Source organism: Neolamprologus brichardi, chromosome 19 (genome assembly GCF_056152115.1).
Source record: "Neolamprologus brichardi isolate AB-2024 chromosome 19, ASM5615211v1, whole genome shotgun sequence".
Lineage (NCBI taxonomy): Eukaryota > Metazoa > Chordata > Actinopteri > Cichliformes > Cichlidae > Neolamprologus > Neolamprologus brichardi.
The window spans coordinates 5317806-5439701 of NC_142122.1; the positions used below are offsets into that span (position 1 = coordinate 5317806).

General features: G+C 41.1%; 13 protein-coding genes across 13 annotated transcripts; 4 read left to right on the forward strand and 9 right to left on the reverse strand.

Annotated features, from left to right (window-relative positions):
- Positions 1-20361: 20361 nt before the first annotated feature.
- On the forward strand, positions 20362-35065 carry fbxo33 (F-box protein 33). Its single transcript, XM_087832793.1, has 6 exons — positions 20362-20950; positions 23576-23686; positions 25479-25639; positions 25725-25933; positions 26038-26335; positions 26815-35065. The coding sequence occupies exons 1-6, from the start codon at positions 20517-20519 to the stop codon at positions 27078-27080; spliced, it is 1479 nt and encodes a 492-aa protein (XP_087688919.1). The 5' UTR covers positions 20362-20516; the 3' UTR covers positions 27081-35065.
- Positions 35066-38395: 3330 nt separating this feature from the next.
- On the forward strand, positions 38396-42984 carry pnn (pinin, desmosome associated protein). Its single transcript, XM_087832994.1, has 9 exons — positions 38396-38544; positions 38958-39038; positions 39681-39752; positions 40023-40098; positions 40208-40302; positions 40452-40527; positions 40664-40819; positions 41052-41190; positions 41300-42984. Exons 1-9 carry the CDS (start codon positions 38432-38434, stop codon positions 42490-42492), a joined length of 2001 nt encoding a protein of 666 aa, XP_087689120.1. The 5' UTR covers positions 38396-38431; the 3' UTR covers positions 42493-42984.
- A 1439-nt stretch (positions 42985-44423) lies between these two features.
- On the reverse strand, positions 44424-50667 carry LOC148097132 (gem-associated protein 2-like). The gene is made up of 10 exons (XM_087833272.1): positions 50627-50667; positions 49828-49867; positions 49097-49186; positions 48880-48939; positions 48615-48731; positions 48149-48193; positions 47986-48054; positions 45161-45271; positions 44940-44998; positions 44424-44750 (listed from the first exon to the last, which is right to left on the reverse strand). Exons 1-10 carry the CDS (start codon positions 50665-50667, stop codon positions 44711-44713), a joined length of 672 nt encoding a protein of 223 aa, XP_087689398.1. The 3' UTR covers positions 44424-44710.
- A 965-nt stretch (positions 50668-51632) lies between these two features.
- Positions 51633-54331, forward strand: LOC148097133 (uncharacterized). Its single transcript, XM_087833053.1, has 5 exons — positions 51633-51675; positions 51823-51898; positions 52036-52191; positions 52429-52567; positions 52676-54331. The coding sequence occupies exons 1-5, from the start codon at positions 51653-51655 to the stop codon at positions 53866-53868; spliced, it is 1587 nt and encodes a 528-aa protein (XP_087689179.1). The 5' UTR covers positions 51633-51652; the 3' UTR covers positions 53869-54331.
- A 1467-nt stretch (positions 54332-55798) lies between these two features.
- Positions 55799-59567, reverse strand: LOC148097134 (gem-associated protein 2-like). Its single transcript, XM_087833273.1, has 10 exons — positions 59527-59567; positions 58730-58769; positions 57998-58087; positions 57781-57840; positions 57516-57632; positions 57049-57093; positions 56886-56954; positions 56536-56646; positions 56315-56373; positions 55799-56125 (listed from the first exon to the last, which is right to left on the reverse strand). Exons 1-10 carry the CDS (start codon positions 59565-59567, stop codon positions 56086-56088), a joined length of 672 nt encoding a protein of 223 aa, XP_087689399.1. The 3' UTR covers positions 55799-56085.
- A 4884-nt stretch (positions 59568-64451) lies between these two features.
- On the reverse strand, positions 64452-68032 carry LOC148097135 (gem-associated protein 2-like). Its single transcript, XM_087833274.1, has 10 exons — positions 67992-68032; positions 67195-67234; positions 66463-66552; positions 66246-66305; positions 65981-66097; positions 65515-65559; positions 65352-65420; positions 65002-65112; positions 64781-64839; positions 64452-64591 (listed from the first exon to the last, which is right to left on the reverse strand). The coding sequence occupies exons 1-10, from the start codon at positions 68030-68032 to the stop codon at positions 64552-64554; spliced, it is 672 nt and encodes a 223-aa protein (XP_087689400.1). The 3' UTR covers positions 64452-64551.
- Positions 68033-72861: 4829 nt separating this feature from the next.
- LOC148097136 (gem-associated protein 2-like) lies at positions 72862-76449 on the reverse strand. Its single transcript, XM_087833275.1, has 10 exons — positions 76409-76449; positions 75603-75642; positions 74872-74961; positions 74655-74714; positions 74390-74506; positions 73925-73969; positions 73762-73830; positions 73412-73522; positions 73191-73249; positions 72862-73001 (listed from the first exon to the last, which is right to left on the reverse strand). The coding sequence occupies exons 1-10, from the start codon at positions 76447-76449 to the stop codon at positions 72962-72964; spliced, it is 672 nt and encodes a 223-aa protein (XP_087689401.1). The 3' UTR covers positions 72862-72961.
- Positions 76450-81123: 4674 nt separating this feature from the next.
- Positions 81124-84892, reverse strand: LOC148097137 (gem-associated protein 2-like). The gene is made up of 10 exons (XM_087833276.1): positions 84852-84892; positions 84055-84094; positions 83323-83412; positions 83106-83165; positions 82841-82957; positions 82374-82418; positions 82211-82279; positions 81861-81971; positions 81640-81698; positions 81124-81450 (listed from the first exon to the last, which is right to left on the reverse strand). Exons 1-10 carry the CDS (start codon positions 84890-84892, stop codon positions 81411-81413), a joined length of 672 nt encoding a protein of 223 aa, XP_087689402.1. The 3' UTR covers positions 81124-81410.
- A 4650-nt stretch (positions 84893-89542) lies between these two features.
- Positions 89543-91778, reverse strand: LOC148097138 (gem-associated protein 2-like). The gene is made up of 8 exons (XM_087833277.1): positions 91749-91778; positions 91527-91586; positions 91262-91378; positions 90795-90839; positions 90632-90700; positions 90282-90392; positions 90061-90119; positions 89543-89871 (listed from the first exon to the last, which is right to left on the reverse strand). Exons 1-8 carry the CDS (start codon positions 91776-91778, stop codon positions 89832-89834), a joined length of 531 nt encoding a protein of 176 aa, XP_087689403.1. The 3' UTR covers positions 89543-89831.
- Positions 91779-94822: 3044 nt separating this feature from the next.
- On the reverse strand, positions 94823-98405 carry LOC148097139 (gem-associated protein 2-like). Its single transcript, XM_087833278.1, has 10 exons — positions 98365-98405; positions 97568-97607; positions 96836-96925; positions 96619-96678; positions 96354-96470; positions 95886-95930; positions 95723-95791; positions 95373-95483; positions 95152-95210; positions 94823-94962 (listed from the first exon to the last, which is right to left on the reverse strand). The coding sequence occupies exons 1-10, from the start codon at positions 98403-98405 to the stop codon at positions 94923-94925; spliced, it is 672 nt and encodes a 223-aa protein (XP_087689404.1). The 3' UTR covers positions 94823-94922.
- Positions 98406-98513: 108 nt separating this feature from the next.
- Positions 98514-110054, forward strand: LOC148097140 (uncharacterized). The gene is made up of 13 exons (XM_087833279.1): positions 98514-98563; positions 98646-98717; positions 99130-99205; positions 99315-99409; positions 99557-99632; positions 100342-100436; positions 100586-100661; positions 100782-100891; positions 101048-101288; positions 107788-107882; positions 108030-108105; positions 108383-108505; positions 109340-110054. The coding sequence occupies exons 1-13, from the start codon at positions 98514-98516 to the stop codon at positions 109868-109870; spliced, it is 1716 nt and encodes a 571-aa protein (XP_087689405.1). The 3' UTR covers positions 109871-110054.
- A 2084-nt stretch (positions 110055-112138) lies between these two features.
- Positions 112139-115280, reverse strand: LOC148097141 (gem-associated protein 2-like). Its single transcript, XM_087833280.1, has 8 exons — positions 115240-115280; positions 114443-114482; positions 113712-113801; positions 113495-113554; positions 113230-113346; positions 112763-112807; positions 112600-112668; positions 112139-112360 (listed from the first exon to the last, which is right to left on the reverse strand). The coding sequence occupies exons 1-8, from the start codon at positions 115278-115280 to the stop codon at positions 112139-112141; spliced, it is 684 nt and encodes a 227-aa protein (XP_087689406.1).
- Positions 115281-120116: 4836 nt separating this feature from the next.
- LOC148097142 (gem-associated protein 2-like) lies at positions 120117-121696 on the reverse strand. Its single transcript, XM_087833154.1, has 5 exons — positions 121647-121696; positions 121017-121224; positions 120667-120777; positions 120446-120504; positions 120117-120256 (listed from the first exon to the last, which is right to left on the reverse strand). The coding sequence occupies exons 2-5, from the start codon at positions 121071-121073 to the stop codon at positions 120217-120219; spliced, it is 267 nt and encodes an 88-aa protein (XP_087689280.1). The 5' UTR covers positions 121074-121224; positions 121647-121696; the 3' UTR covers positions 120117-120216.
- Positions 121697-121896: the final 200 nt, after the last annotated feature.

The window sequence follows — 121896 nt, forward strand, 5'->3', positions numbered from 1 at the left end:
CTGAATCAGACGAGAATAGTTTAACACAGACATTCCCAAAGTGTGGGGCCCGCCCCCTAGGGGGGGCGCAAAGCCATTGCAAGGGGGGCGCGGTGTGAAAAGGGGGGAAAAAAACAAAACGCTTGGACACTGCTAGCATGGGGCGCCTACAGAAACGCAAAGCAGGAGATAAAGCATAGCTGAATATGTTTCCAAACCAACTTCATTCTAAGCCTAAGACTAGAAAATATGGTGAAGCATATCTTCCCCTTGGCTTCGCCTGCACAAGTGCAAAGGTAGGTCTCCCTGCAGAATTGGTTTTCCCTGTGTCGGGAGCTGCGCTGGGGTGTTCAAATCACGGACAAACAGTATCCCACAGTTGTTTATGTTTTTAAACCCATTTTGCACAGAGAGGCATTTTTTGAAAAATGTATTGATAGCAATGTTGAATATTATAGCACATGAAAAAAACAACTACACATAAAATAATTACACCATGAAGCCTCTGCCTTTCTAAATGGAGGGACTGTAACTGCGTGTGTATTTAAGTGTGTAAAACGCTTACATACAGATTAACAGTAACAGTATTTTGTCTCTATGTGCCAATCTGCAATTCATCTCATGTAAACAACAACGTGGTGCACAGCGTGATGTGAAAAAAGGCACATACCTTTGATGTTGTGTGACCAACTCTGTATTCCTAAGTTTTAAAAAAATCTCAGTTTTCTGTGTTTCGAAACACCGTTTATGTGTGGACGAAACAGCTGCGTTTTCAAAAATACCCCTGTAGTTGTGGACACAGCGTAAAATAGTTAGTAGTTTATTTTATTGCAGATTACTTGTATTTGCTTAATTGTCAACTAAATGTTTGAGGTGTGAAATAAACCGCAATGGAGCAAAATATGGGTGTGTGTGGTTGGAGGATGTGTTTGTGCGTGTTTGTGCGTGTGTGTGCGCGCGTGCACGCGCGAGAAGGGGGCGGGGCACGAACATTTTTCTTGTAAAATAAAGGGGGGCCTAGCAAAAAAAGTTTGGGAGCCACCGGTTTAACAGATCAGTGTAGATTGGAAAATGAATTATGTTTTGCATTCTGAGCATTATGAGTGTATCACAGTGTGCCTATTGCGCAGGCCTGCCAGTAACAGCACATTTACAACTACTGCTGTGTGATGAGATGCTGAAATCAATCATGTCACATCCACACGAAACATGAATCCTCCAACCACACAAACTCACTCCCCTGTTTATTGACCTGGTAAATTTAAGACCCCTATAAACTACCAGTGTGTGCTTAATAGCCTCTATATTTGATAATAACAGGGTACTAAGCACGCATGTCACATAAATGTGGTGTTTTATGTATGTGGGTTCACATTCCACTTTTCATATCCTTCGTATGTCCTCTTGTCTTATATTCTTTGGCTCCCTTCCTTCGCTTTTCCCCCATCAATTAGATTACTTATCCACCACAGGGAGAAAATGCTGTGATATTGCTTTACATTGCTCATAAATAATCACACTCATGCTATCATCTCTCTGTCTTCCTTCGTATAACAGAGACAATCTAAGTACTCATTAAAGGGCCTCACCTCCTAGACATTACCAGAACAAGAGTAGAGCAAGACTACACCCTTTACCCAGGTCTTTAAAAAGCAAGTTAACTTGGACACCCAGAGCTTTGCACCTAGTGAAAAAAATATCTTTTAAATCTTTCCCGGTTTTCGGCTCGGTGAGGTGAGACGAAGTTGTCCCCGACTTGCAGAAGCAGCATGTGGATTGCATTCTGGTGCTTTCATAATATCTTACTGTTACTCTCTTTATATCTTCTTCCCGCTGTTTTGTGGATCCGCAGCTCCCTTGTCATTTGTTTCAGGGTGCCTTTTTGAAAGAAGTAATTGTGTGTTTGCACTGTGTCACTGTCTAACCCGCCCAGCCCAACTTTGCACTCAGTCATTCTTTATATAAGCTGTTTGCTCAGGCATCTCTTTAGGGTGGAAGCTGAGCTTCTAGTCAGAGCTGTCACCAGCTGCTTGTGGATTCATGTTTTCTTAGCTGGCTTTCTGCTCTGCTGCTGTGCTTGTTGGCATGAGCTTGAGACATTCTGATTCAATTTAGGTATTAAAGCCTTTTTTAATACAGCCAGAAAGTTTTAGTCTGAATTGGGTAGCAATAAAATGCCTACTGGATCCAACTGACACTTAAATATATAAAGCAAAAATAAATCCTTGAAGTGTAGTATTGTGAGCACACACACACACACACACACTCCACAATCATGTCAGAGAGTGAAACGTGATTTATACCATACCATTACAAATACGATATGTGGGCTGTACATAACAGATAGTTCACCTTTGCTCTTTAATTATACAGCACAGCAAGAAATAGGCTGCTGAACCTGTTTAGGTACCTGAGGAGTATTTTTTTAGTGTTTCATTGGTACAGTATATTTACACTATAAGCTCCAAGCTGTATTGCAATGTATTGCTGCTTTTTCTTTCACGTATGCTTGTGGAGGATATAGATGTAGATTCTCATATTTTGAGCATAATTTGCCATGCAAATAACAACAACTTACTATTCATACCCAATTGAATGACAACCCAAAAGATTAACAGATTTGTAATATTAGTTATTTTTATATGCTTAATGGTTAATCACAAGTTCTAATCAAAGAGTCACAGCAATCAGCCAATAATGATCATTTAGGGTGTTTTGTTTGTTTGGTTTCCTTTCACACAGAAAGCTCCAAACAAACCAAAAGATCTTTCACTCAAACTTGCAATGAGCTAGTCTGCTGCTTGTTTTATTTGTTTTTTAAACAGGCTTGACTACTTACCCGGGATTACCTTACTTTGATTATTGAGCATGCATCAGTAGATTAAGAGTCTTAAAGATAATCATCAGTGTGAAAATAGTGGCAAACATGGGCTTAAATCTAAAAAACTGCAGTTCGTCTAATGGTCACTTGCTGCTGGCTCTGAAAGTGAAGTAATCGACAATCCAGTCCACCATGTCCATTTCATGTTTTGCCTTTCCAAAGCATGAAATGGACAAGTAGGCATGCAGAAGTTGCAGTAAGCTGCAGTACCAACAGAGGGAGAATTCAATTTCAAGTCAACGTGAAAATAATGATGAGAAAACCAGACATTACTAACACACCTACATGTAAAACCAACTAAGCTTAATAATTTCTACCATAGAAGGACCCTGAAGGGTACTTCATACCTTCCTTGGTCACTAGCAACTGGCGTGTCTATTACACACTTGTGCTGTGATATCCAGTTGGATTGTTTCACAGCTTTGATGGAATTGCTCCAAATGTTTCCATCTTTCACAAAGCCTCATTTTCTCCCTCAGAATAATTAACGGACTCTGATTACAACCCAAAGGATGACAACAATCTGGTAAAGAGTGGAGAATTCAGCTTTATTCCACAACGGCAATGAGTTAATGGCAGACAGGTGTGCTGGTTGGCTCAGCCTTGGGGTGCCTTGCCTCACCCAAGGGTGGAGCATGGCACAAAGGCCTGCCCAACTCCCTGAGAATAAATAGAAATGGAGAAAGAGGAAGAGGAGGATAGAGGAAGCAAACGTTAAGCAGCTTGCCAGAATTGTGAAATATGAGGAGTGGTTTTACTTTACACTTTTAAAGGTTAAGATTTTAGGTGTGCGAGACACGTGAAGATCGATGTCTGCTCCCTCACCTTCACCAATTAGCTTTAATGGACTGGCCTGGTTATTATCTGAGTAATGAGAAGTTAGTGCTTTAGTTTTTGGGCTGAATATTTTGTCTTATTTCTTGTCTGTTATTTTTCACTGATTAAAGGGTAGCTGTGTCTGTTCGCCATACATATACAGTTCAAACTTGCTGACTTTAACCAGTAATTTGCTTCCTCTCCATTGATGATATTCACTTCTGCCTCCAAAAAACAGCATTGCAGTGGCCAACAGGCTAATACCAATGCTTCAAAGCCACACTACCATCAGCAGCATACTTATCTTTTATACAGTATGTGTGAATGTAATGCATTTTGCAGTGCAGACCAATTGCTATTACATATTTTGCTGTGATACTGAGTGACACTACGGTTGTTAGAGATGGAGTGCATTCAGTAATTTTGTTTCATGCTTGTTTGATGTGTGAGCCTTTTAACCATCCTGACCACATTAACACCAACCCAGTGAACGCATGTTAACTGAAGGCTCTGCAGTATAGAAAAACATGTCTACAAGCTTTTACACTGTGTGTAACAAAAACAGCAAACACTTTATACACTTTGGGGAAAAAGATAAAGAAACCTGTAAATGACAGACTTCACACGATGACAACAGCCATTCTGTATTTGACTTGAATGTTGTTTCTTTCAGAATTTTCAAATCCTTCAGATTGATAATTCACACTCGCTTCTAAAGAACAGCTAACAGCTTCCCTGAAGGCTGAAAAAGCTGAAAAGAGGCAAAGCTTTTGCCGAAGCTCTTTTTTTTTTCTGTTGCTTTGTTGACAGCGAGCAGAGCAACTGTATGTTCCAATGAAATAAATAAAGTTTGAGTTTTTAAATCTGAGACAGCCTACACGTCCGTCTGTCATCGCCACATACAAAGCATCCCTCCTGCCACAGCTGAAGTTAAACCAAAAACTTTTTTTTCTTTCAGATTCACTAATACTGAGCAGTTTCTTTTCTTTTGTGTCTGGTGTTTTCACATCGCTGATTATACCCGCAATACCAAAGACCTCGCAGCTGATACTGACTACTGACTACATCTCCTAAGAAATAAATATTTGCTCTGTGCCTGTTTCTGCAAATGTTTAAATATAGATCATTATGCGATCCTGCTAACAGCAAGAAGGAAGCAAAAAATGCACCTTAAATAAATATATTGCAACAAGTTGCTATAAAAAGGTTAAAATAACTTCTGCCTCATTAAACATACACGTTTGTAACAAGATCCTTTACAAGCATCCATAACTGATGACCAGAGATGGGCAGTAACGCGTTACTTGTAACGCGTTACTTGTAACGCGTTACTGTAATCCGATTACTTTTTTCAAGTAACGAGTAAAGTAAGGGATTACTATTGCAAAAATGGTAATTAGATTACCGTTACTTTCCCGTAGGAACGCTGCGTTACTGCGTTACTAAAACCGTGATTTTCTTGCGACATGACAGTGACGTAAGCGAGTGCGACGTTTGTGACAACAGCTGTGTGCAGATCAACAATGGATCATATATCGAGTGCGGGAGAGAGTATGAGCGTGCAGCGTTTAAAGCGTGGAAGTACTGACCTTACTTTGAGTTTGATTCCGTAAAAAGTGACAAAAACATTAGTGTCCCTTGTGCGTGGGAAGAAAACTTCTTTTTACAGCGAAAAAAACCCCCTAAACTTCCAAGCAAGCACCGAGTGCGCTACGACGTAATGGGAAACTCACAGAGAAACTGCCGTATCCTTCCACTGACCGCTGCGGCACACCTGCACCAGGATAAACCTCCGCCTACCCTACTCCTGCTTTACAGGTGAAAATAGAGCAAAAGGACCGCTAGTCTTTGACTTTATTTATTTTCTGCTGTGTTTTACTTGCATCTGAAAGAGTGAGTGTAAACACACAAAAAAAAAAAAAAAAAAAAAAAATATATATATATATATATATATATATATATATATATGTGTGTGTGTGTGTGTGTGTGTGTGCTGGAATGTGCAGAAAATAGGTTTAAATGTTAAACTAATTTCTTCCAGTCAGAGAATGGTGCATATAATTAAAATTTTGCTTCATGCATAAAGTTAAAAGATTAAAACTAACAAAACAAGTTTTAAAAAGAGACTTTTCCATTTGATTACATTTTGTATGATGGATTATGTAGAAAAAGTAGAATTGGGCTGAAAGATCTATCGCTTTATTGCCTATTCAGGCTGTAAATCATGTTTTTAAAAAGTAACTAAGTAACTAAGTAACTAAGTAATTAATTACTTTTGAAAATAAGTAATCAGTAAAGTAATGGGATTACTTTTTTGGGGAAGTAATCAGTAATTAATTACTGATTACTTTTTTCAAGTAACTTGACCAACACTGCTGATGACTTACTACTCATGCATCACTTTTAAAATGCCTGTGGCAGTGGCAATTTGACATGATGAATAATAATAGGAAGGGAAACTTTGCATGCAATGAGTCCTTAAAAGTTTTGAGTAAATTGGAAACTGGACTAGCAGTCCACAGTGAAGAAAATATATCTACAGCAGATGAACCGTATCTGAAAGTCATGTCCTCAAAGAACAGGAAAAAAATTGACAAAGGACCTGAGAGATTCATCCGGCCCTTCAGTTGATCCATCTACTGCTCACTGCCACATCACAAATAGTCTCTGTGAAAAGGTGGCTGTTAATAATACATTCTTAAGGAAGGGAAACAGGAGAAGAGGCTGATGAATGCCGAATTAAACAAGAACTGGACTGAAAATCAGTGACCACAGGTCTGACAGTGTGATGAATCCAAATTTGAAAATTCCGGTTCAAATTGTTATCAATATATACACAGGAGGTCAGAAGAGCGGCACAACAGTGAGTGTCTACAGCCATCTGTAAAACACAGTGCCAGCCAGTGGTATCTGACTGGCAGCATTACAATAATCCCAAACACATTACCAATGCTGTAAAAGCATACCTGGACAGAAAAGCACACAATGGGACCCTATCAGTCATGGTTTGTCCTCCTCAGAGCCCGAACGGCAACATTATTGAAGCAGAGTGGGAATATCTTGACAGAGAAAGGGAAAAAGGCAGACAACATCCAAAGAAGATCTTTGAATGTCCTTCAAGAAGCCTGAAGAACTATTCCCGAGGACTACTCAAAGAAATTACACTGCCTCCGAGAGTTCAGGTTGTGTTGAAGAATAAAAGTGGTCTTACCAAATATTGGTTTTCAACCTAGTTAGAATTGTACAGACTTTGTTTTACATGCATATTTGCAGGCATTTCAATAAACCACTGCACCTATTTCCCATTTTCCTAGCAAAAAGAGAAGAAATGAGGCGTGGTTGTCTTTTACACAGTATTCTGGGGTTGTTGTTTAAGTGCAGGTGTTCTGCAGGGAATTTTACCAGTAAGAAGAGGTTTTTGATTTTCGTAAAGAATCCCTACTTCAGTTTTTCTTACTTGGACAGTTCACTTCCTAAGCGCAGTATCTCAGTAACAAGATCTCACTATGCCACCCACCACGGACACACACGCCCGGTTAACACATTGCTCTGCTGCTGGGAAGCAAATCCCCACATGGACTGCAAATCAGATTACTACAGCAACACTATGCCGCATTGACTGATTAAAGCAGTTTTGCAAATCACTCCTCTCTGGTGATAATCTGAACACAGATGGACTCGGTTTACCCTCACAGCATTTGTCACTTTAGGGCTATTTTAAAGGACGCTGTACTGCAAAGTCTTCATTTGAAGCCACTTCTCCACTCAAGGAGAACAAAATCACTCGGGCTGCAGATAATGATTATCTTCACTATCCATTAATCTGTGGATTATTTTTGTGATTCATCAGGTAGGGCCACCGTCACAACGGAGAATAATAAAAAAGGATTACTTTCCAAAGGCTGATGTAAGGCCATCAAATAGATGAACACATCCAAAACACATTCCTTATAAGACAAGCTGCGAATCACGAATGGCTCAAAGTGTTCGATGTTTGTCATTTTTCTTTAAAAATGAAGGAATGATTAAGCTTCTTTGAAGCACCAGAACTGTCCTGTGGCAACTTTTGACTTCATAAGAGAGCTTACTGTGCTCTTTTTTGCATATCAAAAAGAATGTGTAAGTTGTATGAAGTCCAAAGTCTTATATGCAACTCTTCAAAGGGAGGCTTTTTTATTGAAAACATACAGATGGAATAGCCCCACTGACAGACTAATTTATCTTTTATGTATTGGTGATTGTTTTAATTTATTTTTCAAATTAAAAGAATCTCATTTTAACTACTTTGGATTTGTTCTTTTGTGTTTTAACTCTTCCAAGAGTTACTTGTCGCATGGTTCAAATTGCAGTTTGCCTTTTATTCGGGGGGAAAAAGAGCTTGAATCCTTTTTACAGAACGTCTTTTAAATAATACCACTGCTGAACCCCGAAACACATGACAGATTATCTGCAGACTCAAATACAAGCACCAGTCTTAAAGTGAATCCCAGGTGGGGTGGCAGATTGTAGCTTAAAAGGCATTAAAATCAGCAGACGGGAAGGATGTTGTGCTTTTGAGTATCTACACAATAAAGCGGGACGCTCTGCTTGTTTAGTCTCCCACATATACACGTCTCATATATGTAAGGATTAGCCTCCGCTATTTATTTCGATCATGACTGAAGCCTTTTTTTAATCCTAAACAGAAATCCAGTGATATATGACGTTATTATATGATGCTGTTTGTGTTCTGTTTTGTTTTTTCTAGGTCTGCATGTTATTGACTTAAGCAGTGATTCAAAGATCAGTCAGTCAGTGATGTATATGTAAACCTTACATGCACACTGCTGTCTCTGCAGTTCACTTTGATAGAATTTCCTTCAAGTGTGTCATAAGTGACTGGCTTTCATGCTTACTTTGGCTTTCTACTCTGTGTTGATGCACTAACCCCAAATCTGTTTCCTTAGATATGTCCAGTAAAAAACGATGTTCTAGCTATCAGTGTCTCGCACTTTAGATCTTTTCCTCACTTTCGGCAGCAGAAGAGCTTCAACGTGGCTTTCGGCTTGATGGTCAGCTGCCTGTCAGGCCTCTCCACCCAGCCCTCCTGTTTTCAGCTCTTCACTCCCAGCCCAGTGAAAGAGATCCTAGTTTATCAGTGTCTTCTTGAAAACGACCATCTCCTTCTCTACACCTTTCACTGCCTCTATCAGGCACTCCCTGATGCCCTTCAAGCTCTTATCTCTCATCCCTCCAGCCCCCTCTCTGCACTTTCTGCACCTCTTCACTATCTTTCATACTTCAGATTATTTTTTATTTATTTAAAATGTTGAGCCTTTTGTTGGTCAAGTAAACTTACTGTTAAAGCGGCACTGTCACTTTAAACTCTTCCTTCTTTTCTCCCTGTTGTGCAAGGTTCACATTAAATGGTCTGCACTAGCAGTATGTAGTGCTTTTCAATCTTAGCAGTTCTAAAGAGTACTTTAAAATCTGTTGCCCACTCACCAGTAAGAAACACTTGCTGACTTGCCATCAAGATAAGCCTTCAGTTTCTATTCCAAGGACACTTTAGGTTGTAGATAGGAACCACTGGCCCTGCTAAGTGGAAATCTGCATTATTCCACAGCAGTTTTATGATGCACACTCTGAAAGAAGCACAGTTTTCAGGTGCCACTTCTTCTTTTCAGTAGTTTTCCTTGTCCAGAATCCTACTGTGGATCCTTGTGTATCGTTTAAATAGGTCAGCACATACAACATATTCCTTTATTTCAGTGTTGGGAAAAAGTATTTGCCCCCTTCCTGATTAACTAGATTTTGCATGTTTGGATCAATAAAATTTTTCAGATTATCAAAAAAATAAATTTAGTATCAGAAAAAGGAATAGACAAAATGCAGACAAGGAAACTGTAGAAAAGATTATATCAATGGGCAGTTCCAAGGAGAAAAGCGCTGAACTCAAAGGCTCGTTTCACATTTTCCAAAAAACATCTTGAAAATCTGCAAGATTTTTGGCCCAATGCATCTGACATAAAATTAACAAATAGCTTAAAAATAAAATCATAACAACAGTCAATGACTGTGACACTCAGTCATATAAACATTTAGGCTCGATAGCTGTGTGTTTACATGCCAGTGAAGCCTCTTTAGTGCAACACAACTTGTATATACCAGGGAAAGAATATCAAAAGGCACTATAAGAAATTATAATTGATACTGATTGATATTGATATTGATATTATTTTATTATTTAATGTTTCTTAGTTATATTGATCTCCCCCTGTCTGATTTTTCTATTATTTTGCTATTGTGCAGAGATGTGGAGCTCTACCACCACCCAGTGCTTCGTACTGGACCTGCAGGGTGCTGAAACGGCAGATGAATCAGCAACAAAGGGATCTGTTTACCTGCAGGGCTGAGATTCATAGTTTTTTGTATTTTTTTTTTAAACAAAAAACTTCATGTCCACTGAGACTGAGAGCTGACTGAATGCATTTACCACACAATAGCTCACTGAGCTTTCTTTAGTTTCCATTTAAAAATTGTTGAGGGTGAACATTGCCTCCACATAAATACAGGGTTCTTTTTAATCAGTGACATCAATCAAGTTGCCCTTGTTCCTTTTTGCTTTAATTTTCTTTTTTGCTGGCAGGTTGTCAGCTTGGTGGCATAAAAATAGTCCCAGTGGTCATCGAGACAGGCTGTTGTCTGCGTAGTGAAATCTCACAACCTGATGAGTATTCAGAGAAAGACACCGTCACATCTGCAAGCAATCAAAGCACCGACATAGAGTTTGTAAGGATGTCATTGATTAGCAGACTGCAACAAGGGAGCCAGACTCGTGTTAATGCCCACACAGGCAAACACAACAAATAGTTTTCTTATTGTTTACTCTGCAGTCATTCGATTTGCACCACTTACAAGTGGCTGCAATCAACATTGCTCTGGGTTTTTCCTGGTTTTTGTTGTTGCTTTTGCAGAAACATATTCATCACCGGGGAAAGCACTTTACTTTACTACAGACTAACACCTGAAGCGTCATTATAGTATCAGCATGAGAGCCATAATAACTTCCACCAGACTCTGCAGGTGTAAATAAAACAGATTATCTCACAAATGCAAATTCAGAGTTTAGGCACGTCCCTCCCGCACATTGGTATTCAACCACATTAAGCCTCATTTGATGTGATGTACTTTAATTTATGAAGGATCAAAGTATGTTTTGCCCTCTGGTTGGGGTGAAAAAAAATCAGGCAGCATGTGGGATTAAGTGTCTTGCTCAAGGACACTTCTGTAAAAAAGCCAGGCCGCCTGCTAAAAAGCTGATCTCGCAAGCCACGAGGAAATGCTTCGGCTTGGTTAGCTCGTGGATGGAACAACTAATATCCATGTGGCAATTTTCACTCATTACAGGCAATTGATTTGTAGTGGACTGTTGAAAATATTCCCATAGAAAATGCGCACAATTAATTCTGTGGATTATCTCTTCAGTTCCATTGTACTAGGCACAAATTCTGAAAAGAGATTATTAATTTGGAACGCTCTGAGTGGCACAAATTCCATTCAGCTCATCTAAAAACCTAAAAAAAAGTTAAAAATTAAAAACACTCAAAACTACCTACATGAAAAGCTATCACTAGAGGTCACTTTGATAACTGCCAGCTCAAATAACCAGGCGGGAGGGAGGCATGTAATTGATCTGTGGGATTTCTGTGATTTTAGTCCCAAAAAGTCCCAAAAAATGTTTTTCATGGTTTTTGTTTTTTTCACACTTTAACTTTTATTCATTTCTTTCTATTTTTGAAAACTTTGGTTTTTCTGGTGTTTGCCTTACCTAATATATGTGAAGTTGTAGAGCCACATTGAAACCACAAGCCAGTGTACTCCAAATGCTAATCCCAAACCCAGATAAATGGGAAAGGTTGCATCAGCAAGTTTTAAAATCTTTGCCAAATCAAATATGCAGATCATCACAAATGAGACTTCCATGCTGGGCACAGATTAACAACATCCACCACTGGAGCTCTTAATTAGCAGTGTGCCAGAAGAAATTATGCTAAGGAAGATGCATGGTGGTGACCCCCTGAAGGAAGCAACAAGGAGCAGAAGGAGAGGAGGACAAAGACGCTTTGATCTGGATGTCTGTATCTGAGGGTGGTCTGCATCCACAGGTCACGCAGTGTGTTTGCTTTGTTTACTTATCTCCATCATTTGAATAAAAGCAGTTTCAAGTTAATATAACTGTTACAGGTGAAATCTGTCATTTACAAAAGCACTAAGATTATTTCGGTGCTGTAGCACCCGAAAAATTGGGGTCAGATGTCTCCTGCCTGCATTGCCATGTGTCTAAACCTTGATTGGATTCCAACCGTGGTAAACTGGATTAATTGGACATAGTTTAGAAAGACACCAAGCAGTGTGTGTGTGTGTGTGTGTGTGTGTGTGTGTGTGTGTGTGTGTGTGTGTGTGTGTGTGTGTGTGTGTGTGTGTGTGTGTGTGTGTGCAACCACACACACAGTCACTCTAACAAAGCTTAGCTTTTGCACAGAGGCCTTAATGGTAAAGCAGCTCTGAGTAATAGGTGTGATTGCCCACCAAACAGCATTTGAGAGCACTAGAATAAGAGACTGTCTGGTGTAATAAGACATAAATTAAGACCTTTGGTGAGAACTCCAAGCAACTCGTTTGACAAACTGCAGGTACAGCTCCTTACCTGACAGTACTGTCCCTGAAAAAAGCGTACTAGAGCAGTATGACATAATGTAGGTGCTTCCAGTGTTGGGAAGGTTACTTTTAAAATGTATTCCATTACAGAATACAGAATACATGCCCCAAAATGTATTCTGTAACGTATTCCGTTACGTTACTCAATAAGAGTAACATATTCTGAATACTTTGGATTACTTAATATATTATCATGCTGTTTACAACTACATGAATGTACTATTGCTGAATACGGCGGGTTCTGTGTCGGGCTCGTAGCCGAAAACTAGCTTTACTTTGTTGTCTGGGTCAACTTTGCTAGCAGAGACAGAGAGAGGCGTTGAAAGGCTGCTCCAACGGAACTTATTGTTTTTGGAGGAAAACACGAACACGGTGTACAGTCGAGTCTTAATAGCTTACTTACAACTGGGCTCGTCAGGCTCTCTTCTTGGCTGCAGTGGTTATTATTATATTTACATGCTTCCAGCTCCCGTTTTTGCTCGATGACAGCTCGTAGGGACAGGGAAGTAACAATATGAAACAGGGAAGTACCGCCGTGTAATCCATTTATTTCAACAAAGTAACTGTATTCTAAATACCACCTTTTTAAACGGTAACTGTAACGGAATACAGTTACTCATATTTTGTATTTTAAATACGTAACGGCGGTACATGTATTCCGTTACTCCCCAACACCGGGTGCTTCTAAGCAAAGACCTCAAAGGGAGGATTATTACAACATGTTACAGAGAAGAAAATCTGGTCCAGAGTGCACCAACATGAGACTGAAGTGAAGGTCTCCAATGATCTGAAGCATACAGCTAAGACTGTACTGGAAAGGAAGGCAGAAGGCTCTCGCTAATCAGGCAGAAAGGGATAAACTGCCCAATCCAAAGACAGCTTAACATTGTAATCACTGTCAAATGGGCTTCTAGAAAGAACAAAATATGGGCTCTGAATCTAAAAATTAACAACTCAAATCTTCAACAGAAATGTCTAGAAATGTACTTTTACATTGTCATCATTGGTTGTTAAGTGTAGAATTATAGGGCAAAACGGCAGTTTTCTACTTTTAAAAGTTGTGTAGTGTTACTTTAATAATTAGGGGGTCAATAAAGCACCTTATGTGTCACTCACACGATTACTTTAATGTTTTTTTCTCCTTATTTCTTCTTTCACTGCAGAAAATAACTGCTGTTGTTAAAAAATGAACGTGTCATTTTCTGAACAACATATACTTTACATTGTAAATGTGTGCCGTTACTAAATCTAATGTGTGTTTTTCCTTTCCACTTATGCTTGAATAATCATATTAAGACAATGTGTAATTACCCAGAAGATGTCCAAACACTAAACTGAGCGTGAGCTGTGGAGACTAAAACATAAGCGCTTCATCTTGTTGACAAGTCACCATCAAAGCTTTTATTCCTCTCATGAGGGGAACATTTTAAGGTAGTTTCAGCTTTCATCATTAAAGCTGTGATACAGGGTTTTGCCTTCTCATTATAATACTAAGAAAAAGATGGACTTCAAAGTAAAATAACATAATTAAAATGTCTTATTATTTTATTATAATACATCTTAACATGTAAAATAAAGTCACCTTTTCTCAGTTTCTCCACTCTGGTCAGTCTTCCCATTATTGAAATGTTAGGTTAAAAAAAATCTTAAGACATGAAAATTTCTTTAAATCTGAAACCGGCAAAATGGACAGTATGATAGATGAAATTTGCCCATTTTAACATTAAACAAAATAAACTCTGTGAAAGTGTTTTTTAAATTAATAGTCAAATGTAACTGAACATAAAAAGTCCCTAAAGCTCCTTTTCATACTCACTTCTGTCTCAGCCTCCTTCAAACAGACTTTTGGATGCCTGGATGTGGAACTCCTGCCACCTATAGAAGCAGCTTCCTTTTTTTCTTACCCCCCCCCCCCCCCCCCCCCCCCCCCCCCCCCCTTAGTTTCCTGCCTGACAGCTCCTATGGAGAAATGCGCTGAGTGTCCATGGTCAGGTCAAATTGCTCTCCCTCCTCCAGCAGCGGGTAGGAGCCTGCAGAGGATTGGAAAGATGTGTTTCTTCCAAGATTTTTTATTGAAGTTTGCACATAAGCTGTAGGCTGCTGTGCAGATCCTGCAGGTTTCACTGCAGGAGATCCTGCTAGGGCAAAGGTTTCACTTCTGGCTGCAGACGGCATACAGACCAAGAGGAGTTCATGAATGGACTGAGGACAGCATGGAGTCCCTGAGCAAAGTGTCTTTGGGCTGGTCTTCAATGTGTGTTTATTTCTGAGTCAGTGAACTTTCTAGACAGTACTACAACTCTCCACTGTGTGGAGCCAGTGCCACTGGATCAGTACTGTCTCAATTTCATGGTAAATTATAGGACATTTAAATGAAGATTTGTGACACATATTGGAGGATTTCTTCACAGTTTTAATTCAAATCACTCATGGATGGAAACTACTGAAAACATTAGAAAAAAAAATTTTTTAAACACCTCTGAAGAGACCTAACTAAATGGTGCAGAACACCAACCTGCCCACTGCTCTCACTCAATGAGCCTTTTGCTCTGTGATCTTCCTCAAGCATTCCACTTTTTTTTTGCTACGATTCTCAGTTTTCCACTGAATCACATGACACATCCATCATCTGGGCTGGTCATTTGGATGGAGCGTTGAATGCACGGGAGAGGCCCTCTGTCTCAACATCCACCCATGCTCAGTTCATACTTTTTTCCTGAGTCAGCAGCAGCTCCAGGAACAGCCCCAGATCTCAGAGAAACTTTCAGTCATGGAAACAAACGTGCGCAGGTTACTTTAACGTGACCAACCAGAGGTCAGTCTGACAGCGACCTCTGGTTTGTCCTCACCTCCTGCTTGGCGTTGTTCTTCTCCATCAGCATCCTGATGTTCTGCTGCAGCTCGGCGACCTGCGTGGCCTTCTCAGCCAGACTCTTCCTCACCGCCTCCACCTCCACCACCCCACAGGTCGGCCACCTGTCGCTCGCGGTGTCGCAGCAGCTCCAGACGTTCCTCCTCTGACAAAAACTCGGCGCAGACTCACTTCTCTAGCTAAGCCGCCTCCAGCGCTTTGTGGAGGATCCACATTAAAACACAATAAAGTTTTATGTGTTTGTGACTATTTTCCATGGCATCAGGGATCAATAAAGTTTTATGATTACCGAACGACTGATCACCTTCTTAGCTTTGACCTCCTCCATCAGCATCTCTTTTTCCTGCTGCAGGTGGTCTATCCTATCCGGTCTGAGGACTGAGACGCCATGTCTCTATGGTGGACGCGCTGCGAGCCTTCACCCTCCAGCTGCAACTCTCAAACAGTGACGGTGACTCCCTGCCATCTGCGGGGAGTACCTGATCAGCTGCATTGAGCAATGGGAGGGGAGCGGAAGGGCTCAGAGGCCCAGAGGGAGTGCTGAGGGTGGGAGGAGCTGAGAAGTGAGAGAGAAGGATTAAAAGAAGTCACACGCCTGGATGTTGAAGCGCGTAAAGAAACTGATGGTGGTCATTTACAGGACAAACACAGACCAACAAGCTCTAAATAAAAACCCGATGACTGAAGAGGACCACGGCCCAAATCAGGTACCAAATATTCAGTAGAGGTGAGTCACAGTTCAGGCTGATGTTTATGTCTCAAGTCTGAAGTCAAAATGAAGAAGAACCAGTCCCAGTTCAAGTCCAACTTGAAGTCACAGGTAACTATAGATGCATCTTTCTCCTTCCACACCTAATAGGCACCGCAGGCCTCAACTTTATTTCATCTATCTAAACATCTAAACGTTGCCTTATTATCTCAAAGTAAAGGCCTTACAGTATTAGAGAGACCTCAGTGATTGCATGAGCCCCCATGTGGAACACTTTATGACAGAAGGAAGATGCATCAAACAGAAGCAGGATAAGAGTAGGGCAGCAATCTGTCTCAACCAAATGTGGATGGAAACATTCATAACATGGTTTGGTTCACTGTCACCTGACACCTACACAACACCAACTACAAGCTTTATTAAAAACAGAAGTCTAAATAGTAAAAGCAGAGATAGTGTTCCTAAATCCAAACTGGGAGCTCGTCTGTTATATTCTGCAAAATCTGGATCAGCTAAAGGCTTTTCAATCGGCTTTAAGAACACCTGACAATAATGAATTCCAACAGTCTATCCTGGAAGTAGAAAATGCGTGAACCAATATTTCAGTTTCCACTTTGAGAAGATGTTCTTAATTTTGGTGATATTGCATATATGAAAGAAAGAAGTCCTACATATTTGTCTAATGTGAGCACTAAAGGACAAATCCTGGTTATAAATGACTCCAAGACTCCTCACAGGACTGCTGGAGGCCGTCCTGTGAGGACACCATTTAGAGTAAGGATCTGTTTGGACGCCATCTTTCTGAGGTTGAGTACAATTTTTTTTTTAAAAAACTGTTGAAGGCATTTTTCACACTCAAAATGTGGTTTTTGTGTGAGGGTTACATTTGAGTTATGGTTAGGTGTAGGGTCAGTGTTAGTCATTCGTTTTTGATGGTGGGAAAACAACTAGGGAAAGCATTATGTCAATGGGATGTCCCCACAAGGATAGCAAACCAGACATGTGTGTGTGTGTGTGTGTGTGTGTGTTACCTGGTTGGAGCCTTCAGCTTCTTGCAGATGCCGATGTAGATCTTTAAGGATTCTCAGGTTTGATGCTCTGCAGACACAGACGGTGAGACTTTTGTTTTTTACTGTTCTTTTACTGAGATTTGTTGGTTTTATGTTCTTATTTTCAAGTCTTATTAGCAATGAGTGGTGAAAACAGCACCTACCACACAGCACTGTCATGCCACTTGCTGAGCTTTTGAGAACAGAAACTCTAGTAGTTTTAGCGGCTAATGGTGGTGAAATGTGATGGGTGGATAGAGACAGAATACTTTTTGGACTATAACACTGAAAATGGTCTTCTAGTTCCAATGCTTATTTGCAGTGACCCCAGTGTTGCACAACTGCCCATTATTAGATTTAATGCAATAGAGGAAGTTGTGAGTAAATGGGGCAAGCAAACGTTCGAAAAATCAGCCAGATCCTGTCAGTGTCAGTAAACACTGCTAAATCAGTGCTAAAACTATTGCAGTCACCAGACGAAAGCCAAAGTGTGGGCAAACTACCAGCAGGAAAGAGGGGACTATGTCTGGCTGCTGAACAGATTACTACCACATATGTCCGTGCACACATTGGAGCCCAGTTTTCAGGACAGAGTCTGTTGTTTGTCCCAAATAAACCATCACAGTTGCCTGAGGGTCTTGTCATTCAAGAGGGACTGGTCACAATAACGGAGGGCAGGTCAGTGTACATCCCAGTCGCGATTGCTCATACCAACAAGCAGAATGTCAACTTAATTCCTCACACTGTTCTAGTACATCTGGAAGAAATAAAAGCAGTGTACTCCATTACCCTTGAAAAGACACAAGACTTGGTGGAGCAGATTTCTTCACAACCTCCTATACAGGTGAGTGAGGTTATAAACACACCCTGCTCCAGCCATAAGCCACCTCAGTGGGACCCTCCAGTTAAATTGGACAGAGATACAAAAACCATGGTGTCAAACTCAGCCCACAGAAATGTGACATTTTCAAGAGAAAGGTACGATTCCTGGGTCGGATGGTGTCTGAAGAGGGTTATATCATGGACCCAGCAGAAATAGCTCCTGTACAAGCTCTCAGAGATAAACTACCATGCTCTGCTACATCCCAAACTTTTCAAAAGTGGCAAAACCCCTGTACCAGTTGCTGACACTGCCTCGAGATAAAGCACTACCACCAGTGCCTAGGAAAAAGGGGAAAGTGGTTAAGGCAAAGCCAAAAGGTCGATCACCGCCGAACTCCAACAGACAAAAAAGACCATGACGACACTCAGAAGAAAACAATGGAAATGTTCAACATCACAGAAAATAGCATAAAAGCAGTGACCTCAAAGAAGACAGACATCTCCTGAACTTACACAGACCTCTAACACAGTTGACCCCAACATGGAAGTGCCAGCTGGTATTTCACAGAAAACAACAGGCAGCGTAAACAACATAGTACAACATTCCTCTGATATAATAATAATATTAATGTCGATAATACCAAGAATGTCACGATTATTCAAGTTGACCTCCCTAAAAACCTGAGATTCAATGAGGAGCCCAGAACTCCAATAGACAAGAAAGACCATGACGACACTCACGCTGTAGATAAAGCAGGAACCTCTTTGGAAAATGATGTAACTTGAACGCTGTGTCAAATACTGAGCTTTAGAATTATTTTCTGCTGAAATGTGTATGAATTTCTGGGGATACATATGGTGGCATAAAGTAAATATTCCCTTAAAGAAGAAAGCCTTCCTACTTCTGATAAAATTACTGAAGATTACATTGATGCCAATTACTACATTTAATGTAAGTCATTTGAGATGACACAGAGAACTGTAAAAACAAAAAGAACAGATCGCCCTTTTGCTGTTTTACTGCTAAACCTTTTCATTTGTTTTCTCTTCACACGTCATCTTCTCCAAGAATCCCCTGTCAAGAAATCAGAGATTGTGATTAAAGACCAGACCAGTGGCAGTATTGTGATTTAGTCTTAAGGAGGATTCGGCTCAGTGGTGCTGTGCCGAGTCACCTGGCTGTTGTATATTTTGTTGATAAAAGAAACTGAATGACCATGCTGCTCACTGAACCCTCAAAAATTGCAATCACATCGGAGATTTTAAAGCCCAAACACACCATGGCAACATCATGGAGCTGGGCTGTCATATAATAGAAGGAAGGATGGATGGATGGAAAAATGTACCGAGACATTCTTGATAAAAAAATCTGCTTCCATCTACAAGAATGATGCAGATGAAATGAGTGTGGACGTTATAGCAAAGTAATGATCCCAAACGCACAGCCAAGGAAAAACCAGATGGTTCCATTTGTGGATAATAGCGCTCACTGTGGTTCGCTGGAGACCCAAAGCCTTAAAAATGGCTTTGTAAGCCTTTAGATTGATGTCACTTACTTTGTTTCTCATCTGTTTTTGAGTTTCTTTAGATCGTGGCATGATGAGTTGCTTTTTTTTTTTTTACCTTTTACACTTTACACACTGGTGTCACTATGTTTAAGTTAAACAATCATTCCTTATGGTTATAAAAATTTCATCAAAGGTAAAATAGACAGTCACAAAGAGGTTTTAACTTATCAAATTACTGCAAATAACTACCTTACCCGATAAGGCTAAGGCATATCCGGAAACTGAACACAAAATAACCAAATTAAACAAAGCAAAGGCAAAAGAAAATTAATGGGAAAAAAATCTGGGACTCTCCACCAATTGCTCTTAGAACTGAAGAAGCTTCTCGGATGAGAGGTGAAACGTCTTCAAGAAAACCTTTCCAGTTAGTATGTCTAAACACATTTCATCTTTTTTCAGGGACTTTAGAGTTTACGTACATTAGAGTAGGAGTATATTAACAGTTGTATCGTTTTTTGTCTTCTATAATGACATTAAAAAAAATAAAACTCCCATTACCATTCAGTTTTTGCTTCCAGACTTTTCACATTGGATGCAGTTCATTGGTTAAAAATATGCTGTGCAACTTATTTTCATTTGTCCTTGTAAATCTTTTTTTTTTCTTTCTTTTTTTTTGAGTGTGGCATAAACTGGAGGGGGTGTGTCGTGCTGGAAACTTACTCCAAAATAAAGATCATGTGGAGGCTCGGGTTTTTTCCAGCCGAGAAACACTGCCCTCTAACGGAGCACGTCAGTATGGCAAAAATAACAGCACCTTCGGATGAAACCATTCAAGTGACAAGGTATTGATGCGGTCACGGGTTACCCCAAATCTGATGAAAATACCACTAAGTCATCAGCATGGTAGAATAGAATATTAGTGTTAGGAAATAAAAAAGGAATACCTGCGATGGATGTTTTGATAAGGTTTGTGGGGATTGTTTCCTTCCCCGTGTAATTCGGTGGAGTGGTACGTTCCAGTAGTATTGAAGGCAAAGCTGAAAACGGTTTGTTTTCACCGAGAGGAAGAAACGTCGCTGATATTCGCAGCTGCTACCTCGTCGCTTTAATAAACGGTTTTGACATTTCGTTTACGTCTGGTTGGTTTTTCGACAGCAGCTTTTGCCGTTTTTAGCTCGCCATGGCTCTGTGCGGGGGTGTCGGAGCCATGGCTTTGCCCAGCGAGCTTATTGTCCACATATTCTCCTTTCTGTCCGACCGAGACAAGCTCCGGGCCTCGGCTGTATGCTCTCGCTGGAGGGAGTGTCTGTTCTACCCCGCGCTGTGGACCGAGCTCAAACTGCGAATAGGTGGCGGTGGATGCTCCAGCTCCGACGAAACCCCGAAGCTTGAGTTCCTTATGCGAAAGTTTGGCTCTTTTGTGCGAGAGTTGCAGCTAGAGCTCGCACCGGTGGAAGGAAACCTTAGCCATCAGAACAGCGACCCGTCGTCCACCAGAATGGACCAGCCTCCGGGTCCCGATAGCGACCCGCAGCACAAGGAGCGATGGAGGGACGCCGTGGCCACCTACTTGGACCAGGTGTTATGTGTGTTCACCAGCATCCGAAACAATAGGTAATACTAGAAAATAACCTCTGGGAATGTCTGCTTTGATATTTTTAATTGGAGTGAAAAATTCGCTTGACATGTTCGCCCTGTTTTGTTTTTTAAATTTCTCGGGTTTAGGTGCGTCGCAGTGAGCTAGCAACTGGCTAGCTCAGTTAGCTATAAACAAACCCTGGCATTAGGAGTTACGTAATCACGCCTGGTCTTTGCAGTGGCAGCAAGCGTTATGTATATGGTTTATTAAAGGCAGCGTTGCATGTATAAATTAAATGGTGGTGCATGTGCGAGGCATCTGCATGCCTTTTGTCACCTGTCCTATTTTACACTTCTCATTATGGTCTCTCCATAGCAGCAGGTACAATGCAGCACTGGTGGAGGCTAGAAGGCTTTGTTGGCTGTGACTTGCTGATATCAGCACTGACATACACACACACACACACACACACACACACACACACACACACACACACACACACACAGTGTGTGGATGTATTTAGCATGCTGTCCGTTTGTAGGACTTGATCACTTATATTCTCTCTCACACACAAAGGATAATTTCTCCTACTCTGTAAAAATTTGACTCTGTTAACGCTTCTGATTTCATTGGTGCAGCTATGTCACACCTTTTTCCACCTTCTCCCGTCTTCTTTACAGTGTTTTGTGATGCTGGCATTAAAAACTGGTTGCTTTATTTTAATTCTACTAAAGGGGTTGAAATATTTGACATTATTTTGTTGTTTGTTTTAAAGTTGTTTCAGTTTAAGGACAACTTTAACCCTTTTCCCACTTCCCTGCTGGTGTACAGCTTTACTAGCTAGATCCAGAAAGTTGCATTTGGTGCCAATGCTGTCTTTTAACTGGTAATGTTTCAGTTCAGTAACAGGCTGTTGTTTGTGTAAGTTTCAGCAGCAGAGGAAGGATGTTCTCCCACTTCCTACACAACACTTTCACTGACTATCGGTGTGTATCAGACAACATATAGACACCAATAATGATCTATCTGTGGTAATCCACTTCCAGACACCTGATTTATTCAAACACACTTTTAAAATGTGACAAATTTAGGTTCATCCAGATGTAGAATTGTGAAAGTGGGCTTGGTGGGGAAAGCAGGACTGAAATAAATGGATGAACTTGTTCCACTGATCTCATCATGGTGATGAAGCATTATGAGAATCTAAGAACCATGGTCTGTTTTGTGCATGGTAGTTTTGAAAAGATCAGGACTACAACCTCTAACTTCAGAGCTCGCTATCGGGTAATGAAGAGCCTGTTTTGTTTTTTTGGGTTTTTTTTTTTTTTTTTTTTTGGGGGGGGGGGGTTGTTTTTTGTTCCTTTCATTTAGTGCACTGAGCCAGCTCCACCAGCACTGACGTATGTTCCGAATAATGAGAACAGACAAGTTGTTGTTTCTTTCTAAGGGCACTAAGTAGCTGCACATGAGCCCATAAACCTGAACTCTCAGCTGATACACAGGAAGTGGGTACATCAAACGTAACATGCGCTTCACCTCGCAGGTACGCCTGTGCCATGTGCGGCTGTATGAAACCCGTGTGGTTGCACTGGTGCATGTGCGACACTTACGCAGGGGATATGTTCCCATCAGTATTGAGTTGGCTAATTCAGACATTTAAAAATGTTGGGAAAATGGCTTACAACAGGAACTGTTTTCAATAAATGATGGCAATGATTGTAGGGATGCACTAATTATGAAATTCTGGGTTAATGGAACCTGTTTGACTATTATTTGAAGACTGCACATCACCCAGATAAGGTTCATATTTGTTTATAATGTAATAGCTGTTGGTATCTTGTGTCGTTGTACTGTTGGACTATTTAGAGGTCGTCATCATCATTCATAGAGATACTGACTTTAAGCACAATCATTATGAAAACAGTAAAAATAATTGTGTTAACTAATTTCTTAAGATATTCATATACATGTTATTGTCATTTGCAGTTATTTGATTGTAACTTATGTCTGACCAAATTAAACTGAAGTGATAAAATGTTAAAATGTAAATTTTCCAATACAAGATTATAACAAGATTAAATCTATTGCCTCTTAATCCTGTTGGTTCATTTAGCCAAAACAACACTGATGTGAAAGAAAATGTAATCCTATTTGCCGATAAACCTGCCCTTCCCTCTTATGTTTGTAACCGGTCCTATAAAGAAATTCGTCCTTTCTGCTTTTCACCACGTTTATGTTGGTGATCTTCCAAACATTACTATCAAAAGAGGTGTAGATCGTCTGTTTGAAACAAGGTAATTGGCTGCATTGTGACCACTATGCTTACATTGACTGCATCAGTGTTCGAAAGAATCAACTTTGGCGTATACACTGCTGCTTGATCTTTGCCAATCTATTTTGGGTGCCAGCATATAAAGGGCTTTCAACAGCACTGCGGGAAAGTGCAGGGCAGCCATAATTCTGTGCGGGATAGAAAGCAGCTCAGGAGAAGTGAAGACTAAATTACACTGAACAAAATGGCTGCAGTTTGATTAACAGGTGAAACTTTTTTTTAATTTGTTTGGATCGTATGACTCATCTGACTTGCTGCTGTTGATACAGGTATTCTAGTAATAACTGCAATTTTTTTTTTCTAACTGTACGTGTCTTTGTCTATTCAGAAATCTGCAGAAGTTGAGTCTGTATGGAGACACCTTCATTCTCCAGCAAGAGGGACTACTAGACAGCTCTCACCTGCATCTAATCCACCAGGGGGACAAAAAGATCAATGAGTAAGTCACAACATCGAAGCATGAAAACAGGTTTCACTGAAATGACTGACAAATGTGATAATTAAAGCTGCATGTGGGTGTGAATGAGTAATATTTCCAAAACTGCATCTTCTTGTTGTAATGGAAAGTCTGCGGTGTTTGGTGTCTCTAAAGGGCAATTAATTTACAAAATTAAGAAAAGACAGTTTTTCATCACAGGACAGTCTTTGTCCACATCAAACACTCAAAGTGTGTGTCTGGTTTCCCCCTCGAAAACTGAGTGTTATTACAAAGCATTGACTCTCTGAAAAAGGAGCGTTTGTTTTTGTGTGTTGTTGGTGTTTAAGAGACTGAGGGCTTTAAATAGTGGTCATTTACATAACTCAGTATCCAACGTCTACGTATATCGACCCTGATGGAAAATTTTGATTCCCATCAAATCTGAATGCATGCACACACCTCTGCACTGAGCAGACCGCAAATGAATTAAACCAATGCGGAAGTGCCAACAATGCTTGCCACTTGAGGCTGGCTCCAAAAGCAAATCAGTCCCAATAGACGCCATTTTTAAATGACCAACTTTACAGCTTTAAGAAACATATTTACAGCTTGAAAGAAAAGCTCCTGGCTTTATTATATAGTTTCCCCCTGCATAACAATTCTGAGGATAATATAACTTTTCCACCTGGATGGTCATTGAGAGGTGGCCCAGCACGGGGAGCTGAGCCAGTCAGTGACTGACGTATAGGTTAAAGTAAAAAGACAGAAAATGTTATGACTTCATCCAGTTTTATATGTTCTGTCCATTTGTGTTTATTAATTGCAGCAGCCTAAATCAGTCATTGTGTTTGAGTTCGGCCCTCCTGCTGCTCATCATTCTCTGAGTGTTTTTGTATTTGGGACACACATTATGGTGGATGATGGATAGCCATGCTCTGATAGGTACATGTAGATCCACTCCCTGTCTCAATGGTGAGAAGTGGACTATGAAGAAGGTCACACAACCTCGTTTTTTAATACAGTGTTTGTGTCCATTATGCCTCCCAGACAGCTCTCACTCTTTGGGGCATGTAAATGGGATTTCTTAGGGTATTTAGAGGATGAGGACAGTGCCTTGTTTTTGTTTCTTGAGGTCCAGAGCGTATTGTCCAGCTGGAGTTTTTACTGATGTACAGTAACATCCACATGAATGCAAGGATCCCAGATTCCTCAGCAGAGTGATCCACTGTAACAGTATGATCAATAGCATTCACTTAACTGGCGAAGAGTTTCGTAGTTGGCCGGTTTGTGTCAGGTGTTTTTAATGTCACTTTAATTTACAGAGTACATGGACTACTGGCTTTTCAGAATAACATACACATCACTGCTTGCCTTGATAGCTTTTTGTCTCATTCACAGCAGTTGTTGTGGATTTGTTTTGCAGCTGAGCAGTAGTTCAGTAAGTGATGTTTAAATAAAAATGAGATTTCAGTGCATTCAGTGTAGCTTCTGTGCTCTGTGGTTTGTGTTGTAGACACAATTGGCCATAAAACACTGAGTGAAATGCACCAAGTTGCTGAGCGTAGCTCCACCAGTGTGATTGTAGTGTGTGTGTCGAAACTGTTTGGACATCATTGCAATAGATCCATTTTAGGCTTACATTTAAACACATAAAGTCGGCAAATTTTGAAAGTGTATATACCCTGATGATGTTTTCTTTCTTTACTCCACTGTCAGGAATGATTTTGGGGATCGTTTTGTTTTTTAAACCAGATTTGACAGCAGCTTTAGTCATTCTGGTTTTTGTAAATAATCTTTTTTTTTGTCTCAATAGAATCCAACAGTTGTTTATGGAGGTCCTCTCCAACAGCAGGCAGCTGAGGTGGCTGTCTTGTAGCTTCATGCTGGGCCTGGTGACTTCCTGTTCTTTATCCTGCCTGTCCAATCCTTCAGCTGAGACCCTACAGCACCTAAGTTTACTGGACCATCAGCTTGGTATGTCTGTTACATCATATAGTTTGTAAACATTATATGACAGTAATGCAGAATAACTGAAAGTTTTCCTCTGAATTTCCCTCAGGGCCCCTCGTCTCCCCATCTGAGTTGGCTCGCCTCTCTAACCTTCATTCTCTGGCTCTCGATTTTACTGACTTTACATCTGAGCTTTGTGGTTTGCTGGCATCTCCACGGCGAACTCCACTCCATCGCCTCTCCCTGCTGCTCAACGGGGCCACCCTGGAGTTTAAATCATTAGAAGGGACCGCTACAGAGGATAACTGGAAGGCACTGGTACTGCTGTCATTCTGTATTGTGGCTTTTATTTCATGCTGAATTGAGGCTCTGTGTATTTAGTAAATCGTAGCATATCAGTAAGTTTACCTGGTCTTCCCCAGGTTCGTGTAAGCGCCAACCTGCGAGTGTACGTCATGGCCCTGGAGGTCGACAGCTCTGAGCTCCTCAGGGTCCTAAAGCCGAGCCTTCCCCTCGAGCGACTTCACCTCGACAGTTACAGCATGCCGGTGACCGACGCCACACTGGAGCTCATCTCCCAGCAGTACAACAAAACGCTGACTCACTTCCTTCTCCTGAGGGATGGCCCTGACTTCCCTGACCTCAGCATCAATCGTAACGAAGACCCTTTGGTCCTCTTGACATGGAGATGTACTCAGCTGGCTGTACTCGTGATACATGGTGAGTTCAGTTTGTTTCTTTGATAGAATGTGAGCTGTAGTTGGTCAGATCTGTGTGGCTAGTGGTAATAATTCCATACAAAACAGGCCTGTAGTGACTGTTTTCTAAACAGTGCAGCAAGCTGTGGACTTACTGTTGTGACTGTGGACACACCAGTCCAATATTTTTAGATTGCATCCCTAAAAAAGCTGAATTTTTTTTTTTTTTTTAAATATAAAAGCCAGTCTACAGACTATTATTTAATTCAGTGGTATGCTTACTACACTGCGCATCGGCAGCAGTGGACTGGCTGCTAGCAGGAGAGCTAATGTAGCTTGAAGGAAGCCAGCAGTAAAGTAACTGCAGAGTTCATTGGCAGTCTTGCCTTCCTGTAGGCCGTATTAAAAAGAAGTTGTTATGGTTTGTGTCGAGTATAAATCTGCAAAACATGTTCATTATTAGCTTTGAAATCTGAATGATTAGTGCCTGAATCCATTTAGGTTACACTGTGTGGTCCCATAACTTGGTGGCCATCTCCCGACTGCGAGGCTCCAGTCTCCGTGTCCTGACCGTCTCCGAGGAGAGCATCGACTTTGATCCAGACCAGTCGGTGTGCATAGAGGGCGACCCAGTCCACAACCTGGTCAAGGAGGTTTCTCTGGGCCTCGGCCGTGTCTGGCAGCCTTGCCTGGATTCCAGCGTGTTTTTGTCCGAACCCACCCAGCACTTCCATCATGAGCTGCGCGCCTTCAGCATGGGCATGTAGACAGAGGATGGCAAACCCAAGACATCACAGCCTAAACTGTGTCAAGACCAGACCAGACCAACAGAGTGCAAGACCCAACGAGAAATCTAAAGTGGAGCTTAAGAATAGTCTATAAATTATGTGAACTGACGTGAGCTGATTGTTTTTATTTTTTTAATTTTTTTTTTTTCCATAATTAAGTCTGACCATTTTTCAACGTCGTCTTGCTTTGCTGCTCTTATTATCCAGTTGGCCAGTCGCTTGAAAAATGGATTCAGCTTCTGATGTTTTAAATATATGTATATTGCAGATAGGAGTGTTAACTTAAAACTGGATTGCTAATTACAATCTGAAAAGCATTCGGTTTGAATATCACACCGAGATCTGACAGCTGGCAGGACTTCACAGGTTTTAGTTTGTGGGTCAGCGTGCGGCTTCCAGCTCCCGCTCGGCTCAGTCTGGTCTGGTCTTGCCCACAAGTATTCAGAGCTCTCTCCTTCACCTTAATAACCTCTGGAGCATCTGTGTAATGTACCTTTTGATTTGTTTTGTTTCCCTTTGTTTTTTAATTTGACTGTTTCCATCCCTCCTTGCTCTTTGTATAACCCAGTTGGGGTTTCTTTTTCCTTCTTCCCGCGTGGTGGTTCCCTTGCCTGTATTGGCTTTGTGTGTATTTAAATACAGATATATTATTATCCTGCTCACTGCTAGAACAGGACAGGCAGGCGGGTTGAGTGATGAACTGTAGGGATTTAAGAAGGGTTGTGTGTTCAGGCGCAAGCTATTAGCTTTAGTTCTTTTCTTTCTTTTTTTTTTAAATCTTTTTAACAAACCATTGCTCGGTGTCCATCTGTCTGGAGTCTGTAAACTTACTGATTAGTAACTTCCTGGGTAACACAACCATAGCTGCTTTTTCTGTCGCTCTGAAAGAGCATCTCGTGCACTTGTCCACTAGTTCGAGAGCCTTGCCAGCCGGGTGGGAAACGCCACTGTGAAATGGCTGTGGCTGCTGCTAGTGAGTTTTAATGTAACAGCCGTGTCATCGCCATGACTGATAATTATTGAAGGGGGGGCGACTCAAAGCCAAAATAGTTTAGGGGTTTTGAGATCCTTACCGATGGTGTTGAGGAGAATATTGTTACATGCTTGTCGCCAACACACTTTGCACCCTGCTCACTTGTTGACTTTCTAGGGAAACCTCAGCGTCAGCTAAATGGGGAAGCCCCTTATTCTGACTCACTTTCAGGGCCAAACAACAAAATTCAGCTCATCACAAAACGACAACTAGAAAATCTTTTTCTACTTTCAGGATGAATATCTCTGCCTTTCTGATTTCAGAGCCTTCCAGTTGTTTGTAAGAATGCAGAAGGGACGCATGACACAAAGTCAAAATCATGACGCTGGAGGGCTCTGAGGTCAAAAACATCTTCAAGTAGTCCTTCATATATTTTTTTTTAAGGGGTTTTGTTCCTTAATGCCATATGTATATTTGTGATTTAAGTAATCTCTTTTGTAACAGCTTCCCATCTCTTGGTGAGGCCATGTTAGAACAGCAGCAGTATTCTGCAGGAGCAGCTATCACACAGGTCATGGCAGCAGTACTGTTGGTAGGAAGAGCTCTTCTTTCTTTTTGAGGGGGAACAAATCATGATTGAGAGCAAGGAGGGGGGAATGGGTGCATTGAATGTAACTTAATTCATTTCTGACGCTGTTGGCCAGCCATTGAAGGCTTACTCTTGCTGAATAGCTGAGTTTTAACATTGTAGGTTTCACTGACAGCCAACCTGCTCTTTTTTTTTTTTTTTTTTTTTTCCCCCTTCTTCCTCTTCTTCCTTCAATGCAGCAGCACAGTAAGGTTTCGGGTCATGTGATGAAAGCTGCTTCTGTCAGTCTCAGGTAGGCTTTTAATGTCTCTACGACCAGCAGTGGTGGCAATGTTGTGTAGCTTGTGTGAAACAATCAGTTAATGTGAGTAGAAGTTTTGTTTTTATTTTATTTTCTTTGGATTATTTCCTCTTGAGTCACAGTTGCCTTTTGAAACAGCCCCTTGTTTCTGGCTACAGTTGTTGTTGTTATTGATGTTGTTGTTTATCTTGCCATCCGATAGACCCTCAGTCGGAGGGGTCAGCAAACCTAATCATACATTTGTTTTCAAAGATTATGGTTGATAAAGACTAAAGAATGGCACAACCATGCTGCTTGCTGCACGTGTCTTATATCTTCAGTAGATGTGAGGGACTGAGAGGCTGTGGGGTGGTTCAAATGAATCTATGCTGTCAATGGGGGACCTGCTGGGCCCAATTAATGTTTGAACTGGTGGTCGGTCATCTGAGGTGAAGTGCTTTGGCACTGTGGGTCTGGCTGAGCTTGTCCTCATTCATTCACAATTGCATGACTTTGATTAAGTCAGTGTCTTTACTTGTCTGCTTTCAAGTGAATCCGATCACTTTAATACATGAAATGAATGTTAACAGCTAAAGCGAGGCATCATAGACCAAATGACTCCAGATAGACACAAGCACCATCAGTTGATTACTGGGCTCAGTATAGCAGTGTGATCCTACAGTGCTGTGACTGCTCAGTGGTTATGAGGTCCTATTGGAGTTTCTGAGCTGAGTGGAGGTTTTAACAGGAGAAATGGAAGTTGGGTTAGACTTAAATGTACCCAACTTTCGTGAGTAAACGAGCCACTGTCAGAAAAGCTGCCCACCCAAATGGCTTCAGCTCAGGCATGGATTTGTAAAAGTCGAGGACAATGGCACTGCACACTGTAAATGTCCATATCAGGGTCTATAGTTTACAGTGTTGACCTTAGTGATTTTATTCTGTTCCCCATGGACTGATATGGAATCAGTGTGCCAGCACTTTGTTAGTTTCAGAATGAATTAATCGCAGCGACCGGCCCCGGATACCAAATGTTTGCTTGTCTGTTTAAGGGGACCTTGGTGGTTTAGCCATGATAATCTCTATAGTCCTTGGTTCATATCTCAGGATAAATGCACTTTGGTACCAGGAGTTTCTTTTAAAGGCTGTTTGTGGCTGTAAATAGCTCTGTACACTCAGAGGGGAAACGTACCAACATCACACATTCAGACCAAAACGTGTTGGTTTTTTAATGTCATCTTCCACGCTCCTTCTTTCTTCTTTTTAAAAGCTCTTTTATGTTAGAGATGTTAGAGCTGTTAGAGCTTTGTATTGTTCGTAGATGTCAGACGGGTAAGAGGTGTAAAAATCACGGCAGTGTTTAGTAGAATGTAATGTCAAAGTAAATGGTCACCTGAAATAAGCAAGTAGATTTTTTTTAAGAAGCTGTTCCACTCTCATTTCATTAGCACTTTCTTGTCTTCACAAGTCTCTAGATTTTATTGGCTTCGGGCTAGAACTTAGATTTGGCTGTTTATCTGCCAAAATTAAAGGAAGGAATGGTGTTTTTACCAGAGATCAAGCTCAGATAATCAGAATTACAGTTCAGATTTGTTAGCTTGCTGAAATACTTATGCCACAAAACTAGAAATGGAAAAAACTCTATTTTAGTGAAGGCACGTGTAGAGAAATCCTGGTTTATCCTTCCAAGGAGACAAGAGGTCAAACAAAGTGCAACCAGTCCAGCATTGTGGCCAATAGCTGAATATTGAGCTATCTTGTGCCTGAAAGCCTCTGAAGTCTCACTGCTTTTCAAACCTTGCCTGTCAGCAAAATATTGGCTTTGTTAGGTGTTATTATTAGTTCAGTTTTTAAGGGTTAAACGCTGCAATGATGGAGGTTTCAGCAGCAGTCGTGTTTTGATTCCTCTCGGATCCTGCCTACATTTTTCTGCTCAGCTTTTCACTTGTATGCAGTAGAAATATATAAATAAGATGTTTTTGGCTGTGCAGTCCCATGCGATGTATGCATGCCTGTGTGTATTTGTATTTGTAGGGGAGAGGGGGAGGCTTGCTCGTGTTCACCAGTGTAGTCTTATCACTTCTTCTGCAGCGGGAAACAGGAACAGAAATCATTCGTTCTCAGGGTTCAATCGGTTTTTGGAAAAGGAGGAGGACGATGGAAACCTCAGGCCTGAAGCTGAAAGAATATTAGGAGTCACTGGATCTGTTCTCCACCCTTGATGTGTTCTTAGCTGCCAAAGACCACAGAGGAACAAACTTAACCCAGACACAAGTCTATCTGAAGTGCCCACAAAGACACACACTGACTGGAGGCTGGTCCAGTATTGTTTTCTCCTTTAAAACTCCTACTATTCTGATATTTCTCCACTCCTTTTTTTTCCTATGTTTATTCCACTGACTATTAATAGTCTGTTTGGTGTCAAACTCTGCCCTTCTTACACTTTGGACCATACTGTGGACGTGATAAAATGTCAACAGTCTCGCCATGTGGTTGGAGTAAATGCAGACCTGAGAGCAAAAGGCTTCCTGTCTGGTCATTGACTGTGCCCTGTGTTTAGAAACACAAGAATATGGGTTTTAAGGCATTATTGGATCAGCGTTGCTGCACATCTTGTACAGTGTTACCTCTAAACGGCACTCAGGGTCTACAGTGTATGTTGCTTAAAGTCCGGTCCAGTGCAGGACACTCCTACAGAGGCTTAAGCAGAGCGATCTGGAGTTTTCCTCCTCCTTTCTCTTCCCTGTCCATCGTCTGTTTCACTGTGAGGAACAAATGAATGTAAAACTAAGAAGGTTCAATCTCAGTAAAGTCAGGGACTAAACACTCTCGCAGATGCTACCAGGAGGAGTCACACCCTGAAAGATAGCAGAGTGAGGACAAAGGCCCATGTGTCTCATGTGATGTGGTGTTTGGCCAGTAAGCCTGTACCCAAGGTCGAGTTTGAGGGGAAGTGTTTAGTCCTGAGCTATAAAGTGATTTGCTGCTAGAGATCTTCTAGGAACGGGACATTCCACACAGGCGTTGCTCAGGCCGTCTGACAAGCAAACAGTTCACTGCTGCAAGGTCTGCAAGAAGATTACTCTATCTACAGATAAACTATATATTTTTTACTTTGAATCGTCTGTGTGTGAAGAGATCAGAGATGCATCTAGAACTGACGAGTCACACCAGATTAGCAGCTGGTCTGAGCAGAGTGGAGGTGTGATAACACTTAGAAATGGTTATGATGGGTGTTGTTCATTTCAGGAGGTAAATTGAGTTTCTAACGTGTGTTTCTGCGATGCCATGCTTCAGCATTCTGAGGCCATATTGTGTCCGGTACACAAAGTCACAAAGGACGGGGGGGGGGGGGACAAAAGCAACTTGACTATCACAGTGCTAAAAAAAGAAGGCTGTGGAATCAGGTGGTTCCACATGTTGAGTCAGTCTGGCAGGTGAAAAACAGGACTGCATGTTAAGGACACAGAGATGCATGTTCACTTTGGATGCACAGGAGCCTGTGCTGGGCTGATTTTTATAACATATGCAGACAGAGTTTGTTTGACTGACACAAAGCTAGCAGAGCCTTATTTTTAATGAGTCCTGCCATTAAAAATGACAGGTTTGAAGGCTCTGGAGGGATGATGGGATGTCAGTTATTCAGGAGACCATTACCAGCACTTACTGCACATTCAAGTGGCTGCAGCCCTTTTGACCATTTTATACTTTAACTTCTTTTTTTTTTTTATTATTATTTAGCTTCTTTTTATTTATTTTTTCTTGTGCTGTTTTGTGCATTCAGAGAAATCCTTGAAGATAACTGGGCTCACGTGGCCCCTAAATGAACCCACAGAGCTGGCCTCTAACGCACTCCATCTGAGAAAGTTGGCCTTGGTGGCATGCTTGCAGAACTGTAAATATACTGTCCAATCAAGGCTGTTATACAGAGGGATGGGTATGAAACCTCTGTGATAGCCACTGCTAATTCCCTTGACATGGACAGGGTCATGAGTGTGTGTTATTTTAGTACCAAAGCAGCAGACTGTGTCAAATCTGCATCCGTCTAAACGCGGGCTCAGAGCCACAGGCAGACACTCATCACAAGTTTCATTTCCACTTTGATCGTTGCTTAGACTCGATGCCGACTCGAGGGTTTGATGTTGACTCTCAGAATGTTCTGGAAAATGAAACTTAACTTAAATAGCTTAAGAAAAAGAGGTAGTAAGATGGTTCTGGGCCTGAAGCCTTCCCTAAAAGACATTCAGGGCTGGTTCAGTGTTTCTGGTGGATTAACATGAAGAGACAGGGTTTCCTCATAGCGTAGGTTTGTTTTCTCATTTAAATGCTTTGACCACAGACTACTACCAGTACATGCAGGACTGAATGAGCTCGCAGAGGGCTGGCCGCATGCAGGAATGTGACAAATCGGATTAGCTTCCTGATGTGTTTCAGTAACTTGGAGACAAACACTGGATGTGCATTGCACTGGTATAAAATCAGTCCTGTAACAGAGATAAGTACATGTGTTTGAGGCTAGATGTACTAGCACTGACAGGAAGTTTGGACACTCCGGCTTTTAGTTTTCCAGCCAGCTGATGATGACGATGTCAGCCTGGGTGCGATAGTAATGGTGTTATCATTTACTTGCTTCTCTGTAGATGTAGAGGCGAAACGACAAAATGGCACTGATGGCATTAACCTGGCCAAATTCTGTCAGCATCGTTGGTGCACGGCGAGATTCACGCAGCGCCTGACTGTATCATGGACCTGATAGATATTCATGCTCAGTGTCGGCCAACTATCTCCATTTAGATCTCAGCTACTGTGGCTGTGATGTTTCTGGCTGGTAAACAAAGTCGTTCTTGTCAAGTCTGGAGAGCCAAACCTCCTAATTAGCCAGGCAGGCAGGCCTGCTGCCCAGTCCAGCAATACAACTATGCAAGAGGAATGCATATAATCCACACTCACCCTCTTTTTCTTTTTTTCTTTTCCTCCTATTTTTATATTTGGTTTTTCTCACTGTCATACAATAGAAACGAAGATGTAAACTAATAAGAACTTGCAATGACAATACTTGGCCTTATGATGATTTCTGAAATCTTATCGTTTAGTTTTAAGATCTTTTTGATTCTGGTCAGCCAGCGACAGCAGCGGTGACGGCGGGCTCACTCTTGGTCTCTGTGAGACTGGCTAGATGGCCCCAGTTTTATCGTGGTACGAATGTTGTGCATTTGTTTAAAATCAGGACAGTTTGCAATAACAGCAGTCTTACTAGTGGCCACAAAGGGGGCACAAGCAGTGCTGACGGCGCCCGGCTGCATCTTTAGAAAAACCATAGAGGAAGAAATATAAACTATATATAGATATCTAAACTCACACAGTGCATATTTGTATAGGTATCAACAATGCATTACCGTGGTATACTCTTATGCAACACATGTCCGGGTTCAATTTATGAACATGAAGTATACTCTGAAATCACGCAGACTTTGTAAATCAGAAGCTCTGTTGTTGTGTGTTTTTTGCAGAAATGGTTTTACCATCGTTAATGTTGAATATTCTGAGCGTAACGTTCCTGTGCGACTGTGTCGGTTAACGTGAGCACATAGCACCGGGTTATTACCTCCTTTCTGTAAGCAGGGAACCAGACTGAACCCAGAACACAGCTGGATAGACTTCACGTACCACAGAGCATATTTCAGAAACGAAAAAAATCTGTTCTGCACAGAGCTTTAAAAGCGAGTCAATTCTGTAACTCACCTGAGCTATATCAAACAGACCAAGGTGTGATTAAAAGGATGGCTTGTGGATTTTTAAGACCAAGCAAAACAGAGTTTTACCCTAAATGTCCACAAGAAAAGGCACATAAGTGATATTTGAAATTGTCCCAGCTGTTTTTTGGATTAGTCTGCAGGGGAAGAGTCCTCTGGAAGTAAGAGGACAGATTTTATCATTGAACAGTGTTGATCCATGGCTCTGTGGTGAAGAAAAGGGAGGACGCGTTAAAAACCTCCACGTAAAACCTCTGAACTGACAGATGGCATACACTTGAGGGGTCAACCTGCCGAATGTTGATTTGAATTATTGTGGAATGAATGCTTCTCTTCTTTTAGTCAGTGAATAAAAATAATAAAAAGTCACTTGCTTTGTTTGTCTTTTTTTTTCTCCTTAAATCCATTAAACTTTCGTTGGAAAGAAGTCGTCTGTCGTTCTGCAATCTCCAATCATCAAACCAAACCAGACCAGTTATTCTGATTTGAAGTACCACAAAGAAACAAACAATAGCTGCAGATTGTGCATGAATGTCAAGTAGACCCAAAACTAACTTAGTCACAATTAGTCTGCAGGGACATTATATGACCCACTGGTTTCCTGTGTGTCTTTAAGTAGCCTATTGTCTCTTAATCCAGTGGTCCCCAGCCTTTTTCACACCTCCACACCCGTTAGTCTAAAAAACAATAACTGCTCCTAATGACCTTTGGGTTTTGTTTTGTTTTTGTTTTTTAAATGGGTTCAACTCACCTGATTTTATATGACATTTCTCAGTTATTAACCATTTCCACACCTACAATGGACATAATCATCAGAAAAGATTCCTGAGATGATGGAAGAAGACTTTTCAGGTCACCCATTTAATGCAATACTCAAAAAACCCTTCAGCTGAGTTATCTATCTGATGCGGCTGAGTCGGGCGGATAAGTGAGAAAGTGCCACTGAAGAATTTGATGAAATAATCAAATGTAAAGATAAAATGTTAAACTGCCCCCCCAACCAGAAAATTCCTCATCTTTACTTGTTAATTCCCTGCCCACTGAACACCGATATTACATAATGTTATCTTGCCATTTCTTTGTTTACTCAGAGGAAGTCCCTGCAGCGCACCGCGGGAACTTCCTTTGAGTAAACAGCATAAAGCACTTGCAAATGGATCTGTGGAAGCCCAGAGATGTAAAACATAACAAGGATAAGAAAAACGTGTCTCTCCTTTTTAGCTCTTCAACGAAATCCTGCTCCCAAAAATATTTCGCATGTTAAAATATTCCCCTGTGATGATTTCAGTATCCTTCTGCTCCTGCTCTCCTGCTTCCACCTTACTGATCTCACATCAGCCTGTCACCACGGACTTGCTTTTTATCTGCTCAAAAATGCCTTCCAACAATAATTTTAATCATAGTTTGAAGACACCAATGTCAGAAATGAAACAGGCAAGAAAATGCCCCTCATGTCAGTATACACTCACCTACCACTTCATTAGGTACACCTCTTTAAACACTAGTATCATACCTGAATGTAATTCAACCCATTTAGGTACGTAGACATGGTCAAAACAATGTGCTAAACTTCAAACCGAGATTCAGAATGTAGAAGAAAGGTGATATACATGATTTTACAACCCACTCATGCACAAGAGCCTCTCTGAAGGCACAGCACATTAAACCGAGAAGCATATGAACTACAGCAGGAGAAGACCACATGGCCCTGTAAGCTAAGAAAGTGGAGCTATAATTCAGTTTTTGTAATATGTTGGAATAAATGTTTTACGAGTTGCCTTTCCCGACTGTAATGTACAATTATGCATCACAAATAGCTAAAAAGCAGTCTGCTAACAGTAAAGTTAATTAAAAAGCTTTTTAATTAATGGACAGGAATAACTGTTTTGCACTAATGCTGTAGGACTCCGACAAAGAGCTCCTTCTCATCTGGATAATGAGACTAGGAGATTATCATTGTGGCGTTTCACAATTAAGCTGAAACAACAACACATTTTTTCCCACCAACAGTCAGAGGAGCAGCTCTCTGCTGTGTAATTAAATGCATGATGACATCAGTGTTATTGGACTGGTAGAAGAATGATATGAAAGAATCATCAGTAGAATTGTAGCACACACTGTTAAAAGCCAGGAAATCAGCTGCGGTTTCATGTTTGGTTTCCACTTTGATATGCAAGAGCTGCAACAGAAGGGTTTTATTTTCAATCCGGGGCTCGCAGCTCAGAGCCGGCTTCCTCAGTTACTGATAGAGATCAAAAGGGGCAGGCAGGCACCCTGAATCTGGCTGTCAGGAGAAGAAAGAGTGTCTGTACTCAGGAGGAGTGAAATAAAAGAACACTTTCTTCATTCCTGTCCTTAATCCAGTCTCGAGAGTATCGTCTGTATCTTCGTAACCTCTTTGTATCTTGTAACCTCTGATGAAGGTTTAGTAAAAACACATACAAATCAGATGTTTTAAGTCTAAATTTATTCTGCTGATGCTAACTTGAGAAGTAAATCCTCTTGCTCCATGCAGGTTTTGATACATTTTTTTCTGGTTTAAATCCTTTGTAACCTTTGAGGATTCCCAGATATTTTGTGCCTTCTTACAACATTTCACATATAGCACTTTTCAGCTCCTGGAAAGGGTCTTAATTTATTGTCTTCTACAGAAGTAAGAGGCTATAACACTGAACCATGTGTCTTCTTATGACATTAGATATTACGCTTTTCATTTAGTTGACTTTCAGAGAAGATATAGGTGCACTGTTGGCTGAAATAGCACACACTGTGATATGCAGGGCTGGACTGGGACAAAGAATCAGCCCGGGCATTTTGACTAGTGACCGGCCCACCATGGTATTATAGGAAAAGCCATAAAGCCTTTATGATAAACTTAAACCTACACCACCCTCCCTATTCTGGTATTCTAAACGGTCTTTAGCAAAAATATAAAACAACCTAATTTATAATTACATATACCTAACTAATAGGGTTGCCAACTCCCAGCAAAAAAAGAAAAAAAAAAAAGGGGAACCACTCTCCCACCCTCTGTTTCAAGATGCTTAATTGACAAAACTGATTTTAATTTAATGCACGTATCAAACAAATGCACAGAAATCTATTATTTTTCTCCTGTAATCAAATAGATTCAACATCTTTCTTCAACAGAATTGCAGACTGCACAGATGGTACCTTCCCAAAGGAAAGAATACTATAACTTACTAGGGTATATACTAGACTTAATATTTACTGAATACAATAATGTATTTCTATACATTTCACATCAGATGAAAACTTTGGTTGTAAGATTCAGATAAATATTTATTAAAAGCTAGACATTTTAAATGAGAATAAGAAAAGTATGGATCCTGGTGTTATTTGTCTCCCAGAAACAGTTCATTTCTTCCCTTCAACTCATTCATGTCACCTAAAATGTAAACCTGTTTCTCAATCACCTGTTCAGCAGTGGTGAATAATCCGCTGCTTCTTGCCTTCAGTTGAAGGCCGAGCTGAATTTAGTTTAATAAATTTTAAAAACCCTTCTAAGGCTGGGAAATTAAATTTATTTCAGATACACGCAAACACGCCATTCACCCCCGATTTTAGAACCAATACATACACGTTAGTAAGCATTATCCATCCCCGACCAGAGGGTGGCGGTGATGCGTTAATAAAGAGACAGGATGAAAAAGAAGAAGAGTCTAGAAGTAGAAGAAGAGGACGAACACGTGATTCGCGCTAACTGGGAGCAAGATGGCGGTGGCAGTGCGGAGCTTGCAAGACCAGCTAGAAAAAGCCAAGGAAAGTTTGAAGCATGTGGACGATAATATTCGTAAACTGACCGGACGTGATCCTAATGAATCAAGGTAAAAAGCTTAACTGGTTATTTCGTTTTTTAGCGAGTTCCTGGAGTGAAGCTGAAGAGCTGTACTCACTCGACGCGTGCTAAGTTAGCGTGGGTCGGCTAACCTGCAAACAGCACCGCCTCCTTGTTTTGTGTCGCACATATAATGTTTTTACCATCCTAATTTATTCGCGTCAAACGAATAAAAATGAACCAAATTAGTAACTTCTTTAAATATTGAATTGGAACATTGAATCTGGTAGATGAACAGAGTCGAGGCCCTGCAGGAGGCGTCGTCCGGGCGGCAAATCACTTTGTCTTGCTTAATAATACAACGGTTCTGCAGCAACACAAACGCATAATGTTAACGTGAGTCTTATTTGTCAGACTGTATTCTTTCTTTTGTGTTAACCTCGGTGTCTGCTGTGCTTGCAGGCCGGGTCAGATCCGTCGACTTGGCGGCCCCATGGCAGGCCCTGGAGGAGGTGGTAGAGGCAGAGGAATAAATCTGCTCAGGTAAATCTTTGCGCCAATCTTTAACCCATCTCGGAAAAAAAGAGCTTTAGTTTAGATTTTCAACTTTAGTGTGTGATCTGAAAAGTATGTACAACAGTTGGAGATAAATGTTAATCACATTTGTCTATGATGTTTTTATGATTCGGTCTGTAAAGGAACCACTGGTGTTTCAGTTAAATGTTCAAAGAGGGTTTGAAAATGGTTGTTTTTGTCTTGATGCATGCTCAATCGTCCAAGTAATTAAATCCCAGGAAGTTGATTGTTCATCAGGGCGTTGTTTTTAGTGGGCGAAACTTTTGGCCGCTCATTCAAGTGACTTAATATGCAAAGTGCTATGACCACTTAAGGACAATGAAACGACCTCGGGGCCCATTGTTGGTCCTTAACGGTAGTTTCGATCATTATGCAAATAAACAGTTTAAAAGGTTGGGGAAACCTATGGTCAGCTCAGTCTGAGCTCAGTCACTTGGATGAGTGAAGCATTTCTCCGACTGAAAACGACACGTCCAGATGAACAGAATCGGCTTTCTTGGAGTTTCTTTGTGTCTCTCCAAAAAAAGGTAGAATAAATTATTTCGTTTAAATTTTATTTAAAAATTCAGTCTGTGCATTTCTAAAGTTTTCCTCTTTGTCCTCTCACAGACGCAGTCTCTCAGACATGGGAAGCGGCGGCCCTCCTGCCAAGCAAAGGGACATCGAAGGAGCCCTGCTAAGGTGAGATCTCGACTTGAAATATAATATAGTGATTGGGTAGTTTCTAGTTTTGGAGCTTGTGTAACACATTTTACCCGAAACCCTTCATTAATGTTAAGATTATTTAACAAGTGTGAGAAAATATGGTTCTTGTTTTGGGGGGGGCGGTATTTCTGCACATGTGAGGCATTATTTGAATTCTCAGCTTTCTGTAAGTTTTTTTTTTTTTTTTTCTTGTCTTGATTTCAAAGTACCATCTCTTATGAGTATTTGATCTTTGTGTGGCTGCAGGCTGGCAGGGGACCAGAGGGCCAGGAGGGACATGCGTCACGACAGCGACGCCGAGGATGACGATGATGTCAAAAAGGTAACTTTGTCAAAAACACTTGATCAGTATTTGCTTTCTCACAGTGGATTCTTTTTTCCTGCTTTGAAGTGATAAAAATCCTAACATTTGCTTCTTGTCCTTCCTTCAGCCGGCGTTGCAGTCGTCTGTAGTAGCTACCTCCAAAGAGAGAACGCGCCGAGATCTCATTCAGGACCAAACCATGGATGAGAGGGGCAAACAGAGGTAGCTCTTAAACTCTAGTTTTACATTCAGAGTTGGTTACTAAATAGTGTGAGCCATGATTGGTTTAATTTCATCTGGCAAATGGCAAATCGTGTCTACAGCTGAGAATTAAAAGTGTGTGACGGTGTTGTTTGTGTTGTCTTGGTCAGGAATCGGCGCATGTTCGGCCTGCTCATGGGGACCCTGCAGAAATTCAAGCAGGAGTCAAATGTCTCTTCAGAAAAGGTGAGGAATAGATTCATCTTTTGCTTGGTTATGAGAACAGTATTTTTGAAAATATGGGTTTCTGTGTTGATGAGGTCATAAATTCCATGATTTTGTTTTCTTGTTCTGCTTCATATTTCTGTTTATCATCCTGCAGCAAAAGCGGCGTTCTGAGATTGAGCAGAAGCTCGAGGTTCAGGCTGAGGCTGAGAGAAAGAAGGTGGAGAATGAAAAGAGGGAGCTGTTTGAGGAGAGGAGAGCCAAGCAGACAGAGTTGAGACTTCTGGAGCAGAAAGTGGAATTGGCTCAGTTGGTAAGACGGCGTATTTGTTTGAAAGTGGGACTAGCATGAAAGTGGCTGAGTTTTATTTTTAATGAAACTGGACTTACTGATTCGGCCAAACTAAACGTCTATTTCATTTATCACTGCTTAATTCTCACACCAAATTGTAACTTGATAAACATCTAATTTAATACTTTTAAAGTCTGATTTTGTAGCTAGAATGATGGGAAATGTAAAATAAATTTCTTTTCCCCATCCAAAGCAAGAGGAGTGGACCAGCCACAATAATCGCCTGGTGAAATACATTCGCACAAAGACCAAGCCTCATATCTTCTACCTGCCTGGAAAAATGTGCTCCGCAACACAGAAACTCCTCGATGAATCCACCAAGAAACTAAATGGTGAGTGGGAATTTATTTTTGGAAGTGCACTGACGGTGTTGTGGCGGCGTTATATACTCACAGGGGGTCTGTCTACTAAATAACATGAGGATTTTTTTTTTCTCAACAGCTGTATTTGAAGAGAGGCGTGAGGCTTTTGCTGAACACCTCAGCAAGATGGAGTCGCGTCCCCGGCGACAACTAAACCGCGAACAGGACGGCAACACAGCGGCAACAGGGACGGAGCAGCCGGAGGAGGGTAAGCCAGCAGGTCAGGTAGTCAAGGTGACAGGTAATAAGGGCAATGTAGAGATGGAAGAAGAGGAGGAGGAAGATGAGGAGGAGGAAAGGGAAAAGGAGAGGGATAGAAAGGTGACAGAGAAGGAGGAAATGGAGGAAGGGGAGAAGGAAGTGTCTAAGAAGGTAGAGGAAGAGGAGGAAGGGATGGAGTTAAGTGAGGAGAAGCGGGAAGGGGAGGATCAGAAGGAGAAGGGAGACAAAGAGGGTAGTCCAGAGTCAGAGGAGATGGAGGTAGAGCAGGCGGTAGAGGAGGAGGACAGGGGTAAGGATGTAGGGGTAGAGATGGAACGTAAGCAGGGGCCCACAGATCTCCAGGACAGCAAGCCCTCTGAACCAGCTGTAAGCAGCCAGGAAGCCGAAAACACCAGCCATCAGCCCGAGCCCAGCCACGCTGCTGAGGAACCAGCAGCAGAGTCTCCTGTGAGCCATGGGGCATCTAAAACCCCAGAACCCCAGTCAGCCCCTAGTGTGCCTGCACAAGTGTCCACAGTCCCTGGATCTACGGTCCAGGACTCCACAGTTGACAGACAGGCAGTGGAGGGGAAATCCCAGGAGGAACCCCCACAAAAACTACCTGCTTCCCAGGAGGTCCCTGTTACTGCCCCAGCTAAGGAGGACGGCGGCAGAGGGAGAAAGAAGGAAAAGGAATCGAGGAAAGGCCGCAGTCGCAGTAACAGCTCTTCCTCTTCATCCTCTGGCTCCTCCTCCAGCGGAAGTTCCTCTTCCTCCTCCGGGTCCAGCCGCTCCTCATCATCCTCTTCCTCCTCCTCATCCTCATCATCCAACAGCAGCAGCCGTAGCCGCAGCCGAGACAACGGCAAACGCAAGAGGAGGCCCTCAGATAGAGACAGGAAGAAGGGAGACGAGAGGCGAAGCCACAAGAGAGGAGGGAGTGGCGGAGGAGGGAGGGACTCGAGGGGATCGAAGGAGAGGAGGAAGAGGAGGAGCGAGGAAGGAAGGGGCAGGTCGTCCCGCAGCGATAGGGAGCATAAAGATAGAGACAGGAAGGACAAGCGACGCTAATCTGGTTCTTATTCAGCTTCTGTAAAAACTGATGGAAAATAAGCTTCCAACTCTTTACTTCCAACATTAATTGTTTCCTCATAAAATAGTTTTGAGGGGGTCTGCTGGTGGCTAGTTCCTCCATCTTTAACTTGGAGGCAAAAGAGTCCATCTCTAATTGAACCCCTTAAACAGTAAAGGTGTAAATTCCAAATGATTTATTCTTAGTCTCAGATTTGGTCTTTACACAGGCCTTTGTGACACAGTGAAGAAGGTTGTGAATGTTCTTTTTCATCTTAAGCATAATGAAGAGGCTGGGCTCTTGATGGTTATGGTAGACGTGGTAATTCACATACATTACTTTTGTTTCGTGTTGTTGTGACAACGCTGTTTATTCCCATTTATTTCCACTGTTTTCAACAATGTCAAGTGTGATTTGCTCAAATACTGGATTGAAACTTTTTTTTTGCTGGGGGTGGGGTTAATGACTGATCATCTGCTTCAAAATAAAGTTGAAGTAGTGAAAATATGCTTGTTTGTGTGAATTCTTATTTTTGTTGCTTTTATTTATTTTTAATACATCACACTTTTCACTTCATTGCACAGTTCAGGCAAAAAAGATCTTCAAAATGCAAGTTATACTTTCCTAAGGATGTCCGAAGCACCAACAGTGGTTAAGTTCAAATACATGTACTACAAAGACACAATCATGCTTATTTTAATGGCGTGGAACTAAATTAGTTTTCAAGCATGTAGTTGAACCCTGAAGATGTTTGATCTAGTCAATCTCTTCTTATTTATACAGAGCCAAATCACAACAACAGCTGCCTATAGGCACCTTATATTGTAAGATAGATCCTACAATAATACATGCAGAAAAACTCAACAATGATATGACCCCCTATGAGCAAGCACTTTGGTGACAGTGGGAAGGAAAAAACTCCCTTTTAACAGGAAGAAACCATCGGCAGAACCAGGCTCAGGGAGGGGAGGGGCCATCTGCTGCGACTGGTTGCGGTGAGAGAAGGAAGAAGGGATAAAAGACAGAGATCTGGTGTATTTTGTGGGTAACCAGCCCTAAAATGCAAAACCTCATTGGGAGTGACCAACACAAGTGGAGCAAAAAAGGCAAGCCTGAGATGGTCTGGGGGTGTGCAGAGGAGGGATAGTGTATATAGTGGGTCGAGGTAGATGTTGAAGGCTGAGCTGCAAAGCAGGAGGAAATCCGGGAGACCTCACGAGAAGATTGATGGATGTAGTGAAGGAAGACCTACAGAGACATGACAATCTGTCATGTCCTACAAAACATGCAGAACTGAGCACAAACTATGCCCATGTTGTTTCATTTATTGATTTATTAGAAACGTTTTTTTAAAGTGTACCTGATTGGATTTGTCATTGCAGTATATTTGGTTCCACTGTCTATCCATGAGGAATTGTCATGTCTAAAGTCATTCTTAAACTGTCATTTTTAAAGAATCTATTTGACATGATCACAAGGGCTTGATGACCAGAAAAAGTGTAATTAGCTTGAGAAAAAAAGGCAACAAGACTTCTTTATGGTTGTGAAGATTTCTTTAACAGGGGGGGAGTTCCAGGTACTAAACACTTAGTGGGGCATTATGCCCCTGAGGGTCGTTGATACACTATTGATCACAAGTCATCTCAAGTCAAGGTGAGAGTCATTGTCACCTGGGATTAAGGATGAAACCAGTGTGTGAGGCCTTGCCCCACCCTATCATGAGCTGTTAAGGTCACTTGAGGCAATGTGTGAAGAGGGGATTAAAGCACCTGGGACTGTATTGTAGGTGGCTGATAGCTGGAGTCGTTAGCCACCACACCTGTTCAATGATGGTTGTTCACAACAGACATGGCCATAAAAATGACCTGGATGACTGAGAAGCTGCATACACATGATCAGCAATGATGTCCACACACACACACACACACCGTTTTCTTACAAATCACAGATAATAGAAAACTTTTATTTAGAGCTAAATTACACACATATAAACGCACAAAGAAAAGCATAAACCTGTTTGAAAAAAGTAGCCCTGATCCTGCTGCATTTGCTCGTAGTCCCCGCAGTCCTCTGTGCAGGTAACCAAATACCTCACAAATAAAAACAAATGTGTTTTTGTAATCCAGTCTCTTTGTTTTCAACTTGAGCTTTCACCGCAGCCAGACTTAACAATATGATCCTCCATATGTTGGTGAGGTTAAACAGATCAGGTTGGCTTCACTCCTGCTGATCTGCCAGATCATTCTGTTCAAAGTACCTGCAGTAAAAATAAAAGGAAGTAAGTATAGCTGCGTCCTCTGTACACATCCAGACAGCAATATCATGGTATCATCACCCTGAACAATTTAGACACTGGTGGTAAAAAAAACAAACAAACAAACAAAAAAACATTTAAGGGTTTTTCTCTACACAGAGTTCCATATAAGAAAAATACAGAGAACCTTACCTGGCAACAAGACAGATGAGCAGGTTGAGGGCGGGCAGTTTATCATCTTCCTGGCTGTCCTGTGAAGTCATGCAAGCAGGGTAAAGACTATCAGAGTAAATAAAATCCCATCAAATCTCAACAAAGAACGAGAAAAACATGGCCGGCTGTGGCCGTTTCAAGCATGGAGTGATAGCACATAGAGATAGTGCTTTACAGGAGATGGTAGGATTGTGGCCTACCAGCGTGCTGCGGAGCTGGGCGCATCTCCGGGCGAGCTGTCTGATGGATGAGTGAGCTTCAGGCAACAGAGGCTTTTCCAAGCAGGCCAATAAAGCATACAACCAGCGCACCTGGAACAAGTAAGTAAGTAAGTAAGTAAACTTTATTTATATAGCACCTTTCACAGACATATGTCACAAAGTGCTTTACAAGGTAAAAACATAATACAGTCATAAAATACACCATGAAAACCCTGGTCTAATTAAAAGCTTTTTGAAATAAAAATGTCTTTAGCTGCTTTTTGAAGGTCTCCACTGAGTCCAAACCCCGTAGAAATAGGGGAAGTGCATTCCACAATCTGGGTGCAACAGCTTGGAAAGATCGGTCCCCTCGGGTTTTAAAACGAGTGTGGGGGACCACTAAAAGATTTTGGTTTGCTGACCTCAGGTTACGAGTGGAGGTGTGTGTATGAATCAGATCAGCAATGTAGGGGGGTGCCTGTCTCTGTAATGCTCTAAAAGTTAAAACTAGAATTTTAAAATGGAACCTGAATCTGATTGGTAGCCAGTGCAGCGACTTTAACACAGGGGTCATATGAGCACCCTTGTTCGAGCGGGTCAGTAGCCTCGCTGCAGAGTTTTGAACAACCTGTAGGCGGGATAGCCCTTTCATGTTTAGACACGTAAACAGGCTGTTACAGTAGTCAAGTCTTGTAGAGATAAAAGCATGTATTATCATCTCGAGTTCACTTGTTGACACGATGGATCTAAGTTTAGAAATGTTCCTCAGGTGAAAAAAGCAGGTTCTTACTGTCTGATTTAGATGTCCCTCCAAAGAAAAAGCTTCATCAAAAATGACACCCAAGTTTCTAAGGTTATGTTTCTGGGAGGAACCTAAGTCACCCAGTCGCCGTTTAATATCAGGTATTGCACTGCCTGGTGCAATAATCAAAGTTTCTGTTTTGTCTGGGTTTAGCTGTAAGCAGTTATTGTTCAACCATTGTTTAATGTTGGTTAAACAGTCAATCAGATTGGAGAGCTTATGAGCTTCAGCAGGCTTAAACGAATAATATAGCTGAATATCGTCAGCAAAAAGATGGTAAGATACTTCAGGAAACTGCTGTATTATCTGACTTAAAGGAAGAATGTATATTAAAAACAGAATAGGTCCCAGCACAGAGCCCTGAGGAACTCCACACAACAACTCTGTAGATTCCGACATGATCTGGTTTGCAGACACACTAAAACTCCTTTCAGATATATAAGATGAAAACCAGTCTAAAACAGAGCCAGACATCCCAACCAGGTCTCTCAGTCTGTTTATCAGGATGGTATGGTTGACTGTATCAAAGGCTGAGGTAAGGTCTAACAAGACTAGGACTGTGTATTCTCCGGAGTCTGCTGACATCATAATATCATTAGTTACTTTCAGTAGTGCTGTCTCAGTGGAATGCAATTTACGGAACCCAGATTGAAAACGGTCATGGATGTTATATTTCTCCAAGTATGCCGTAAGGTGGACAGCTACTGCCTTCTCAAGGAGTTTTGACATAAATGGGAGTTTGGAGATAGGTCTTAAATTTTGAAGTAGTGTTGGGTCCAGGTTGGGTTTTTTGAGCCTTGGTTCCACAATGGCATGTTTAAAAATGCTGGGGAACACCCCAGTCTGAAGAGAAACATTAAAAAGGTTCACAACCCAAGGACCAATGGTGTCAAAGGCATTAATAAAAAGCTTAGTGGGGATAATGTCTGAGGGGCTTGAGGATGGCTTCATTTTGTCAACCAGGGCTGCTATTTCCTCATATGTTACAGTTGTAAAAGTTGACCAGGAGTACAAAGGGAGTGCCTGACTCGGAGAACAAGAAAGCTTTGGGGAAATTTTAGCATTGACGTCGTTAATCTTATCAACAAAAAATCGGAGGAGTTTATTACTATCTACTTTAGAGTGTACATCTAAAGGTACCACATCTGGGGAGACAATAGCACTAACTTTGTCAAAAAGAAACTTGGGATTTCTCTTGTTTTTTGTTATGAGCCTAGAAAAATATTCAGATCTAACAGTTTTCACTGTGTCATTTAAGGAGAGCATGAGATCTCGAAGATGGAGCCTGTGTACGTCAAGTTTGGTTTTCTTCCATAGTCGTTCTATTTTGCGGCATATTCTCCTTAAGTTTAAGATAGTCTCATTTATCCAAGGGCATGTCTTCTTTTGTAAAGCTGAGCTTGTTTTAATAGGTGCCACTTGATCCAAAATGGATGTGCATTCCCTATTAAAAGACTGAATAAGAACATTTACATCTTTTCCGGTAAAAAGTGGAGACCTGTCAAACATAATGGAGAACCTCTCAGCAGTAGTCTCAGTTATTATGCGTCTATGAGTTTTTAACTTCACAGGCGTCTGTTTAGAGCTAAAATTAAGTTCAACAAAGATACAGTTATGGTCACTCAAATGTACATCCTCAGCAAACACATTGCCAATGTTGAGGCCCAAGGAAAAAACAAGGTCCAAGGTATGGCCTTTTAAATGGGTTGGACCAGAGACATGTTGGACAAAGTTAAAAGACTCAGATATAGATAGAAGTTCAGCTGCAGAGTTAGATGAGGCATCATCAATATGAAGATAGACTGCAAACTCAAGTATTTCACAATAACTGCAGCCAATAAACCATCACCTTCTATATCTGAAACATAAGACAGAAGCTGAAGGAATGTTTGGTTTCATGATATCTGTGCAGAATGCATTCATAGTCAGCTCATATCTATCTTGAATGCAACACAGGATGACTATAAATGCGTGTGGAGTTCGGAACCAGCATAAAAATGTGGCGCTAATACATCAAACTCACCAACTGTGGAACAAATTCTCGTTCCTTGAACCAGCCGATGAGGATTTCCAACACCATCAGCACTGTGGACTGTAGACAGGTGGGAAAACACAAACACACACATCTTCTAATCAGGCTTTGACTGGTTTAGAACATCTTGAATGTCTATAGAGGGATCGTTTACCTGGTTTAGCCTGCTGATGATGCTTAGGAAGGGAGGGAACCCCATCTGAACAGATAGAGAGATGCTGAGGTAAATAGAGCAGTCCACATTTTGGATCTGAAAAGTAATGCCGATGTTGAAGTGCTTTCACTCTAAATAAAAACACTTCCGTTTACATAGAAATCTGTGGAAAAATGGCCCACAACTCCCTGATGACTCAGTCACTAGTTTCAGCTCACACTGAATACAACATGAAGTGATTTTTTTTTAATTTTTGGCATTATCAGGAAGACTTTCAATCACAGGTTGTTACTTGTAAGTGTGTGGTTTCAGGTCCAGTTTCAGTGCTCAGTTGGAGGCTTTGTGACAAAACCTCATTAACCAATGGGTGATAGATGTGACCGACAACTTCTTTACTGTCAAAAAATCTTACAGATTGTATTCATGATGACACAAAACATTGAGATCTAGCCATCACATATATAACCTTGCTATAGTCCAGTGCTGGCTCTGGTTCTGCATCTATGTGGGAGGATGAAGTGCCCAGATAGACCTTCTCTCCTAAACAAAACCTCTTCCAACCCTCCTCATCCGTTAGCTTTGGCTGTAACATACAAATACGAGCATACATAAAATTTTAATATAAATTCTGTTTTTAAGTTTGCCTCTTGGAGAAAGACAAAGTATTTATTTGGTTATTAGAGGAAAGCATTGCATGCTGAAGCATTAAAATTTACACATTATCACATTACCATCAGCACGTTGTCATCTAGAGTCTGGCTGGTCCAGTGTTTCCTGTGCCTTGTGATACTCTAAAGGAAAAAAAATGTTGTAAATGTAAACAAAAGTTCAGAAATTGTCAAATATCCATTTGTACAAATTTGTGCGGATTTGGACCTACAAAAGGTTTTATTGAATTCTGTTAAGCTGTGCTATTGTATAATATCATAACAGCAAAAAGGCTCTTACCTGTCTGACTTCAGAGAAATTGCTGACTTGTTGTTGTTGCCATCTTAGACTTGGGGAGAAACCCACTGGAGCAGCATGACACCCTGCCACCTAAAAACCAGAAAACAACCCCAAAAAAATGTAACTGAGAAATAATCAGAACAGATGAAGCATTACTGAAATGTATTTTGTTTTATTTTGTATAGCATCTTCTTTTCTTTGCTAAATGAACTTCTGTATACTGTTAACATGATCAACGTAAAAATTGAACGCAGCACAACATTTTTCAGAGCCTATCATTCATTTCTAACTGTGCAGTGAAAACTATGAAAAGATATTTAGAAAGATTCAGTTGTTCAGAAGTTTCCATCCACTCATCGTGGGTATGAATGTTTTGACCCTTTGTGGATTACAGAAAATCAAAAGTAAATTAAAACTTGTGCACCCAATTCTTGTTTTTCAAGGTTATTGAAGTGAATGCTTTAAAATCATTCCATCCTGAAAAAAATGAAAAATTCAAAGAAATCATTTAAAAGCCCAACATTATGAGGACATTCACGCCCATGATGAGTTGGACTGACTGCTCACATCAAGGTAAAAATACTTGAAATACTTTGATTTGCAGACACCACAGAGTAACAAAGCTAATGAACCCTCTCACTATCAAGGTCAGGGCTTTGTAATTTCCTTTAATTTGTCATACATCTGCAGCATCAACCGGTCTCAATACATTTGCCTCTCAGTTTACTCACAGATGCATTCACTGTTTGCTTCTTCCTTAGTTTAACCCATCTCGAAAAAAAAGAGCTTTAGATTTTCAACTTTAGTGTGTGATCTGAAAAGTATGTACAACAGTACTTCACCCCCCCCCGCCCCCGCCCCCCTCTTCCACATTGTATTAAATGTGAGATTTGGCGTCACGTCACTTCTTAAATAAGCCTTGTTTTGAAGGTTTGAACTGGTTTGTTGCTGGTTACAGAATGCAAGGCGTAGTTTATGACCATTTGTACAATAGCACACTTATAATCATATTGATTCCATCAGTTAGACATTAAAAGGGGGAATTGTTGTGCTTTTCTTTTTTCATATTAACGGCTATGGGGAAGTTAATTATCAGAAGCAGAAACTATATAACTTTCACTAAGTAAGTAGCTTGGTTTACAAACTGTAATGGACTGAGAAGCTGCCCCATTTTGCAGGATAATTTGCCTTGGGTGTTTTGTTTTGTTTTTAAATGTGAACCATCCACACCCACTATAGCCAAGTCCAAGAACAAAAACATAGAGTTGGAGATAAATGTTAATCACATTTGTCTATGATGTTTTTATCATTCAGTCTGTAAAGGAACCACTGGTGTTTCAGTTAAATGTTCAAAGAGGGTTTGAAAATGGTTGTTTTTGTCTTGATGCATGCTCAATCGTTCAAGTAATTAAATCCCAGGAAGTTGATTGTTCATCAGGGCGTTGTTTTTAGTGGGCGAAACTTTTGCCCGCTCATTCAAGTGATTTAATATGCAAAGTGCTATGACCACTTAAGGACAATGAAACTGACCTCGGGGCCCATTGTTGGTCCTTAACGGTAGTTTCGATCATTATGCAAATAAACAGTTTAAAAGGTTGGGGAAACCTATGGTCAGCTCAGTCTGAGCTCAGTCACTTGGATGAGTGAAGCATTTCTCCGACTGAAAACGACACGTCCAGATGAACAGAATCAGCTTTCTTGGAGTTTCTTTGTGTCTCTCCAAAAAAAGGTAGAATAAATTATTTTATTTAAATTTTATTTAAAAATTCAGTCTGTGCATTTCTAAAGTTTTCCTCTTTGTCCTCTCACAGACGCAGTCTCTCAGACATGGGAAGCGGCGGCCCTCCTGCCAAGCAAAGGGACATCGAAGGAGCCCTGCTAAGGTGAGATCTCGACTTGAAATATAATATAGTGATTGGGTAGTTTCTAGTTTTGGAGCTTGTGTAACACATTTTACCTGAAACCCTTCATTAATATTAAGATTATTTAACAAGCGTGAGAAAATATGGTTCTTGTTTGGGGGGGGGGGGGGTATTTCTGCACATGTAAATTTAAGTAAGTAAAATTTATTTATATAGCGCTTTTCACAGATAAAAATCACAAAGTGCTTTACAACACAGGAAATGGGAATATAAAAACAATATAACAGTAAATAAAACAATGTAAAACAATAAAACTATAAAACAGCATAAGAAGAGGCATTATTTTTAATTAATTCTCAGCTTTCTGTAAGTTTTTTTCCTTGTCTTGATTTCAAAGTACCATCTCTTATGAGTATTTGATCTTTGTGTGGCTGCAGGCTGGCAGGGGACCAGAGGGCCAGGAGGGACATGCGTCACGACAGCAACGCCGAGGATAACGATGATGTCAAAAAGGTAATTTTGTCAAAAACACTTGATCAGTATTTGCTTTCTCACAGTGGATTCTTTTTTCCTGCTTTGAAGTAATAAAAATCCTAACATTTGCTTCTTGTCCTTCCTTCAGCCGGCGTTGCAGTCGTCTGTAGTAGCTACCTCCAAAGAGAGAACGTGCCGAGATCTCATTCAGGACCAAACCATGGATGAGAGGGGCAAACAGAGGTAGCTCTTAAACTCTAGATTTACATTCAGAGTTGGTTACTAAATAGCCTGAGCCATGATTGGTTTAATTTCATCTGGCAAATGGCAAATCGTGTCTACAGCTGAGATTTAAGTGTGTGATGGTGTTGTTTGTGTTGTCTTGGTCAGGAATCGGCGCATGTTCGGCCTGCTCATGGGGACCCTGCAGAAATTCAAGCAGGAGTCAAATGTCTCTTCAGAAAAGGTGAGGAATAGATTCATCTTTTGCTTGGTTATGAGAACAGTATTTTTTGAAAATATGGGTTTCTGTGTTGATGAGGTCATAAATTCCATGATTTTGTTTTCTTGTTCTGCTTCATATTTCTGTTTATCATCCTGCAGCAAAAGCGGCGTTCTGAGATTGAGCAGAAGCTCGAGGTTCAGGCTGAGGCTGAGAGAAAGAAGGTGGAGAATGAAAAGAGGGAGCTGTTTGAGGAGAGGAGAGCCAAGCAGACAGAGTTGAGACTTCTGGAGCAGAAAGTGGAATTGGCTCAGTTGGTAAGACGGCGTATTTGTTTGAAAGTGGGACTAGCATGAAAGTGGCTGAGTTTTGTTTATTTTTAATGAAACTGGACTTACTGATTCGGCCAAACTAAACGTCTATTTCATTTATCACTGCTTAATTCTCACACCAGATTGTAACTTGATAAACATCTAATTTAATACGTTAGTCTGATTTTGTAGCTAGAATGATTGGAAATGTAAAATTTTTTCTTTTCTTTTCCCCATCCAAAGCAAGAGGAGTGGACCAGCCACAATAATCACCTGGTGAAATACATTCGCACAAAGACCAAGCCTCATATCTTCTACCTGCCTGGAAAAATGTGCTCCGCAACACAGAAACTCCTCGATGAATCCACCAAGAAACTAAATGGTGAGTGGGAATTTATTTTTGGAAGTGCACTGACAGTGTTGTGGCGGTGTTATATACTCACAGGGGTCTGTCTACTAAATAACATGAGGATTTTTTTTTTCTCAACAGCTGTATTTGAAGAGAGGCGTGAGGCTTTTGCTGAACACCTCAGCAAGATGGAGTCGCGTCCCCGGCGACAACTAAACCGCGAACAGGACGGCAACACAGCGGCAACAGGGACGGAGCAGCCGGAGGAGGGTAAGCCAGCAGGTCAGGTAGTCAAGGTGACAGGTAATAAGGGCAATGTAGAGATGGAAGAAGAGGAGGAGGAAGATGAGGAGGAGGAAAGGGAAAAGGAGAGGGATAGAAAGGTGACAGAGAAGGAGGAAATGGAGGAAGGGGAGAAGGAAGTGTCTAAGAAGGTAGAGGAAGAGGAGGAAGGGATGGAGTTAAGTGAGGAGAAGCGGGAAGGGGAGGATCAGAAGGAGAAGGGAGACAAAGAGGGTAGTCCAGAGTCAGAGGAGATGGAGGTAGAGCAGGCGGTAGAGGAGGAGGACAGGGGTAAGGATGTAGGGGTAGAGATGGAACGTAAGCAGGGGCCCACAGATCTCCAGGACAGCAAGCCCTCTGAACCAGCTGTAAGCAGCCAGGAAGCCGAAAACACCAGCCATCAGCCCGAGCCCAGCCACGCTGCTGAGGAACCAGCAGCAGAGTCTCCTGTGAGCCATGGGGCATCTAAAACCCCAGAACCCCAGTCAGCCCCTAGTGTGCCTGCACAAGTGTCCACAGTCCCTGGCTCTACGGTCCAGGACTCCACAGTTGACAGACAGGCAGTGGAGGAGAAATCCCAGGAGGAACCCCCACAAAAACTACCTGCTTCCCAGGAGGTCCCTGTTACTGCCCCAGCTAAGGAGGACGGCGGCAGAGGGAGAAAGAAGGAAAAGGAATCGAGGAAAGGCCGCAGTCGCAGTAACAGCTCTTCCTCTTCATCCTCTGGCTCCTCCTCCAGCGGAAGTTCCTCTTCCTCCTCCGGGTCCAGCCGCTCCTCCTCATCTTCTTCCTCCTCCTCATCCTCATCATCCAACAGCAGCAGCCGTAGCCGCAGCCGAGACAACGGCAAACGCAAGAGGAGGCCCTCAGATAGAGACAGGAAGAAGGGAGACGAGAGGCGAAGCCACAAGAGAGGAGGGAGTGGCGGAGGAGGGAGGGACTCGAGGGGATCGAAGGAGAGGAGGAAGAGGAGGAGCGAGGAAGGAAGGGGCAGGTCGTCCCGCAGCGATAGGGAGCATAAAGATAGAGACAGGAAGGACAAGCGACGCTAATCTGGTTCTTATTCAGCTTCTGTAAAAACTGATGGAAAATAAGCTTCCAACTCTTTACTTCCAACATTAATTGTTTCCTCATAAAATAGTTTTGACATCAGGGGGTCTGCTGGTGGCTAGTTCCTCCATCTTTAACTTGGAGGCAAAAGAGTCCATCTCTAATTGAACCCCTTAAACAGTAAAGGTGTAAATTCCAAATGATTTATCCTTAGTCTCAGATTTGGTCTTTACACAGGCCTTTGACACAGTGAAGAAGGTTGTGAATGTTCTTTTTCATCTTAAGCATGATGAAGAGGCTGGGCTCTTGATGGTTATGGTAGACGTGGTCATTCACATACATTACTTTTGTTTCGTGTTGTTGTGACAACGCTGTTTATTCCCATTTATTTCCACTGTTTTCAACAATGTCAAGTGTGATTTGCTCAAATACTGGATTGAAACTTTTTGCTGGGGGTGGGGTTAATGACTGATCATCTGCTTCAAAATAAAGTTGAAGTAGTAAAAATATGCTTGTTTGTGTGAATTCTTATTTTTGTTGCTTTTATTTATTTTTAATACATCACACTTTTCACTTCATTGCACAGTTCAGGCAAAAAAGATCTTCAAAATGCAAGTTATACTTTCCTAAGGATGTGCGAAGCACCAACAGTGGTTAAGTTCAAATACATGTACTACAAAGACACAATCATGCTTATTTTAATGGCGTGGAACTAAATTAGTTTTCAAGCATGTAGTTGAACCCTGAAGATGTTTGATCTAGTCAATCTCTTCTTATTTATACAGAGCCAAATCACAACAACAGCTGCCTATAGGCACCTTATATTGTAAGATAGATCCTACAATAATACATGCAGAAAAACTCAACAATGATATGACCCCCTATGAGCAAGCACTTTGGTGACAGTGGGAAGGAAAAAACTCCCTTTTAACAGGAAGAAACCATCGGCAGAACCAGGCTCAGGGAGGGGAGGGGCCATCTGCTGCGACTGGTTGCGGTGAGAGAAGGAAGAAGGGATAAAAGACAGAGATCTGGTGTATTTTGTGGGTAACCAGCCCTAAAATGCAAAACCTCATTGGGAGTGACCAACACAAGTGGAGCAAAAAAGGCAAGCCTGAGATGGTCTGGGGGTGTGCAGAGGAGGGATAGTGTATATAGTGGGTCGAGGTAGATGTTGAAGGCTGAGCTGCAAAGCAGGAGGAAATCCGGGAGACCTCACGAGAAGATTGATGGATGTAGTGAAGGAAGACCTACAGAGACATGACAATCTGTCATGTCCTACAAAACATGCAGAACTGAGCACAAACTATGCCCATGTTGTTTCATTTATTGATTTATTAGAAACGTTTTTTTAAAGTGTACCTGATTGGATTTGTCATTGCAGTATATTTGGTTCCACTGTCTATCCATGAGGAATTGTCATGTCTAAAGTCATTCTTAAATTGTCATTTTTAAAGAATCTATTTGACATGATCACAAGGGCTTGATGACCAGAAAAAGTGTAATTAGCTTGAGAAAAGAAGGCAACAAGACTTCTTTATGGTTGTGAAGATTTCTTTAACAGGGGGGGAGTTCCAGGTACTAAACACTTAGTGGGGCATTATGCCCCTGAGGGTCGTTGATACACTATTGATCACAAGTCATCTCAAGTCAAGGTGAGAGTCATTGTCACCTGGGATTAAGGATGAAACCAGTGTGTGAGGCCTTGCCCCACCCTATCATGAGCTGTTAAGGTCACTTGAGGCAATGTGTGAAGAGGGGATTAAAGCACCTGGGACTGTATTGTAGGTGGCTGATAGCTGGAGTCGTTAGCCACCACACCTGTTCAATGATGGTTGTTCACAACAGACATGGCCATAAAAATGACCTGGATGACTGAGAAGCTGCATACACATGATCAGCAATGATGTCCACACACACACACACACACCGTTTTCTTACAAATCACAGATAATAGAAAACTTTTATTTAGAGCTAAATTACACACATATAAACGCACAAAGAAAAGCATAAACCTGTTTGAAAAAAGTAGCCCTGATCCTGCTGCATTTGCTCGTAGTCCCCGCAGTCCTCTGTGCAGGTAACCAAATACCTCACAAATAAAAACAAATGTGTTTTTGTAATCCAGTCTCTTTGTTTTCAACTTGAGCTTTCACCGCAGCCAGACTTAACAATATGATCCTCCATATGTTGGTGAGGTTAAACAGATCAGGTTGGCTTCACTCCTGCTGATCTGCCAGATCATTCTGTTCAAAGTACCTGCAGTAAAAATAAAAGGAAGTAAGTATAACTGCATCCTCTGTACACATCCAGACAGCAATATCATGGTATCGTCACCCTGAACAATTTAGACACTGGTGGTAAAAAAACAAACAAACAAACAAAAAAACATTTAAGGGTTTTTTCTTTACACAGAGTTCCATATAAGAAAAATACAGAGAACCTTACCTGGCAACAAGACAGATGAGCAGGTTGAGGGCGGGCAGTTTATCATCTTCCTGGCTGTCCTGTGAAGTCATGCAAGCAGGGAAAAGACTATCAGAGTAAATAAAATCCCATCAAATCTCAACAAAGAACGAGAAAAACATGGCCGGCTGTGGCCGTTTCAAGCATGGAGTGATAGCACATAGAGATAGTGCTTTACAGGAGATGGTAGGATTGTGGCCTACCAGCGTGCTGCGGAGCTGGGCGCATCTCCGGGCGAGCTGTCTGATGGATGAGTGAGCTTCAGGCAACAGAGGCTTTTCCAAGCAGGCCAATAAAGCATACAACCAGCGCCCCTGGAACAAGAAGATAGACTGCAAACTCAAGTATTTCACAATAACTGCAGCCAATAAACCATCACCTTCTATATCTGAAACATAAGGCAGAAGCTGAAGAAATGTTTGGTTTCATGATATCTGTGCAGAATGCATTCATAGTCAGCTCATATCTATCTTGAATGCAACACAGGATGACTATAAATGTGTGTGGAGTTCGGAACCAGCATAAAAATGTGGCGCTAATACATCAAACTCACCAACTGTGGAACAAATTCTCGTTCCTCGAACCAGCCGATGAGGATTTCCAACACCATCAGCACTGTGGACTGTAGACAGGTGGGGAAACACAAACACACACATCTTCTAATCAGGCTTTGACTGGTTTAGAACATCTTGAATGTCTATAGAGGGATCGTTTACCTGGTTTAGCCTGCTGATGATGCTTAGGAAGGGAGGGAACCCCATCTGAACAGACAGAGAGATGCTGAGGTAAATAGAGCAGTACACATTTTGGATCTGAAAAGTAATCCTGATGCTGAAGTGCTTTCACTCTAAATAAAAACACTTCCGTTTACATAGAAATCTGTGGAAAAATAGCCCACAACTCCCTGATGACTCAGTCACTAGTTTCAGCTCACACTGAATACAACATGAAGTGATTTTTTATTTTATTTTTGGCATTATCAGGAAGACTTTCAATCACAGGCTGTTACTTGTAAGTGTGTGGTTTCAGGTCCAGTTTCAGTGCTCAGTTGGAGGCTTTGCGACAAAACCTCATTAACCAATGGGTGATAGATGTGACCGACAACTTCTTTACTGTCAAAAAATCTTACAGATTGTATTCATGATGACACAAAACATTGAGATCTAGCCATTACATATATAACCTTGCTATAGTCCAGTGCTGGCTCTGGTTCTGCATCTGTGTGGGAGGATGAAGTGCCCAGATAGACCTTCTCTCCTAAACAAAACCTCTTCCAACCCTCCTCATCCGTTAGCTTTGGCTGTAACATACAAATACGAGCATACATAAAATTTTAATATAAATTCTGTTTTTAAGTTTGCCTCTTGGAGAAAGACAAAGTATTTATTTGGTTATTAGAGGAAAGCATTGCATGCTGAAGCATTAAAATTTACACATTATCACATTACCATCAGCACGTTGTCATCTAGAGTCTGGCTGGTCCAGCGTTTCCTGTGCCTTGTGATACTCTATAGGAAAAAAAATGTTGTAAATGTAAACAAAAGTTCATAAATTGTCAAATATCCATTTGTACAAATTTGTGTGGATTTGGACCTACAAAAAGTTTTAGTGAATTCTGTTAAGCTGTGCTATTGTATAATATCATAACAGCAAAAAGGCTCTTACCTGTCTGACTTCAGAGAAATTGCTGACTTGTTGTTGTTGCCATCTTAGACTTGGGGAGAAACCCACTGGAGCAGCATGACACCCTGCTACCTAAAAACCAGAAAACAACCCCAAAAAAAATGTAACTGAGAAATAATCAGAACAGATGAAGCATTACTGAAATGTATTTTGTTTTATTTTGTATAGCATCTTCTTTTTTTTGCTAAATGAACTTCTGTATACTGTTAACATGATCAACGTAAAAATTGAACGCAGCACAACATTTTTCAGAGCCTATCATTCATTTCTAACTGTGCAGTGAAAACTATGAAAAGATATTTAGAAAGATTCAGTTGTTCAGAAGTTTCCATCCACTCATCGTGGGTATGAATGTTTTGACCCTTTGTGGATTACAGAAAATCAAAAGTAAATTAAAACTTGTGCACCCAATTCTTGTTTTTCAAGGTTATTGAAGTGAATGCTTTAAAATCATTCCATCCTGAAAAAAATGAAAAATTCAAAGAAATCATTTAAAAGCCCAACATTATGAGGACATTCACGCCCATGATGAGTTGGACTGACTGCTCACATCAAGGTAAAAATACTTGAAATACTTTGATTTGCAGACACCACAGAGTAACAAAGCTAATGAACCCTCTCACTATCAAGGTCAGGGCTTTGTAATTTCCTTTAATTTGTCATACATCTGCAGCATCAACCGGTCTCAATACATTTGCCTCTCAGTTTACTCACAGATGCATTCACTGTTTGCTTCTTCCTTAGTTTAACCCATCTCGAAAAAAAAGAGCTTTAGATTTTCAACTTTACTGTGTGATCTGAAAAGTATGTACAACAGTACTTCACCCCCCCGCCCCCGCCCCCCTCTTCCACATTGTATTAAATGTGAGATTTGGCGTCACGTCACTTCTTAAATAAGCCTTGTTTTGAAGGTTTGAACTGGTTTGTTGCTGGTTACAGAATGCAAGGCGTAGTTTATGACCATTTGTACAATAGCACACTTATAATCATATTGATTCCATCAGTTAGACATTAAAAGGGGGAATTGTTGTGCTTTTCTTTTTTCATATTAACGGCTATGGGGAAGTTAATTATCAGAAGCAGAAACTATATAACTTTCACTAAGTAAGTAGCTTGGTTTACAAACTGTAATGGACTGAGAAGCTGCCCCATTTTGCAGGATAATTTGCCTTGGGTGTTTTGTTTTGTTTTTAAATGTGAACCATCCACACCCACTATAGCCAAGTCCAAGAACAAAAACATAGAGTTGGAGATAAATGTTAATCACATTTGTCTATGATGTTTTTATCATTCAGTCTGTAAAGGAACCACTGGTGTTTCAGTTAAATGTTCAAAGAGGGTTTGAAAATGGTTGTTTTTGTCTTGATGCATGCTCAATCGTCCAAGTAATTAAATCCCAGGAAGCTGATTGTTCATCAGGGTGTTGTTTTTAGTGGGCGAAACTTTTGCCCGCTCATTCAAGTGATTTAATATGCAAAGTGCTATGACCACTTAAGGACAATGAAACTGACTTCAGGGCCCATTGTTGGTCCTTAACGGTAGTTTCAGTCATTATGCAAATAAACAGTTTAAAAGGTTGGGGAAACCTATGGTCAGCTCAGTCTGAGCTCAGTCACTTGGATGAGTGAAGCATTTCTGCGACTGAAAACGACACGTCCAGATGAACAGAATCAGCTTTCTTGGAGTTTCTTTGTGTCTCTCCAAAAAAAGGTAGAATAAATTATTTTATTTAAATTTTATTTAAAAATTCAGTCTGTGCATTTCTAAAGTTTTCCTCTTTGTCCTCTCACAGACGCAGTCTCTCAGACATGGGAAGCGGCGGCCCTCCTGCCAAGCAAAGGGACATCGAAGGAGCCCTGCTAAGGTGAGATCTCGACTTGAAATATAATATAGTGATTGGGTAGTTTCTAGTTTTGGAGCTTGTGTAACACATTTTACCTGAAACCCTTCATTAATATTAAGATTATTTAACAAGCGTGAGAAAATATGGTTCTTGTTTGGGGGGGGGGGGGGTATTTCTGCACATGTAAATTTAAGTAAGTAAAATTTATTTATATAGCGCTTTTCACAGATAAAAATCACAAAGTGCTTTACAACACAGGAAATGGGAATATAAAAACAATATAACAGTAAATAAAACAATGTAAAACAATAAAACTATAAAACAGCATAAGAAGAGGCATTATTTTTAATTAATTCTCAGCTTTCTGTAAGTTTTTTTCCTTGTCTTGATTTCAAAGTACCATCTCTTATGAGTATTTGATCTTTGTGTGGCTGCAGGCTGGCAGGGGACCAGAGGGCCAGGAGGGACATGCGTCACGACAGCAACGCCGAGGATAACGATGATGTCAAAAAGGTAATTTTGTCAAAAACACTTGATCAGTATTTGCTTTCTCACAGTGGATTCTTTTTTCCTGCTTTGAAGTAATAAAAATCCTAACATTTGCTTCTTGTCCTTCCTTCAGCCGGCGTTGCAGTCGTCTGTAGTAGCTACCTCCAAAGAGAGAACGTGCCGAGATCTCATTCAGGACCAAACCATGGATGAGAGGGGCAAACAGAGGTAGCTCTTAAACTCTAGATTTACATTCAGAGTTGGTTACTAAATAGCCTGAGCCATGATTGGTTTAATTTCATCTGGCAAATGGCAAATCGTGTCTACAGCTGAGATTTAAGTGTGTGATGGTGTTGTTTGTGTTGTCTTGGTCAGGAATCGGCGCATGTTCGGCCTGCTCATGGGGACCCTGCAGAAATTCAAGGAGGAGTCAAATGTCTCTTCAGAAAAGGTGAGGAATAGATTCATATTTTGCTTGTTTTTTTTTTTTTGTTTGTTTGGTTTTTTTTGTGTCCCGTTTGGATCTTTAGCCATCAGAATTGTTGTCTTAAGGCCAAGAAGGATGCCAAGCGGATTTATTTTACCAAGTGGATCATCATGGCCTTGGTCCATTTGATTGACCTTTATTATAATTATGAATTTATTTTATTTTCGGTTGCTACAAATGGGACAGATATGACTGGGGGATAGGACAGGGAGAAAGAATGAAAGAAAGAGAGGGAGAGAAAGAAAACCAGAGGGGAGAAGAGATGGTGAGAAAGGGGAGAAGAAAGAAAGAAAAACAAACAAAACACCTGGATCACCTGTATGGAGAAAAAAAAAAACAGAAGAGAAAGCAAACAAAAAAAAGAGCAACATAATAAATACAGCACCATCACAATAAACTAGCTAGCAGTAGATAGCAGTAGATACTAAATATTAAACATTATATTGTGCAGCATGCAAGATAGACAGCGCACAATGTGCTTTGAGGCAGCAGCCAAGAAAGGTGTAGTCCGCGTCTGTGTACACCCGTGTCTACACCTGTGTGGAGCAGCATGCTTGTATTCCAGCAGCATGCTTGTATTCCAGTATTTCAGTATTTGCTTTCTCACAGTGGATTTTTTTTTCCTGCTTTGAAGTGATAAAAATCCTAACATTTGCTTCTTGTCCTTCCTTCAGCCGGCGTTGCAGTCGTCTGTAGTAGCTACCTCCAAAGAGAGAACGCGCCGAGATCTCATTCAGGACCAAACCATGGATGAGAGGGGCAAACAGAGGTAGCTCTTAAACTCTAGATTTACATTCAGAGTTGGTTACTAAATAGCCTGAGCCATGATTGGTTTAATTTCATCTGGCAAATGGCAAATCGTGTCTACAGCTGAGAATTAAAAGTGTGTGACGGTGTTGTTTGTGTTGTCTTGGTCAGGAATCGGCGCATGTTCGGCCTGCTCATGGGGACCCTGCAGAAATTCAAGGAGGAGTCAAATGTCTCTTCAGAAATGGTGAGGAATAGATTCATCCTTTGCTTGGTTATGAGAACAGTATTAAGTATTAAGTCTGTTTTTGTAGCTAGAATGATGGGAAATGTAAAATCAATTTCTTTTCTTTTCCCCCATCCAAAGCAAGAGGAGTGGACCAGCCACAATAATCACCTGGTGAAATACATTCGCACAAAGACCAAGCCTCATATCTTCTACCTGCCTGGAAAGGCAGAAGGAGAGGATCAGAAGAAGTGAGACAAAGAGGGTAGTCCAGAGTCAGAGGAGATGGAGGTAGAGCAGGCAGTAGAGGAGGAGGACAGGGGTAAGGATGTAGGGGTAGAGATGGAACGTAAGCAGGGGCCCACAGATCTCCAGGACAGCAAGCCCTCTGAACCAGCTGTAAGCAGCCAGGAAGCCGAAAACACCAGCCATCAGCCCGAGCCCAGCCACGCTGCTGAGGAACCAGCAGCAGAGTCTCCTGTGAGCCACGGGGCATCTAAAACCCCAGAACCCCAGTCAGCCCCTAGTGTGCCTGCACAAGTGTCCACAGTCCCTGGCTCTAAGGTCCAGGACTCCACAGTTGACAGACAGGCAGTGGAGGGGAAATCCCAGGAGGAACCCCCACAAAAACTACCTGCTTCCCAGGAGGTCCCTGTTACTGCCCCAGCTAAGGAGGACGGCGGCAGAGGGAGAAAGAAGGAAAAGGAATCGAGGAAAGGCCGCAGTCGCAGTAACAGCTCTTCCTCTTCCTCCTCTGGCTCCTCCTCCTCTTTTTCATCTTAAGCATGATGAAGAGGCTGGGCTCTTGATGGTTATGGTAGATGTGGTCATTCACATACATTACTTTTGTTTCGTGTTGTTGTGACAACGCTGTTTATTCCCATTTATTTCCACTGTTTTCAACAATGTCAAGTGTGATTTGCTCAAATACTGGATTGAAACTTTTTTTTGCTGGGGGTGGGGTTAATGACTGATAATCTGCTTCAAAATAAAGTTGAAGTAGTGAAAATATGCTTGTTTGTGTGAATTCTTATTTTTGTTGCTTTTATTTATTTTTAATACATCACACTTTTCACTTCATTGCACAGTTCAGGCAAAAAAAGATCTTCAAAATACAAGTTATACTTTCCTAAGGATGTGCGAAGCACCAACAGTGGTTAAGTTCAAATACATGTACTACAAAGACACAATCATGCTTATTTTAATGGCGTGGAACTGAATTAGTTTTCAAGCATGTAGTTGAACCCTGAAGATGTTTGATCTAGTCAATCTCTCTTTATTTATACAGAGCCAAATCACAACAACATCTGCCTATAGGCACCTTATATTGTAAGATAGATCCTACAATAATACATACAGAAAAACTCAACAATGATATGACCCCCTATGAGCAAGCACTTTGGTGACAGTGGGAAGGAAAAACTCCCTTTTAACAGGAAGAAACCATCTGCAGAACCAGGCTCAGGGAGGGGCGGGGCCATCTGCTGCGACTGGTTGCGGTGAGAGAAGGGATAAAAGACAGATCTGGTGTATTTTGTGGGTAACCAGCCCTAAAATGCAAAAACTCATTGGGAGTGACCAACACAAGTGGAGCAAAAAAGGCAAGCCTGAGATGGTCTGGGGGTGTGCAGAGGAGGGATAGTGTATATAGTGGGTCGAGGTAGATGTTGAAGGCTGAGCTGCAAAGCAGGAGGAAATCCGGGAGACCTCAAGGGAAGATTGATGGATGTAGTGAAGGAAGACCTACAGAGACATGACAATCTGTCATGCCCTACAAAACATGCAGAACTGAGCACAAACTATGTCCATGTTGTTTCATTTATTGATTTATTAGAAACGTTTTTTTAAAGATTATGGGAATTTTTTTTTTTAATTAGGAACCCAAGTTTACCTGATTGGATTTGTCATTGCAGTATATTTGGTTCCACTGTCTATCCATGAGGAATTGTCATGTCTAAAGTCATTCTTAAATTGTCATTTTTAAAGAATCTATTTGACATGATCACAAGGGCTTGATGACCAGAAAAAGTGTAATTAGCTTGAGAAAAGAAGGCAACAAGACTTCTTTATGGTTGTGAAGATTTCTTTAACAGGGGGGGAGTTCCAGGTACTAAACACTTAGTGGGGCATTATGCCCCTGAGGGTCGTTGATACACTATTGATCACAAGTCATCTCAAGTCAAGGTGAGAGTCATTGTCACCTGGGATTAAGGATGAAACCAGTGTGTGAGGCCTTGCCCCACCCTATCATGAGCTGTTAAGGTCACTTGAGGCAATGTGTGAAGAGGGGATTAAAGCACCTGGGACTGTATTGTAGGTGGCTGATAGCTGGAGTCGTTAGCCACCACACCTGTTCAATGATGGTTGTTCACAACAGACATGGCCATAAAAATGACCTGGATGACTGAGAAGCTGCATACACATGATCAGCAATGATGTCCACACACACACACAGCGTTTTCTTACAAATCACAGATAATAGAAAACTTTTATTTAGAGCTAAATTACACACATATAAACGCACAAAGAAAAGCATAAAGCTGTTTGAAAAAAGTAGCCCTGATCCTGCTGCATGTGCTCGTAGTCCCCGCAGTCCTCTGTGCAGGTAACCAAATACCTTACAAATAAAAACAAATGTGTTTTTGTAATCCAGTCTCTTTGTTTTCAACTTGAGCTTTCACCGCAGCCAGACTTAACAATATGATCCTCCATATGTTGGTGAGGTTAAACAGATCAGGTTGGCTTCACTCCTGCTGATCTGCCAGATCATTCTGTTCAAAGTACCTGCAGTAAAAATAAAAGGAAGTGAGTATAACTGCATCCTCTGTACACATCCAGACAGCAATATCATGGTATCATCACCCTGAACAATTTAGACACTGGTGGTAAAAAAACAAACAAACAAACAAAAAAACATTTAAGGGTTTTTTCTTTACACAGAGTTCCATATAAGAAAAATACAGAGAACCTTACCTGGCAACAAGACAGATGAGCAGGTTGAGGGCGGGCAGTTTATCATCTTCCTGGCTGTCCTGTGAAGTCATGCAAGCAGGGAAAAGACTATCAGAGTAAATAAAATCCCATCAAATCTCAACAAAGAACGAGAAAAACATGGCCGGCTGTGGCCGTTTCAAGCATGGAGTGATAGCACATAGAGATAGTGCTTTACAGGAGATGGTAGGATTGTGGCCTACCAGCGTGCTGCGGAGCTGGGCGCATCTCCGGGCGAGCTGTCTGATGGATGAGTGAGCTTCAGGCAACAGAGGCTTTTCCAAGCAGGCCAATAAAGCATACAACCAGCGCCCCTGGAACAAGAAGATAGACTGCAAACTCAAGTATTTCACAATAACTGCAGCCAATAAACCATCACCTTCTATATCTGAAACATAAGGCAGAAGCTGAAGAAATGTTTGGTTTCATGATATCTGTGCAGAATGCATTCATAGTCAGCTCATATCTATCTTGAATGCAACACAGGATGACTATAAATGTGTGTGGAGTTCGGAACCAGCATAAAAATGTGGCTCTAATACATCAAACTCACCAACTGTGGAACAAATTCTCGTTCCTCGAACCAGCCGATGAGGATTTCCAACACCATCAGCACTGTGGACTGTAGACAGGTGGGGAAACACAAACACACACATCTTCTAATCAGGCTTTGACTGGTTTAGAACATCTTGAATGTCTATAGAGGGATCGTTTACCTGGTTTAGCCTGCTGATGATGCTTAGGAAGGGAGGGAACCCCATCTGAACAGATAGAGAGATGCTGAGGTAAATAGAGCAGTACACATTTTGGATCTGAAAAGTAATGCCGATGCTGAAGTGCTTTCACTCTAAATAAAAACACTTCCGTTTACATAGAAATCTGTGGAAAAATAGCCCACAACTCCCTGATGACTCAGTCACTAGTTTCAGCTCACACTGAATACAACATGAAGTGATTTTTTTTTAATTTTTGGCATTATCAGGAAGACTTTCAATCACAGGCTGTTACTTGTAAGTGTGTGGTTTCAGGTCCAGTTTCAGTGCTCAGTTGGAGGCTTTGCGACAAAACCTCATTAACCAATGGGTGATAGATGTGACCGACAACTTCTTTACTGTCAAAAAATCTTACAGATTGTATTCATGATGACACAAAACATTGAGATCTAGCCATTACATATATAACCTTGCTATAGTCCAGTGCTGGCTGTGGTTCTGCATCTGTGTGGGAGGATGAAGTGCCCAGATAGACCTTCTCTCCTAAACAAAACCTCTTCCAACCCTCCTCATCCGTTAGCTTTGGCTGTAACATACAAATACGAGCATACATAAAATTTTAATATAAATTCTGTTTTTAAGTTTGCCTCTTGGAGAAAGACAAAGTATTTATTTGGTTATTAGAGGAAAGCATTGCATGCTGAAGCATTAAAATTTACACATTATCACATTACCATCAGCACGTTGTCATCTAGAGTCTGGCTGGTCCAGTGTTTCCTGTGCCTTGTGATACTCTATAGGAAAAAAAATGTTGTAAATGTAAACAAAAGTTCATAAATTGTCAAATATCCATTTGTACAAATTTGTGTGGATTTGGACCTACAAAAGGTTTTATTGAATTCTGTTAAGCTGTGCTATCGTATAATATCATAACAGCAAAAAGGCTCTTACCTGTCTGACTTCAGAGAAATTGCTGACTTGTTGTTGTTGCCATCTTAGACTTGGGGAGAAACCCACTGGAGCAGCATGACACCCTGCTACCTAAAAACCAGAAAACAACCCCAAAAAAAATGTAACTGAGAAATAATCAGAACAGATGAAGCATTACTGAAATGTATTTTGTTTTATTTTGTATAGCATCTTCTTTTTTTTGCTAAATGAACTTCTGTATACTGTTAACATGATCAACGTAAAAATTGAACGCAGCACAACATTTTTCAGAGCCTATCATTCATTTCTAACTGTGCAGTGAAAACTATGAAAAGATATTTAGAAAGATTCAGTTGTTCAGAAGTTTCCATCCACTCATCGTGGGTATGAATGTTTTGACCCTTTGTGGATTACAGAAAATCAAAAGTAAATTAAAACTTGTGCACCCAATTCTTGTTTTTCAAGGTTATTGAAGTGAATGCTTTAAAATCATTCCATCCTGAAAAAAATGAAAAATTCAAAGAAATCATTTAAAAGCCCAACATTATGAGGACATTCACGCCCATGATGAGTTGGACTGACTGCTCACATCAAGGTAAAAATACTTGAAATACTTTGATTTGCAGACACCACAGAGTAACAAAGCTAATGAACCCTCTCACTATCAAGGTCAGGGCTTTGTAATTTCCTTTAATTTGTCATACATCTGCAGCATCAACCGGTCTCAATACATTTGCCTCTCAGTTTACTCACAGATGCATTCACTGTTTGCTTCTTCCTTAGTTTAACCCATCTCGAAAAAAAAGAGCTTTAGATTTTCAACTTTACTGTGTGATCTGAAAAGTATGTACAACAGTACTTCACCCCCCCGCCCCCGCCCCCCTCTTCCACATTGTATTAAATGTGAGATTTGGCGTCACGTCACTTCTTAAATAAGCCTTGTTTTGAAGGTTTGAACTGGTTTGTTGCTGGTTACAGAATGCAAGGCGTAGTTTATGACCATTTGTACAATAGCACACTTATAATCATATTGATTCCATCAGTTAGACATTAAAAGGGGGAATTGTTGTGCTTTTCTTTTTTCATATTAACGGCTATGGGGAAGTTAATTATCAGAAGCAGAAACTATATAACTTTCACTAAGTAAGTAGCTTGGTTTACAAACTGTAATGGACTGAGAAGCTGCCCCATTTTGCAGGATAATTTGCCTTGGGTGTTTTGTTTTGTTTTTAAATGTGAACCATCCACACCCACTATAGCCAAGTCCAAGAACAAAAACATAGAGTTGGAGATAAATGTTAATCACATTTGTCTATGATGTTTTTATCATTCAGTCTGTAAAGGAACCACTGGTGTTTCAGTTAAATGTTCAAAGAGGGTTTGAAAATGGTTGTTTTTGTCTTGATGCATGCTCAATCGTCCAAGTAATTAAATCCCAGGAAGCTGATTGTTCATCAGGGCGTTGTTTTTAGTGGGCAAAACTTTTGCCCGCTCATTCAAGTGATTTAATATGCAAAGTGCTATGACCACTTAAGGACAATGAAACTGACTTCAGGGCCCATTGTTGGTCCTTAACGGTAGTTTCAGTCATTATGCAAATAAACAGTTTAAAAGGTTGGGGAAACCTATGGTCAGCTCAGTCTGAGCTCAGTCACTTGGATGAGTGAAGCATTTCTCCGACTGAAAACGACACGTCCAGATGAACAGAATCGGCTTTCTTGGAGTTTCTTTGTGTCTCTCCAAAAAAAGGTAGAATAAATTATTTCATTTAAATTTTATTTAAAAATTCAGTCTGTGCATTTCTAAAGTTTTCCTCTTTGTCCTCTCACAGACGCAGTCTCTCAGACATGGGAAGCGGCGGCCCTCCTGCCAAGCAAAGGGACATCGAAGGAGCCCTGCTAAGGTGAGATCTCGACTTGAAATATAATATAGTGATTGGGTAGTTTCTAGTTTTGGAGCTTGTGTAACACATTTTACCTGAAACCCTTCATTAATATTAAGATTATTTAACAAGTGTAAGAAAATATGGTTCTTGTTTGGGGGGTGGAGGGGGGGGGGGGGGGGTATTTCTGCACATGTAAATTTAAGTAAGTAAAATTTATTTATATAGCGCTTTTCACAGATAAAAATCACAAAGTGCTTTACAACACAGGAAATGGGAATATAAAAACAATATAACAGTAAATAAAACAATGTAAAACAATAAAACTATAAAACAGCATAAGAAGAGGCATTATTTTTAATTAATTCTCAGCTTTCTGTAAGTTTTTTTCCTTGTCTTGATTTCAAAGTACCATCTCTTATGAGTATTTGATCTTTGTGTGGCTGCAGGCTGGCAGGGGACCAGAGGGCCAGGAGGGACATGCGTCACGACAGCAACGCCGAGGATAACGATGATGTCAAAAAGGTAATTTTGTCAAAAACACTTGATCAGTATTTGCTTTCTCACAGTGGATTCTTTTTTCCTGCTTTGAAGTGATAAAAATCCTAACATTTGCTTCTTGTCCTTCCTTCAGCCGGCGTTGCAGTCGTCTGTAGTAGCTACCTCCAAAGAGAGAACGTGCCGAGATCTCATTCAGGACCAAACCATGGATGAGAGGGGCAAACAGAGGTAGCTCTTAAACTCTAGATTTACATTCAGAGTTGGTTACTAAATAGCCTGAGCCATGATTGGTTTAATTTCATCTGGCAAATGGCAAATCGTGTCTACAGCTGAGATTTAAGTGTGTGATGGTGTGGTTTGTGTTGTCTTGGTCAGGAATCGGCGCATGTTCGGCCTGCTCATGGGGACCCTGCAGAAATTCAAGGAGGAGTCAAATGTCTCTTCAGAAAAGGTGAGGAATAGATTCATCTTTTGCTTGTTTTTTTTTTTTTGTTTGTTTGTTTTTTTTTGTGTCCCGTTTGGATCTTTAGCCATCAGAATTGTTGTCTTAAGGCCAAGAAGGATGCCAAGCGGATTTATTTTACCAAGTGGATCATCATGGCCTTGGTCCATTTGATTGACCTTTATTATAATTATGAATTTATTTTATTTTCGGTTGCTACAAATGGGACAGATATGACTGGGGGATAGGACAGGGAGAAAGAATGAAAGAAAGAGAGGGAGAGAAAGAAAACCAGAGGGGAGAAGAGATGGTGAGAAAGGGGAGAAGAAAGAAAGAAAAACAAACAAAACACCTGGATCACCTGTATGGAGAAAAAAAAAAACAGAAGAGAAAGCAAACAAAAAAAAGAGCAACATAATAAATACAGCACCATCACAATAAACTAGCTAGCAGTAGATAGCAGTAGATACTAAATATTAAACATTATATTGTGCAGCATGCAAGATAGACAGCGTACAATGTGCTTTGAGGCAGCAGCCAAGAAAGGTGTAGTCCGCGTCTGTGTACACCCGTGTCTACACCTGTGTGGAGCAGCATGCTTGTATTCCAGCATTTCAGTATTTGCTTTCTCACAGTGGATTATTTTTTCCTGCTTTGAAGTGATAAAAATCCTAACATTTGCTTCTTGTCCTTCCTTCAGCCGGCGTTGCAGTCGTCTGTAGTAGCTACCTCCAAAGAGAGAACGCGCCGAGATCTCATTCAGGACCAAACCATGGATGAGAGGGGCAAACAGAGGTAGCTCTTAAACTCTAGTTTTACATTCAGAGTTGGTTACTAAATAGCCTGAGCCATGGTTGGTTTAATTTCATCTGGCAAATGGCAAATCGTGTCTACAGCTGAGAATTAAAAGTGTGTGATGGTGTTGTTTGTGTTGTCTTGGTCAGGAATCGGCGCATGTTCGGCCTGCTCATGGGGACCCTGCAGAAATTCAAGGAGGAGTCAAATGTCTCTTCAGAAAAGGTGAGGAATAGATTCATCCTTTGCTTGGTTATGAGAACAGTATTAAGTATTAAGTCTGTTTTTGTAGCTAGAATGATGGGAAATGTAAAATCAATTTCTTTTCTTTTCCCCCATCCAAAGCAAGAGGAGTGGACCAGCCACAATAATCACCTGGTGAAATACATTCGCACAAAGACCAAGCCTCATATCTTCTACCTGCCTGGAAAGGCAGAAGGAGAGGATCAGAAGAAGGGAGACAAAGAGGGTAGTCCAGAGTCAGAGGAGATGGAGGTAGAGCAGGCAGTAGAGGAGGAGGACAGGGGTAAGGATGTAGGGGTAGAGATGGAACGTAAGCAGGGGCTCTCTGAACCAGCTGTAAGCAGCCAGGAAGCCGAAAACACCAGCCATCAGCCCGAGCCCAGCCACGCTGCTGAGGAACCAGCAGCAGAGTCTCCTGTGAGCCACGGGGCATCTAAAACCCCAGAACCTCAGTCAGCCCCTAGTGTGCCTGCACAAGTGTCCACAGTCCCTGGCTCTAAGGTCCAGGACTCCACAGTTGACAGACAGGCAGTGGAGGGGAAATCCCAGGAGGAACCCCCACAAAAACTACCTGCTTCCCAGGAGGTCCCTGTTACTGCCCCAGCTAAGGAGGACGGCGGCAGAGGGAGAAAGAAGGAAAAGGAATCGAGGAAAGGCCGCAGTCGCAGTAACAGCTCTTCCTCTTCCTCCTCTGGCTCCTCCTCCTCTTTTTCATCTTAAGCATGATGAAGAGGCTGGGCTCTTGATGGTTATGGTAGATGTGGTCATTCACATACATTACTTTTGTTTCGTGTTGTTGTGACAACGCTGTTTATTCCCATTTATTTCCACTGTTTTCAACAATGTCAAGTGTGATTTGCTCAAATACTGGATTGAAACTTTTTTTTGCTGGGGGTGGGGTTAATGACTGATAATCTGCTTCAAAATAAAGTTGAAGTAGTGAAAATATGCTTGTTTGTGTGAATTCTTATTTTTGTTGCTTTTATTTATTTTTAATACATCACACTTTTCACTTCATTGCACAGTTCAGGCAAAAAAGATCTTCAAAATGCAAATTATACTTTCCTAAGGATGTCCGAAGCACCAACAGTGGTTAAGTTCAAATACATGTACTACAAAGACACAATCATGCTTATTTTAATGGCGTGGAACTAAATTAGTTTTCAAGCATGTAGTTGAACCCTGAAGATGTTTGATCTAGTCAATCTCTTTTTATTTATACAGAGCCAAATCACAACAACAGCTGCCTATAGGCACCTTATATTGTAAGATAGATCCTACAATAATACATACAGAAAAACTCAACAATGATATGACCCCCTATGAGCAAGCACTTTGGTGACAGTGGGAAGGAAAAACTCCCTTTTAACAGGAAGAAACCATCTGCAGAACCAGGCTCAGGGAGGGGCGGGGCCATCTGCTGCGACTGGTTGCGGTGAGAGAAGGAAGAAGGGATAAAAGACAGAGATCTGGTGTATTTTGTGGGTAACCAGCCCTAAAATGCAAAACCTCATTGGGAGTGACCAACACAAGTGGAGCAAAAAAGGCAAGCCTGAGATGGTTTGGGGGTGTGCAGAGGAGGGATAGTGTATATAGTGGGTCGAGGTAGATGTTGAAGGCTGAGCTGCAAAGCAGGAGGAAATCCGGGAGACCTCACGAGAAGATTGATGGATGTAGTGAAGGAAGACCTACAGAGACATGACAATCTGTCATGTCCTACAAAACATGCTGAACTGAGCACAAACTATGTCCATGTTGTTTCATTTATTGATTTATTAGAAACGTTTTTTTAAAGTGTACCTGATTGGATTTGTCATTGCAGTATATTTGGTTCCACTGTCTATCCATGAGGAATTGTCATGTCTAAAGTCATTCTTAAATTGTCATTTTTAAAGAATCTATTTGACATGATCACAAGGGCTTGATGACCAGAAAAAGTGTAATTAGCTTGAGAAAAAAAGGCAACAAGACTTCTTTATGGTTGTGAAGATTTCTTTAACAGGTGGGGAGTTCCAGGTACTAAACACTTAGTGGGGCATTATGCCCCTGAGGGTCGTTGATACACTATTGATCACAAGTCATCTCAAGTCAAGGTGAGAGTCATTGTCACCTGGGATTAAGGATGAAACCAGTGTGTGAGGCCTTGCCCCACCCTATCATGAGCTGTTAAGGTCACTTGAGGCAATGTGTGAAGAGGGGATTAAAGCACCTGGGACTGTATTGTAGGTGGCTAATAGCTGGAGTCGTTAGCCACCACACCTGTTCAATGATGGTTGTTCACAACAGACATGGCCATAAAAATGACCTGGATGACTGAGAAGCTGCATACACATGATCAGCAATGATGTCCACACACACACACACACAGCGTTTTCTTACAAATCACAGATAATAGAAAACTTTTATTTAGAGCTAAATTACACACATATAAATGCACAAAGAAAAGCATAAACCTGTTTGAAAAAAGTAGCCCTGATCCTGCTGCATTTGCTCGTAGTCCCCGCAGTCCTCTGTGCAGGTAACCAAATACCTTACAAATAAAAACAAATGTGTTTTTGTAATCCAGTCTCTTTGTTTTCAACTTGAGCTTTCACCGCAGCCAGACTTAACAATATGATCCTCCATATGTTGGTGAGGTTAAACAGATCAGGTTGGCTTCACTCCTGCTGATCTGCCAGATCATTCTGTTCAAAGTACCTGCAGTAAAAATAAAAGGAAGTGAGTATAGCTGCATCCTCTGTACACATCCAGACAGCAATATCATGGTATCGTCACCCTGAACAATTTAGACACTGGTGGTAAAAAAACAAACAAACAAACAAAAAAACATTTAAGGGTTTTTTCTTTACACAGAGTTCCATATAAGAAAAATACAGAGAACCTTACCTGGCAACAAGACAGATGAGCAGGTTGAGGGCGGGCAGTTTATCATCTTCCTGGCTGTCCTGTGAAGTCATGCAAGCAGGGAAAAGACTATCAGAGTAAATAAAATCCCATCAAATCTCAACAAAGAACGAGAAAAACATGGCCGGCTGTGGCCGTTTCAAGCATGGAGTGATAGCACATAGAGATAGTGCTTTACAGGAGATGGTAGGATTGTGGCCTACCAGCGTGCTGCGGAGCTGGGCGCATCTCCGGGCGAGCTGTCTGATGGATGAGTGAGCTTCAGGCAACAGAGGCTTTTCCAAGCAGGCCAATAAAGCATACAACCAGCGCCCCTGGAACAAGAAGATAGACTGCAAACTCAAGTATTTCACAATAACTGCAGCCAATAAACCATCACCTTCTATATCTGAAACATAAGGCAGAAGCTGAAGGAATGTTTGGTTTCATGATATCTGTGCAGAATGCATTCATAGTCAGCTCATATCTATCTTGAATGCAACACAGGATGACTATAAATGTGTGTGGAGTTCGGAACCAGCATAAAAATGTGGCTCTAATACATCAAACTCACCAACTGTGGAACAAATTCTCGTTCCTCGAACCAGCCGATGAGGATTTCCAACACCATCAGCACTGTGGACTGTAGACAGGTGGGGAAACACAAACACACACATCTTCTAATCAGGCTTTGACTGGTTTAGAACATCTTGAATGTCTATAGAGGGATCGTTTACCTGGTTTAGCCTGCTGATGATGCTTAGGAAGGGAGGGAACCCCATCTGAACAGACAGAGATGCTGAGGTAAATAGAGCAGTACACATTTTGGATCTGAAAAGTAATGCTGATGCTGAAGTGCTTTCACTCTAAATAAAAACACTTCCGTTTACATAGAAATCTGTGGAAAAATAGCCCACAACTCCCTGATGACTCAGTCACTAGTTTCAGCTCACACTGAATACAACATGAAGTGATTTTTTATTTTATTTTTGGCATTATCAGGAAGACTTTCAATCACAGGTTGTTACTTGTAAGTGTGTGGTTTCAGGTCCAGTTTCAGTGCTCAGTTGGAGGCTTTGCGACAAAACCTCATTAACCAATGGGTGATAGATGTGACCGACAACTTCTTTACTGTCAAAAAATCTTACAGATTGTATTCATGATGACACAAAACATTGAGATCTAGCCATTACATATATAACCTTGCTATAGTCCAGTGCTGGCTCTGGTTCTGCATCTGTGTGGGAGGATGAAGTGCCCAGATAGACCTTCTCTCCTAAACAAAACCTCTTCCAACCCTCCTCATCTGTTAGCTTTGGCTGTAACATACAAATACGAGCATACATAAAATTTTAATATAAATTCTGTTTTTAAGTTTGCCTCTTGGAGAAAGACAAAGTATTTATTTGGTTATTAGAGGAAAGCATTGCATGCTGAAGCATTAAAATTTACACATTATCACATTACCATCAGCACGTTGTCATCTAGAGTCTGGCTGGTCCAGTGTTTCCTGTCCCTTGTGATACTCTAAAGGAAAAAAAATGTTGTAAATGTAAACAAAAGTTCAGAAATTGTCAAATATCCATTTGTACAAATTTGTGTGGATTTGGACCTACAAAAAGTTTTAGTGAATTCTGTTAAGCTGTGCTATTGTATAATATCATAACAGCAAAAAGGCTCTTACCTGTCTGACTTCAGAGAAATTGCTGACTTGTTGTTGTTGCCATCTTAGACTTGGGGAGAAACCCACTGGAGCAGCATGACACCCTGCCACCTAAAAACCAGAAAACAACCCAAAAAAAATGTAACTGAGAAATAATCAGAACAGATGAAGCATTACTGAAATGTATTTTGTTTTATTTTGTATAGCATCTTCTTTTCTTTGCTAAATGAACTTCTGTATACTGTTAACATGATCAACGTAAAAATTGAACGCAGCACAACATTTTTCAGAGCCTATCATTCATTTCTAACTGTGCAGTGAAAACTATGAAAAGATATTTAGAAAGATTCAGTTGTTCAGAAGTTTCCATCCACTCATCGTGGGTATGAATGTTTTGACCCTTTGTGGATTACAGAAAATCAAAAGTAAATTAAAACTTGTGCACCCAATTCTTGTTTTTCAAGGTTATTGAAGTGAATGCTTTAAAATCATTCCATCCTGAAAAAAATGAAAAATTCAAAGAAATCATTTAAAAGCCCAACATTATGAGGACATTCACGCCCATGATGAGTTGGACTGACTGCTCACATCAAGGTAAAAATACTTGAAATACTTTGATTTGCAGACACCACAGAGTAACAAAGCTAATGAACCCTCTCACTATCAGGGTCAGGGCTTTGTAATTTCCTTTAATTTGTCATACATCTGCAGCATCAACCGGTCTCAATACATTTGCTTCTCAGTTTACTCACAGATGCATTCACTGTTTGCTTCTTACTTAGTTTAACCCATCTCGAAAAAAAAGAGCTTTAGATTTTCAACTTTAGTGTGTGATCTGAAAAGTATGTACAACAGTACTTCACCCCCCCCCCCCCCCCGCCCCCGCCCCCCTCTTCCACATTGTATTAAATGTGAGATTTGGCGTCACGTCACTTCTTAAATAAGCCTTGTTTTGAAGGTTTGAACTGGTTTGTTGCTGGTTACAGAATGCAAGGCGTAGTTTATGACCATTTGTACAATAGCACACTTATAATCATATTGATTCCATCAGTTAGACATTAAAAGGGGGAATTGTTGTGCTTTTCTTTTTTCATATTAACGGCTATGGGGAAGTTAATTATCAGAAGCAGAAACTATATAACTTTCACTAAGTAAGTAGCTTGGTTTACAAACTGTAATGGACTGAGAAGCTGCCCCATTTTGCAGGATAATTTGCCTTGGGTGTTTTGTTTTGTTTTTAAATGTGAACCATCCACACCCACTATAGCCAAGTCCAAGAACAAAAACATAGAGTTGGAGATAAATGTTAATCACATTTGTCTATGATGTTTTTATCATTCAGTCTGTAAAGGAACCACTGGTGTTTCAGTTAAATGTTCAAAGAGGGTTTGAAAATGGTTGTTTTTGTCTTGATGCATGCTCAATCGTCCAAGTAATTAAATCCCAGGAAGCTGATTGTTCATCAGGGCGTTGTTTTTAGTGGGCAAAACTTTTGCCCGCTCATTCAAGTGATTTAATATGCAAAGTGCTATGACCACTTAAGGACAATGAAACTGACTTCAGGGCCCATTGTTGGTCCTTAACGGTAGTTTCAGTCATTATGCAAATAAACAGTTTAAAAGGTTGGGGAAACCTATGGTCAGCTCAGTCTGAGCTCAGTCACTTGGATGAGTGAAGCATTTCTCCGACTGAAAACGACACGTCCAGATGAACAGAATCGGCTTTCTTGGAGTTTCTTTGTGTCTCTCCAAAAAAAGGTAGAATAAATTATTTCATTTAAATTTTATTTAAAAATTCAGTCTGTGCATTTCTAAAGTTTTCCTCTTTGTCCTCTCACAGACGCAGTCTCTCAGACATGGGAAGCGGCGGCCCTCCTGCCAAGCAAAGGGACATCGAAGGAGCCCTGCTAAGGTGAGATCTCGACTTGAAATATAATATAGTGATTGGGTAGTTTCTAGTTTTGGAGCTTGTGTAACACATTTTACCTGAAACCCTTCATTAATGTTAAGATTATTTAACAAGTGTAAGAAAATATGGTTCTTGTTTGGGGGGTGGAGGGGGGGGGGGGGGTATTTCTGCACATGTAAATTTAAGTAAGTAAAATTTATTTATATAGCGCTTTTCACAGATAAAAATCACAAAGTGCTTTACAACACAGGAAATGGGAATATAAAAACAATATAACAGTAAATAAAACAATGTAAAACAATAAAACTATAAAACAGCATAAGAAGAGGCATTATTTTTAATTAATTCTCAGCTTTCTGTAAGTTTTTTTCCTTGTCTTGATTTCAAAGTACCATCTCTTATGAGTATTTGATCTTTGTGTGGCTGCAGGCTGGCAGGGGACCAGAGGGCCAGGAGGGACATGCGTCACGACAGCAACGCCGAGGATAACGATGATGTCAAAAAGGTAATTTTGTCAAAAACACTTGATCAGTATTTGCTTTCTCACAGTGGATTCTTTTTTCCTGCTTTGAAGTAATAAAAATCCTAACATTTGCTTCTTGTCCTTCCTTCAGCCGGCGTTGCAGTCGTCTGTAGTAGCTACCTCCAAAGAGAGAACGTGCCGAGATCTCATTCAGGACCAAACCATGGATGAGAGGGGCAAACAGAGGTAGCTCTTAAACTCTAGATTTACATTCAGAGTTGGTTACTAAATAGCCTGAGCCATGATTGGTTTAATTTCATCTGGCAAATGGCAAATCGTGTCTACAGCTGAGATTTAAGTGTGTGATGGTGTTGTTTGTGTTGTCTTGGTCAGGAATCGGCGCATGTTCGGCCTGCTCATGGGGACCCTGCAGAAATTCAAGGAGGAGTCAAATGTCTCTTCAGAAAAGGTGAGGAATAGATTCATCTTTTGCTTGTTTTTTTTTTTTGTTTGTTTGGTTTTTTTTGTGTCCCGTTTGGATCTTTAGCCATCAGAATTGTTGTCTTAAGGCCAAGAAGGATGCCAAGCGGATTTATTTTACCAAGTGGATCATCATGGCCTTGGTCCATTTGATTGACCTTTATTATAATTATGAATTTATTTTATTTTCGGTTGCTACAAATGGGACAGATATGACTGGGGGATAGGACAGGGAGAAAGAATGAAAGAAAGAGAGGGAGAGAAAGAAAACCAGAGGGGAGAAGAGATGGTGAGAAAGGGGAGAAGAAAGAAAGAAAAACAAACAAAACACCTGGATCACCTGTATGGAGAAAAAAAAAACAGAAGAGAAAGCAAACAAAAAAAAAAGCAACATAATAAATACAGCACCATCACAATAAACTAGCTAGCAGTAGATAGCAGTAGATACTAAATATTAAACATTATATTGTGCAGCATGCAAGATAGACAGCGCACAATGTGCTTTGAGGCAGCAGCCAAGAAAGGTGTAGTCCGCGTCTGTGTACACCCGTGTCTACACCTGTGTGGAGCAGCATGCTTGTATTCCAGCAGCATGCTTGTATTCCAGTATTTCAGTATTTGCTTTCTCACAGTGGATTTTTTTTTCCTGCTTTGAAGTGATAAAAATCCCAACATTTGCTTCTTGTCCTTCCTTCAGCCGGCGTTGCAGTCGTCTGTAGTAGCTACCTCCAAAGAGAGAACGCGCCGAGATCTCATTCAGGACCAAACCATGGATGAGAGGGGCAAACAGAGGTAGCTCTTAAACTCTAGATTTACATTCAGAGTTGGTTACTAAATAGCCTGAGCCATGATTGGTTTAATTTCATCTGGCAAATGGCAAAACGTGTCTACAGCTGAGAATTAAAAGTGTGTGACGGTGCTGTTTGTGTTGTCTTGGTCAGGAATCGGCGCATGTTCGGCCTGCTCATGGGGACCCTGCAGAAATTCAAGGAGGAGTCAAATGTCTCTTCAGAAAAGGTGAGGAATAGATTCATCTTTTGCTTGGTTATGAGAACAGTATTAAGTATTAAGTCTGTTTTTGTAGCTAGAATGATGGGAAATGTAAAATCAATTTCTTTTCTTTTCCCCCATCCAAAGCAAGAGGAGTGGACCAGCCACAATAATCACCTGGTGAAATACATTCGCACAAAGACCAAGCCTCATATCTTCTACCTGCCTGGAAAGGCAGAAGGAGAGGATCAGAAGAAGGGAGACAAAGAGGGTAGTCCAGAGTCAGAGGAGATGGAGGTAGAGCAGGCAGTAGAGGAGGAGGACAGGGGTAAGGATGTAGGGGTAGAGATGGAACGTAAGCAGGGGCCCACAGATCTCCAGGACAGCAAGCCCTCTGAACCAGCTGTAAGCAGCCAGGAAGCTGAAAACACCAGCCATCAGCCCGAGCCCAGCCACGCTGCTGAGGAACCAGCAGCAGAGTCTCCTGTGAGCCACGGGGCATCTAAAACCCCAGAACCCCAGTCAGCCCCTAGTGTGCCTGCACAAGTGTCCACAGTCCCTGGATCTACAGTCCAGGACTCCACAGTTGACAGACAGGCAGTGGAGGGGAAATCCCAGGAGGAACCCCCACAAAAACTACCTGCTTCCCAGGAGGTCCCTGTTACTGCCCCAGCTAAGGAGGACGGCGGCAGAGGGAGAAAGAAGGAAAAGGAATCGAGGAAAGGCCGCAGTCGCAGTAACAGCTCTTCCTCTTCCTCCTCTGGCTCCTCCTCCTCTTTTTCATCTTAAGCATGATGAAGAGGCTGGGCTTTTGATGGTTATGGTAGATGTGGTCATTCACATACATTACTTTTGTTTCGTGTTGTTGTGACAACGCTGTTTATTCCCATTTATTTCCACTGTTTTCAACAATGTCAAGTGTGATTTGCTCAAATACTGGATTGAAACTTTTTTTTGCTGGGGGTGGGGTTAATGACTGATCATCTGCTTCAAAATAAAGTTGAAGTAGTGAAAATATGCTTGTTTGTGTGAATTCTTATTTTTGTTGCTTTTATTTATTTTTAATACATCACACTTTTCACTTCATTGCACAGTTCAGGCAAAAAAAGATCTTCAAAATACAAGTTATACTTTCCTAAGGATGTGCGAAGCACCAACAGTGGTTAAGTTCAAATACATGTACTACAAAGACACAATCATGCTTATTTTAATGGCGTGGAACTGAATTAGTTTTCAAGCATGTAGTTGAACCCTGAAGATGTTTGATCTAGTCAATCTCTCTTTATTTATACAGAGCCAAATCACAACAACAGCTGCCTATAGGCACCTTATATTGTAAGATAGATCCTACAATAATACATACAGAAAAACTCAACAATGATATGACCCCCTATGAGCAAGCACTTTGGTGACAGTGGGAAGGAAAAACTCCCTTTTAACAGGAAGAAACCATCTGCAGAACCAGGCTCAGGGAGGGGCGGGGCCATCTGCTGCGACTGGTTGCGGTGAGAGAAGGAAGAAGGGATAAAAGACAGAGATCTGGTGTATTTTGTGGGTAACCAGCCCTAAAATGCAAAACCTCATTGGGAGTGACCAACACAAGTGGAGCAAAAAAGGCAAGCCTGAGATGGTCTGGGGGTGTGCAGAGGAGGGATAGCGTATATAGTGGGTCGAGGTAGATGTTGAAAGCTGAGCTGCAAAGCAGGAGGAAATCCGGGAGACCTCAAGGGAAGATTGATGGATGTAGTGAAGGAAGACCTACAGAGACATGACAATCTGTCATGCCCTACAAAACATGCAGAACTGAGCACAAACTATGTCCATGTTGTTTCATTTATTGATTTATTAGAAACGTTTTTTTAAAGTGTACCTGATTGGATTTGTCATTGCAGTATATTTGGTTCCACTGTATATCCATGAGGAATTGTCATGTCTAAAGTCATTCTTAAATTGTCATTTTTAAAGAATCTATTTGACATGATCACAAGGGCTTGACGACCAGAAAAAGTGTAATTAGCTTGAGAAAAGAAGGCAACAAGACTTCTTTATGGTTGTGAAGATTTCTTTAACAGGTGGGGAGTTCCAGGTACTAAACACTTAGTGGGGCATTATGCCCCTGAGGGTCGTTGATACACTATTGATCACAAGTCATCTCAAGTCAAGGTGAGAGTCATTGTCACCTGGGATTAAGGATGAAACCAGTGTGTGAGGCCTTGCCCCACCCTATCATGAGCTGTTAAGGTCACTTGAGGCAATGTGTGAAGAGGGGATTAAAGCACCTGGGACTGTATTGTAGGTGGCTGATAGCTGGAGTCGTTAGCCACCACACCTGTTCAATGATGGTTGTTCACAACAGACATGGCCATAAAAATGACCTGGATGACTGAGAACCTGCATACACATGATCAGCAATGATGTCCACACACACACCGTTTTCTTACAAATCACAGATAATAGAAAACTTTTATTTAGAGCTAAATTACACACATATAAACGCACAAAGAAAAGCATAAACCTGTTTGAAAAAAGTAGCCCTGATCCTGCTGCATTTGCTCGTAGTCCCCGCAGTCCTCTGTGCAGGTAACCAAATACCTCACAAATAAAAACAAATGTGTTTTTGTAATCCAGTCTCTTTGTTTTCAACTTGAGCTTTCACCGCAGCCAGACTTAACAATATGATCCTCCATATGTTGGTGAGGTTAAACAGATCAGGTTGGCTTCACTCCTGCTGATCTGCCAGATCATTCTGTTCAAAGTACCTGCAGTAAAAATAAAAGGAAGTAAGTATAACTGCATCCTCTGTACACATCCAGACAGCAATATCATGGTATCATCACCCTGAACAATTTAGACACTGGTGGTAAAAAAACAAACAAACAAACAAAAAAACATTTAAGGGTTTTTTCTTTACACAGAGTTCCATATAAGAAAAATACAGAGAACCTTACCTGGCAACAAGACAGATGAGCAGGTTGAGGGCGGGCAGTTTATCATCTTCCTGGCTGTCCTGTGAAGTCATGCAAGCAGGGAAAAGACTATCAGAGTAAATAAAATCCCATCAAATCTCAACAAAGAACGAGAAAAACATGGCCGGCTGTGGCCGTTTCAAGCATGGAGTGATAGCACATAGAGATAGTGCTTTACAGGAGATGGTAGGATTGTGGCCTACCAGCGTGCTGCGGAGCTGGGCGCATCTCCGGGCGAGCTGTCTGATGGATGAGTGAGCTTCAGGCAACAGAGGCTTTTCCAAGCAGGCCAATAAAGCATACAACCAGCGCCCCTGGAACAAGAAGATAGACTGCAAACTCAAGTATTTCACAATAACTGCAGCCAATAAACCATCACCTTCTATATCTGAAACATAAGGCAGAAGCTGAAGAAATGTTTGGTTTCATGATATCTGTGCAGAATGCATTCATAGTCAGCTCATATCTATCTTGAATGCAACACAGGATGACTATAAATGTGTGTGGAGTTCGGAACCAGCATAAAAATGTGGCGCTAATACATCAAACTCACCAACTGTGGAACAAATTCTCGTTCCTCGAACCAGCCGATGAGGATTTCCAACACCATCAGCACTGTGGACTGTAGACAGGTGGGGAAACACAAACACACACATCTTCTAATCAGGCTTTGACTGGTTTAGAACATCTTGAATGTCTATAGAGGGATCGTTTACCTGGTTTAGCCTGCTGATGATGCTTAGGAAGGGAGGGAACCCCATCTGAACAGACAGAGAGATGCTGAGGTAAATAGAGCAGTACACATTTTGGATCTGAAAAGTAATGCCGATGCTGAAGTGCTTTCACTCTAAATAAAAACACTTCCGTTTACATAGAAATCTGTGGAAAAATGGCCCACAACTCCCTGATGACTCAGTCACTAGTTTCAGCTCACACTGAATACAACATGAAGTGATTTTTTATTTTATTTTTGGCATTATCAGGAAGACTTTCAATCACAGGCTGTTACTTGTAAGTGTGTGGTTTCAGGTCCAGTTTCAGTGCTCAGTTGGAGGCTTTGCGACAAAACCTCATTAACCAATGGGTGATAGATGTGACCGACAACTTCTTTACTGTCAAAAAATCTTACAGATTGTATTCATGATGACACAAAACATTGAGATCTAGCCATTACATATATAACCTTGCTATAGTCCAGTGCTGGCTCTGGTTCTGCATCTGTGTGGGAGGATGAAGTGCCCAGATAGACCTTCTCTCCTAAACAAAACCTCTTCCAACCCTCCTCATCCGTTAGCTTTGGCTGTAACATACAAATACGAGCATACATAAAATTTTAATATAAATTCTGTTTTTAAGTTTGCCTCTTGGAGAAAGACAAAGTATTTATTTGGTTATTAGAGGAAAGCATTGCATGCTGAAGCATTAAAATTTACACATTATCACATTACCATCAGCACGTTGTCATCTAGAGTCTGGCTGGTCCAGCGTTTCCTGTGCCTTGTGATACTCTATAGGAAAAAAAATGTTGTAAATGTAAACAAAAGTTCATAAATTGTCAAATATCCATTTGTACAAATTTGTGTGGATTTGGACCTACAAAAAGTTTTAGTGAATTCTGTTAAGCTGTGCTATTGTATAATATCATAACAGCAAAAAGGCTCTTACCTGTCTGACTTCAGAGAAATTGCTGACTTGTTGTTGTTGCCATCTTAGACTTGGGGAGAAACCCACTGGAGCAGCATGACACCCTGCTACCTAAAAACCAGAAAACAACCCCAAAAAAAATGTAACTGAGAAATAATCAGAACAGATGAAGCATTACTGAAATGTATTTTGTTTTATTTTGTATAGCATCTTCTTTTTTTTGCTAAATGAACTTCTGTATACTGTTAACATGATCAACGTAAAAATTGAACGCAGCACAACATTTTTCAGAGCCTATCATTCATTTCTAACTGTGCAGTGAAAACTATGAAAAGATATTTAGAAAGATTCAGTTGTTCAGAAGTTTCCATCCACTCATCGTGGGTATGAATGTTTTGACCCTTTGTGGATTACAGAAAATCAAAAGTAAATTAAAACTTGTGCACCCAATTCTTGTTTTTCAAGGTTATTGAAGTGAATGCTTTAAAATCATTCCATCCTGAAAAAAATGAAAAATTCAAAGAAATCATTTAAAAGCCCAACATTATGAGGACATTCACGCCCATGATGAGTTGGACTGACTGCTCACATCAAGGTAAAAATACTTGAAATACTTTGATTTGCAGACACCACAGAGTAACAAAGCTAATGAACCCTCTCACTATCAAGGTCAGGGCTTTGTAATTTCCTTTAATTTGTCATACATCTGCAGCATCAACCGGTCTCAATACATTTGCCTCTCAGTTTACTCACAGATGCATTCACTGTTTGCTTCTTCCTTAGTTTAACCCATCTCGAAAAAAAAGAGCTTTAGATTTTCAACTTTACTGTGTGATCTGAAAAGTATGTACAACAGTACTTCACCCCCCCGCCCCCGCCCCCCTCTTCCACATTGTATTAAATGTGAGATTTGGCGTCACGTCACTTCTTAAATAAGCCTTGTTTTGAAGGTTTGAACTGGTTTGTTGCTGGTTACAGAATGCAAGGCGTAGTTTATGACCATTTGTACAATAGCACACTTATAATCATATTGATTCCATCAGTTAGACATTAAAAGGGGGAATTGTTGTGCTTTTCTTTTTTCATATTAACGGCTATGGGGAAGTTAATTATCAGAAGCAGAAACTATATAACTTTCACTAAGTAAGTAGCTTGGTTTACAAACTGTAATGGACTGAGAAGCTGCCCCATTTTGCAGGATAATTTGCCTTGGGTGTTTTGTTTTGTTTTTAAATGTGAACCATCCACACCCACTATAGCCAAGTCCAAGAACAAAAACATAGAGTTGGAGATAAATGTTAATCACATTTGTCTATGATGTTTTTATCATTCAGTCTGTAAAGGAACCACTGGTGTTTCAGTTAAATGTTCAAAGAGGGTTTGAAAATGGTTGTTTTTGTCTTGATGCATGCTCAATCGTCCAAGTAATTAAATCCCAGGAAGCTGATTGTTCATCAGGGTGTTGTTTTTAGTGGGCGAAACTTTTGCCCGCTCATTCAAGTGATTTAATATGCAAAGTGCTATGACCACTTAAGGACAATGAAACTGACTTCAGGGCCCATTGTTGGTCCTTAACGGTAGTTTCAGTCATTATGCAAATAAACAGTTTAAAAGGTTGGGGAAACCTATGGTCAGCTCAGTCTGAGCTCAGTCACTTGGATGAGTGAAGCATTTCTGCGACTGAAAACGACACGTCCAGATGAACAGAATCAGCTTTCTTGGAGTTTCTTTGTGTCTCTCCAAAAAAAGGTAGAATAAATTATTTTATTTAAATTTTATTTAAAAATTCAGTCTGTGCATTTCTAAAGTTTTCCTCTTTGTCCTCTCACAGACGCAGTCTCTCAGACATGGGAAGCGGCGGCCCTCCTGCCAAGCAAAGGGACATCGAAGGAGCCCTGCTAAGGTGAGATCTCGACTTGAAATATAATATAGTGATTGGGTAGTTTCTAGTTTTGGAGCTTGTGTAACACATTTTACCTGAAACCCTTCATTAATATTAAGATTATTTAACAAGCGTGAGAAAATATGGTTCTTGTTTGGGGGGGGGGGGGGTATTTCTGCACATGTAAATTTAAGTAAGTAAAATTTATTTATATAGCGCTTTTCACAGATAAAAATCACAAAGTGCTTTACAACACAGGAAATGGGAATATAAAAACAATATAACAGTAAATAAAACAATGTAAAACAATAAAACTATAAAACAGCATAAGAAGAGGCATTATTTTTAATTAATTCTCAGCTTTCTGTAAGTTTTTTTCCTTGTCTTGATTTCAAAGTACCATCTCTTATGAGTATTTGATCTTTGTGTGGCTGCAGGCTGGCAGGGGACCAGAGGGCCAGGAGGGACATGCGTCACGACAGCAACGCCGAGGATAACGATGATGTCAAAAAGGTAATTTTGTCAAAAACACTTGATCAGTATTTGCTTTCTCACAGTGGATTCTTTTTTCCTGCTTTGAAGTAATAAAAATCCTAACATTTGCTTCTTGTCCTTCCTTCAGCCGGCGTTGCAGTCGTCTGTAGTAGCTACCTCCAAAGAGAGAACGTGCCGAGATCTCATTCAGGACCAAACCATGGATGAGAGGGGCAAACAGAGGTAGCTCTTAAACTCTAGATTTACATTCAGAGTTGGTTACTAAATAGCCTGAGCCATGATTGGTTTAATTTCATCTGGCAAATGGCAAATCGTGTCTACAGCTGAGATTTAAGTGTGTGATGGTGTTGTTTGTGTTGTCTTGGTCAGGAATCGGCGCATGTTCGGCCTGCTCATGGGGACCCTGCAGAAATTCAAGGAGGAGTCAAATGTCTCTTCAGAAAAGGTGAGGAATAGATTCATATTTTGCTTGTTTTTTTTTTTTGTTTGTTTGGTTTTTTTTGTGTCCCGTTTGGATCTTTAGCCATCAGAATTGTTGTCTTAAGGCCAAGAAGGATGCCAAGCGGATTTATTTTACCAAGTGGATCATCATGGCCTTGGTCCATTTGATTGACCTTTATTATAATTATGAATTTATTTTATTTTCGGTTGCTACAAATGGGACAGATATGACTGGGGGATAGGACAGGGAGAAAGAATGAAAGAAAGAGAGGGAGAGAAAGAAAACCAGAGGGGAGAAGAGATGGTGAGAAAGGGGAGAAGAAAGAAAGAAAAACAAACAAAACACCTGGATCACCTGTATGGAGAAAAAAAAAAACAGAAGAGAAAGCAAACAAAAAAAAGAGCAACATAATAAATACAGCACCATCACAATAAACTAGCTAGCAGTAGATAGCAGTAGATACTAAATATTAAACATTATATTGTGCAGCATGCAAGATAGACAGCGCACAATGTGCTTTGAGGCAGCAGCCAAGAAAGGTGTAGTCCGCGTCTGTGTACACCCGTGTCTACACCTGTGTGGAGCAGCATGCTTGTATTCCAGTATTTCAGTATTTGCTTTCTCACAGTGGATTTTTTTTTCCTGCTTTGAAGTGATAAAAATCCTAACATTTGCTTCTTGTCCTTCCTTCAGCCGGCATTGCAGTCGTCTGTAGTAGCTACCTCCAAAGAGAGAACGCGCCGAGATCTCATTCAGGACCAAACCATGGATGAGAGGGGCAAACAGAGGTAGCTCTTAAACTCTAGATTTACATTCAGAGTTGGTTACTAAATAGTGTGAGCCATGATTGGTTTAATTTCATCTGGCAAATGGCAAATCGTGTCTACAGCTGAGAATTAAAAGTGTGTGATGGTGTTGTTTGTGTTGTCTTGGTCAGGAATCGGCGCATGTTCGGCCTGCTCATGGGGACCCTGCAGAAATTCAAGGAGGAGTCAAATGTCTCTTCAGAAAAGGTGAGGAATAGATTCATCCTTTGCTTGGTTATGAGAACAGTATTAAGTATTAAGTCTGTTTTTGTAGCTAGAATGATGGGAAATGTAAAATCAATTTCTTTTCTTTTCCCCCATCCAAAGCAAGAGGAGTGGACCAGCCACAATAATCACCTGGTGAAATACATTCGCACAAAGACCAAGCCTCATATCTTCTACCTGCCTGGAAAGGCAGAAGGAGAGGATCAGAAGAAGGGAGACAAAGAGGGTAGTCCAGAGTCAGAGGAGATGGAGGTAGAGCAGGCAGTAGAGGAGGAGGACAGGGGTAAGGATGTAGGGGTAGAGATGGAACGTAAGCAGGGGCCCACAGATCTCCAGGACAGCAAGCCCTCTGAACCAGCTGTAAGCAGCCAGGAAGCCGAAAACACCAGCCATCAGCCCGAGCCCAGCCACGCTGCTGAGGAACCAGCAGCAGAGTCTCCTGTGAGCCACGGGGCATCTAAAACCCCAGAACCCCAGTCAGCCCCTAGTGTGCCTGCACAAGTGTCCACAGTCCCTGGCTCTAAGGTCCAGGACTCCACAGTTGACAGACAGGCAGTGGAGGGGAAATCCCAGGAGGAACCCCCACAAAAACTACCTGCTTCCCAGGAGGTCCCTGTTACTGCCCCAGCTAAGGAGGACGGCGGCAGAGGGAGAAAGAAGGAAAAGGAATCGAGGAAAGGCCGCAGTCGCAGTAACAGCTCTTCCTCTTCCTCCTCTGGCTCCTCCTCCTCTTTTTCATCTTAAGCATGATGAAGAGGCTGGGCTCTTGATGGTTATGGTAGATGTGGTCATTCACATACATTACTTTTGTTTCGTGTTGTTGTGACAACGCTGTTTATTCCCATTTATTTCCACTGTTTTCAACAATGTCAAGTGTGATTTGCTCAAATACTGGATTGAAACTTTTTTTTGCTGGGGGTGGGGTTAATGACTGATCATCTGCTTCAAAATAAAGTTGAAGTAGTGAAAATATGCTTGTTTGTGTGAATTCTTATTTTTGTTGCTTTTATTTATTTTTAATACATCACACTTTTCACTTCATTGCACAGTTCAGGCAAAAAAGATCCTCTTCAAAATACAAGTTATACTTTCCTAAGGATGTGCGAAGCACCAACAGTGGTTAAGTTCAAATACATGTACTACAAAGACACAATCATGCTTATTTTAATGGCGTGGAGCTAAATTAGTTTTCAAGCATGTAGTTGAACCCTGAAGATGTTTGATCTAGTCAATCTCTTTTTATTTATACAGAGCCAAATCACAACAACAGCTGCCTATAGGCACCTTATATTGTAAGATAGATCCTACAATAATACATACAGAAAAACTCAACAATGATATGACCCCCTATGAGCAAGCACTTTGGTGACAGTGGGAAGGAAAAACTCCCTTTTAACAGGAAGAAACCATCTGCAGAACCAGGCTCAGGGAGGGGCGGGGCCATCTGCTGCGACTGGTTGAGGTGAGAGAAGGGATAAAAGACAGATCTGGTGTATTTTGTGGGTAACCAGCCCTAAAATGCAAAAACTCATTGGGAGTGACCAACACAAGTGGAGCAAAAAAGGCAAGCCTGAGATGGTCTGGGGGTGTGCAGAGGAGGGATAGTGTATATAGTGGGTCGAGGTAGATGTTGAAGGCTGAGCTGCAAAGCAGGAGGAAATCCGGGAGACCTCAAGGGAAGATTGATGGATGGAGTGAAGGAAGACCTACAGAGACATGACAATCTGTCATGCCCTACAAAACATGCAGAACTGAGCACAAACTATGTCCATGTTGTTTCATTTATTGATTTATTAGAAACGTTTTTTTAAAGTGTACCTGATTGGATTTGTCATTGCAGTATATTTGGTTCCACTGTCTATCCATGAGGAATTGTCATGTCTAAAGTCATTCTTAAATTGTCATTTTTAAAGAATCTATTTGACATGATCACAAGGGCTTGACGACCAGAAAAAGTGTAATTAGCTTGAGAAAAAAAGGCAACAAGACTTCTTTATGGTTGTGAAGATTTCTTTAACAGGGGGGGGAGTTCCAGGTACTAAACACTTAGTGGGGCATTATGCCCCTGAGGGTCGTTGATACACTATTGATCACAAGTCATCTCAAGTCAAGGTGAGAGTCATTGTCACCTGGGATTAAGGATGAAACCAGTGTGTGAGGCCTTGCCCCACCCTATCATGAGCTGTTAAGGTCACTTGAGGCAATGTGTGAAGAGGGGATTAAAGCACCTGGGACTGTATTGTAGGTGGCTGATAGCTGGAGTCGTTAGCCACCACACCTGTTCAATGATGGTTGTTCACAACAGACATGGCCATAAAAATGACCTGGATGACTGAGAAGCTGCATACACATGATCAGCAATGATGTCCACACACACACACACACACACCGTTTTCTTACAAATCACAGATAATAGAAAACTTTTATTTAGAGCTAAATTACACACATATAAACGCACAAAGAAAAGCATAAACCTGTTTGAAAAAAAGTAGCCCTGATCCTGCTGCATTTGCTTGTAGTCCCCGCAGTCCTCTGTGCAGGTAACCAAATACCTCACAAATAAAAACAAATGTGTTTTTGTAATCCAGTCTCTTTGTTTTCGAATTTCAGCTTTCACCGCAGCCAGACTTAACAATATGATCCTCCATATGTTGGTGAGGTTAAACAGATCAGGTTGGCTTCACTCCTGCTGATCTGCCAGATCATTCTGTTCAAAGTACCTGCAGTAAAAATAAAAGGAAGTAAGTATAACTGCATCCTCTGTACACATCCAGACAGCAATATCATGGTATCGTCACCCTGAACAATTTAGACACTGGTGGTAAAAAAACAAACAAACAAACAAAAAAACATTTAAGGGTTTTTTCTTTACACAGAGTTCCATATAAGAAAAATACAGAGAACCTTACCTGGCAACAAGACAGATGAGCAGGTTGAGGGCGGGCAGTTTATCATCTTCCTGGCTGTCCTGTGAAGTCATGCAAGCAGGGAAAAGACTATCAGAGTAAATAAAATCCCATCAAATCTCAACAAAGAACGAGAAAAACATGGCCGGCTGTGGCCGTTACAAGCATGGAGTGATAGCACATAGAGATAGTGCTTTACAGGAGATGGTAGGATTGTGGCCTACCAGCGTGCTGCGGAGCTGGGCGCATCTCCGGGCGAGCTGTCTGATGGATGAGTGAGCTTCAGGCAACAGAGGCTTTTCCAAGCAGGCCAATAAAGCATACAACCAGCGCCCCTGGAACAAGAAGATAGACTGCAAACTCAAGTATTTCACAATAACTGCAGCCAATAAACCATCACCTTCTATATCTGAAACATAAGGCAGAAGCTGAAGAAATGTTTGGTTTCATGATATCTGTGCAGAATGCATTCATAGTCAGCTCATATCTATCTTGAATGCAACACAGGATGACTATAAATGTGTGTGGAGTTCGGAACCAGCATAAAAATGTGGCGCTAATACATCAAACTCACCAACTGTGGAACAAATTCTCGTTCCTCGAACCAGCCGATGAGGATTTCCAACACCATCAGCACTGTGGACTGTAGACAGGTGGGGAAACACAAACACACACATCTTCTAATCAGGCTTTGACTGGTTTAGAACATCTTGAATGTCTATAGAGGGATCGTTTACCTGGTTTAGCCTGCTGATGATGCTTAGGAAGGGAGGGAACCCCATCTGAACAGACAGAGAGATGCTGAGGTAAATAGAGCAGTACACATTTTGGATCTGAAAAGTAATGCCGATGCTGAAGTGCTTTCAATCTAAATAAAAACACTTCCGTTTACATAGAAATCTGTGGAAAATGGCCCACAACTCCCTGATGACTCAGTCACTAGTTTCAGCTCACACTGAATACAACATGAAGTGATTTTTTTTTTAAATTTTTGGCATTATTAGGAAGACTTTCAATCACAGGTTGTTACTTGTAAGTGTGTGGTTTCAGGTCCAGTTTCAGTGCTCAGTTGGAGGCTTTGCGACAAAACCTCATTAACCAATGGGTGATAGATGTGACCGACAACTTCTTTACTGTCAAAAAATCTTACAGATTGTATTCATGATGACACAAAACACTGAGATATAGCTATTACATATATAACCTTGCTATAGTCCAGTGCTGGCTCTGGTTCTGCATCTGTGTGGGAGGATGAAGTGCCCAGATAGACCTTGTCTCCTAAACAAAACCTCTTCCAACCCTCCTCATCCGTTAGCTTCGGCTGTAACATACAAATATGAGCATACATAAAATTTTAATATAAATTCTGTTTTTAAGTTTGCCTCTTGGAGAAAGACAAAGTATTTATTTGGTTATTAGATGAAAGCATTGCATGCTGAAGCATTAAAATCTAAACATTATCACATTACCATCAGCACGTTGTCATCTAGAGTCTGGCTGGTCCAGTGTTTCCTGTGCCTTGTGATACTCTAAAGGAAAAAAAATGTTGTAAATGTAAACAAAAGTTCATAAATTGTCAAATATTCATTTGTACAAATTTGTGCGGATTTGGACCTACAAAAAGTTTTAGTGACAGCGCACAATGTGCTTTGAGGCAGCAGCCAAGAAAGGTGTAGTCCGCGTCTGTGTACACCCGTGTCTACACCTGTGTGGAGCAGCATGCTTGTATTCCAGCAGCATGCTTGTATTCCAGTATTTCAGTATTTGCTTTCTCACAGTGGATTTTTTTTTCCTGCTTTGAAGTGATAAAAATCCCAACATTTGCTTCTTGTCCTTCCTTCAGCCGGCGTTGCAGTCGTCTGTAGTAGCTACCTCCAAAGAGAGAACGCGCCGAGATCTCATTCAGGACCAAACCATGGATGAGAGGGGCAAACAGAGGTAGCTCTTAAACTCTAGATTTACATTCAGAGTTGGTTACTAAATAGTGTGAGCCATGATTGGTTTAATTTCATCTGGCAAATGGCAAATCGTGTCTACAGCTGAGAATTAAAAGTGTGTGATGGTGTTGTTTGTGTTGTCTTGGTCAGGAATCGGCGCATGTTCGGCCTGCTCATGGGGACCCTGCAGAAATTCAAGGAGGAGTCAAATGTCTCTTCAGAAAAGGTGAGGAATAGATTCATCCTTTGCTTGGTTATGAGAACAGTATTAAGTATTAAGTCTGTTTTTGTAGCTAGAATGATGGGAAATGTAAAATCAATTTCTTTTCTTTTCCCCCATCCAAAGCAAGAGGAGTGGACCAGCCACAATAATCACCTGGTGAAATACATTCGCACAAAGACCAAGCCTCATATCTTCTACCTGCCTGGAAAGGCAGAAGGAGAGGATCAGAAGAAGGGAGACAAAGAGGGTAGTCCAGAGTCAGAGGAGATGGAGGTAGAGCAGGCAGTAGAGGAGGAGGACAGGGGTAAGGATGTAGGGGTAGAGATGGAACGTAAGCAGGGGCCCACAGATCTCCAGGACAGCAAGCCCTCTGAACCAGCTGTAAGCAGCCAGGAAGCCGAAAACACCAGCCATCAGCCCGAGCCCAGCCACGCTGCTGAGGAACCAGCAGCAGAGTCTCCTGTGAGCCACGGGGCATCTAAAACCCCAGAACCCCAGTCAGCCCCTAGTGTGCCTGCACAAGTGTCCACAGTCCCTGGCTCTAAGGTCCAGGACTCCACAGTTGACAGACAGGCAGTGGAGGGGAAATCCCAGGAGGAACCCCCACAAAAACTACCTGCTTCCCAGGAGGTCCCTGTTACTGCCCCAGCTAAGGAGGACGGCGGCAGAGGGAGAAAGAAGGAAAAGGAATCGAGGAAAGGCCGCAGTCGCAGTAACAGCTCTTCCTCTTCCTCCTCTGGCTCCTCCTCCTCTTTTTCATCTTAAGCATGATGAAGAGGCTGGGCTCTTGATGGTTATGGTAGATGTGGTCATTCACATACATTACTTTTGTTTCGTGTTGTTGTGACAACGCTGTTTATTCCCATTTATTTCCACTGTTTTCAACAATGTCAAGTGTGATTTGCTCAAATACTGGATTGAAACTTTTTTTTGCTGGGGGTGGGGTTAATGACTGATCATCTGCTTCAAAATAAAGTTGAAGTAGTGAAAATATGCTTGTTTGTGTGAATTCTTATTTTTGTTGCTTTTATTTATTTTTAATACATCACACTTTTCACTTCATTGCACAGTTCAGGCAAAAAAGATCCTCTTCAAAATACAAGTTATACTTTCCTAAGGATGTGCGAAGCACCAACAGTGGTTAAGTTCAAATACATGTACTACAAAGACACAATCATGCTTATTTTAATGGCGTGGAGCTAAATTAGTTTTCAAGCATGTAGTTGAACCCTGAAGATGTTTGATCTAGTCAATCTCTCTTTATTTATACAGAGCCAAATCACAACAACAGCTGCCTATAGGCACCTTATATTGTAAGATAGATCCTACAATAATACATACAGAAAAACTCAACAATGATATGACCCCCTATGAGCAAGCACTTTGGTGACAGTGGGAAGGAAAAACTCCCTTTTAACAGGAAGAAACCATCTGCAGAACCAGGCTCAGGGAGGGGAGGGGCCATCTGCTGCGACTGGTTGCGGTGAGAGAAGGAAGAAGGGATAAAAGACAGAGATCTGGTGTATTTTGTGGGTAACCAGCCCTAAAATGCAAAACCTCATTGGGAGTGACCAACACAAGTGGAGCAAAAAAGGCAAGCCTGAGATGGTCTGGGGGTGTGCAGAGGAGGGATAGTGTATATAGTGGGTCGAGGTAGATGTTGAAGGCTGAGCTGCAAAGCAGGAGGAAATCCGGGAGACCTCACGAGAAGATTGATGGATGTAGTGAAGGAAGACCTACAGAGACATGACAATCTGTCATGTCCTACAAAACATGCAGAACTGAGCACAAACTATGTCCATGTTGTTTCATTTATTGATTTATTAGAAACGTTTTTTTAAAGTGTACCTGATTGGATTTGTCATTGCAGTATATTTGGTTCCACTGTATATCCATGAGGAATTGTCATGTCTAAAGTCATTCTTAAATTGTCATTTTTAAAGAATCTATTTGACATGATCACAAGGGCTTGACGACCAGAAAAAGTGTAATTAGCTTGAGAAAAAAAGGCAACAAGACTTCTTTATGGTTGTGAAGATTTCTTTAACAGGTGGGGAGTTCCAGGTACTAAACACTTAGTGGGGCATTATGCCCCTGAGGGTCGTTGATACACTATTGATCACAAGTCATCTCAAGTCAAGGTGAGAGTCATTGTCACCTGGGATTAAGGATGAAACCAGTGTGTGAGGCCTTGCCCCACCCTATCATGAGCTGTTAAGGTCACTTGAGGCAATGTGTGAAGAGGGGGTTGAAGCACCTGGGACTGTATTGTAGGTGGCTGATAGCTGGAGTCGTTAGCCACCACACCTGTTCAATGATGGTTGTTCACAACAGACATGGCCATAAAAATGACCTGGATGACTGAGAAGCTGCATACACATGATCAGCAATGATGTCCACACACACACACACACACCGTTTTCTTACAAATCACAGATAATAGAAAACTTTTATTTAGAGCTAAATTACACACATATAAACGCACAAAGAAAAGCATAAAGCTGTTTGAAAAAAGTAGCCCTGATCCTGCTGCATTTGCTCGTAGTCCCCGCAGTCCTCTGTGCAGGTAACCAAATACCTTACAAATAAAAACAAATGTGTTTTTGTAATCCAGTCTCTTTGTTTTCAACTTGAGCTTTCACCGCAGCCAGACTTAACAATATGATCCTCCATATGTTGGTGAGGTTAAACAGATCAGGTTGGCTTCACTCCTGCTGATCTGCCAGATCATTCTGTTCAAAGTACCTGCAGTAAAAATAAAAGGAAGTAAGTATAACTGCATCCTCTGTACACATCCAGACAGCAATATCATGGTATCGTCACCCTGAACAATTTAGACACTGGTGGTAAAAAAACAAACAAACAAACAAAAAAACATTTAAGGGTTTTTTCTTTACACAGAGTTCCATATAAGAAAAATACAGAGAACCTTACCTGGCAACAAGACAGATGAGCAGGTTGAGGGCGGGCAGTTTATCATCTTCCTGGCTGTCCTGTGAAGTCATGCAAGCAGGGAAAAGACTATCAGAGTAAATAAAATCCCATCAAATCTCAACAAAGAACGAGAAAAACATGGCCGGCTGTGGCCGTTTCAAGCATGGAGTGATAGCACATAGAGATAGTGCTTTACAGGAGATGGTAGGATTGTGGCCTACCAGCGTGCTGCGGAGCTGGGCGCATCTCCGGGCGAGCTGTCTGATGGATGAGTGAGCTTCAGGCAACAGAGGCTTTTCCAAGCAGGCCAATAAAGCATACAACCAGCGCCCCTGGAACAAGAAGATAGACTGCAAACTCAAGTATTTCACAATAACTGCAGCCAATAAACCATCACCTTCTATATCTGAAACATAAGGCAGAAGCTGAAGAAATGTTTGGTTTCATGATATCTGTGCAGAATGCATTCATAGTCAGCTCATATCTATCTTGAATGCAACACAGGATGACTATAAATGCGTGTGGAGTTCGGAACCAGCATAAAAATGTGGCTCTAATACATCAAACTCACCAACTGTGGAACAAATTCTCGTTCCTCAAACCAGCCGATGAGGATTTCCAACACCATCAGCACTGTGGACTGTAGACAGGTGGGGAAACACAAACACACACATCTTCTAATCAGGCTTTGACTGGTTTAGAACATCTTGAATGTCTATAGAGGGATCGTTTACCTGGTTTAGCCTGCTGATGATGCTTAGGAAGGGAGGGAACCCCATCTGAACAGACAGAGAGATGCTGAGGTAAATAGAGCAGTACACATTTTGGATCTGAAAAGTAATGCTGATGCTGAAGTGCTTTCACTCTAAATAAAAACACTTCCGTTTACATAGAAATCTGTGGAAAAATGGCCCACAACTCCCTGATGACTCAGTCACTAGTTTCAGCTCACACTGAATACAACATGAAGTGATTTTTTTTTTTTTTTTTTGGCATTGTCAGGAAGACTTTCAATCACAGGTTGTTACTTGTAAGTGTGTGGTTTCAGGTCCAGTTTCAGTGCTCAGTTGGAGGCTTTGCGACAAAACCTCATTAACCAATGGGTGATAGATGTGACCGACAACTTCTTTACTGTCAAAAAATCTTACAGATTGTATTCATGATGACACAAAACATTGAGATCTAGCCATCACATATATAACCTTGCTATAGTCCAGTGCTGGCTCTGGTTCTGCATCTGTGTGGGAGGATGAAGTGCCCAGATAGACCTTCTCTCCTAAACAAAACCTCTTCCAACCCTCCTCATCCGTTAGCTTTGGCTGTAACATACAAATACGAGCATACATAAAATTTTAATATAAATTCTGTTTTTAAGTTTGCCTCTTGGAGAAAGACAAAGTATTTATTTGGTTATTAGAGGAAAGCATTGCATGCTGAAGCATTAAAATTTACACATTATCACATTACCATCAGCACGTTGTCATCTAGAGTCTGGCTGGTCCAGTGTTTCCTGTGCCTTGTGATACTCTATAGGAAAAAAAATGTTGTAAATGTAAACAAAAGTTCAGAAATTGTCAAATATCCATTTGTACAAATTTGTGTGGATTTGGACCTACAAAAAGTTTTAGTGAATTCTGTTAAGCTGTGCTATTGTATAATATCATAACAGCAAAAAGGCTCTTACCTGTCTGACTTCAGAGAAATTGCTGACTTGTTGTTGTTGCCATCTTAGACTTGGGGAGAAACCCACTGGAGCAGCATGACACCCTGCTACCTAAAAACCAGAAAACAACCCCCAAAAAAATGTAACTGAGAAATAATCAGAACAGATGAAGCATTACTGAAATGTATTTTGTTTTATTTTGTATAGCATCTTCTTTTCTTTGCTAAATGAACTTCTGTATACTGTTAACATGATCAACGTAAAAATTGAACGCAGCACAACATTTTTCAGAGCCTATCATTCATTTCTAACTGTGCAGTGAAAACTATGAAAAGATATTTAGAAAGATTCAGTTGTTCAGAAGTTTCCATCCACTCATCGTGGGTATGAATGTTTTGACCCTTTGTGGATTACAGAAAATCAAAAGTAAATTAAAACTTGTGCACCCAATTCTTGTTTTTCAAGGTTATTGAAGTGAATGCTTTAAAATCATTCCATCCTGAAAAAAATGAAAAATTCAAAGAAATCATTTAAAAGCCCAACATTATGAGGACATTCACGCCCATGATGAGTTGGACTGACTGCTCACATCAAGGTAAAAATACTTGAAATACTTTGATTTGCAGACACCACAGAGTAACAAAGCTAATGAACCCTCTCACTATCAGGGTCAGGGCTTTGTAATTTCCTTTAATTTGTCATACATCTGCAGCATCAACCGGTCTCAATACATTTGCCTCTCAGTTTACTCACAGATGCATTCACTGTTTGCTTCTTCCTTAGTTTAACCCATCTCGAAAAAAAAGAGCTTTAGATTTTCAACTTTAGTGTGTGATCTGAAAAGTATGTACAACAGTACTTCACCCCCCCGCCCCCGCCCCCCTCTTCCACATTGTATTAAATGTGAGATTTGGCGTCACGTCACTTCTTAAATAAGCCTTGTTTTGAAGGTTTGAACTGGTTTGTTGCTGGTTACAGAATGCAAGGCGTAGTTTATGACCATTTGTACAATAGCACACTTATAATCATATTGATTCCATCAGTTAGACATTAAAAGGGGGAATTGTTGTGCTTTTCTTTTTTCATATTAACGGCTATGGGGAAGTTAATTATCAGAAGCAGAAACTATATAACTTTCACTAAGTAAGTAGCTTGGTTTACAAACTGTAATGGACTGAGAAGCTGCCCCATTTTGCAGGATAATTTGCCTTGGGTGTTTTGTTTTGTTTTTAAATGTGAACCATCCACACCCACTATAGCCAAGTCCAAGAACAAAAACATAGAGTTGGAGATAAATGTTAATCACATTTGTCTATGATGTTTTTATCATTCAGTCTGTAAAGGAACCACTGGTGTTTCAGTTAAATGTTCAAAGAGGGTTTGAAAATGGTTGTTTTTGTCTTGATGCATGCTCAATCGTCCAAGTAATTAAATCCCAGGAAGCTGATTGTTCATCAGGGCGTTGTTTTTAGTGGGCGAAACTTTTGCCCGCTCATTCAAGTGATTTAATATGCAAAGTGCTATGACCACTTAAGGACAATGAAACTGACTTCAGGGCCCATTGTTGGTCCTTAACGGTAGTTTCAGTCATTATGCAAATAAACAGTTTAAAAGGTTGGGGAAACCTATGGTCAGCTCAGTCTGAGCTCAGTCACTTGGATGAGTGAAGCATTTCTCCGACTGAAAACGACACGTCCAGATGAACAGAATCAGCTTTCTTGGAGTTTCTTTGTGTCTCTCCAAAAAAAGGTAGAATAAATTATTTCATTTAAATTTTATTTAAAAATTCAGTCTGTGCATTTCTAAAGTTTTCCTCTTTGTCCTCTCACAGACGCAGTCTCTCAGACATGGGAAGCGGCGGCCCTCCTGCCAAGCAAAGGGACATCGAAGGAGCCCTGCTAAGGTGAGATCTCGACTTGAAATATAATATAGTGATTGGGTAGTTTCTAGTTTTGGAGCTTGTGTAACACATTTTACCTGAAACCCTTCATTAATATTAAGATTATTTAACAAGTGTAAGAAAATATGGTTCTTGTTTGGGGGGGGGGTATTTCTGCACATGTAAATTTAAGTAAGTAAAATTTATTTATATAGCGCTTTTCACAGATAAAAATCACAAAGTGCTTTACAACACAGGAAATGGGAATATAAAAACAATATAACAGTAAATAAAACAATGTAAAACAATAAAACTATAAAACAGCATAAGAAGAGGCATTATTTTTAATTAATTCTCAGCTTTCTGTAAGTTTTTTTCCTTGTCTTGATTTCAAAGTACCATCTCTTATGAGTATTTGATCTTTGTGTGGCTGCAGGCTGGCAGGGGACCAGAGGGCCAGGAGGGACATGCGTCACGACAGCGACGCAGAGGATGACGATGATGTCAAAAAGGTAATTTTGTCAAAAACACTTGATCAGTATTTGCTTTCTCACAGTGGATTCTTTTTTCCTGCTTTGAAGTGATAAAAATCCTAACATTTGCTTCTTGTCCTTCCTTCAGCCGGCGTTGCAGTCGTCTGTAGTAGCTACCTCCAAAGAGAGAACGTGCCGAGATCTCATTCAGGACCAAACCATGGATGAGAGGGGCAAACAGAGGTAGCTCTTAAACTCTAGATTTACATTCAGAGTTGGTTACTAAATAGTCTGAGCCATGATTGGTTTAATTTCATCTGGCAAATGGCAAATCGTGTCTACAGCTGAGATTTAAGTGTGTGATGGTGTTGTTTGTGTTGTCTTGGTCAGGAATCGGCGCATGTTCGGCCTGCTCATGGGGACCCTGCAGAAATTCAAGGAGGAGTCAAATGTCTCTTCAGAAAAGGTGAGGAATAGATTCATCTTTTGCTTGTTTTTTTTTTTTTGTTTGTTTGTTTTTTTTTGTGTCCCGTTTGGATCTTTAGCCATCAGAATTGTTGTCTTAAGGCCAAGAAGGATGCCAAGCGGATTTATTTTACCAAGTGGATCATCATGGCCTTGGTCCATTTGATTGACCTTTATTATAATTATGAATTTATTTTATTTTCGGTTGCTACAAATGGGACAGATATGACTGGGGGATAGGACAGGGAGAAAGAATGAAAGAAAGAGAGGGAGAGAAAGAAAACCAGAGGGGAGAAGAGATGGTGAGAAAGGGGAGAAGAAAGAAAGAAAAACAAACAAAACACCTGGATCACCTGTATGGAGAAAAAAAAAACAGAAGAGAAAGCAAACAAAAAAAAGAGCAACATAATAAATACAGCACCATCACAATAAACTAGCTAGCAGTAGATAGCAGTAGATACTAAATATTAAACATTATATTGTGCAGCATGCAAGATAGACAGCGCACAATGTGCTTTGAGGCAGCAGCCAAGAAAGGTGTAGTCCGCGTCTGTGTACACCCGTGTCTACACCTGTGTGGAGCAGCATGCTTGTATTCCAGCAGCATGCTTGTATTCCAGTATTTCAGTATTTGCTTTCTCACAGTGGATTTTTTTTTCCTGCTTTGAAGTGATAAAAATCCTAACATTTGCTTCTTGTCCTTCCTTCAGCCGGCGTTGCAGTCGTCTGTAGTAGCTACCTCCAAAGAGAGAACGCGCCGAGATCTCATTCAGGACCAAACCATGGATGAGAGGGGCAAACAGAGGTAGCTCTTAAACTCTAGATTTACATTCAGAGTTGGTTACTAAATAGCCTGAGCCATGATTGGTTTAATTTCATCTGGCAAATGGCAAATCGTGTCTACAGCTGAGAATTAAAAGTGTGTGACGGTGTTGTTTGTGTTGTCTTGGTCAGGAATCGGCGCATGTTCGGCCTGCTCATGGGGACCCTGCAGAAATTCAAGGAGGAGTCAAATGTCTCTTCAGAAATGGTGAGGAATAGATTCATCCTTTGCTTGGTTATGAGAACAGTATTAAGTATTAAGTCTGTTTTTGTAGCTAGAATGATGGGAAATGTAAAATCAATTTCTTTTCTTTTCCCCCATCCAAAGCAAGAGGAGTGGACCAGCCACAATAATCACCTGGTGAAATACATTCGCACAAAGACCAAGCCTCATATCTTCTACCTGCCTGGAAAGGCAGAAGGAGAGGATCAGAAGAAGTGAGACAAAGAGGGTAGTCCAGAGTCAGAGGAGATGGAGGTAGAGCAGGCAGTAGAGGAGGAGGACAGGGGTAAGGATGTAGGGGTAGAGATGGAACGTAAGCAGGGGCCCACAGATCTCCAGGACAGCAAGCCCTCTGAACCAGCTGTAAGCAGCCAGGAAGCCGAAAACACCAGCCATCAGCCCGAGCCCAGCCACGCTGCTGAGGAACCAGCAGCAGAGTCTCCTGTGAGCCACGGGGCATCTAAAACCCCAGAACCCCAGTCAGCCCCTAGTGTGCCTGCACAAGTGTCCACAGTCCCTGGCTCTAAGGTCCAGGACTCCACAGTTGACAGACAGGCAGTGGAGGGGAAATCCCAGGAGGAACCCCCACAAAAACTACCTGCTTCCCAGGAGGTCCCTGTTACTGCCCCAGCTAAGGAGGACGGCGGCAGAGGGAGAAAGAAGGAAAAGGAATCGAGGAAAGGCCGCAGTCGCAGTAACAGCTCTTCCTCTTCCTCCTCTGGCTCCTCCTCCTCTTTTTCATCTTAAGCATGATGAAGAGGCTGGGCTCTTGATGGTTATGGTAGATGTGGTCATTCACATACATTACTTTTGTTTCGTGTTGTTGTGACAACGCTGTTTATTCCCATTTATTTCCACTGTTTTCAACAATGTCAAGTGTGATTTGCTCAAATACTGGATTGAAACTTTTTTTTGCTGGGGGTGGGGTTAATGACTGATAATCTGCTTCAAAATAAAGTTGAAGTAGTGAAAATATGCTTGTTTGTGTGAATTCTTATTTTTGTTGCTTTTATTTATTTTTAATACATCACACTTTTCACTTCATTGCACAGTTCAGGCAAAAAAAGATCTTCAAAATACAAGTTATACTTTCCTAAGGATGTGCGAAGCACCAACAGTGGTTAAGTTCAAATACATGTACTACAAAGACACAATCATGCTTATTTTAATGGCGTGGAACTGAATTAGTTTTCAAGCATGTAGTTGAACCCTGAAGATGTTTGATCTAGTCAATCTCTCTTTATTTATACAGAGCCAAATCACAACAACATCTGCCTATAGGCACCTTATATTGTAAGATAGATCCTACAATAATACATACAGAAAAACTCAACAATGATATGACCCCCTATGAGCAAGCACTTTGGTGACAGTGGGAAGGAAAAACTCCCTTTTAACAGGAAGAAACCATCTGCAGAACCAGGCTCAGGGAGGGGCGGGGCCATCTGCTGCGACTGGTTGCGGTGAGAGAAGGGATAAAAGACAGATCTGGTGTATTTTGTGGGTAACCAGCCCTAAAATGCAAAAACTCATTGGGAGTGACCAACACAAGTGGAGCAAAAAAGGCAAGCCTGAGATGGTCTGGGGGTGTGCAGAGGAGGGATAGTGTATATAGTGGGTCGAGGTAGATGTTGAAGGCTGAGCTGCAAAGCAGGAGGAAATCCGGGAGACCTCAAGGGAAGATTGATGGATGTAGTGAAGGAAGACCTACAGAGACATGACAATCTGTCATGCCCTACAAAACATGCAGAACTGAGCACAAACTATGTCCATGTTGTTTCATTTATTGATTTATTAGAAACGTTTTTTTAAAGATTATGGGAATTTTTTTTTTTAATTAGGAACCCAAGTTTACCTGATTGGATTTGTCATTGCAGTATATTTGGTTCCACTGTCTATCCATGAGGAATTGTCATGTCTAAAGTCATTCTTAAATTGTCATTTTTAAAGAATCTATTTGACATGATCACAAGGGCTTGATGACCAGAAAAAGTGTAATTAGCTTGAGAAAAGAAGGCAACAAGACTTCTTTATGGTTGTGAAGATTTCTTTAACAGGGGGGGAGTTCCAGGTACTAAACACTTAGTGGGGCATTATGCCCCTGAGGGTCGTTGATACACTATTGATCACAAGTCATCTCAAGTCAAGGTGAGAGTCATTGTCACCTGGGATTAAGGATGAAACCAGTGTGTGAGGCCTTGCCCCACCCTATCATGAGCTGTTAAGGTCACTTGAGGCAATGTGTGAAGAGGGGATTAAAGCACCTGGGACTGTATTGTAGGTGGCTGATAGCTGGAGTCGTTAGCCACCACACCTGTTCAATGATGGTTGTTCACAACAGACATGGCCATAAAAATGACCTGGATGACTGAGAAGCTGCATACACATGATCAGCAATGATGTCCACACACACACACAGCGTTTTCTTACAAATCACAGATAATAGAAAACTTTTATTTAGAGCTAAATTACACACATATAAACGCACAAAGAAAAGCATAAAGCTGTTTGAAAAAAGTAGCCCTGATCCTGCTGCATGTGCTCGTAGTCCCCGCAGTCCTCTGTGCAGGTAACCAAATACCTTACAAATAAAAACAAATGTGTTTTTGTAATCCAGTCTCTTTGTTTTCAACTTGAGCTTTCACCGCAGCCAGACTTAACAATATGATCCTCCATATGTTGGTGAGGTTAAACAGATCAGGTTGGCTTCACTCCTGCTGATCTGCCAGATCATTCTGTTCAAAGTACCTGCAGTAAAAATAAAAGGAAGTGAGTATAACTGCATCCTCTGTACACATCCAGACAGCAATATCATGGTATCATCACCCTGAACAATTTAGACACTGGTGGTAAAAAAACAAACAAACAAACAAAAAAACATTTAAGGGTTTTTTCTTTACACAGAGTTCCATATAAGAAAAATACAGAGAACCTTACCTGGCAACAAGACAGATGAGCAGGTTGAGGGCGGGCAGTTTATCATCTTCCTGGCTGTCCTGTGAAGTCATGCAAGCAGGGAAAAGACTATCAGAGTAAATAAAATCCCATCAAATCTCAACAAAGAACGAGAAAAACATGGCCGGCTGTGGCCGTTACAAGCATGGAGTGATAGCACATAGAGATAGTGCTTTACAGGAGATGGTAGGATTGTGGCCTACCAGCGTGCTGCGGAGCTGGGCGCATCTCCGGGCGAGCTGTCTGATGGATGAGTGAGCTTCAGGCAACAGAGGCTTTTCCAAGCAGGCCAATAAAGCATACAACCAGCGCCCCTGGAACAAGAAGATAGACTGCAAACTCAAGTATTTCACAATAACTGCAGCCAATAAACCATCACCTTCTATATCTGAAACATAAGGCAGAAGCTGAAGAAATGTTTGGTTTCATGATATCTGTGCAGAATGCATTCATAGTCAGCTCATATCTATCTTGAATGCAACACAGGATGACTATAAATGTGTGTGGAGTTCGGAACCAGCATAAAAATGTGGCTCTAATACATCAAACTCACCAACTGTGGAACAAATTCTCGTTCCTCGAACCAGCCGATGAGGATTTCCAACACCATCAGCACTGTGGACTGTAGACAGGTGGGGAAACACAAACACACACATCTTCTAATCAGGCTTTGACTGGTTTAGAACATCTTGAATGTCTATAGAGGGATCGTTTACCTGGTTTAGCCTGCTAAACCAGGTAAACGATGCTTAGGAAGGGAGGGAACCCCATCTGAACAGATAGAGAGATGCTGAGGTAAATAGAGCAGTACACATTTTGGATCTGAAAAGTAATGCCGATGCTGAAGTGCTTTCACTCTAAATAAAAACACTTCCGTTTACATAGAAATCTGTGGAAAAATAGCCCACAACTCCCTGATGACTCAGTCACTAGTTTCAGCTCACACTGAATACAACATGAAGTGATTTTTTATTTTATTTTTGGCATTATCAGGAAGACTTTCAATCACAGGCTGTTACTTGTAAGTGTGTGGTTTCAGGTCCAGTTTCAGTGCTCAGTTGGAGGCTTTGCGACAAAACCTCATTAACCAATGGGTGATAGATGTGACCGACAACTTCTTTACTGTCAAAAAATCTTACAGATTGTATTCATGATGACACAAAACATTGAGATCTAGCCATTACATATATAACCTTGCTATAGTCCAGTGCTGGCTGTGGTTCTGCATCTGTGTGGGAGGATGAAGTGCCCAGATAGACCTTCTCTCCTAAACAAAACCTCTTCCAACCCTCCTCATCCGTTAGCTTTGGCTGTAACATACAAATACGAGCATACATAAAATTTTAATATAAATTCTGTTTTTAAGTTTGCCTCTTGGAGAAAGACAAAGTATTTATTTGGTTATTAGAGGAAAGCATTGCATGCTGAAGCATTAAAATTTACACATTATCACATTACCATCAGCACGTTGTCATCTAGAGTCTGGCTGGTCCAGTGTTTCCTGTGCCTTGTGATACTCTATAGGAAAAAAAATGTTGTAAATGTAAACAAAAGTTCATAAATTGTCAAATATCCATTTGTACAAATTTGTGTGGATTTGGACCTACAAAAGGTTTTATTGAATTCTGTTAAGCTGTGCTATCGTATAATATCATAACAGCAAAAAGGCTCTTACCTGTCTGACTTCAGAGAAATTGCTGACTTGTTGTTGTTGCCATCTTAGACTTGGGGAGAAACCCACTGGAGCAGCATGACACCCTGCTACCTAAAAACCAGAAAACAACCCCAAAAAAAATGTAACTGAGAAATAATCAGAACAGATGAAGCATTACTGAAATGTATTTTGTTTTATTTTGTATAGCATCTTCTTTTTTTTGCTAAATGAACTTCTGTATACTGTTAACATGATCAACGTAAAAATTGAACGCAGCACAACATTTTTCAGAGCCTATCATTCATTTCTAACTGTGCAGTGAAAACTATGAAAAGATATTTAGAAAGATTCAGTTGTTCAGAAGTTTCCATCCACTCATCGTGGGTATGAATGTTTTGACCCTTTGTGGATTACAGAAAATCAAAAGTAAATTAAAACTTGTGCACCCAATTCTTGTTTTTCAAGGTTATTGAAGTGAATGCTTTAAAATCATTCCATCCTGAAAAAAATGAAAAATTCAAAGAAATCATTTAAAAGCCCAACATTATGAGGACATTCACGCCCATGATGAGTTGGACTGACTGCTCACATCAAGGTAAAAATACTTGAAATACTTTGATTTGCAGACACCACAGAGTAACAAAGCTAATGAACCCTCTCACTATCAAGGTCAGGGCTTTGTAATTTCCTTTAATTTGTCATACATCTGCAGCATCAACCGGTCTCAATACATTTGCCTCTCAGTTTACTCACAGATGCATTCACTGTTTGCTTCTTCCTTAGTTTAACCCATCTCGAAAAAAAAGAGCTTTAGATTTTCAACTTTACTGTGTGATCTGAAAAGTATGTACAACAGTACTTCACCCCCCCGCCCCCGCCCCCCTCTTCCACATTGTATTAAATGTGAGATTTGGCGTCACGTCACTTCTTAAATAAGCCTTGTTTTGAAGGTTTGAACTGGTTTGTTGCTGGTTACAGAATGCAAGGCGTAGTTTATGACCATTTGTACAATAGCACACTTATAATCATATTGATTCCATCAGTTAGACATTAAAAGGGGGAATTGTTGTGCTTTTCTTTTTTCATATTAACGGCTATGGGGAAGTTAATTATCAGAAGCAGAAACTATATAACTTTCACTAAGTAAGTAGCTTGGTTTACAAACTGTAATGGACTGAGAAGCTGCCCCATTTTGCAGGATAATTTGCCTTGGGTGTTTTGTTTTGTTTTTAAATGTGAACCATCCACACCCACTATAGCCAAGTCCAAGAACAAAAACATAGAGTTGGAGATAAATGTTAATCACATTTGTCTATGATGTTTTTATCATTCAGTCTGTAAAGGAACCACTGGTGTTTCAGTTAAATGTTCAAAGAGGGTTTGAAAATGGTTGTTTTTGTCTTGATGCATGCTCAATCGTCCAAGTAATTAAATCCCAGGAAGCTGATTGTTCATCAGGGCGTTGTTTTTAGTGGGCGAAACTTTTGCCCGCTCATTCAAGTGATTTAATATGCAAAGTGCTATGACCACTTAAGGACAATGAAACTGACTTCAGGGCCCATTGTTGGTCCTTAACGGTAGTTTCAGTCATTATGCAAATAAACAGTTTAAAAGGTTGGGGAAACCTATGGTCAGCTCAGTCTGAGCTCAGTCACTTGGATTAGTGAAGCATTTCTGCGACTGAAAACGACACGTCCAGATGAACAGAATCAGCTTTCTTGGAGTTTCTTTGTGTCTCTCCAAAAAAAGGTAGAATAAATTATTTCATTTAAATTTTATTTAAAAATTCAGTCTGTGCATTTCTAAAGTTTTCCTCTTTGTCCTCTCACAGACGCAGTCTCTCAGACATGGGAAGCGGCGGCCCTCCTGCCAAGCAAAGGGACATCGAAGGAGCCCTGCTAAGGTGAGATCTCGACTTGAAATATAATATAGTGATTGGGTAGTTTCTAGTTTTGGAGCTTGTGTAACACATTTTACCTGAAACCCTTCATTAATATTAAGATTATTTAACAAGTGTAAGAAAATATGGTTCTTGTTTGGGGGGGGGGGGTATTTCTGCACATGTAAATTTAAGTAAGTAAAATTTATTTATATAGCGCTTTTCACAGATAAAAATCACAAAGTGCTTTACAACACAGGAAATGGGAATATAAAAACAATATAACAGTAAATAAAACAATGTAAAACAATAAAACTATAAAACAGCATAAGAAGAGGCATTATTTTTAATTAATTCTCAGCTTTCTGTAAGTTTTTTTCCTTGTCTTGATTTCAAAGTACCATCTCTTATGAGTATTTGATCTTTGTGTGGCTGCAGGCTGGCAGGGGACCAGAGGGCCAGGAGGGACATGCGTCACGACAGCGACGCAGAGGATGACGATGATGTCAAAAAGGTAATTTTGTCAAAAACACTTGATCAGTATTTGCTTTCTCACAGTGGATTCTTTTTTCCTGCTTTGAAGTGATAAAAATCCTAACATTTGCTTCTTGTCCTTCCTTCAGCCGGCGTTGCAGTCGTCTGTAGTAGCTACCTCCAAAGAGAGAACGTGCCGAGATCTCATTCAGGACCAAACCATGGATGAGAGGGGCAAACAGAGGTAGCTCTTAAACTCTAGATTTACATTCAGAGTTGGTTACTAAATAGCCTGAGCCATGATTGGTTTAATTTCATCTGGCAAATGGCAAATCGTGTCTACAGCTGAGATTTAAGTGTGTGATGGTGTTGTTTGTGTTGTCTTGGTCAGGAATCGGCGCATGTTCGGCCTGCTCATGGGGACCCTGCAGAAATTCAAGGAGGAGTCAAATGTCTCTTCAGAAAAGGTGAGGAATAGATTCATCTTTTGCTTGTTTTTTTTTTTTGTGTGTTTGTTTTTTTTTTGTGTCCCGTTTGGATCTTTAGCCATCAGAATTGTTGTCTTAAGGCCAAGAAGGATGCCAAGCGGATTTATTTTACCAAGTGGATCATCATGGCCTTGGTCCATTTGATTGACCTTTATTATAATTATGAATTTATTTTATTTTCGGTTGCTACAAATGGGACAGATATGACTGGGGGATAGGACAGGGAGAAAGAATGAAAGAAAGAGAGGGAGAGAAAGAAAACCAGAGGGGAGAAGAGACGGTGAGAAAGGGGAGAAGAAAGAAAGAAAAACAAACAAAACACCTGGATCACCTGTATGGAGAAAAAAAAAAACAGAAGAGAAAGCAAACAAAAAAAAGAGCAACATAATAAATACAGCACCATCACAATAAACTAGCTAGCAGTAGATAGCAGTAGATACTAAATATTAAATATTATATTGTGCAGCATGCAAGATAGACAGCGCACAATGTGCTTTGAGGCAGAAGCCAAGAAAGGTGTAGTCCGCGTCTGTGTACACCCGTGTCTACACCTGTGTGGAGCAGCATGCTTGTATTCCAGTATTTCAGTATTTGCTTTCTCACAGTGGATTTTTTTTCCTGCTTTGAAGTGATAAAAATCCTAACATTTGCTTCTTGTCCTTCCTTCAGCCGGCGTTGCAGTCGTCTGTAGTAGCTACCTCCAAAGAGAGAACGCGCCGAGATCTCATTCAGGACCAAACCATGGATGAGAGGGGCAAACAGAGGTAGCTCTTAAACTCTAGTTTTACATTCAGAGTTGGTTACTAAATAGCCTGAGCCATGGTTGGTTTAATTTCATCTGGCAAATCGTGTCTACAGCTGAGAATTAAAAGTGTGTGATGGTGTTGTTTGTGTTGTCTTGGTCAGGAATCGGCGCATGTTCGGCCTGCTCATGGGGACCCTGCAGAAATTCAAGGAGGAGTCAAATGTCTCTTCAGAAAAGGTGAGGAATAGATTCATCCTTTGCTTGGTTATGAGAACAGTATTAAGTATTAAGTCTGTTTTTGTAGCTAGAATGATGGGAAATGTAAAATCAATTTCTTTTCTTTTCCCCCATCCAAAGCAAGAGGAGTGGACCAGCCACAATAATCGCCTGGTGAAATACATTCGCACAAAGACCAAGCCTCATATCTTCTACCTGCCTGGAAAGGCAGAAGGAGAGGATCAGAAGAAGGGAGACAAAGAGGGTAGTCCAGAGTCAGAGGAGATGGAGGTAGAGCAGGCAGTAGAGGAGGAGGACAGGGGTAAGGATGTAGGGGTAGAGATGGAACGTAAGCAGGGGCCCACAGATCTCCAGGACAGCAAGCCCTCTGAACCAGCTGTAAGCAGCCAGGAAGCCGAAAACACCAGCCATCAGCCCGAGCCCAGCCACGCTGCTGAGGAACCAGCAGCAGAGTCTCCTGTGAGCCACGGGGCATCTAAAACCCCAGAACCCCAGTCAGCCCCTAGTGTGCCTGCACAAGTGTCCACAGTCCCTGGCTCTAAGGTCCAGGACTCCACAGTTGACAGACAGGCAGTGGAGGGGAAATCCCAGGAGGAACCCCCACAAAAACTACCTGCTTCCCAGGAGGTCCCTGTTACTGCCCCAGCTAAGGAGGACGGCGGCAGAGGGAGAAAGAAGGAAAAGGAATCGAGGAAAGGCCGCAGTCGCAGTAACAGCTCTTCCTCTTCCTCCTCTGGCTCCTCCTCCTCTTTTTCATCTTAAGCATGATGAAGAGGCTGGGCTCTTGATGGTTATGGTAGACGTGGTCATTCACATACATTACTTTTGTTTCGTGTTGTTGTGACAACGCTGTTTATTCCCATTTATTTCCACTGTTTTCAACAATGTCAAGTGTGATTTGCTCAAATACTGGATTGAAACTTTTTTTTGCTGGGGGTGGGGTTAATGACTGATCATCTGCTTCAAAATAAAGTTGAAGTAGTGAAAATATGCTTGTTTGTGTGAATTCTTATTTTTGTTGCTTTTATTTATTTTTAATACATCACACTTTTCACTTCATTGCACAGTTCAGGCAAAAAAAGATCTTCAAAATACAAGTTATACTTTCCTAAGGATGTGCGAAGCACCAACAGTGGTTAAGTTCAAATACATGTACTACAAAGACACAATCATGCTTAATGGCGTGGAACTGAATTAGTTTTCAAGCATGTAGTTGAACCCTGAAGATGTTTGATCTAGTCAATCTCTTTTTATTTATACAGAGCCAAATCGCAACAACATCTGCCTATAGGCACCTTATATTGTAAGATAGATCCTACAATAATACATACAGAAAAACTCAACAATGATATGACCCCCTATGAGCAAGCACTTTGGTGACAGTGGGAAGGAAAAACTCGCTTTTAACAGGAAGAAACCATCTGCAGAACCAGGCTCAGGGAGGGGCGGGGCCATCTGCTGCGACTGGTTGCGGTGAGAGAAGGAAGAAGGGATAAAAGACAGAGATCTGGTGTATTTTGTGGGTAACCAGCCCTAAAATGCAAAAACTCATTGGGAGTGACCAACACAAGTGGAGCAAAAAAGGCAAGCCTGAGATGGTCTGGGGGTGTGCAGAGGAGGGATAGTGTATATAGTGGGTCGAGGTAGATGTTGAAGGCTGAGCTGCAAAGCAGGAGGAAATCCGGGAGACCTCAAGGGAAGATTGATGGATGTAGTGAAGGAAGACCTACAGAGACATGACAATCTGTCATGCCCTACAAAACATGCAGAACTGAGCACAAACTATGTCCATGTTGTTTCATTTATTGATTTATTAGAAACGTTTTTTTAAAGTGTACCTGATTGGATTTGTCATTGCAGTATATTTGGTTCCACTGTATATCCATGAGGAATTGTCATGTCTAAAGTCATTCTTAAATTGTCATTTTTAAAGAATCTATTTGACATGATCACAAGGGCTTGACGACCAGAAAAAGTGTAATTAGCTTGAGAAAAGAAGGCAACAAGACTTCTTTATGGTTGTGAAGATTTCTTTAACAGGTGGGGAGTTCCAGGTACTAAACACTTAGTGGGGCATTATGCCCCTGAGGGTCGTTGACACACTATTGATCACAAGTCATCTCAAGTCAAGGTGAGAGTCATTGTCACCTGGGATTAAGGATGAAACCAGTGTGTGAGGCCTTGCCCCACCCTATCATGAGCTGTTAAGGTCACTTGAGGCAATGTGTGAAGAGGGGATTAAAGCACCTGGGACTGTATTGTAGGTGGCTGATAGCTGGAGTCGTTAGCCACCACACCTGTTCAATGATGGTTGTTCACAACAGACATGGCCATAAAAATGACCTGGATGACTGAGAAGCTGCATACACATGATCAGCAATGATGTCCACACACACACACACCGTTTTCTTACAAATCACAGATAATAGAAAACTTTTATTTAGAGCTAAATTACACACATATAAACGCACAAAGAAAAGCATAAACCTGTTTGAAAAAAGTAGCCCTGATCCTGCTGCATTTGCTCGTAGTCCCCGCAGTCCTCTGTGCAGGTAACCAAATACCTTACAAATAAAAACAAATGTGTTTTTGTAATCCAGTCTCTTTGTTTTCGAATTTCAGCTTTCACCGCAGCCAGACTTAACAATATGATCCTCCATATGTTGGTGAGGTTAAACAGATCAGGTTGGCTTCACTCCTGCTGATCTGCCAGATCATTCTGTTCAAAGTACCTGCAGTAAAAATAAAAGGAAGTAAGTATAACTGCGTCCTCTGTACACATCCAGACAGCAATATCATGGTATCATCACCCTGAACAATTTAGACACTGGTGGTAAAAAAACAAACAAACAAACAAAAAAACATTTAAGGGTTTTTCTCTACACAGAGTTCCATATAAGAAAAATACAGAGAACCTTACCTGGCAACAAGACAGATGAGCAGGTTGAGGGCGGGCAGTTTATCATCTTCCTGGCTGTCCTGTGAAGTCATGCAAGCAGGGAAAAGACTATCAGAGTAAATAAAATCCCATCAAATCTCAACAAAGAACGAGAAAAACATGGCCGGCTGTGGCCGTTTCAAGCATGGAGTGATAGCACATAGAGATAGTGCTTTACAGGAGATGGTAGGATTGTGGCCTACCAGCGTGCTGTGGAGCTGGGCGCATCTCCGGGCGAGCTGTCTGATGGATGAGTGAGCTTCAGGCAACAGAGGCTTTTCCAAGCAGGCCAATAAAGCATACAACCAGCGCCCCTGGAACAAGAAGATAGACTGCAAACTCAAGTATTTCACAATAACTGCAGCCAATAAACCATCACCTTCTATATCTGAAACATAAGGCAGAAGCTGAAGAAATGTTTGGTTTCATGATATCTGTGCAGAATGCATTCATAGTCAGCTCATATCTATCTTGAATGCAACACAGGATGACTATAAATGTGTGTGGAGTTCGGAACCAGCATAAAAATGTGGTGCTAACACATCAAACTCACCAACTGTGGAACAAATTCTCGTTCCTCGAACCAGCCGATGAGGATTTCCAACACCATCAGCACTGTGGACTGTAGACAGGTGGGGAAACACAAACACACACATCTTCTAATCAGGCTTTGACTGGTTTAGAACATCTTGAATGTCTATAGAGGGATCGTTTACCTGGTTTAGCCTGCTGATGATGCTTAGGAAGGGAGGGAACCCCATCTGAACAGACAGAGAGATGCTGAGGTAAATAGAGCAGTACACATTTTGGATCTGAAAAGTAATGCTGATGCTGAAGTGCTTTCACTCTAAATAAAAACACTTCCGTTTACATAGAAATCTGTGGAAAAATAGCCCACAACTCCCTGATGACTCAGTCACTAGTTTCAGCTCACACTGAATACAACATGAAGTGATTTTTTATTTTATTTTTGGCATTATCAGGAAGATTTTCAATCACAGGTTGTTACTTGTAAGTGTGTGGTTTCAGGTCCAGTTTCAGTGCTCAGTTGGAGGCTTTGCGACAAAACCTCATTAACCAATGGGTGATAGATGTGACCGACAACTTCTTTACTGTCAAAAAATCTTACAGATTGTATTCATGATGACACAAAACATTGAGATCTAGCCATTACATATATAACCTTGCTATAGTCCAGTGCTGGCTCTGGTTCTGCATCTGTGTGGGAGGATGAAGTGCCCAGATAGACCTTCTCTCCTAAACAAAACCTCTTCCAACCCTCCTCATCCGTTAGCTTTGGCTGTAACATACAAATACGAGCATACATAAAATTTTAATATAAATTCTGTTTTTAAGTTTGCCTCTTGGAGAAAGACAAAGTATTTATTTGGTTATTAGAGGAAAGCATTGCATGCTGAAGCATTAAAATTTACACATTATCACATTACCATCAGCACGTTGTCATCTAGAGTCTGGCTGGTCCAGTGTTTCCTGTGCCTTGTGATACTCTAAAGGAAAAAAAATGTTGTAAATGTAAACAAAAGTTCATAAATTGTCAAATATCCATTTATACAAATTTGTGCGGATTTGGACCTACAAAAAGTTTTAGTGAATTCTGTTAAGCTGTGCTATTGTATAATATCATAACAGCAAAAAGGCTCTTACCTGTCTGACTTCAGAGAAATTGCTGACTTGTTGTTGTTGCCATCTTAGACTTGGGGAGAAACCCACTGGAGCAGCATGACACCCTGCCACCTAAAAACCAGAAAACAACCCAAAAAAAATGTAACTGAGAAATAGTCAGAACAGATGAAGCATTACTGAAATGTATTTTGTTTTATTTTGTATAGCATCTTCTTTTTTTTGCTAAATGAACTTCTGTATACTGTTAACATGATCAACGTAAAAATTGAACGCAGCACAACATTTTTCAGAGCCTATCATTCATTTCTAACTGTGCAGTGAAAACTATGAAAAGATATTTAGAAAGATTCAGTTGTTCAGAAGTTTCCATCCACTCATCGTGGGTATGAATGTTTTGACCCTTTGTGGATTACAGAAAATCAAAAGTAAATTAAAACTTGTGCACCCAATTCTTGTTTTTCAAGGTTATTGAAGTGAATGCTTTAAAATCATTCCATCCTGAAAAAAATGAAAAATTCAAAGAAATCATTTAAAAGCCCAACATTATGAGGACATTCACGCCCATGATGAGTTGGACTGACTGCTCACATCAAGGTAAAAATACTTGAAATACTTTGATTTGCAGACACCACAGAGTAACAAAGCTAATGAACCCTCTCACTATCAAGGTCAGGGCTTTGTAATTTCCTTTAATTTGTCATACATCTGCAGCATCAACCGGTCTCAATACATTTGCTTCTCAGTTTACTCACAGATGCATTCACTGTTTGCTTCTTCCTTAGTTTAACCCATCTCGAAAAAAAAGAGCTTTAGATTTTCAACTTTACTGTGTGATCTGAAAAGTATGTACAACAGTACTTCACCCCCCCGCCCCCGCCCCCCTCTTCCACATTGTATTAAATGTGAGATTTGGCGTCACGTCACTTCTTAAATAAGCCTTGTTTTGAAGGTTTGAACTGGTTTGTTGCTGGTTACAGAATGCAAGGCGTAGTTTATGACCATTTGTACAATAGCACACTTATAATCATATTGATTCCATCAGTTAGACATTAAAAGGGGGAATTGTTGTGCTTTTCTTTTTTCATATTAACGGCTATGGGGAAGTTAATTATCAGAAGCAGAAACTATATAACTTTCACTAAGTAAGTAGCTTGGTTTACAAACTGTAATGGACTGAGAAGCTGCCCCATTTTGCAGGATAATTTGCCTTGGGTGTTTTGTTTTGTTTTTAAATGTGAACCATCCACACCCACTATAGCCAAGTCCAAGAACAAAAACATAGAGTTGGAGATAAATGTTAATCACATTTGTCTATGATGTTTTTATCATTCAGTCTGTAAAGGAACCACTGGTGTTTCAGTTAAATGTTCAAAGAGGGTTTGAAAATGGTTGTTTTTGTCTTGATGCATGCTCAATCGTCCAAGTAATTAAATCCCAGGAAGCTGATTGTTCATCAGGGCGTTGTTTTTAGTGGGCGAAACTTTTGCCCGCTCATTCAAGTGATTTAATATGCAAAGTGCTATGACCACTTAAGGACAATGAAACTGACTTCAGGGCCCATTGTTGGTCCTTAACGGTAGTTTCAGTCATTATGCAAATAAACAGTTTAAAAGGTTGGGGAAACCTATGGTCAGCTCAGTCTGAGCTCAGTCACTTGGATGAGTGAAGCATTTCTCCGACTGAAAACGACACGTCCAGATGAACAGAATCGGCTTTCTTGGAGTTTCTTTGTGTCTCTCCAAAAAAAGGTAGAATAAATTATTTCATTTAAATTTTATTTAAAAATTCAGTCTGTGCATTTCTAAAGTTTTCCTCTTTGTCCTCTCACAGACGCAGTCTCTCAGACATGGGAAGCGGCGGCCCTCCTGCCAAGCAAAGGGACATCGAAGGAGCCCTGCTAAGGTGAGATCTCGACTTGAAATATAATATAGTGATTGGGTAGTTTCTAGTTTTGGAGCTTGTGTAACACATTTTACCTGAAACCCTTCATTAATATTAAGATTATTTAACAAGTGTAAGAAAATATGGTTCTTGTTTGGGGGGGGGGGGGGGGGGGGGGGGGGGGGTATTTCTGCACATGTAAATTTAAGTAAGTAAAATTTATTTATATAGCGCTTTTCACAGATAAAAATCACAAAGTGCTTTACAACACAGGAAATGGGAATATAAAAACAATATAACAGTAAATAAAACAATGTAAAACAATAAAACTATAAAACAGCATAAGAAGAGGCATTATTTTTAATTAATTCTCAGCTTTCTGTAAGTTTTTTTCCTTGTCTTGATTTCAAAGTACCATCTCTTATGAGTATTTGATCTTTGTGTGGCTGCAGGCTGGCAGGGGACCAGAGGGCCAGGAGGGACATGCGTCACGACAGCGACGCAGAGGATGACGATGATGTCAAAAAGGTAATTTTGTCAAAAACACTTGATCAGTATTTGCTTTCTCACAGTGGATTCTTTTTTCCTGCTTTGAAGTGATAAAAATCCTAACATTTGCTTCTTGTCCTTCCTTCAGCCGGCGTTGCAGTCGTCTGTAGTAGCTACCTCCAAAGAGAGAACGTGCCGAGATCTCATTCAGGACCAAACCATGGATGAGAGGGGCAAACAGAGGTAGCTCTTAAACTCTAGATTTACATTCAGAGTTGGTTACTAAATAGCCTGAGCCATGATTGGTTTAATTTCATCTGGCAAATGGCAAATCGTGTCTACAGCTGAGATTTAAGTGTGTGATGGTGTTGTTTGTGTTGTCTTGGTCAGGAATCGGCGCATGTTCGGCCTGCTCATGGGGACCCTGCAGAAATTCAAGGAGGAGTCAAATGTCTCTTCAGAAAAGGTGAGGAATAGATTCATCTTTTGCTTGTTTTTTTTTTTTGTGTGTTTGTTTTTTTTTTGTGTCCCGTTTGGATCTTTAGCCATCAGAATTGTTGTCTTAAGGCCAAGAAGGATGCCAAGCGGATTTATTTTACCAAGTGGATCATCATGGCCTTGGTCCATTTGATTGACCTTTATTATAATTATGAATTTATTTTATTTTCGGTTGCTACAAACGGGACAGATATGACTGGGGGATAGGACAGGGAGAAAGAATGAAAGAAAGAGAGGGAGAGAAAGAAAACCAGAGGGGAGAAGAGACGGTGAGAAAGGGGAGAAGAAAGAAAGAAAAACAAACAAAACACCTGGATCACCTGTATGGAGAAAAAAAAAAACAGAAGAGAAAGCAAACAAAAAAAAGAGCAACATAATAAATACAGCACCATCACAATAAACTAGCTAGCAGTAGATAGCAGTAGATACTAAATATTAAATATTATATTGTGCAGCATGCAAGATAGACAGCGCACAATGTGCTTTGAGGCAGAAGCCAAGAAAGGTGTAGTCCGCGTCTGTGTACACCCGTGTCTACACCTGTGTGGAGCAGCATGCTTGTATTCCAGTATTTCAGTATTTGCTTTCTCACAGTGGATTTTTTTTCCTGCTTTGAAGTGATAAAAATCCTAACATTTGCTTCTTGTCCTTCCTTCAGCCGGCGTTGCAGTCGTCTGTAGTAGCTACCTCCAAAGAGAGAACGCGCCGAGATCTCATTCAGGACCAAACCATGGATGAGAGGGGCAAACAGAGGTAGCTCTTAAACTCTAGTTTTACATTCAGAGTTGGTTACTAAATAGCCTGAGCCATGGTTGGTTTAATTTCATCTGGCAAATCGTGTCTACAGCTGAGAATTAAAAGTGTGTGATGGTGTTGTTTGTGTTGTCTTGGTCAGGAATCGGCGCATGTTCGGCCTGCTCATGGGGACCCTGCAGAAATTCAAGCAGGAGTCAAATGTCTCTTCAGAAAAGGTGAGGAATAGATTCATCTTTTGCTTGGTTATGAGAACAGTATTAAGTATTAAGTCTGTTTTTGTAGCTAGAATGATGGGAAATGTAAAATCAATTTCTTTTCTTTTCCCCCATCCAAAGCAAGAGGAGTGGACCAGCCACAATAATCGCCTGGTGAAATACATTCGCACAAAGACCAAGCCTCATATCTTCTACCTGCCTGGAAAGGCAGAAGGAGAGGATCAGAAGAAGGGAGACAAAGAGGGTAGTCCAGAGTCAGAGGAGATGGAGGTAGAGCAGGCAGTAGAGGAGGAGGACAGGGGTAAGGATGTAGGGGTAGAGATGGAACGTAAGCAGGGGCCCACAGATCTCCAGGACAGCAAGCCCTCTGAACCAGCTGTAAGCAGCCAGGAAGCCGAAAACACCAGCCATCAGCCCGAGCCCAGCCACGCTGCTGAGGAACCAGCAGCAGAGTCTCCTGTGAGCCACGGGGCATCTAAAACCCCAGAACCCCAGTCAGCCCCTAGTGTGCCTGCACAAGTGTCCACAGTCCCTGGCTCTAAGGTCCAGGACTCCACAGTTGACAGACAGGCAGTGGAGGGGAAATCCCAGGAGGAACCCCCACAAAAACTACCTGCTTCCCAGGAGGTCCCTGTTACTGCCCCAGCTAAGGAGGACGGCGGCAGAGGGAGAAAGAAGGAAAAGGAATCGAGGAAAGGCCGCAGTCGCAGTAACAGCTCTTCCTCTTCCTCCTCTGGCTCCTCCTCCTCTTTTTCATCTTAAGCATGATGAAGAGGCTGGGCTCTTGATGGTTATGGTAGACGTGGTCATTCACATACATTACTTTTGTTTCGTGTTGTTGTGACAACGCTGTTTATTCCCATTTATTTCCACTGTTTTCAACAATGTCAAGTGTGATTTGCTCAAATACTGGATTGAAACTTTTTTTTGCTGGGGGTGGGGTTAATGACTGATCATCTGCTTCAAAATAAAGTTGAAGTAGTGAAAATATGCTTGTTTGTGTGAATTCTTATTTTTGTTGCTTTTATTTATTTTTAATACATCACACTTTTCACTTCATTGCACAGTTCAGGCAAAAAAAGATCTTCAAAATACAAGTTATACTTTCCTAAGGATGTGCGAAGCACCAACAGTGGTTAAGTTCAAATACATGTACTACAAAGACACAATCATGCTTAATGGCGTGGAACTGAATTAGTTTTCAAGCATGTAGTTGAACCCTGAAGATGTTTGATCTAGTCAATCTCTTTTTATTTATACAGAGCCAAATCGCAACAACATCTGCCTATAGGCACCTTATATTGTAAGATAGATCCTACAATAATACATACAGAAAAACTCAACAATGATATGACCCCCTATGAGCAAGCACTTTGGTGACAGTGGGAAGGAAAAACTCCCTTTTAACAGGAAGAAACCATCTGCAGAACCAGGCTCAGGGAGGGGCGGGGCCATCTGCTGCGACTGGTTGCGGTGAGAGAAGGAAGAAGGGATAAAAGACAGAGATCTGGTGTATTTTGTGGGTAACCAGCCCTAAAATGCAAAAACTCATTGGGAGTGACCAACACAAGTGGAGCAAAAAAGGCAAGCCTGAGATGGTCTGGGGGTGTGCAGAGGAGGGATAGTGTATATAGTGGGTCGAGGTAGATGTTGAAGGCTGAGCTGCAAAGCAGGAGGAAATCCGGGAGACCTCAAGGGAAGATTGATGGATGTAGTGAAGGAAGACCTACAGAGACATGACAATCTGTCATGCCCTACAAAACATGCAGAACTGAGCACAAACTATGTCCATGTTGTTTCATTTATTGATTTATTAGAAACGTTTTTTTAAAGTGTACCTGATTGGATTTGTCATTGCAGTATATTTGGTTCCACTGTATATCCATGAGGAATTGTCATGTCTAAAGTCATTCTTAAATTGTCATTTTTAAAGAATCTATTTGACATGATCACAAGGGCTTGACGACCAGAAAAAGTGTAATTAGCTTGAGAAAAGAAGGCAACAAGACTTCTGTATGGTTGTGAAGATTTCTTTAACAGGTGGGGAGTTCCAGGTACTAAACACTTAGTGGGGCATTATGCCCCTGAGGGTCGTTGATACACTATTGATCACAAGTCATCTCAAGTCAAGGTGAGAGTCATTGTCACCTGGGATTAAGGATGAAACCAGTGTGTGAGGCCTTGCCCCACCCTATCATGAGCTGTTAAGGTCACTTGAGGCAATGTGTGAAGAGGGGATTAAAGCACCTGGGACTGTATTGTAGGTGGCTGATAGCTGGAGTCGTTAGCCACCACACCTGTTCAATGATGGTTGTTCACAACAGACATGGCCATAAAAATGACCTGGATGACTGAGAACCTGCATACACATGATCAGCAATGATGTCCACACACACACCGTTTTCTTACAAATCACAGATAATAGAAAACTTTTATTTAGAGCTAAATTACACACATATAAACGCACAAAGAAAAGCATAAACCTGTTTGAAAAAAGTAGCCCTGATCCTGCTGCATTTGCTCGTAGTCCCCGCAGTCCTCTGTGCAGGTAACCAAATACCTTACAAATAAAAACAAATGTGTTTTTGTAATCCAGTCTCTTTGTTTTCAACTTGAGCTTTCACCGCAGCCAGACTTAACAATATGATCCTCCATATGTTGGTGAGGTTAAACAGATCAGGTTGGCTTCACTCCTGCTGATCTGCCAGATCATTCTGTTCAAAGTACCTGCAGTAAAAATAAAAGGAAGTAAGTATAACTGCATCCTCTGTACACATCCAGACAGCAATATCATGGTATCATCACCCTGAACAATTTAGACACTGGTGGTAAAAAAACAAACAAACAAACAAAAAAACATTTAAGGGTTTTTTCTTTACACAGAGTTCCATATAAGAAAAATACAGAGAACCTTACCTGGCAACAAGACAGATGAGCAGGTTGAGGGCGGGCAGTTTATCATCTTCCTGGCTGTCCTGTGAAGTCATGCAAGCAGGGAAAAGACTATCAGAGTAAATAAAATCCCATCAAATCTCAACAAAGAACGAGAAAAACATGGCCGGCTGTGGCCGTTTCAAGCATGGAGTGATAGCACATAGAGATAGTGCTTTACAGGAGATGGTAGGATTGTGGCCTACCAGCGTGCTGCGGAGCTGGGCGCATCTCCGGGCGAGCTGTCTGATGGATGAGTGAGCTTCAGGCAACAGAGGCTTTTCCAAGCAGGCCAATAAAGCATACAACCAGCGCCCCTGGAACAAGAAGATAGACTGCAAACTCAAGTATTTCACAATAACTGCAGCCAATAAACCATCACCTTCTATATCTGAAACATAAGGCAGAAGCTGAAGGAATGTTTGGTTTCATGATATCTGTGCAGAATGCATTCATAGTCAGCTCATATCTATCTTGAATGCAACACAGGATGACTATAAATGCGTGTGGAGTTCGGAACCAGCATAAAAATGTGGTGCTAACACATCAAACTCACCAACTGTGGAACAAATTCTCGTTCCTCGAACCAGCCGATGAGGATTTCCAACACCATCAGCACTGTGGACTGTAGACAGGTGGGGAAACACAAACACACACATCTTCTAATCAGGCTTTGACTGGTTTAGAACATCTTGAATGTCTATAGAGGGATCGTTTACCTGGTTTAGCCTGCTGATGATGCTTAGGAAGGGAGGGAACCCCATCTGAACAGACAGAGAGATGCTGAGGTAAATAGAGCAGTACACATTTTGGATCTGAAAAGTAATGCTGATGCTGAAGTGCTTTCACTCTAAATAAAAACACTTCCGTTTACATAGAAATCTGTGGAAAAATAGCCCACAACTCCCTGATGACTCAGTCACTAGTTTCAGCTCACACTGAATACAACATGAAGTGATTTTTTATTTTATTTTTGGCATTATTAGGAAGATTTTCAATCACAGGTTGTTACTTGTAAGTGTGTGGTTTCAGGTCCAGTTTCAGTGCTCAGTTGGAGGCTTTGCGACAAAACCTCATTAACCAATGGGTGATAGATGTGACCGACAACTTCTTTACTGTCAAAAAATCTTACAGATTGTATTCATGATGACACAAAACATTGAGATCTAGCCATTACATATATAACCTTGCTATAGTCCAGTGCTGGCTCTGGTTCTGCATCTGTGTGGGAGGATGAAGTGCCCAGATAGACCTTCTCTCCTAAACAAAACCTCTTCCAACCCTCCTCATCCGTTAGCTTTGGCTGTAACATACAAATACGAGCATACATAAAATTTTAATATAAATTCTGTTTTTAAGTTTGCCTCTTGGAGAAAGACAAAGTATTTATTTGGTTATTAGAGGAAAGCATTGCATGCTGAAGCATTAAAATTTAC

What these genes read in the sequence shown, in the direction of transcription:
- fbxo33 (XM_087832793.1), top strand. Translation starts at nt 20,517, where the DNA reads ATGGCTCTGTGCGGGGGTGTCGGAGCCATGGCTTTGCCCAGCGAGCTT. An exon ending in ACCAGCATCCGAAACAATAG is followed by an intron (nt 20,951 to 23,575) that starts GTAATACTAGAA and finishes TTGTCTATTCAG; the next exon opens with AAATCTGCAGAAGTTGAGTC. An exon ending in AGGATAACTGGAAGGCACTG is followed by an intron (nt 25,934 to 26,037) that starts GTACTGCTGTCA and finishes GGTCTTCCCCAG; the next exon opens with GTTCGTGTAAGCGCCAACCT.
- pnn (XM_087832994.1), top strand. Translation starts at nt 38,432, where the DNA reads ATGGCGGTGGCAGTGCGGAGCTTGCAAGACCAGCTAGAAAAAGCCAAG. An exon ending in ATGACGATGATGTCAAAAAG is followed by an intron (nt 40,099 to 40,207) that starts GTAACTTTGTCA and finishes TCCTTCCTTCAG; the next exon opens with CCGGCGTTGCAGTCGTCTGT. An exon ending in CAAATGTCTCTTCAGAAAAG is followed by an intron (nt 40,528 to 40,663) that starts GTGAGGAATAGA and finishes ATCATCCTGCAG; the next exon opens with CAAAAGCGGCGTTCTGAGAT.
- LOC148097132 (XM_087833272.1), bottom strand. Translation starts at nt 50,667, where the DNA reads ATGATCGAAACTACCGTTAAGGACCAACAATGGGCCCCGAG. An exon ending in TCATCAGCAGGCTAAACCAG is followed by an intron (nt 48,055 to 48,148) that starts GTAAACGATCCC and finishes ACCTGTCTACAG; the next exon opens with TCCACAGTGCTGATGGTGTT. An exon ending in GAGAATTTGTTCCACAGTTG is followed by an intron (nt 45,272 to 47,985) that starts GTGAGTTTGATG and finishes TACTTGTTCCAG; the next exon opens with GTGCGCTGGTTGTATGCTTT.
- LOC148097133 (XM_087833053.1), top strand. Translation starts at nt 51,653, where the DNA reads ATGGATGAGAGGGGCAAACAGAG. An exon ending in GATGAGAGGGGCAAACAGAG is followed by an intron (nt 51,676 to 51,822) that starts GTAGCTCTTAAA and finishes TGTCTTGGTCAG; the next exon opens with GAATCGGCGCATGTTCGGCC. An exon ending in ATCCACCAAGAAACTAAATG is followed by an intron (nt 52,568 to 52,675) that starts GTGAGTGGGAAT and finishes TTTTCTCAACAG; the next exon opens with CTGTATTTGAAGAGAGGCGT.
- LOC148097134 (XM_087833273.1), bottom strand. Translation starts at nt 59,567, where the DNA reads ATGACTGAAACTACCGTTAAGGACCAACAATGGGCCCTGAA. An exon ending in CAGCACTGGACTATAGCAAG is followed by an intron (nt 57,094 to 57,515) that starts GTTATATATGTA and finishes CTGTCTGTTCAG; the next exon opens with ATGGGGTTCCCTCCCTTCCT. An exon ending in TCATCAGCAGGCTAAACCAG is followed by an intron (nt 56,955 to 57,048) that starts GTAAACGATCCC and finishes ACCTGTCTACAG; the next exon opens with TCCACAGTGCTGATGGTGTT.
- LOC148097135 (XM_087833274.1), bottom strand. Translation starts at nt 68,032, where the DNA reads ATGACTGAAACTACCGTTAAGGACCAACAATGGGCCCTGAA. An exon ending in CAGCACTGGACTATAGCAAG is followed by an intron (nt 65,560 to 65,980) that starts GTTATATATGTA and finishes CTATCTGTTCAG; the next exon opens with ATGGGGTTCCCTCCCTTCCT. An exon ending in CCCAGCTCCGCAGCACGCTG is followed by an intron (nt 64,840 to 65,001) that starts GTAGGCCACAAT and finishes ATGACTTCACAG; the next exon opens with GACAGCCAGGAAGATGATAA.
- LOC148097136 (XM_087833275.1), bottom strand. Translation starts at nt 76,449, where the DNA reads ATGACTGAAACTACCGTTAAGGACCAACAATGGGCCCTGAA. An exon ending in GACCAACAATGGGCCCTGAA is followed by an intron (nt 75,643 to 76,408) that starts GTCAGTTTCATT and finishes TTTTTTTTCGAG; the next exon opens with ATGGGTTAAACTAAGTAAGA. An exon ending in TCATCAGCAGGCTAAACCAG is followed by an intron (nt 73,831 to 73,924) that starts GTAAACGATCCC and finishes ACCTGTCTACAG; the next exon opens with TCCACAGTGCTGATGGTGTT.
- LOC148097137 (XM_087833276.1), bottom strand. Translation starts at nt 84,892, where the DNA reads ATGACTGAAACTACCGTTAAGGACCAACAATGGGCCCTGAA. An exon ending in TCATCAGCAGGCTAAACCAG is followed by an intron (nt 82,280 to 82,373) that starts GTAAACGATCCC and finishes ACCTGTCTACAG; the next exon opens with TCCACAGTGCTGATGGTGTT. An exon ending in CTCATCTGTCTTGTTGCCAG is followed by an intron (nt 81,451 to 81,639) that starts GTAAGGTTCTCT and finishes TTTTTACTGCAG; the next exon opens with GTACTTTGAACAGAATGATC.
- LOC148097138 (XM_087833277.1), bottom strand. Translation starts at nt 91,778, where the DNA reads ATGCTGCTCCACACAGGTGTAGACACGGGT. An exon ending in CAGCACTGGACTATAGCAAG is followed by an intron (nt 90,840 to 91,261) that starts GTTATATATGTA and finishes CTGTCTGTTCAG; the next exon opens with ATGGGGTTCCCTCCCTTCCT. An exon ending in TCATCAGCAGGCTAAACCAG is followed by an intron (nt 90,701 to 90,794) that starts GTAAACGATCCC and finishes ACCTGTCTACAG; the next exon opens with TCCACAGTGCTGATGGTGTT.
- LOC148097139 (XM_087833278.1), bottom strand. Translation starts at nt 98,405, where the DNA reads ATGACTGAAACTACCGTTAAGGACCAACAATGGGCCCTGAA. An exon ending in TAGATGACAACGTGCTGATG is followed by an intron (nt 96,471 to 96,618) that starts GTAATGTGATAA and finishes TGTATGTTACAG; the next exon opens with CCAAAGCTAACGGATGAGGA. An exon ending in TCATCAGCAGGCTAAACCAG is followed by an intron (nt 95,792 to 95,885) that starts GTAAACGATCCC and finishes ACCTGTCTACAG; the next exon opens with TCCACAGTGCTGATGGTGTT.
- LOC148097140 (XM_087833279.1), top strand. Translation starts at nt 98,514, where the DNA reads ATGAACAGAATCAGCTTTCTTGGAGTTTCTTTGTGTCTCTCCAAAAAA. An exon ending in GATGAGAGGGGCAAACAGAG is followed by an intron (nt 100,437 to 100,585) that starts GTAGCTCTTAAA and finishes TGTCTTGGTCAG; the next exon opens with GAATCGGCGCATGTTCGGCC. An exon ending in CAAATGTCTCTTCAGAAATG is followed by an intron (nt 100,662 to 100,781) that starts GTGAGGAATAGA and finishes CCCCATCCAAAG; the next exon opens with CAAGAGGAGTGGACCAGCCA.
- LOC148097141 (XM_087833280.1), bottom strand. Translation starts at nt 115,280, where the DNA reads ATGACTGAAACTACCGTTAAGGACCAACAATGGGCCCTGAA. An exon ending in GACCAACAATGGGCCCTGAA is followed by an intron (nt 114,483 to 115,239) that starts GTCAGTTTCATT and finishes TTTTTTTTCGAG; the next exon opens with ATGGGTTAAACTAAGGAAGA. An exon ending in GAGAATTTGTTCCACAGTTG is followed by an intron (nt 112,361 to 112,599) that starts GTGAGTTTGATG and finishes TTCTTGTTCCAG; the next exon opens with GGGCGCTGGTTGTATGCTTT.
- LOC148097142 (XM_087833154.1), bottom strand. Translation starts at nt 121,073, where the DNA reads ATGGTGTTGGAAATCCTCATCGGCTGGTTCGAGGAACGAGAATTTGTT. An exon ending in GAGAATTTGTTCCACAGTTG is followed by an intron (nt 120,778 to 121,016) that starts GTGAGTTTGATG and finishes TTCTTGTTCCAG; the next exon opens with GGGCGCTGGTTGTATGCTTT. An exon ending in CTCATCTGTCTTGTTGCCAG is followed by an intron (nt 120,257 to 120,445) that starts GTAAGGTTCTCT and finishes TTTTTACTGCAG; the next exon opens with GTACTTTGAACAGAATGATC.